This window comes from Felis catus, chromosome B4 (genome assembly GCF_018350175.1).
Source record: "Felis catus isolate Fca126 chromosome B4, F.catus_Fca126_mat1.0, whole genome shotgun sequence".
Lineage (NCBI taxonomy): Eukaryota > Metazoa > Chordata > Mammalia > Carnivora > Felidae > Felis > Felis catus.
The window spans coordinates 114,823,440-114,943,163 of record NC_058374.1 but is presented as its reverse complement, the minus strand read 5'-3'; the positions used below and the strand labels follow the sequence as shown (position 1 = coordinate 114,943,163).

The following is a 119,724-nucleotide window of genomic DNA, read 5'->3' as shown; positions in this document are numbered from 1 at the left end:
AGGAACAAATATTTGCAAACAAATATTTCTGCTGGATGACTACCGCTCTTGAATTGAAACAGGGCCTCTATTAGAGGTGACTGATCTACCATATTCCAAACTCACCTTCTATTTTGTCTCTGTAAAGCACAAGATGGTTGTGGGGGAAAAAAAAAAAAAAACCAACCAAACAAACAATCGAAAAAAACAACTGTTGCCCTTCAGGAAGTTGAAAAGTTTAGGGGTGAACATAAACATCCTGTGCTTTCTGTAAGCACTCACTTATTGATCATGAATCGATGTGACCTATTCTCAAAGGGGTGTTTATTTTCCCCCTCCAGTTATTGGTTCATTCCCTTGACAAATATTTCTTGAGAACTATCATGTAGTAGGCCCTGAGCTAGGCCCCAGGACTCCACTAGTGACCAGAATGGAAGAGATCCACAACACTGAAGAGCTCAGGTAAAAATGTCCCAAGATATTGCCTGCAAGGTAAATAGTACTTATGTATCTGGTATTATAGGACCAAAGTAGCAAACATGGAATATTTGGGGGTGAGGGTGGGAAAGGCACAGAATGCAATAAAATAGTTCTGGGAGTAAGAGTGCGTGGAATAGAACCCCTCTAATTCCTCCAGCACAGCATTCTTGCTTGGTCCCTCCCTGTATCATAATGCAAAGGCACTTGTGGTTGGAGTCCTAGAGGGAACAGAGACTGGAAAATAAAACAAAACGAAACAAAACAAAACACAGTTGAGAGTGAGGCCTGACAAAAAGCCAAAGAAGATTAATTAGCTAAGAATTTTGCCTAGTGCTATTCAGCTTAGTGGAGCTATCTGGTCAATAGAATTTATTTAGTACCATGGACCAGCATCCTTCGATGAGTTTTGAGTGTATGGTATAATCCTTGATCAGCACTGAAAGAACTTTGAATATCTCTTAAGGCTGTTGAAATTCGTGAATTGGATTATTTAATGTTTTAAGTAGGTTTCACATTCACACAGTCCAAAATCTAAAAGGTACAAGAGTGTAAGTGAAATGTCTTCCTTTTACTTCTGTTTTCTAATACCCAACACTCCTGTTCTGAAGGAATCGATTCAGTTTGGTCGACATCCTTGTTTTATCTATATTTTATGGATATAATAAGGAGGATTCTTGACTAGATTTCTAACTTGAGAATAGACCTCATCTTGGTCCTGTGGCAACCTGTCCTTCTAGACTGTATCCTGTTCTACAGGACTGACATGAATCAGAAGTTCAGATTTTACTTTTCAGATGAGTATAGGGTGAGCTGTTCTCAAGGGGGAAAAGAACGGGAAAAACAACTAGAAGAGGCATGAAAAAATATATTTTAGTATTAATACTCTTAAGAGTGTTTTATGCCATCAAACAGCCTCTGCCAAACAAAGTTATACTGTCAAGTTTTAAAAATCTTGTTTCCTAAGGAAAACTATACCTAGTTCTATTAAAAATAATAGGCCTTGTTAAGAGCTACGTAGTGTTCATTTAAACTTCACAACAGTCACACGTGGGTACATTTTATACATGAAGAAAATGAAAGCTAGACAAGCTAAGCAAATATTAAGTTTTCAAACCTAGATCAGGGCTCCAGAACCCTCACTCTTACTTTGCATGATACTCATTATCTATCCTAATAGAGAATAGCCAAAAAAGGCACATGGCAACATTTTGGGTTCATCCATTCTTGTTGATGTGTATTCAAAATCTTTTATTCTCAAATTTTAGGATCCATCAAAATCACTCATACTTAAATGCAGATTCCCAGGCCTCACCACTGACTTAGAGAATTAGAATCTCTGAGTGAAGGGCTCTGGACATGCTTATTCTAACCAGCACTTGGAATCACAGGCAGGGGACACTAAGGCAGGTGGCTGTAAGCATATTAACAAATGTACCTGTGACAGTTCGTGTTTTCCAAAGTTGGCCACAACCATATCTTCCATCACACACATACTGTGCTAGTTTCTAGAATCTCTCCACTCCCTTTTCAAGAGGTGGAGTCCATGCCACATACCTTGGAAACTGCGTGGGTTTTTGTGATTAGTCAACCAATAAATTATCATGGGAGATGCAATGTGACTCCCAGGGCTAGGTCAAAAAAGACGATTCAGCCTCTGTTTTTGCTAGCTAGAATAGTCACCCATGGAATCTAGCCACCATGTACTGAGAAAGGCAAAGCTGCCCCAGGGAGAGGCCCACTTGGAGAGAAACTAATAGTCCCATGAACTTGCCAGCTATGTGAGCCATCTTGGAAGTGGATCTGGGCCCATTCAGGCTGCCCAGGCTGACACAGCACAGCATGGGGCAGAGATGTGCCTTCCATGCCAAGCCCTGCCCGAATTGCAGATTCAAGAGCTAAGTAAATGATTGTTGTCGTTTTAAACAGTAAGGTTGAGCTGGTTTGTTAGGCAACAAGATAACTGGAAGAACACACTTCTAACCTAATAGTCATGCTGCTTTTCTTCCTATCAGGGTGAATTCTCCTGGGCCTTCTCTAAAATATTCTGAAAGTATCCTTGTCCGATGTCATTTACTATCCCAGATTCTTCTAATCACAGAACCACTCATTTCAGGCTTCTGGTTATGTGAAGTTCTCATTATTACCTCTGAGGCTTGGTTTCTCATCTGAAAAGCACTGGTAATAAGAGAACCTACCTTATGAACTTTATAGTTAGATGAGGTAATCCATGTAATCATTTTGCATTGTGCCCCACACATGTTTTCTTATCATTTTTACTAGGTTTCTTGCACTCATAGTCTCCACTTCTTTAATGCTCTCTCTCTTTCTCTACATATAAATAGATGTAGATACAGACATAGATATACAATTATTCTCTTGTAGTCCAGTGCCATTTCACAGGCTATTTACTTTGCCTGACATGCTCTTCCCTACCAGGTCAGTTAGACTCTCATTTATCCTTGAAGTACTTCACTTCTTCGGGAAACCTTTTCTGACTTGTCAATCAATTAATGCCCCTGTGGGCTCAAACAGCGCCTTGGAGGAACCTCTATTATACCCCTTAACACACTGGGTTGTAATTAATTGTTTACTTGTCTCTCTACTCTATTGGACTCTAAGTTACTGGCAGGCAGTTAGGGTCTTTATATTCTCAACCCCCAACACAGCACCTGGCATTCTTTATTCACCATCTACTGTCTGTGCTGTGCTAGGAAAAACTGTGGTTAAGCAGTTAAGGGGTCCATGTTTTGGGAGACACGCCTCGGATCAAAACAGCTCCATTTTCTCCTGCATAACCTTGGAAAAAGTTAACGTTTCTGGACCACATTTGTAAAGTGGACATTGTAAAGTGGAGACAACATCTTAAGACTGCTGAGAAGATGAATTAAAATAAAACCCGTGAAAAAACTATAGCAAGCAAGCAATCACCAGGATGTCACAAAAATGCTTCCCGAACAATCCCATTTTCAGGTACCGCCACTCTAATCTTCCTTTAGAGCCTTGCGCTCCATGGGTAATCCCTCTTTTAGGGATTACTCTGGGCTCCCTAATCCTGTGCTTGGTCATTCTTGCAGCTAGCAACACTGCGTCTCAACCACGAGGTCCGGGCGTTCAGAAGCCACTTCCTTGCCCCCAACTCTCTCCAAACGCTTTCTTTCAGCTTTCTCTGGGTTTTAAGGGGACCGATTTATGTGAAATTTAAATATCAAAATTTAAATATCAAAATTCTCTGGCTAGGGTTTTCGTGGATAACTTCCGAAGCCCGCATTTACGAGTCTGGCTACTGAGTTCCCATCTTCCACCTCCCTTAAAGGAAGGGGCCCGCAGCTCAGCTTCACCGCAGTCGTTCACCGCAGCGCCAACTGCGGCCGCGCGCAATGCAGGAACGTTGAATGAACCAAAAAACTAGCGGATGAATGAATGGGCTGCGTCCGCGCCCGGGCCTCTGTTACGTCGCCCACTGGTGCGGGCGGGGCGCCGGCCCCACAGTCCCACCACCGCGCGGCGAGCTCCGCCACGAGCGCCGGAGCTCCGCGCCGCCCGGCGCCGCCTCCCCCAACTCCCTGCCCCACCGGGACTCGTCACTTCCGCCATCCCCAGGCCGGGGTTGGGGCGGGGAACGCGGGGGAGGGGGCCAGGTCCGAGGGAAGCCCGCCCGCGCGCGAGCAGGGACTACATTTCCCGAGGGGCCTCGGCGGCGGCGGCGGCGGCGGGCGCGGCAACGTCCCCCGGAAGTGGAGCCCTGGACTTCCACTCGTGCGTGAGGCGAGCGGAGCCAGAGTCGAGACCAGAGGCCGAACTCGGGATCTGACAAGATGGCCGGGCTGCCCCGCAGGATTATCAAGGTAACCGCCCAGGCCAACCCCCGGCTCTGTGCTCTGCTCTTGCCCGCTCGGCGGACCCGGCGGCGCGGCTCCTCGCTTCCTTCGGCCCGCGGCCGGCGCTGGGAGGCCCGAGGCCAGCGCGGAGAGGGTCTGGCCGCGGCGGCGAGGGAAGTCAGGCGCCTGGGGAGGGGGCTCCGGGGAGACTTCCGGCCGCGGTGGGGCAGCCGGGCGGCGGAGACCGGGGGCTTCCAGGTGGCCGCCCCGCAGGCGGGGAAGGCCCGGCCTGCACATTGGCGGAGGGTGGGGCCGCTGGGTTGCGGGGCTCTGGTCTCGGGTGCGGGCCGGTGCGGGCCTCTGCAGTCTCTCAGACCACCTGGGAGGAGGCCGCGGGCGCGCGGGAATCGCGGCAGGGCCCGGACTTCGGGCGGGAGCTGTGGCCCGACACAGCTCCTCAGCCCTGGAGCCTTCTTTTGGGCCGGGCGGGAGCGCGGGGGTGCGGAAGCCCCGGATTCAGAATGAATGAACCAGGAGAATGAGGCCGGGCGGGGCCCTATGCCCCGGGAGGCGGCTCCGGGAGGGCCGCGCGTCCTGCAGCAGTAGGCACATGTCCGCCGCTGGCTGCTGGGGTCCGGGGACGTGGGGCTCCGCGTCCCGCTGCCCTCGCTTTCGTGATCTCCTCCCTTTTTAATACGTTTCCGCCCGTTATCTCTGTGAAGTGATTTTACTCTGGTTGGCAAACTCTGAGAGCTGTTTTTGCTCAGAGGGAATAGTTTAACACAGCATTGGGGGAGGGGAGGGGCAGCGCAGGTATGGGAGACTGAAATCCTTTGCCTCTTGGTTTTATGCACTTTTAATTTTAAACCATTCTTCGGCTCTTTATAAATACTACACTTTGACAAATGCATATGGAAGCATGGAAATCGACATACTTGTTTTGTAAATTCTTTACGTAATATCAGGTCCTCAGATGTGCAATATTTCTTGCAGTGCACAAAAACAAAACCTTGAACTTTCTTGTCATTTTTAATCAAAATTTTCGTTGAACCTCTATTGCTCAGAACCTCAGAACCTCTGTATGCGAGTTAAAGTGACTAACTTGCAGCATCGTTTCCTTGGCATAGCCTGGTTTGTTCTTCCAAAGTTTGCGGGGAGATTCATAGCAAGCCCAGGATCTTTTGAAGGATGATGTATTGTGTAGTGCTTCGTGCAATTGCACTTAAATATATCTGAGATGGCGAGGATATCTCTAACCTAAAAGGTGTTTGATTTGGAGAAATAAGACGTTTTATGTGGTAGAAATTCTTAGAAATCAGGGAAGTAGCATAGATTGTCATGGTATGCTGGAGTTTAATAAAGTGAACCTTCATAGTGAGAAATTTGTTGTATTATGGATTTGTCTCAGATTCTGCACAAGGCAGTTTAATTGCTGTGTGCACTGGATGGTTCTTAACGATGTAGTTTTGCTCACGTGGCCCCATGATGTTTATTAAGGCCCAGTTGAAAATGAGGGATAGAGGATCCCTCATTTAAATTTTTGTTTTCTGTATTCGGGTCATCAACTACATAATACAAATTGATATTCAAGATAATTCTCCAGAACACGTAATGAATTAAAGATTTAACTTTTTTCTTTTCCAGTTTGCTTGACTCTGGACATATTCTGCAGTAATACAAAAGCCTTGGATGGAAAAATAAATTCTGTGAAACTTTGTTTAATGAAGTTACAGAAATGACTATGACAGTGAATTGAAGGCCTCATAATTTAGTTCATTTGGCACACAATAATTTAGTTTACACTAGGTATTTTCATTTTACTATTTAACTAAGACAGTGATAACTCATGATCATAATTTTACAGTATCTTGTGGATAGCACATCTCTATTAAGGGGGCTTGATTTGAGTTTTATCTTGTAAAAGTTAAGTGGTTTAACTTCAATGCCTTTTATAGCTTATCTTAAAAGAACTGTTTTCTCCAATCCCTAGGAAAGATTACAAGCCTGTAATGTTTTTCCTAGTGCCTGTTGTTGTTATGTTATGTATATTTTCCTTTACTCAGTAAAAGTGTTTTTAATGAATTTATTTTTTAATTTTCTAAAATTTACTCACAAGTCAGCATATAGTGCAGTAATGATTTCAGGAGTAGAATCCAGTGATTCATCCCCTACATATAACAGCCAGTGCAAAAATGTTTGTTTTTTAATTAAAAAATTTTTTTAAGGGGGCGCCTGGGTGGCGCAGTCGTTTAAGCGTCCGACTTCAGCCAGGTCATGATCTCACAGTCCGTGAGTTCGAGCCCCGCATCAGGCTCTGGGCTGATGGCTCGGAGCCTGGAGCCTGCTTCCGATTCTGTGTCTCCCTCTCTCTCTGCCCCTCCCCCATTCATGCTCTGTCTCTCTCTGTCCCAAAAATAAATAAAAAACGTTGAAAAAAAAAATTAAAAAAAAAAATTTTTTTTAAGTTTGCCTCCTCTGTCAACCACAATACAAGGTTCCATATAGAATGTGATGGTGGTGGTGGTGGTGGACAGCTAATAATAGGATGCTGTTTACCTCCAACTGGTCATTATTTACATTTGCAAAATTCTTTTTTTATTAAGTAATCTCTACACCCAGTGTGGGGCTTGAACCCACGACCCTGAGATCAAGAGTTGCATGTCCACTAACTGAGCCAGCCAGGCACCCCTACATTTGCAAAATTCTTGAACCTTTTGATACTTGCAGATCTTGATCTTGTGAAGTAGACTACCTTTTATAGTCTAGAAATCATTCAAATGACTTTCCTGGGGCCTTAAAACTGGCAAGAGGCAGAACTTGGATTTTGACCTGGTGTGACCTTCCCTTGCCTCTTATTATAATGAAATTACATAATGTATGTAAACATACCTTGACAACTGTAAATAACTATACAAATATAAGGTGATTTTTTGAATTATTCTTCACACATTTACTGTCCCACTCAGATTCCCCTATACAATCCACTAGCAAATTCTCTAGGCACTTAACTTTCTTTTTTTTTTTTTTTTTAATTTTTTTTTTAACGTTTATTTATTTTTGAGACAGAGAGAGGCAGAGCATGAAGGGGGGAGGGTCAGAGAGAAGGAGACACAGAATCTGAAACAGGCTCCAGGCTCTGAGCGGTCAGCACAGAGCCCGATACGGGGCTCGAACTCACGGACCACGAGATTATGACCTGAGTCGAAGTCGGCCGCTTAACCGACTGAGCCACCCAGGCGCACCTTAACTTTCAAAATATATTCTTTTTTTTTAAGTTTGTTTATTAAAAATTTTTTTCTTATGTTTATTTTATTTTTGAGAGAGAGAGTGACAGAGCGTGAGCAGGTGAGGGGCAGAGAGGGAGACACAGAATCTGAAGCAGTGTCCAGGCTCTGAGCTGTCAGCACAGAGCCCAACGCCGGGCTTGGCTCAAACCAAGAGATCATGAACCACGAGATCATGACCTGAGCTGAAGTCAGGGGTTTAACCCACTGAGCCACCCAGGCACCCCTAAATTTTATTTTGAGAGAGAGAATGTGCATGCATGCCCTGCGTGAACACACATGGGAAGGGCAGAGAGAGAATCCCCAGCAGGCTTTGCACTATCAGTGCAGAGCCAGATAATGGGGCTCAAACTCACAAATCGTAGATCAAGACCTGAGCTGAAATCAGGAGTCAGACAGACGCTTAACCTACTGATCCACCCAGACATATTTTATCAGACACATTTACTCTTCTCTCTGAAACCACTTTTTAGTTCTATCATTTGCTGCCTAGTCTACTGTATTAGCCTCCTAAGCAGCAGCTAGTGTTACCTTTTAAAATACAGATCATGTCACTCCCCTTCTCAGAATTCTACAAAGGTTCACCATCACATTTAGAATAAAATCTTGACTCCCCCCACCCCCGCTTAGTTTCAAGGTCTGCCTTACATCTTCCTACCTCGGAGGTCATCTCCTGTGTGTCTCTCCTTGGGTCACTCCACTGCAGCCACACTGTTGCTTTGCTGTACACTGAACAATAAGAGACTAAGTTTGTTCCAGTCACAGGGCTTTCCTTCTGTTTACTGCATTGCTTGTTTTGGCTTATTGTTCAGTTCTTGACTCACGTGTCATCTCAAAACACAGCTTTCCTCTCCCCCTCCTCTGTAGTTCCTCTTTATTCCCTTTATTTCCCTCTCTGTGTAGCAGTTATCACTATTTGAAGTTATATTTTATACCATTTATCTCTGCTCCTACTAAATCTCCATGAAGACAGGGATTCTTAGAAGACTTGGGCATTGCTCTAATATCTAAAGGATGTGGTAGGCATTGAACTGTTGGTTGAATGAATGAATGTGCTTTAATTTCTGGAAGACGTTTTAGGAGAGTTATGCTATATCATAACTTGACATTGTTATTGCTTAGTAGATTCTATCTAAACCAGTGTCTGAGCCAAAAGTCAATCTCTGAGCTAAAAGTTAATCTCTACTTCATTGAAAAATAAGTCAATTTTTTATTCTGTCTAATAGGGAATACATACATAGAGCACAGCACTTGAAAGGTTCTAAAGGGTATATGGAGAAAATTAATACTCTCCTCTGTCCTTCAGCATTGAAGTTCTCCTGCCCAGACAACCATTATTTTTATTGTGTTCTTCCAGAAAGACAGAGAGACTTAGTATGTATATAGTAGGTTTGTTCCCCTCCTCCTGTTGCTAGTACCTTACTTAGTCTATTCCCTCCAAACCAATACATCTTTGAGGTGACCCATTTTTTTTTAATGTTTATTTTTGAGACAGAGAGCAAGCAGGGGAGGGGCAGAGAGAGAGGGAGACACAGAATCCGAAACAGCCTCCACGCTCTGAGCGGTCAGCACAGAACCTGATGCTGTGCTCGAACCCACAAACCATGAGATCGTGACCCGAGCTGAAGTCCGATGCCTAACCGACTGAGCCACCCAGGCACCCCCGGGTGACTCCTTTTTTAAAGGGGTTCTTTGTGGAACCGTATGGTTAGACCTTATTGCTGACTTTTAGATTGTCCTCCAAATTTGCATGCAAACAGTGCTGTAATAGTCGCATAGGTAGAGGTATTTTGTACACATGTGAGTTACAGTGAATCTTGGCAGTTTCATGTTTTGCTAGAATTTTTAGAATTTGCTTTTTTCTCTTTTCCTGGGCCAGAGCTTTTTTAGTCTCTCAAAGTGACTGAGCAATTAAAGCTTGAAATCACATTAAAAGACACCTAAAATAAAAGGTCCTCCCTAACCTACTCGTCATAAAGAATTACAGTTACTTGGGGGGCAGATAAATGAGATCTGTCGTTGTGGCCTTGGTCAAAAATTTATTTCAGATTTACATGTTATGTTAAGAGTGATGTTCTTTTGGGGTGCCTGGGTGGCTCCGTTGGTTGAGTGTCTAACTTCGGCTCAGGTCGTGATCTTGTGGCTTGTGGGTTTGAGCCCTGTGTCGGGCACTGTGCTGACAGCTCAGAGCCTGGAGCCTGCTTCAGATTCTGTGTCTCTCTCTTTCTCTGCTCATCCTCCACTCATGCCCTGTCTTTGTCTCTCTCTCTCACTCTCAAAAATAAAAAAATAAAAAAATAGAGTGATGTTCTTTTGTCTTCTCAAAATAAATCATGAAAACTAAAATATAGCCTTAAGAAACAGTAAGTTAACAGTAGTTAACTTACTCAAGGAGTTGACTTATTTGATTAAAACCTGGCAAACCAACCTGCTTAGATTAGATTTTTATTCTTCTGTTGGTGAGGTTGGGTTCCAGATTTTTAAAAACCTGATGTGATCTGACTCTGCATTTAGGCTTGAGTTGTGTATACTTTTTACTTTAATGATTTTTAAAAATACAGATGTCACTTTTTCCCTATCACTGTTTATTTTCCTTATTTATTTTTTGAGAGAGGAGGGGGGGGGACAGACAGAACACGTGCTTGTGTGTGTGCGTGAGCAGGGGAGGGGCAGAGGAAGAAGGAGAGAGAGAATCTTAAGCAGGCTCCATGCTTAGCTCAGCCTGAGCCGAAATCAAGAGTATGGTGCTTAACCAACTGAGCCACCCAGGACCTCCCTCCCCCAGCACTATTTAAAAGCCACTCATTTGATCATTGGATATCTATTCTAGTATATAAGGTAGTTTTTACTAAGAAAAATTATTTAGGAAACTGGCCCTTTTTTTAAGCCTTGAAAGTTCAATAATGTTTTTTTCCCATTTAAAAAAAAGCCATGAAATCTTACGTGATGAGGATGGACTTGTTATATGTAATTAAAACATCCTTAGGAAACTGATAAACTTTTATAGTAAATATTTGACCAGAAACAGTGTGATTCTTGGCTCTTTTGGTTGTTGTCCCAATTTAAGAATTTTCTGACCATCCTAGGAAAATAAGCCTTACTTTTGCGGGTGACTTCTGGGGATTCAGATTTTTTTTTTTTTTTTTTTAAGTTCGTTTATTTTTAGAGAGTGTGCACATTCTAGTGCTGGAGAGGGGCAGAGACAAAGAATCCCAAGCAGGCTCTGCCCTGTAGAGTATGCCAAAATCGAGTCAGGACGTTAAACCAGCTGAGCCACCCAGGTGCGTTGGGATTCAGATTCTTGACAAGCTTATTTGTAAATCATCTTGGTCTCCATGGATTCCAGGTTAAGAATCCCTGGACTACTTTTGGTAGTGATTAAACTTTCAGGTTATAAGGATATTGTTTAATATACTGCCTAATGTTTTGATTATGAAATGTGGGCATAATTGAAAGTAAATTAAAAATAGTTATTTATTTTTTAAGTTTATTTTGAGAGAGCATGAGCAAGGGAAGGACAGAGAGAGGGAGAATCTGAAGTGGGCTCTGTGCTGTCCGTGCAGAGCCCGATGCAGGCTCAAACCTATGAAACTGTAAGATCATGACCTGAGCCAAAATCTAGAGCCTAATGCTTAACTGACTGAACCATCCAGGCGCCTCTGTGGTGTTATTTATTTTTTTTTTTAATTTTTTTTTCAACGTTTTTTTATTTATTTTTGGGACAGAGAGAGACAGAGCATGAACGGGGGAGGGGCAGAGAGAGAGGGAGACACAGAATCGGAAACAGGCTCCAGGCTCCGAGCCATCAGCCCAGAGCCCGACGCGGGACTCGAACTCACGGACCGCGAGATCGTGACCTGGCTGAAGTCGGACGCTTAACCGACTGCGCCACCCAGGCGCCCTCTGTGGTGTTATTTAAGCTTCTCTCTGTCAAGCACTTTCTTCAGTCCAGGTTGATCAGCTCTCCCACAATAGAAACTGAGTTTTGTCAGATTATCAAGCATTGCCTGAGTATCCACCTTGCTGACTAATTATGGCATCAGAAATATGCATTTGGTTAGCAGAAGTTCATAATTTTTTCCACACTTGTGACCACTTCACAGGCATAGAGTTTTACACGTTAGAATGCCGATTGTTTTCATTCTCTGATGAGTCTGTAGGCAAAGAAGTTGGATAACTAGGATTCTGCTTACAAGTTGATATCTTTGCTTTTCCCCTCTATACCTTATAGGATGGTTTACTTGTGTGTAAGTGGTTTTAAGAAGAAAATAAGTTGTGCTACAGATTCAGGTAGTATGGATTGTGAACATAACATTTAAATCTGTTATCATGAGTTACAGATACGTATGGACTAGAGAAATACAGAAACAAGGAGATGAGGATAGCATCCACCAGGGCTTTGGGCATTACAGTTGTAGTAATCACAGTTTTGATGCAGGTGCCTAATTACTATATAATTTCATTTTCCAAAAACAAAATAGATCTGAAAGGCATATGTAGTAATTTTATATCAAGAATACTCCTGTATGAAAGATGAGTTGGACTTGTATTTTATTATATAGTTAAAATTTTCTTTGCAAATTTAGGGTATGAAGGACATCAGCATGAATATATAAATTAGGAGGTGGAATAATAGGGAATCAGTTAACTTCACCTGAAGTCTTAGCAATTTCTAAAAATGCTTCCTAAGTGAGCTTTTTTTTTTTAATGTTAAATAGTTCTCTTTAATTTGTGGATTAGATATGATGTAACATCACCATAGTCTGAGAACTGGTCCTAGCATCTCTGGTGGCAGAAACTATTATGTGATTGGATGAGCCCTCAGAGAATCAACAGAAAGACTTCTTTGTCTTTCAGAGCTGTACCACACTATTCAGGGTATTGTATATTTGCTAAAGTCCTGGTTGTAGCTATTCTAAAATCCCCTGAGGATACTTAGAGATCAAAATTTTTATAATTTTGACTTGGCCTACAACTCAGATGTTTCTAAATTATTAGGATTCAGCTATAAAAGTCCTCCTATGTTATTTATTATAAATAAATAAGTGTAATCTCTGTGCCCAACTTCAGACTCGAACTCATGACCTTGAGATCAAGAGTCATGCTCTGTTGACTGAGCCAGCCAAGTGTCTCTAAAGTGCTTTTAGACATTGGTTTCAGAATCTAATGTTGACATATTTTGCTTTTTGGCTATTTCCTGTTGAGATTTTAAACTCTTAGTTTTCAGTATGTGTCTCTCAGTAATTTGGTCTGTTTTGGGCAAATCTGTTTTTTATTTTCAAAGTCTTTACAATCTAGTAACTGAAGGCATTGTACAATATCAGGAAAATACTAGAAGGAAGCATAACATGTTATTTTTATGTTTTGAGACTATGGGTGCCTTTATTTCTTCACAACTTTTAAAGATGTTTTAATTTATTCTTAGGAAAATGTCCCCATAAAGTCTGTGTTTTTATGACCCTTAAGGACATTACCATCCACTTCACCCCTTAAAATAGGGCAGGGACAAAAGTGACTTTAGCAAGCTATTTAAGGGCCCAATGCCGAATTTCATTTTTCCATAACATTGCAATTTGTCTGCCTTTTTATTATCCTTTTAAAAAAATCCATTCTTAAGGCATGTTTCAGTTCAATTAAATGGGCATTTATTGAAATGCATAATGCATATTTAGCTCTAAGCTAGGTGAACAAGAAAGACATCCCTGTCTAAAGACAATCCCTGTCTAAGAAACACGTCATGAAACAAGAAATTAGGTGAGGTGAGTTGTGAGAGAAGATATACATGAGATTTACCCTAGTCTGAGGGTCAAGGAAAGTAAGGATGAGAGAATGTTATTAAAGTTGAAGAGAAGGAGGGAGTGAGTTTGGGTAGATGGAATAGCAGGTAGGAAAGCTGGAAGGAGAAAGGGAGAGGGAGAAAGTGCATAAAAGTATAGCATATTCCAGAAATCCAGTATGTGTGATGGATAGGGTCTTATATATAATTATCAAGTTCCCACAAGAACTATTAGTGTCCAAATACTACGTGTAGAGAGTTGACATCAAGAACTGTTGGGCAAAGAAAGCATTGTTAAGTTTTGAATTGTTAAATTCAGACTTAGGGTATGAATCATTCACCAGAATGCCGTGTGACAACTGTTCTTGAAGTGAGATTGGTCATACGGTTTTTATTATGTAAGGAAGACATCTTTTATTGAGCACTTACTATGTATGATGCATTGTTCTAAGCATGTTACATGCATTAATTTATTTAATTCCAGCAGCAATCCTATGATATGGATGTTAGTATTAGTCCTGCATTACAGATATAGAAGCCTGCACAGAGGTGTTAAATGGTTGGTGGAGCTGTGATACGAACCTCTGCAGTGTAAATCTATAGACTGCAGGTGCTGTAGATGGAAGGCGCCAGAGCTTATCTGCCCCTCGATAATAACTGGCACTGTATGTATTTGTATATTTTATCATTTGGACAGATGAAGTGGAAAAACATGTTCATGTGCAGAGTCTAAGTGCTTAGCTTTTTCATCAGAAGTCTCCTTATTGCAGTTTAATTAGAGGCTTTTGCACAAGTGAGTCCCTGTTTAGTAATAGTTTCACATAGGATGGAATGCCTCTGGTCTGGGGCGGTATATTCCTCTCCTGCCCTTCTGAATCCTTGCATTTGGGGAAGTTTGGGGTTCTGGTGAGAAGGAACTAAAGAGCAGCTATTCCCTTCTTTCTTGCTATTTCTTACTAGCAAAATACATTTGAGGTATCACTGCATCAGAGCATAGCGTCTCTAATGTTAATTTTAAACAATATTTTCACCCAGGGGCACCTGGGTGGCTTAGTTGGTTAAATATGCAACTCCTGATCTCAGCTCATCTCGGGGTCATGAGTTCAAGCTCTGCGTTGGGCTCCATGCTGGAAGTGGAGCCTACTTAAAAAAATTTTTTTTTTCACTCATTAAGCCTAAAAATAGATTAGAATTATTACACTCCTTTATACATTAAATTGAATTTTGTGTTTTCAACCCACGGTGGATATTTGTGTCTGACTGTTTTCCTCACTCTCATTTGGAGAGAGTAGGGAAAAGTGCTGTTCCAGTAGAATTTTCCCTACACACCTGCATATACTAGAATTCTTGTTTTGGCTTTTTAGAAAAGTCATTTTTTACAGTTGGAGGCACAGTGATTTACAGCTGTAAAGCTTGCAGTTTCTTGCCTTTACATTTTTTCAAATAAAGCACTCTGTCCACCCTGTCTTTATTGGTGCCCTTCAGGAAAGGGTTAAGCTGAAAGTGCTGCAAGCTCCATTCAGGTTCCTACACTGATACGATTGGAGATCAGTGAATACTTGGCCAAACCTCGCCTGTTTCCTGTCAGAATCTTCTCCCAGTTTCATTGGGAAGGCTGCTGGTGTATGGGTGTAGAAACTAGAAGATATTTTCTGTGAACACTTGTTTATGATCTGAGTTCATGGTTGTATATCAGAATGATCCGGGGCATTCATAAATTTGACATATACATGTCAGCCTAGCATGGTTTGTTGTTGTTGTTATGTTTTAAGATCTCCAGATGGTTTTTATGGGCATTTGCAGGAACAATGGCCTTGTGTGTGCTCCACTTCAATGTAAAGATGGGTAGAATGTGGGGGATACAGGATATAAGTAAAGTCACATAGCCAGGACCTTCTCATTGGTAGAAAGCACGGCATCAATGGAAACGCCAAAGACATGACAGTTTGGGGGTGGGGAAACCTTCAAGACTGGTTTAGGGAAACAGTTTTTAGAATGACATTTGAGTTCACATTTGAAGGCTAAGTAGAAAAGTGAGGTGGGGGTGTGTGTGTGTGTGGAGACTAGAATGTCATTTCAGGTTAGGCATCTCAAAATCTCCAGGAAGATACTTGAGCAGTGCTAAAGCTGTAATGTGAGTCAGCACTTCTTTGCTTGGACCACAGACATTTTAAATGCAGTCTTAATTTGAAAAAATTTTTTCTCCAGAAGTCTAGTTTATGAATGTATATTCATTATAAACATTCAATTAATATACTAAGTATGTTCTATAATAAAATAATACAGAATTATTTCCTCCTCATTTTCTTTTGCTATTTTAGTCTTCAGTTCATAGGTTGAATGACTAAAATCTTACTGAATATGGAAGGAAAAACCTAAATGCTCCATTTATTTTTTTGAGATATAACTCGTGTTCCATAAAATTCATCCATTTGAAATGTACACTTCAGTGATTTTAATAGTTGACAAAGTTGTGCAGCCATAACCACTAATTCCAGAACATTTTCATCACCCCGAAAAGAAACCCTACACCCATTAGCAGTTAACATTCACCCCTTCTCCTTCAACCTCTGAGAACTGTTTATCTACTTTCTGTCTCTCTGGTTTCATCTGTTTCTGGACATTTCATATAAATGGAATCATAATACATGGCATTTTGTGTCTGGCTTCTTTCACTTAGCATGTTTTCAAAGTTCATATTGCAGTGTATGTCAGTACTTCATTCCCTTTCAAAATTTTTAGCTGAAGTTTCCTAAGTTAATAACTTTTAAGAAATGACAGTGCTGAATGAAACAAAGCAGTACTTTCAGCAGGTAGGTAATCTGTATTTATTCCCCCAAACTAGTCACATTTGAAACCTGCATTGCTTTAGAACATTTAAGAAATATTCTTGAGCCTTCTAAGCCATTATTGTTTTTTTAAATTGTCAAAGGTAGTAAGTCTTTATCTTTAAAGATTAGATTTGATTGCTGGACATTGAGAAAATTAAGCCAATGCTGGTGAACAATGGTTAGGGATCAGCACTGACTTTTATTCTTATCTTAAGTATTAAGAAACTTTGTGACCTTGGCCAAGTCACTTACTTTCCCTGAGAAAACAAGCATGGGAGGGGCAAAGGGAGGGAGGGAGAGAGGGAGAGGGAGAGGGAGAGGGAGAGAGAGAGAGAGAGAGAGAGAGAGAGAATTTTAAGCAGGCTCCATGCCCAATGAGGGGATCGATTCCATAACCCTGGGATCATGAACTGAGCCGAAATCAAGACTTGGATGCTCAACTGACTAGTCACTCAGGCGCCCCTCAAATTCCTGTTTTAAAACTTGGTGATTATTTGATCCCTTTGGGCAGAATTTGAAACAGTGAGAAAAGGCCATGATCGCATAGTCCTGGCACTGATTTTCCCTATTGGCTTTTAAACTGGATCTTAGGCAATCCCTCCCCCCGCCCCATGTTAAAATGCTGAGTAGTAAGCAGTATTCTGAAATAAATGTATAGTTTTCTAGTATAACTAATGTGCAGGCCTGTATCCTATCAGCTTTGAAAGTTTTAAAGCCTCTTTAAATGTTTATGTTCTCTTGGGGTCTCCTTGGACCTTTTCTCATTATATATTCCTTTGAACACATTTATTTGCTTAACTTGGTTTCAGTCCACATCGATCAATTATTCCAAAATCTAGTGCAGAGTTTCAGGTCTTTCCAACTGCCTACTTTTTATCTCCACTTAGATGTCTTGCAGACATTTTTTTTACCTTTTTTTTTTTTTTTTTAATTTTAGTTAAATAACATACAGTGCAGTATTCGTTTAAGGAGTATAATTCAGTGATCACTTGCATTGAAGTGCTCATCACAGCAAGTGCCCTCCTTAATACCCATCACCCATCTAGCCCATCCCCCACCCATGTCCCTCCATCAGCCCTCAGAGTTCTCTTATTATCTCTTGTTTGTTTCCCTCTCCTTTTTCTTTTCTTCCTCCTTTCCATATGTTCATCTGTTTTTCTTAAATTTTACATATGAATGAAATCATTTGATATTTGTCTTTCTCTGACTTATTTTGCTTAGCATGATACATTATAGCTCCATCCACATTGTTGCCAATGGCAAGATTTCATTCTTTTTGATGGCTGAGTAATATTCTGTATATATATACCACATCTTTTTTTTTTTTTATGTTTATTCATTTTTTGAAAGACAGACACAGCACAAGCAGGGGTAGGGCAGAGAGAGAGGGGGACACAGAATCCGAAGTAGGCTACAGGCTCTGAGCTGTCAGCACACAGCCTGACGTGGGGCTCGAACTCATGAACTGCGAGATCATGACCTGAGCCGAAGTCGGACGCCTTACTGTTTGAGCCACCCAGGCGTCCCTATACCACATCTTCTTTATCCATTCATCAGTCAGTGGGCATTTGGGCTCTTCCATAGTTTGGCTATTGGCTGTTGTTGATAATGTTGCAGACATTTTAAAATCACCTTTTTTTTTTTTTTTTTTTTTACAATGAAATGTATTCATATTGCTGTCTCCCCTCATGTGAGTCAGCATTTCTAGTGTTTCTTCTGTTTATTATGTCACCATTAACCCAGTTGCCTGAGATTTACTCCTTCTCTTTCCTCCCCTTGTTTCTCTTCCACATGCAGATTGATTCAGCCTGACAAATGTATCTTGGCATCTGTTAACCCATTCCTGTCTTCTCTCTTTCCAGTTGTCTTTGTTTGTGGGCCCTTATTCATCCTTTCCTGATTGTTTTTGCAATCTCAGAACTCCTCTCTCTGTCTTCACTCACTGCCAACCCTCTCTCCCCATTTTCCACACCATCATTCTAAAAACATTGATGTGATATGGCTGTCCACTGTATATAGGATGGAGTTCAAACTTTTCAACTTGGCATATACGACATTTTGACCAGCTGGCCTTTTCATTTTATTTCATTGGCATCTCCTTCCTGTCTCCTCTTTCTTATACAACCTCCGATAGTGATGTTGTTTACCAGCCAAAATGATGTATTTTCTGGCTTCTGGATTATGCCATGTTTGCAAGGAAGCATCCCTCATCAAATGTGACTGCCCAGCATTCTGTGTTGTTTGGGTTTGTTTCCTCTGCTCTCCTGGGAATGTTCTTAATAACAAGTAGATTGTGGTTTAGAACTAGAAATACTATTTTCTGTTATTTCTATAAGTTCCATGAAAAGAAAATCAGGGATCAAATTTAAGTGCTTTGTTTTCTGGGATCCTGTTGAGGCACTCTGGGAAACCCATTGTTGGTCCTGTTGTTGAGTCATTAATTACAGTGAAAAAATACGGTAAAAAAAATTTTTTTTTTACAAATTGTATACACTGAAGGTGTACAGCATGGTGTTTTGATATGTGTATGTATACCTTTTGAAATGATTACTACAAACATGTAAACGTAGGTCTTCCCATAGTTATTTTTTTTGTTGTGGTCAGAACACTTGAGATCTATTCTCAGCAAATTCCAAGTGTGCAGTATGGTACTATTGTTACATGTGATAAATTAGGTCTCCGGAATTTATTCATCTTATAACTGAAAATTTTTACTTTTTGTTTTTTTCTTATTTTGAAAAATTTTATTCTTTGATTCATACCATCTTCCCTTTTCCTCCACCTTCTAGCCTCTGTGGTAACTTCTATTTTACTTAGGGTTTGTTTGTTTCTTTTCTTTTTAAAGGTTCCACACATAAGTGAGATCATGCATATTTGTCTTTTGGCTTACTTAGCATAATTTTATTGTTCAAATGGCAGGATTTACTTATTTTTTTAAAGCTGATGAAAAAATATTTTAATTTGCTCTTTGTAACCATTGGAAAAATAAAATATTTGGCACTCCCTGGGTCAAAGTTTTAAGCACCATATATACTTTTTAAAAAGCCTATATAGATCCTTGCTCTGATGGTTCACACACATACATACTAGCCTTTTTGTTTTCTGCTGTTTAATTGATAATAATTGATTAGTCATAACAGGACAATAAACAAAGGTGTTGGAGAATTCTGATGCTAGCCCCTCATTGTAGGGATTACCTTAGCAGGTTTTCCTGTATTAGAATGCAGTAGGACCCTGACTGCCAAGAACCAAGTCCTAGTCAGTGAGCAGGCTTTCGTTGCCTGTGTCCTACAGATATGTATTTAAAAAATGCAGCTCTTTTAGTCTACTGTCAGTGAAAAAAGAAAGTAAAACTAGCATACGTTCCATCTTATGAATAATCAAGTTATAGCAATTTTAATATTCTTAGCGTGCACACACATACTTCTTTACTCCAAAGTAGTCCTTTATTTCTTGAGTTGAATCATCAGGCCAGTTATGGTTATGATTTATGTATGTTAATTTTTTAAACATTACAAGTATTATGCTGAGTATGTTTGTTCTTTGTACTGATTATAGTTAGTTTTCTCTGTTTATGGCACTGAAAATATTTAATTCTTTCTGCTTGGTATATGTCAGCCACTTCATTTTGCCAATAGCTGGCATATGTAGTCAGAGAATAATTTAATATTTGATTTTACTAAAATGAAAGCAAATGTATGGCTGGAGCGGGGGGGGGTAGAAACACAATAAATTTAAGAAAAAGGGGAAGAAAGAAGGTTATTTTTTTTCTAAGACCCCAAACAGGTTGTATTCCAAGTCCAAAGATTCACTTTAAAATGATAACATTATGAGGTATCTTGGTGGGGTACCTTGGTATTTCAGTTGGTTAGGCATCTGATTCTTGATTTCTGCTCAGGTCATGATCTCACTAACCAAGAGACCTTGCAGTGCAGAGCTTGCTTGGAATTCTCTCCTTTTCTCTGCCCCTGCCCCCAGATTCTCAAATAAATAAACATTTAAAAAAACTATAAAATTGTGCATGTTTCACATTATCATGCTGCCTCTTATATCGTAGAATCAATCCCACAACCTTGGTTGGAAAACAAGTATCTTGAAAAAATGTGATTAATTGCAAAGTACAGAAATGTTGCCCATTTCACTCAGTATTAAGAGTCTTGTTTTTGTCTGTAATGAAAAAGCTTTATAATGGAACTGAGAAAGACTGAGAAGGGATATTTATTTATATCCTCTGGCAGGGAGATACCAAGGATTGTTCTCTTAATCTTGTTATCTGCAGTTTACCTTTTTCTGTAGATTCATTTGACTCCCATAGATGTGAAGGTGTTGCCTCAGAGTATTGCTGGACTCTAAATCTTCTGTCAGGGGTATTGGAGAAGGGTGACTGGGGAGAAGTTGGTCGTATAGGGGTTGGGAATCTCAGAAATCTTGCCAGATTATGAAAGTGGGTTGTTCACATTTGGGTATGGCTTGCATTGAGCTCGTATCATCAGATTGTTCTCTGAAGGGCATCTAGCTGTGGTCTGCTGCTTTAAAAAGTGAGGAATGGTGGATCTTAGTTGGTATAGTGTTGGTCTTGACCTCTGTGAAACCTATACATTGTTACCAGTAAACCACATTTTTAAAATGTTGAATTGAGGAGTGCCTGGGTGGCTCAGTCGGTTAAGCGTCCGACTTCGGCTCAGGTCACGATCTCGCGGTCCGTGAGTTCAAGCCCCGCGTCCTGCTCTGTGCTGACTGCTCAGAGCCTGGACCCTGTTTCAGATTCTGTCTCCCTCTCTCTCTGACCCTCCCCGTTCATGCTCTGTCTCTCTCTGTCTCATAAATAAACGTTAAAAATAAAATTAAAAAATGTTGAGTTGCATTTGACACACAATGTACCATTAGTTTAAGGTGTTACCACATAGTGACTAGGACAAGTTTATACCTTATGCTGTGCTCACCACAAGTGTAACTAGAGTCTGTAACCATGGAAAGCTATTACATTACCATTGACTATATTCCCTGTGCTGTACCTTTTATTCCCATGACTTACTCCATTACTGGAAGCCTCTGTCTCTCACTCCCCTTCACCCATTTTGCTCAATCCCCGCACCTTCCTCCCCTCTGGCAACCATCAGTTTATTCTCTGTATTTGTCAGTTAGTGCCTTTTGTTTGTTGTGTTTTTTTAATTCCAAATATGAGTGAAATTATGGTATTTGTCTGTATCTGATTTATTTCACTTACATTATACTCTCTAGGTCCATCCATGATTGTCTCAAATGGCAAGATCTCATTCCCTTTTTTTATAGCTGAGTAATATTCCATCACCCACCCACCCTCCCCCCCCCCCCCCCCCCCCCCCCACAGGCACCACATGTTCTATATCCATTCATCTGTTGATGGACACTGGGGCTCCTTTCATATTTTGGCTATTGTATATAATGCTGCAATAAACAGGGATGCATATATTTTCAAATAAGTGTTTTTGAGTAAACCACCCTTTGAATACTGAATTTGATTATTTGATCCTAGTTGTTAGATATGGTATTGTGGCTTCTACCCATGTCCAGTGGAAGGGCTCCCAAACATGTAGGGGCCTGAAGTACTTGCATGGGCACCGTCTAGGATTGGCATTTCCTTAACTGGCATAACTGCCCTTCTACTTCCCAGCTGTCCTTTTATCCTTTGCAGAGTGGAGGGCAGGAGTGGGAGGTTGGGGTGGTACTAAGTGGTGTGCAGGCAGCTGGACTAATCCTTACTCTGGCAGTTCTGTGAACATGTGGGAACTATCACAGATAAAATGTGTTACCAGGGAGCACCTGGGTGGTTCAGGTGGTTAAGTGTCAGACTTCAGCTCAGGTCATGATCTCATGGTTTGTGAGTTCAAGCCTGGAGTTGGGCTCTCTGCTGTTAGTGCAGAGCCTGCTTTGGATCCTCTCCCCCCTCTCCTTCTCTGTCCCTCCCCTGTGCGTGCATGTGTGCGCTCTATCAAAAATAATAATTAAAAAGTGTTACTTGACTGAAAGGGTGAAAAGAGAGCTTTAAGGTATTGTGGTGGTAGAATAGGAAGCAGGTACCACTCACAAATCTGGGAAGAAAACAGAGAAAAGATTGAAATTGCTAAAATTTAGAAACTTGGGTTGAGGGGCCCCAGCTAGGATGTAGACATCTGAAGGGAGATAGGACAATTACACTTAGGGTAAGGGGACCCCTGCTGCAACTCCCCTCCCCCAACATACACACCATTTGACAGTCAGGATTTTTAAAAAGCAACATATAGGGGTGCCTGGGTGGCTTAGTCGGTTAAGCGTCTGATTCTTGATTTCGGCTCAGGTCATGATCTCATTGTTCGTGAGGTTGAGCCCTGCATTGGGCACCACGCTGACAGCACAGAGCCTGCCTGGGTTTTTTTCTCTCCCTCTCTCTGCCTGTCCCTTGCACGTGCACTCTCTCTCTCAAAATAAATAAATAACCTTAAAAAAGTAAGCAACATATACTATAGAGAAGTGCCTTTGTTCCAAATCAGTTGAATCTTTTCCCCTGTATTTTGGACCAACCTTCAAATCTCAGGAAAGACCAGAACTGCGTGTCTTCAAGCTAGGATGTTAGAGAAGAAAGCAGGGTTAGAGAGAGAAAAATGCCAAAGCAAATGGTACTTCCGCAGTTTATCCTTGGTGACTCTCTGCATCAGCTCTAAGGACATTTCATATATTATGAGAACAAATGAAGAAACATTTTGTATTTTTAGCTCTGATACACCTTATAGTTCTGACTCTGTCGTTCACTTAACATGAGTGTGTGGATATGAGTGAAGCACTGCTGGATGCTGAGGATTCGAAGTTCTAACTGTTGAGTGTAAAGAGAGCCCTTGACCGGAAGTGGGCTTTTATCCATGTTCTGTCACTTGTGTACATTTCCAGAGGTGGTTCTGGGGCTTAAATGAAACAACATGTGTGAACAACCAGGTCAGTTTTAAGGATTAATTCTTGTGTCAATCCCTACACCTTGGAGTTCTAACTAAATTTATCTAGCTTCCTAATTCATTAGCTTCTGAAAAGCTAGTATCCTTCCTAAGGTTTGGCCATTTATCAAGTAGTTGAAGGTCTTGAGGTTTCCTTTTGCCTGCTGTTAACTCAGACACACGTCTCAGCCCTTTCAACAGTTTCCATAAAAGAATCCACTGTGTGATTGCAAGCATTTTGCAAGTTGAGTGATTTTTATTGGAGAGTTAGGAGTTTAAGCAGCCAATGGTCATAAGCCATGTCCTTGGCTCTTGGTGTTTTTCCTCTAGTTTCTTTCTTCCTGTGTTGCTCCGCTGCTCAAATTCATAACTGCTTGATCAGTGTAACTCCTGCCTCTAAGTCTCAACAAATAGGTGAATAAAGAGCCCTGTCTACCCAAATTAAGACCCAGTTGCTGCCCTCAGTATGCTCAAGACACACACTACACTTTCTTTTTCCTTTTATATAAACTTTATTGAGGTAGAATTTACATACAAGTGATGCATCCATTTTAAGTGTACAAATTTAAGTTTTGACAACAGCTGTAAAACCAACATCTCATTAAGATTTGGAATATTCCACCCCAGCACAACACTTAATTAAAAGATTATACTGTTTTGAAGTGTGGTTTCACTTTATATAGGGGGTATATTTCTTTGGTGTTACACATTACCTTTAACAACATCTTTTTCTCATAGGTTTTGGTGTGGTCATTTCTGGAGGTGTACTTTTGAACACATCCACAGGTTTCCTTATGATAAATTCCAAGTTGTGAAATTTTAAAGATTGGGTTAGCTTGTAATCCATCCCACAAGTGATGTATGTGAGAGCCAGTTTTCTCCACAACACTAAATAACTTAAAAAGTTTGTCTATTCTGAGTTTTAAGGGTTTTCTTGATAATGAGACATTGCCACTTTCAGAATATGGTTACTTAAAATGCTTACTCAATTTCCTTGGGTGATTTTATTTTAAAAACATTTTTTCTTGCTGTTTTTGGTAAGTAGCACTTGCATGTGTTACAAAATCAAAAGGATACTCACTGAAGTGTCCCCCACCTCTGTGTCTCAGTCATCTAATTACTTTCCTCAAGGAAACCACTATTGGACCACATAAATCAATTATTTTATAATTTTGTAAGCTTTTGTTATTTTTGTTTGAAATTTTGTTGTTGTTTAGGTGCAGTTTTACATGATATATTCACACTGCTAGCAAACCCTAAGTCCAGCATTCATATTGCATTATTGCAGAGACTAGCTGTCCACATGAAGTGGGTGAATCTGACCCAGTATTATACACAGATACTTTGTCATATATAATATGTCTGCCTCGGTATGTAAATTTGTGGTTATTTCAGTTACATTAAAATCTGAGTTGTCTGGGTGATTTCCTTCTCTGGCTCAGTAGCACAGGACAAAATAATCATCTGAAATCACAGAAGAATAAAATGTCTACTGAGTTATATACTCCAGCTGGATCTTTTGAGATTATTTAACTTTCAAACCAGATTGATAATGTGTGAAACATTAAAATTTCTAACCTTGGTTTCTTTCATTTCAAATTGTTCCAAAAACCTTGAGGTAGAAAACTGAATCTTTAATACGTCAGCCAGTTGGTATTGAGCAAATGATCATTATTAAACTCGACAAAAATGATTATTAGATCATCAAAGCTGCTAATGGGGCAAAAGAAACTTAAGCCCGATACTCTGGTGCTTAGTGTTTGGTCCTTTAAGTGCACAACTTGTAAGGAAGATATCAAGGCCATGATTTTTTTTTTCTTTTTTTGTTTTTAATGTTTATTTTTGAGAGGAAGAGCGTGAGCGGGGGAGGGGCAGAGAGTGAGGAGGACAGAGGATCTGAAGTGGGCTCTGCATTGACAGCAGCGAGTCTGATGTGGGGCTTGAACTTATGAACCATGAGATCATGACCTGAGCTGAAGTCCGACGTTCAACCCACCGAGCCACCCAAGTGCTCCTCCAGGCCAAGGCTTTTAAGCAAAAGTATGAATTAGTTCATAAAGATTGGGTTTAAAGCCTTAAAAAGTCCTTTTTTCTGCATACTCCTGGCCATTTATGGCCACTGTCTGGCTCCTTAAAGCCTTGGGCCTACCATTTTTGGAAGTTCTTGAATCCCCCTTTACCTGTCAATATATGTATATTTTTCCTCTCTAGGGCTTACTTCAGTAGTAGATATGTTCATTCAGCCAGTATGGAACGTGAGACACTGTGTGGTGCTCATTATTAGGGGTGCAAATGCTACACCTTGGCCTTGACCTATAGGGACTAGTGTAGCTGGGGAGTCAGACGGGGGCAAGTGCATGAGGGATAGCTTTTTGCAGAAAGTGCACTCCTACTGCCCAATAATACTCTTGCTTTTTTAATTAGCATCTGGTTAATTGCTTACCTCTTAAGTGACAGTTGATTTTCAAAATGGTAGAAATGCTTCTTTGTGGGCAAAATAATGGTTAGTGTCTTAAATGTCTTAGATCTATTTGCTAATTCTCCATAGCAGAAGGATTTTGGGTATGTGGAACTAGATGTGTAGGATATATGTGGTAGGAGCACAGGATGGGGGGTTGGGCTTTCTGGGCTTGACTTACAGCTGTGCCAAGTACTAGCTTGTACAGCCTACTTCTACTTCTTTATCTCTTTAATACATTAGTCTAGCTCTAGGGTGGTTGAGAGGGTTAGAGTGCAGAGGAGAGCCTATCGTAATGCTGAGCATTATAGTGTTATTACTGCTTTCTGATTTGCAAAGATGCTGCTTCACTGTGAATTGGGAAAGAATGAGTATCTCCTCAGTGTGGGTAAACTTCATCATTTATGTATTAGTTCCATAAAATAGATGACCTTAAACATAATCCCCTGAAATGGGACAAAGATCTTTATAAAGCACAGTCAATGCCCATTTGTCAACAGTGGGTAGGGAAATGGTATATTTGAGGTAAATAATACATTGTGATTTTATTAGAATTGTTTTGATTTTAGTATAATCAATTTTCCCTGAGTTAGATAATAATAAAGCTGATTTGTACAGCTGCTTAACTGGTTTTATTCTTTAATCCAAAGTATTTAGGATTTTGCCCTGCACAGCTTCAGGGGGTGCTATTCATACAGATTGTGATGTGAATGGTCCTCTCTTGGAGTTGTGCAGTGTGGCAGGGATGCTTGTTTTGGGGGGAGACAGAAATCCTAATATCTGATCGCTTCCTAATTTATCTCAGAATTAGTATGCAGTATGTGAAAAAAATAATTTTTTCTTCCTGTGGTTTGGATTTTGGACAAAATTATGTCAGCACAATTGAATTAAGAATGCAAATCTGGACCAACTATAACTTGTTTTTGTTTGCCTCATTGAAAATTCAAACTGCTTTTGCTTCTGTCCATCTTCTTGTCTGTTAATGTAAGTGTAGGACTTTTAGTGGAGACCTAAGGCATTTAGCAGTTAAATTTTGTTGTGATTACCACATTTGAAACCTGATGTAACTAGTGATCAGGGATTAGGTAAGTAATATATGGTAGCTGTACAAGTGTAGCCACTAGCTTCTAGGCTAGTAAAAGTGCCTATTTATGCCATACAGTTGGCAAAGATTATTGTTCAATTTACCTGTAAAGCAACCAGGAAAACATTCGGGCGCCTGGGTGGCGCAGTCGGTTAAGCGTCCGACTTCAGCCAGGTCACGATCTCGCGGTCCGTGAGTTCGAGCCCCGCGTCGGGCTCTGGGCTGATGGCTCAGAGCCTGGAGCCTGTTTCCGATTCTGTGTCTCCCTCTCTCTCTGCCCCTCCCCTGTTCATGCTGTGTCTCTCTCTGTCCCAAAAATAAATAAACGTTGAAAAAAAAAATTAAAAAAAAAAAAAACAGGATGCAGTGACACAGTAAACGAAAAAGTGTAAAAATATTAAACTGTTTTTAAGGGCTTTTATTTTTATCAGGATAAAATATAAACATACTAAAATGTTAATTAGATTTTGGCTATTAGGAGTGTGGCCTATTTAAGTTGATACTGTATTTTTCTTTAGTAAGCAGGTGAAAAATAATTTGGAAAAAAGCAGGTCTCATTAGCAACAAACTTCTTCTTTATTTAGTTAGATATCGGGCATTGGTGTAGGTGTTGGGGGTACAGTCCATAATACCTCTTTCCTCAACAGGGAGGTCAAAATATTGAACAGTAATTGTAAGGTTAAAGAGTATTATAAAAGGGACCTTCTACTGGAAGGAGGTATATAGCAGTAAGATTTAACCCATTCCAGTAATAAAATTTCCAATCACTTTTAGTGCTAGAGAGAACCTTTGAAATGTTCAAGGGACTACATTTTTAGAAGGCTAGGGAGGTAAGTGAGTTTGTATGGTTGGGTAACAAATTGGTACAGTAGAATTGGGATTTAATTTAGGTGTCCTAGCTCCAAGTTTTTTCCCCAGTAGATGTACCAGACTGTCTAGTTGAAGTTGGCTCTCTTAATGTGAAATTAGCTCCCTCTTTAAAGGCTGTTATACTAGGTAGAAGTTCTTTGATAAAGAGATTAGCTGACTTGGGTGCTCTCCTTTGATCTCATTTAATCCCAAAGAGATATTTCACTTCTTAACCTCTTCATCCACACCCCACCCCCTAGTCTATTAATTCTTACCTTCTCTTCACTTTCTTCTCTGTCTAGCTTAGACTTTGTATTTTTAGCAAGCAGTGGAGGTCAACTGTGGCTAGGTTGAATGGAAATAGTATTTATTGAGTTATTAGATACCTCACATGATCTTCAAAGGTGCCAATGAGGCATTCAGGAAACAAGGCTCAGGATCCCATCATGGTGGAGACTTCACTGCCAGCATTGTATGCATCACACTCTGCAGTTTGATTGCAGATGCCAAGTACAGCATGCTACTCTAGAACCCCTTCCGTTGCTGTCTGAAGGTAACTACTCCACAGTGGGTCTTTCTTGTGTATTTTAGCTTTGATACACAGGTTTTGACCGAGCCTAGGTCTTAGATGCTGGGCAGACAGCTAGGAAATCTTATGAGACTAAAGCTGCTGTTGAGGGATCTGGGAATCCATAAAGGCTAGGGGATTATTTATTTCACAACAAGGCTCTTGTCAGGTTGTTAAAAGGAATGATGGAGGTCCATTATGAACCTCATTTTGCCTCATGCTGCCAGGCATTCCTTATACGTGACTATAGATAAGTTTTTCTATTTTCAAACTTCCACAGTCTTAAGCTCCCAGTTTCAGCATTACACTCAGGAAGGGGAGGGAAGATATGAATGAATGGGGGGATTTTACTATTGCTTAATAGATGAGTTTGTAGACAAATGGCTACAATTACACATAAAGGCCTTAAAATGAATTATCAACTTCAAGTAACCAGTTAAAAGTTTAAGAAAGAAACCCACAATTGAGGTAATTTCTAACTTAAATGCTGAATTTTTTAAAAAGTACATGTTCACTGGTTTTTGCTAATACATCACTCATAATTTTGGTTTTCACTATATAGAAACAGGCATTTAAAAATTTTCCTATTTCCATTCAGGATGAATACAGAAGACCTTTCCTCCTCTGCCTACTAAGTTACATACATCTTTCCCAAACCTAAAATATGCAAATATTTTAAAGATGCTTTTGATGGGTTTGTTAATGGTGCCTTAGGGACCTTGTTCAACAGCCCCAATCTCAGTGAAGTGTTACTAAGCCAGATCCTCTGTTCAGAGTTCTAAGACATCATTCCTAAGACACAGAATTCATTAAGACAGAAGGACAGTTACATTATTCAGATCATTAAAGACATATTTACAGTTTTTGAGCTGGTGCTAAAGAAAGTCCAGGCAATGAAGTGTTTATATTATCCATCAAATCAGAAATCAAGAAAAAAATGGAGATGTTAACTTTCATGAGTCTAATTACAGTGCTGGGTATCCAAAGGACAGTTTTACCATTAAGAATTTCATGAGTGTTTTATGAAGGAGTAGTTGGCATGTCTTTAACTGTGATGCTGATATTTAGAAATCTTTCAAAAACAGAAAAAAAAGAAAGATGGAGATGTAAAGTTATCTTTCCAGAAAACATTTATTTATTTATTTATTTATTTATTTATTTATTTATTTATTTATTTCTATTTCTATTTCTATTTATTTTTAATGTTTATTGTTGAGAGACAGAGAGAGACACAGAACATGAGCATGGGGGGACGGAGAGAGAGAGAGAGAGACAGAGACAGAGACTGAGAATCTGAAGCAGGCTCCAAGCTGTCAGCACAGAGCCCGACGCGGGGCTTGAACCCACAAACCGTGAGATTGTGACCTGAGTTGAAGTTGGACGCTTAACTGACTGAGCCACCCAGGCGCCCCCAGAAAACTTCTAAAATGTCTTTAGAAACAAGCAGGGACATAATGTGCTTCTAGTGTAGTGCTGTTTTTCGTGTTGTTAGTATTCCTAATCACATCTGTACCACCTTCTCTAAGACCTTGACATACCCTACTCTAAAATGCATCTTTCAAAAATTGACTAGGGGAACCTGCATGGCTCAGTTGGTTGAGCATCCAACTCTTGGTTTCAGCTCAGGACACAATCTTTTGATTGTGGGTTCAAGCCTTGCATCAGGCTCCACGCTGTCATCGAGGAGCCTGCTTGGGATTCATTCTCATTCTGTCTCCCTCTCCGTGTCTCTCTGTCTCTCCCCATCCCTCTCCCCTGCTTCTCCCTCTCCCTCTTCCCCTCCTCTACCTCTCCTCCTCCCCCTCCCCCTCCGTGGACCCCTCCCTTTCTCTCTGCCCCTCCCCCGCTCGTGTGCTCTCTCAACTTAAAAAAAATTGAAAATTGACTTTTATGTGTACTTCATACTCAACATGAAATAACTTCTTGAGGGGCAAGGTCTTTGTTTTATTCTTCCTTTGAATTTGTTGATACCGTAATGTCATGTACAAAGTAAACAATAAACATTTGTTAGTAAATCCATATTTCAAAGTCATAACATTTCAGAGCATAGCGGTTTCATGTAATATAAGAGATAGGCAAAGTGGCTTATGTAATAGATAATTCCAGGTCAAAATGGCATACACCCAAATTTTCCATCAAAATAAAGCAGATTTATTCTATTTCATTTATGTTAATAAGACTATACTTCTTCAATTGCCAGTCCCAAAGGAAAAAAAAATGACATTATGGCTTAAATTAATTTACCTCTTTCATGAAGCATTTCTTCATGGTTATGAACTACTGAAAATAGCCCTTGACTTCTGTGTTATTTACTATCCTGCCAAACATTTGACATTTACTGTATATTGTTAATTGTCTTTCTGTATACCATTGAGATTAAGCAGTCAGGCTCTGAAGCCAGACTGAGTAAACCCAGTAATCTGGATTTTAATCTTGGCTCTGCCACTTGCTAGCTTTGGTTATAATGTAAGTGGTCACTCTTAGTTTCTCATTTACCTCGTTTGTAAAATGGGTATGAAGATTAAATGTTAATAATACATGTAGAGCACTTAAGTCACTATTTGCCACAGTTAGTTTTTATTGTTACTTGATCTTTTATTGATTCTCTGCCTATCTGGGCATAGTGCTTGATAATTGCATAGAGTTCCTGCCCTTGAGGAATTTACAGACTAGTGGGGGGAGGAAAAGAAACAGACTATAGTATAACCTGGTGTACTTATTAGTGGGACAAAAGAATTGGGAGGTGCTGGACAAGGAATTCAGGCTAGTGGTTTTCCTTATTGTAGGCACACTCTGTTAGTAGGATTTTCAGATTTTTGTCTGTTGTCAATGATTGGAATAATTTTAAATGCCGTTCCTGGGGTGGAAGTTACCAACTAACACAGTAAGTATAGTAATTCTCAGCTCCATGTGGTACCTAATCATGTAAGTATGTATTCACTGAACAAGCATTCGCTTAGCACTTCATTCACCACCACCATTTGGTAGCTGGAGTTCCTATCTTCAGACAATTTAGGGCCTGACTAGTCAGCTAACAGTTATTGTCCTAGCTATAGTAAGAGGAATGGTATAAATGCCCAGGAAACTGAAGTACAGGGAAGAGACTTCCAGACTAATTCAAACCAGAGAAACAAGTTGGTTGACTGTACTTAGTTTTTCAGAAATCCTTCTCTGGCTTCCACATCTCTGTTCCTTTTTGCTGAATTTAACAGAATTTTGATAAAGTCAAATTATTGATATAGTCTTGGGGAGAAAAAACTAGAGCTTCTAGCCCAGGTCATTCCGTCCCATCTTTTGGTTATTACTCCAAGTTGAATACAGAGTACAGTTGACCCTTAACACAGGTTTGAACTGTGCTGGTCCACTGACACGTGAGTCCACTCATACGTGGGTCTTTTTGTTTTGATAAATTCAGTACAGTACTGTAAATGTACTCTCTCTTCCTTATGATTTTCTTAACATTTTCTTTTCTCTAGCTTGATTTAATGTAAGAATGCAGCATATAATACGTAAAATTTGTGTTAATTTACTGTTACAGGTAAGGCTTCTGGTCAACAGCAGGCTGTTAGTAGTTAAGTTTTGGGGGAGTCACAAATTAAATGTGGATTTTCAACCATGCTGGAGGCTGATGCCCCTAACTCCTGTGTTGTTCACGGGTTAACTGCACTTTCGGCTACTTACCAGTCCAACTGGAAAAAAAACTTTTCATTAAAGGGGTACCTTGGTCTGAACTCTAAGATGTAGTCCTTGATACCTAGAGCCTTCGAAACAGCTTCTACCAGTTTTTCCTTCTTTTCAGAGAAGGAAATTGTGAGGTTGATGTGTGTGGGAGTAGAGGGAGAAAAAGAGGAAGGTGGAGGGTATGCCTTGAGAATCTTTCTTCTCATCTGACTTTAGGATAAGCATTTTTTAAAAACTTAGTGAATTACAGTAAAATAATTTATGAGCCATTTGTGAAGGAAAAGGTGTTGGAATAGGTAAGTGAGGTCTTTCATCCACTAGGGGGTAGTGTGGACTGTAAAAATTAAAATTATTTCTCAGGGATTGACCCTTAATTTCCTCATGCAGTTACCTTGTTTGAATTAATTTTTATGCATCTGGGTTTTTTCCAAATTGCTGCAAATCATTATTTTCAAGCACAATCTTGTGACTGTAACAAACTAACACCCACATTCTTGTTATTAGTGATTCCAATGGTCTGACATTACTTTTTGTGTAGAATTTTTGGAGGGGAAAAAGTGATGCTTTTCTCTACCAGATTTTACTCACTGTATGAAATAAAATTAGTTTAATAACCTGTAAGTAACATCATTCTAACAGGACTGTCTTGTGTTTTCAGTTTCCTGTTCAGTAGCCCCATGTGACTATTGAGCAGTTGAACTGTGGCTAGTTTGAATTGATATGTATTACAAATCTAAATTACTGGATTTTGAAGACATTGTATGAAAAAGATTGTAAAATATTAGTTATATATATATATCTTAAAGTTTATTTATTTAGAGAGAGCCAGAGTGCGCGCACGGTGGAGGGGCAGAGAGAGAGATGGAGACAGAACCCCAGGCAGGCTCTGCACCTTCAGTGCAAAGCCCAATGTGGGGGTCAAACCCATGAACCATGAGATTGTGACCTGAGCCAAAACCAAGAGTCACGCTTAACCGACTGAGCCACCCAGGCGCCCCAATTATTTTTATGTTGATTATGTGTTGAAATAATGCTATTTGGATATATTGTTAACTACAATATTAATTTTACCTGTTTCTTTTTACTTTTTAAAGTGACTAGTGGAGAATTTAATTTAGTATTATATTTGCAGCTCATATTTCTGTTGGGCAGCACTGCTGTAGGGAAAATATTCATCGGCCATTCTTTTCATGCTGTACATACCTCTAGCTGACTTTAGGATTTGTAGGGAAGTGTAGTAGGGAAATTGAGCACAACTTTGGCTCTGTTTATAATCCCCGCCAGAATAAACACAGTCAATTCTACTATAAGGAGATAGTTTGCATTCCTAAAATTCATTGTGTTAACTAAAATTGTCAGTAAAAACCACCTGGCTCATGTATAAAATGTTAGGGGCATGACATTCAAAAATGTTGGTAACGTTTTTTTAAATGCCCACTTGTAGGGGGTGATGTTGTAAATACCCTTAAGTAGTTTACAATTGTGTATATAATGATAAGTTGGCTTTTGCTTTATCAGTAATCCCAAAAAAGGAGCCCTTGTTTGTTAATACTTTAGAATTCCTTAAAGATGTAGTTAACAGAGGTTGGAATAGACAGTAGGTATCACTGAGGCATCTGTCAGTTTTTCTAAGACTAATTGTGATAACAAAATTGATAATATTGTCCAGGATAGTCAGATGGTTCTTGGGTGAGATGATCTAAAATGTCTACAATTGGCATTATGAGTAATACATTGCATTTTGTGTTTCAGAGAATATTCTAAATAGGGGAAAACCTGAGTGCTGTAGATGTATGTTGGAAGTGTATAGAGAAAGTTAACTTTTCTCATATGCACATTACCACTCTTTTTCTAAGAACTCTGTTTATTATCTAGAATTTTACTGTATATTATTCAATCATTGCCTTAAGTATAAGACCTTCCATTGCTATAGTGAGCACAAGCGTTACTGAACTTTAAAGGGGGGAAAAAAACCTAGTTCGTGGGATTTAGTTGACAGACTGTCAAGTGTTACAGTTTACTGTGGTGTATAATTCTGGGGTTTGCTCTTCAAGTCCCAGTAGATCTATTGATGATCAGATCAATTTGATGTTACTTAATTCCTTCTTAAAGTATTTATTGGTGAAAAAAATATTTACAGCATGAATTATTATACTTCCTCTGTAAAATGAGTTTCCTTGAGACTTAATCATACTGTCACTTAAATTCATACTCTACTTTTATGTACTTCCTTTTCTACTTTTTAGTAACTAATTCCCAAAATAGTCTAGGGTACTTTTTGTTCTGTATGACCTAAACTCAGTTGCTACCTAGGATTGGGTCCTAGGATTGCTTTTAAACAAGTAGGTCACAGTGCAACTAATGGTTATTCTATTTTCTTTAGAAACAAACTTATTTAATAAATCTTAAGATTTGTTATTGTGCTTTGCTCTTAACATTCTTTTTGAGTTGGTTGTATAGGGCTATGGCCGCCTTATGGGATCTCGTTTAAGTCTTTCTGCAGTATTATATTTTTTGATCTTCATAGCAACTCTGTATGAGAGGTAATCTTAATTATATAGATAAGGCAGCTGAGGCTCAGAGCAGTGTAAATTATTTGCTTAGAAATCGTAGTTAAGTAAGCAGTGTGGTAGGAATTTGAACCCATTACTTACAGACTTGAAGAAATCACAGTGTACTTCACTGTCTTTCTACCAAAAAAATAATATAAAATAGGAGGTGTTTTATAGTTTACCATGTGTGAATAGTAAGTAATATGAAGGATTTTATTTCTTACCCAATTTTGCCTTTTTTGGGGAAAACAATGGACTCCAACTTCTGTGGGTGAGACTTGTTCCATTTGGTTTGGATTTTATTTGTTTTTCCTCCTATAATTTATGCTGTGGGTTTGGGAAATCAGTGCCATACAGTCAAATAATTATGCATCTGTTCATTATATCAAAATCTATGAGAACTTGAGAGCATATAAAAACTATTTGAAAAAGTCTTCCACACCTAAAAGCTTATTCTAGATTGTGCCCTGATGAAGTCTTGTAATTGACCAGGCCGTGTGATATGTTTACATGTACATTCTTTAGAAAGCCTCTGATTTTGCGGAGGAACTGAAGATGAGGAAGGAATGCAGTCTCTGACAGTGTGTTCTAAGAGTGATTTTGAGGCTATTTTGGGATATGATCTTGGAGGCCCTTCGGGAGCTTTTTATAGTCTTGAATAGAGCTGCTACTACTTTGTGTAACCAGGGAGTGGGGTTTGGGGCTCTTGGACCCCAGCCTTTTCTTTTTTTTACCAATCTCTCTCTTAATGGGTTTCTAAAAATACGAAGACCTGGGACAAAACGAAAGGAGGAGGGAGGTGAGGAGAGGCCAGAATTCAGGGAATTTTACCATCCGTTTTTTTTTCTCATTCTATTATTTACTCTCACTCTTCATCCTTAGTATCTTCACTTTTTTGCAAAAAATGAAGACTGGCCTCTTGTTCTGATTCCATGTTGGAGGACTTCCTACAGTGGGAGGCTTCATTATTGTATCTTGAGATGTTTTTAATGCTCTAAACATGTTTTACTTTGAACCTTAGTTTACAGCATTTCAGCTTCCCATTTGCCCTTGCATTGCCATGATTAAAACAAAGCAAAAAACAAAAAAACAAACCCAAAACGCCCTAGTCTCTAATTAGAGACTAGGGCGTTTTTGGTTTAAGGCATTACTTTAAATGGCTATGAGTTTATTAACACAATTTGGGAAAGGGTTTAATTTTTTATCTGGATCTTATGATTATGAAAGGTAAATCTTTTTTAGTATGTGCACTGTAGGCTTAGAGTGAAATGGTATTAAGGTGTATGGGTTTTCTGAAGTGAAGGCAGCATAAATACAGTATTCTCATTTTTTATATCTAAAACTGTTGCTATGGCAGTGTTCTGAAACTTCTGATTGCACAATCTTATTCAAAATGTTGAAAATATATTACTAATATATGAACTTGTACTCAGTATTGTCCATTTCCGTTATTGCATGTTAACATTTTTTGGCTGTTTGTAAGTTGTTTATAAATAGAAGTTAGATTATTTCTTCCTATGCCTGAATGGATCCTTTTGTTTTCCTCCTCTGATGTGCACATCCTGCTTTGAATAACCCTGCTTTAATGTTAAAGATGAAATTCTGATAGTTGATGTGCACATCCTGCTTTGAATAACCTTGCTTTAATGTTAAAGATGAAATTCTGATAGTTTATCTCCCTGTTCTTTGTGACATCAAATAGATTCATAATTCAGCAAGTATTTATTGAACATCTGTGGTGTCAGGCACTGTTCCAGATGTTGAGGATATAGCAGTAAATAAAACAGGCACAAATCTCCTTTTATGGCACTTCCAGTCTGAACAAAATAAGTTAGATATGTAATATGTTAGTAGTGCTGTGGAGATAAAATAGGGGAACAGGGATAGAGGGAGGGTAGAGGTTAGGGTGGAATGGGGTTTTGCAGTTTCAGTTATGGAGGCTTCACTGAGAAAACACATTTGCATGAAGATCTTCAGAGCTGAGAGACAAACCAGATAGAAATTTGGGGGAAAAGAGCAAGTGCAGAGCTGTTTGAGGGAGGAGTATGGCAGGTTGGAGAGCTACAAAGAAGCTAATCTGGGTGAAACAAAGTGCCAGGGTGGAAGCAGGTTGGGGGAAACATAGCTGAAGATGAGTTAAGAGTAGGCTGAGTGAGGGGATCACGTAAAACCTCTTCTTGGGGGGCCATTATAAGGAATTTGAAAAGTCTGTGAAATACAGACCCAGGAGGGAGTGGGGAGCACGGTCAGAAGCAGGAAGTACAAAGTTAGGCTATTGCAGTATGCTAGGTGAGAGCTTGATGGTGGCTTGGATCAGAAGTGTGGCCGTGGGGTGGTAAGAAGTAGTCCAGTCATGGATATATTTTGATGTTTAAGCCAACAAAATCTGCCAATCAGGTTAGATGTGGTGGGTTATGAAGGACAATGTTTGATCCTGTTGGAAGGATGGATTTATGGTTAACTGATAAAAAGAAGGCATTGAGGGAGGAGCAGGTTGAGGGTGGGGAATGCTAAGTTTGGTGCTTATCAGATATTCAAGAGGAGCTGTTGAACAGGTCTTTATGGATGGAGGAACTGTGATCCAGGGGAGAGATCTGTGCCGGATATGAATTTGGCAAAGCATCATACGGAGTGTATTTAGTATTTAGATTCATTGGACTACATGGGGTCACTATGGAAGTGTGTAGTAGAGAAGCCCTAAGACAGGGCCCTGGGGCACTTCAGTGTTGGGGAGATAAGAACCAACATGGAGGTTGCTGCCAGACTAATAGGAAGACAGGAGAACATGGCTAATGGCAGCTGGGTGAGGAGCAAGGAACAAGGAGGAGGGCAGACCAGCTAGAAAAGATGTTCCATTTAGGTCAAGTAAGATGAAGATTAAGCATTGTCCATTTGATTTAACTGTGCGGGAATCACCGCTGACCTCAACAAGCAGGTTAGTGGCTAGACCCTGATTGGAGAGTTGTGTTCAAGATAGGAGGGGAGGAGAGAAATTGGAGACAAGCAAGCATAGATAACTTTCAACAAGCAGCTGAGCAGTGGGGCATTAGCTGGTCTGGGGAGAGTGAGGTCAAGGTCATTTGCCCCTCTTATTGGGCGAAATTATAGCAGGTTTGTACAGTTTGGGAAAAATCCAATAAAGAAGGGAAGATGATTCAAGAGAGGAAAGAGATGCTAGAGCAATGTCCTTGAATAGGCAAAAAGGAGATAAGATCTAGTGCTTTCCTTAGAGGAGAGGTTAGTCTTAGCCAAGAGTGATGGCCATTTTATCGACAGTGACAAGAGGACAGGCAGAACACGTGGGCACGCAGTTGAAGGTGGGTATACAAATGCTACAGTGGGAACTTAAGGAGGTGTCTTTTTTTGTGAAATAGAAAGCAGAGTTCTCAGCCAAAAGTGAGGGTGAGAATGAAGATGCTGGAGGCTTGAAGAGAGAGAACGTTCAAGTACTTTAGGAGAGAGGGAGAAAGATGGAAAAGAGAACTAAAGATTGATTGTTGGGGAGCAGTGTAAGGGCTCGTCGTCAGGGTTGTACATATTTCTCTAGCCCTGTTGAGGTGCCTAGGCACTTGTCCCTACTACATTCCCTTCTGTTTTTCAGGGGAAAGATTTTTAGTGACTTTTAGCACTAATTTTACTTTTTATTTATGTATTAAAAAGATTTTATTTTTGAGTCATCGCCACACCCAGTGTGGGGCTTGAACTTACAACCTCGAGATCAAGAGTTTGCTTGTTCCATTGACTGAGCCAGCCAGGCACCCCAAATTTTACTTTTTAAACAGCTTGGTTTTAGTGGAGTTTAAAGAGAGCAAGTTGCCTTTACTTATGTGATAATTCCAGTGTTATTTTCTTTTTTCTCCTCCCTCTCCCCTCTCCTCACTTCTCAACTTAATATAAAATCAGTTTCATTAGCTTAATTTTTATTATCAACATATTTTCAGATATTTGTAGCTACAGAGTATATGTGTCATCAGTATTCATTTGCTTTTGCATTCAGCTGATTGGGATGATTTAAATAGTCTTATAAAATGAATAAAAACCCATCAGGAGATTGGAGAGGTTCTGTTAAGTCCAATTCCAAGAGGTGAACTTCTTAATTTTTAATTTGGTGTTCAGCAAAGTGACATTTGTTTGACGAATGCATTGTCTTTCTATTGTAGGAAACCCAGCGTTTGCTGGCGGAACCAGTTCCTGGCATTAAAGCAGAACCAGATGAGAGCAACGCCCGTTATTTTCATGTGGTCATTGCTGGCCCCCAGGATTCCCCCTTTGAGGGAGGGACTTTTAAACTTGAACTATTCCTTCCAGAAGAATACCCGATGGCAGCCCCTAAAGTACGTTTCATGACCAAAATTTATCATCCTAATGTAGACAAGTTGGGAAGAATATGTTTAGATATTTTGAAAGGTAAGTGTTACCTTTATTAATATATGCTATTAAGTAAGATTTCTCCTTTTTCTCTTAAGCATTCCATGTTGAGAATCTGAACATTGTAATCTTGCCTATTATATAAAGACCACAAAGGTCTGTGGGAATGAAATGCAGTAGTTCTGTGGCTGTTGTTTCATGCTTGATCATTCTGGGCCTGTTGCCTTCGTAGATAAGTGGTCCCCAGCACTGCAGATCCGCACAGTTCTGCTATCGATCCAGGCATTGTTAAGTGCTCCCAATCCAGATGATCCATTAGCAAATGATGTAGCGGAGCAGTGGAAGACCAACGAAGCCCAAGCCATAGAAACAGGTATTTAATATCCATTCTCCTTCACACCACTTCCACTTTTTAAAACAAATACACACTACCTTTTAAAAAACTTCTTTTAGAGTCTTAGCAAAAAGAAAAAAAATACGTATCGAGAGGAGTAAGTCAGATCCCGCTTCTAGTATATGAGCACCTCTTAAGGGATGTTTAAGCTCCAACTTCCGGCCTGCTTCATGACCCCCAAATTAAAGACAGCCTGTAATTGGGGGAGCTCTTCAACTCTTGTATAACCTATACCTGGTGTATCAAATACCGTGTGTGCTATTGATCTAGCAGTACATAGAGAAAACGGAAAGCTTTTTATAACTCCTTGAGCTGCTTTTGTATTTCATCTGATTCATAAAACTGTGTGTCACTTTAGAGCTAGGGAGTTTGAAATCAGTGAGCTTCTTCCTGCTACAGATTTTAACAAAATTAGTGGAGAGCATTATATATCTAGAAATGAAGGAGACAAAAGGAGACAAGTCTTTTCATTCTGTTGAATTCTGTAGAACTTCTGGATTCCATTGTAGTGTTTTGTAATTAGACATATATAGGCTTTCTGTCTGATCCAGATGACAGAAAAATGGCATGAATTTAACTTAATACTAATTAATTTTTATAGAGTTTGGAAAGTAACATGAAGCTAAGTAAAATAATAATTGCATGTTTGTTTTTGTCTACAGCTAGAGCATGGACTAGGCTATATGCCATGAATAATATTTAAAATCGATCTGATCATCAAGTGTGCATCACTTCTCCTGTTCTGCCAAGACTTCTTCCTTTTTTGTTTGCATTTAATGGACACAGTCTTAGAAACATTACAGAATAAAAGCCCAGACATCTTCAGTCCTTTGGTGATTAAATGCACATTAGCAAATCTATGTCTTGTCCTGATTCACTGTTGTAAAGCATGAGCAGAGGCTAGAAGTACCATCTGGATTGTTGTGAAACGTTTAAAAGCAGTGGCCCCTCTCTGCTTTTATTCATTTCCCCAATGATGGTTAAAGTATAAAGCACTGTGAATGAAGGTAGTTGTCAGGGTTAGCTGCAGGGGTGTGGGTGTTTTCTCTTTATTATTTTTTTTGAGGGGGTGAGAGGTAGTTTTAATTTTATGGGCTCCTTTCCCCCTTTTTATGGTGATCTAATTGCATTGGGTAAAAGCAGCTAACCAGTTCTTTAGAATATGCTCTCTAGCCAAGTCTAACTTTATTTAGACGCTGTAGATGGACAAGCTTGATTGTTTGAACCAAAATGGGAACATTAAACAGACATCACAGCCCTCACTAATAACATTGTGACTTTGCTGTCAAGTGTAGAATCCTTCCTTCAAAAAAAGCTTGTGACCATTTTGTATGGCTTGTCTGGAAACTTCTGTAAATCTTATGTTTTAGTAAAATATTTTTTGTTATTCTACTTTGCCTTTGTACAGTTTATTTTACTGTGTTTCATTTTCCCAATGTGACAATCGTATTTAAAAATTAAAACTGATGGAACATTCTGTTTTGGTCTTCACCATCTGACAAGTCGAATGACAAGAGGTGGATTTTGCCAGTTTCTTTTCACTAATACAAACTTGTGTTAAGATATCACTGAATGGAGTATTTATAAGCTGGCCCTGAGCATGCATAAAGCATTGGTATCTGATATTTTTTTTACCTCCTAGAAATTTGAAATAAATGTGTTTGTGTTGTCTGATTAGTTAGATGATCATTGGTGTCTTGCCATGATGTTTGAAAATTACTGTACAGGAGAGTCACAGCAAAGCAGCCGTTGTGACTGGCTTTGTGTAGGACTCACATGTGCCACATTTGTTTGTCTGGCATTTCGGTTATGACCTTTTTCTTAGTTTTTGTCTGAAAACTTCATGTGTAACCACTGGTGTATGATACTGTTAGGAAACACCAATCTGATAATCGTTTGGGGTTTGCTGAGGCATTTATGAGTCTTCCTTGTAGACCTGACGAGCAGATCTCAAGCAACAGCTTGCATAAGTGTCATCCGAAAGGTTTCTTCCTTTGTGAGCATCAAATCCTCAGTTCATGATTCTTACTTTCATCCTTCAGTATTTGCTCTGGGAGCTATTGTTTGGTATTAAGTAATTTTTTCTGCATTGACAGAGTTCCTCCCCTCAGAAAAACTGTTCTTTCCCACCCGTTTCCATATCTAATTTCTGATCCTTGTTATTTTTAAGTCATCAGTGTAGCCAGTCCTAAGTATGTAAATGTTAACCTGCGGGTTGGAACCTTTGTCTCTTGCAATTTAAGGTAATGGATATTGTAGCCCATCTGAATTTCCCCTACTCTTTATTCTCATAACTTCTGGAGTTTCTTCAGAATGTGGTGTATTTTATTGTGCTCCTATGTAAGATGAAGAATTATCTATTAAAATTACATTTTCAACATAACAAAAGGTTTTGATGACTGGTAACTGGTATCCTTCCAAATAAAATGCATTGCTTGGAAACAAATGTTAGTTTAATTCAGAATAAAATTGTTCGTAACCTTAATGTTGTAAATTTAAAGCTCTTAGGAGCAGTTATCATTTATCACAATTCTTGTGCTTGTACAGAGGGTGTCTTGCAACTAAGGAAACTGAATCTCATTCTGGGGCCGAAACCAAACACTCAGGCAGTTCAGTAGAGAGCAGCTTTATTTTAATGCAGGTGACCCTGCTCGTGATGATAGCTAGTATCACATAGTGATTTGTGTGTCATAAAATTCCAAATTTAAAGCCATGTACCATAAAAATATGTCTAGAATAGGACTCTGATGTCTGCTGAATTAGAGTTATAGAAGCACTGAAATGGAATAATTCTGTTTTTGTTTCTAACATATGAATTCCTGATTTCATGGCATCATGTTTTTCCCTTTGTAATTTTGCTAAGAGTCCCCATTGTTTTGATAAGACTCAAGCAGTGAGATGAAAGGAGACAGTTTGTTGATTGAACTTGCTTGGGATTAAAAAGGCTTGGGAAGGCCAGGGTAGATTTCAAAAACCGGCACCTACATCTGGCTTTTGGGCCTGTTTTCCTTGGCCCACACAATGTGTTTGGTTAAAATATTTTGAATTCAGTGCTAACGTTTTTAAAAGTCAGGAGATGCACGTGAAAACCCAGAGTTCTGAACATCTGGCTACTGCAGACATGACCAGCCTTTGTGCACAGCACCGTCTGGGAGGAGCTGAGCAGCAGCCGCCCTAACAAAGAGCTTGTCATTCTTTTCTCATCCAGTGACTCTCCAGTCCCCTTCCAGCCCGCTTGCCCCTTCATGTAGTCTTCTTCCTCTTCCCTTGTAAGCCTTTCATTTTGTGACTCCTAAGCTTAAGGAAACCGTTAATTTGACAGAAGCTTAATATGCATCCAACACTGTACTACTTGGGGATGATTAGGTGAATGAGATAGGCATGGGGCTTTCCCTTTTGGACCTTCTGATGGGGCAGGGGCACGGACAAACAGCAGTTCCAACTTTGCCTGGAGAAGGGAAAGGAAGTGCTGGGGAAGGTCTGCTCTTCTGGATTCAAGCCAGATGAACACCTCCAGGCAGGAGGAACAGCATGTGCAAAGTCCTGGGGGAGAAGAAAAGAATCTGAATATGTAAGTGGCTTCTTAAAAATCGGTTCTGCCTGTTAGGAGGAGCTTTTCTGAAATCCTGAGGCATTCATAAGAGCTTTTATGTTTTTTTATTTGATTTTTTGTTTTGTTGTACTGCTTTGTTGTTTCCACACTAGTGATTCTTGGTCCTGCCTGATAAGATCTTAGATCTGAAGTGTATAGAACTTAAACCCTGCTCTAGACCAAGAACATACTGCAATACAAAATTGCAGAAGCATTTTATTTTATTCCCTGCCCTGCCCCCTACAGAAGTAATTTAAAATAAGCTTAAATACAAGCCAGGATAGCTACAGGTGCTGTATAGTTTAGCACTGTTCAAGGAGAATAGGGGAGGAAATCTGGTATTCTGCAAGACATCATAAACAATTTTAGCGAAATGGAACTATTGGTGTCCTAGGAATTGGCATTATTTTTCTATTTGATGATTCAGGAATCTCTTGGCTATGCTAGCCATATCGATTTTTGTTAGTTGCAGCAGCAAAGGTTTAGAAAAGTAGCCTTATCTCGCAAAGCTGGCCAAAAAACAATTGAAATGCCAAGATTATAGGGCAGCTAATTCATCAGCCTATTTAAGGAAAATGTAATATTTCATTGGAATAATGTATTTTTGGGCTGGGGGTAATAACATTTAGCTATTTAGCATGCTGCTTAGTTTAAGGAATTATATCGGGGGGTTATTTTTTAAATGATTTGATGATCACAAAAGCAAAACTTGTTGAATGTAATAACTTGAAAAAAATATAAAGAATAAAAACCTGTAATCTTCCACCCAGACTGATGATACTTTGTTTGATACTTTGGCCATACTCCCATGTGTTAATTCCATTTCTCATTGATGTTGGAAATTGGGAGGATTTGTTCCAAGGGTTAGCTTTGCTACAGCTTACTACAAATTGGGTAAATTTCCCCTGGCTGCAAAACTAGAAGTTGGGCTACAGTTTTCCTGTTAAGTGTAGAGCTCAGGGTGAAGAGTTCAGGTCTTCCTTCCCAGTTACAACTTTGGCCTCCTTCAGCTGGTCTTATTTCATCTGTGCCTTTGGGTGTGGTGTTTCAGTTGTCTGAACGTAGACTTGCTACACTGCCAAGCCTCTCCTGATTTGATGTAATTGTTTCAAGGGTCTGATAGGTTGTAATAGACTAATTGCTTGGATATTTAGACCTTGCTTATTGTCTCTTGTAGCGGAGCAGCAACTGAGTCTCATTTTCATTTAAAAGTTCATTTCATCGTGTTCATTAAGGAGCTTTTAACACTTCTCCCTTGCTAATCATTTGTATCTATGGGGTAAAACAGGTCTTAGAAATCAGAAAAGATTGATAACCTCACCTCATCTTCCTGCCATGTAGAGTAACTAGCAGGTTTCCTTTTTGCATACTCTGATCCATTCTCACCCGCCATATTCCATGAAATGGTTCCATGATTGGGGCACCTGGGGAGCTCAGTCAATCAAACGTCCAACTCTTGATTTTGGTTCAGGTCATTGTTGCACGGATTCTGAGATTGAGCCCCACGTCAGGCTCTGCACGGACAGCCCAGAGCCTGCTTGGGATTTTCTCTCTCTTCCCCTTCCCTTTTTTGTGCCCCCACCCCCACCCCCATAAGTAAACAAAGTATTCTGGCTTGAATTCAAGAGTAGACTACTCAAGACCTGAGAAAAGCAGTTTAGACATGGTGGATTGGTTGCACTAGATTTGAACTTGGTGCTGTTTTCCTTGTTTTGGCGGAAAGCATTAGGACTGTGAGTAACCAAGGGAATGAAGAAGGACCAGAGTCTTACAATCCGTTTTTTCCTTCTACAAGAAAATATTGGGGGCTTTATGGCCATAGGTCTGTCCAACCAAATTACTCACCTCTGCTATTGTTGTGAGAAAGCATCCATAGACCATTTTAAATGATTGGACGTGCTATATGCTGTGATATAACGTTAATTTTCACATGTCACAAAATATTTTCAACTACTGAAATTGTGGGAAACAACAAAAAAACCGAGTTTGCAAGCTGTACCAAAATAGGTGGGGGCTAGGTTTGGCCTGTAGGCCGAGTTACTCCTGCCTCACACTAGGCAGGGACTGATTATTCACTGCTCTTGTATTAGAACCAAATGTTGTGTCTCTCCAACCCCCTCCTCCTCTAAAAAGTGATACGTTACTGTTGTTCCAGTAACAAAGATGGTACAGGTTTCTTTTTCCCCTTTTGCTGTTAATATGTACATTTTGATAAAATTTATATACAGATTGAGCATTTATCAAACCTAGTTTTTTCATGCAAGATTATTGAACATTTTCACATTTAAAATTTCTTGGAATGCTAATTTTAAAATTAAAATTCTACTGGTTTTTAAATAAATCTGGGTTTTTAAAACAGTGACCTTTAGCAGGTAATGCTGCATAGTTGTGCTTTTTGAAATGTGTTCTTGAATGTTTACACTGTGGCATTGTATTTCCTTGGTATCCGTATAGTATCTGTTGATCCTAATTTAATCCCATTTGCACATTAAAATTTTTTTAATGGTTATTTTTGAGGGAGAGGGAGAATGAGTGGGGGAGGGGCATAGAGAGAGAGGGAGAGAGAGAGAGAGAGAGAGAGAGAGAGAGAGAGAGAGAGAGAGAGAAAGAAAGAATCCAAAGAAGGCTCCAAGCTCTGAGCTTGTCAGCCCAGAGTCCGACATAGGGCTCGAACTCAGACCATGAGATCATGACCTGAGCTGAAGTTGGACATTTAACTGAACCACCTAGGAGCCCCCCCCCCCCATTTGCACATTTAAATTGATGTCAGTTTTACAAAGTCTGCAATATGCATCTTTAATCATATTTTGTGCATCTTGTCTATTTCTGTTGACTAGATTCCCAGAAGTGGAGCTGTTGGGTGAAAGGTTCATATGCATTTAAAATTTTGATAGGTACTACTCAGCTGTTCTCCAGAAGGCTATACTGATTTACATGCACAGATCCTTACCTGACCCGCATTGTCATTTATGTCTGCATAATATTTCATTACATAGACATATTACTTATTAGTTAACCACTGCCCCTTTAGGCATGAGTATGTTATTTCCATGTCTCACTTTAGTTGCCTAATCTTGGTACAGAAATCTTTGTCGACATTCTTGGACAGAAGTTGGATTCCTAGTGTAATAATTTGATCAAGAGATATGTTTTTAAGGTTCTTGATACACATTAATGGTTGAAGTATTCTTTTAACTTCATTTTAATTCTTTCAAGGAATGAGTTTTATTAAAAATTGAGAAAAACAGGCACCTGGGTGACTCAGTTAAGTGCCTGACTCTTGATTTCAGCTCAGGTCATGGTCTCTGGATTCTGCTTGGGATTCTCTTCCTCCCTTCTCTGCCCTTTTCCCTGCTCTCCTCTCTCAAACATTAAGAAAATTTTTGAGAACACCAGGTTTACAATACTGGCATTGGTGTTTTAATAACCAGGAAGTATCTCCAGGGGGTAGTTAGTATTCCATATACTGGTAAGAGTAGCTTTGGGGCTCATAATTAGTTGGAATCATAGCAAAGTAGAGAAATTAAGACTGGCATCTGGCAAAAAGACAATTGAGCCTTTGAATAAATTTGGGTCTTTGTATAATGCAATGCTAATAATGAGACAGGCCTTAGGGGCCTTCTCACCTTACTGCTGTTTAGCCAATGGCACTAGTCAGGAAGGTATTAAAAGTCAGGGGGGAAGGTAGCACCAGGGAGATCATTTTCAACCAGTTTTTTTTTTTTTTTTTTTTTAATAGCTCCACATAAAATGTTGCTAAGTACTGGGAGGGGGGGGTTGCATTATTAAATAAAATGTTGCTTAAGTAACACCTTGAAAGACGTTTTAGGAACTTATGTAAACACCTAGATAAGTCACTTATCTCTACTCCACTGGACTATAAGCTTCTTGAGGGCAAACTTACTCTGTGCTATATAAGTAACAATGCTGGGAGTAAAGCAGATGCTGATTATTGCACAGCTTCTGATAAACACCAAGAACTTAGACAAAGTGTTAGCTGGAAACTTCATTTGAGACAGAATCCACTGTAGGGCATTCCCGCTTTCAACCATTTTGTGGAGAGTAATAAACTCGACTAGGGTTTATGGTTTGTCTACGAAGTTCAGCTTAGAGGTACCTGCAGAGAATTCTTGTATCCCAGTGTGAAGATAGTATTGGAAGATGCCAGGCTTCCCCCCCCCCCCCCCCCCCCCGCAATAGTCCTAGTCAAAAGCCAAATGAGGTTTGAATGGAACTTTTACATGAGGATTCTTAAGTTGGTCTTGGGCAAACAGTATTTTGGGGAAATACAATGGTGGACAAGGTGACTAGCTATTTACCCTTCTAAAACAGCTAAGTGATGGTAGTATATAAAGTTATCTGCAGCATGTTATAGCAGAGTACTTAACGGAATAAAGTCTAGAAGAACTTGAAAATTATTAAGAAACAAAATCTACAGAGGAACGGAAATGGCAATAAATAAGACAACCATAGCATGACACCATGAGAATGGTATCTAGTTAAGACAAATATCCATTTGGGAGAGTAATGGCAGGTAACACCTGACTGGCAGGAAGTTCCTTTAAACCCAGTTAGGAAGTGGGAAGTGTATAAAATATAAACTGAGAGATGACCTTTCCGACCCATCAACGAGAGAACAGTAAAATTTTTACAATGGAATGCCAAACAAGTTTTCCACTTGGACGATGTTCAGTTATGTTAAAAAAAAAAAAAAGATAATTTATTTCCATTTTTATTTGGTTTCCAAATATAAAAAAAGTCAAGATTCTTACACCAATTAACTCAAATGAGACCATGCAAGGCAATTTAGAGTGTATACAACAGTCATCTCCACGCCCCCCACCCCTTCAGTTTTGCTACTTTATACAACTGTGATTGACAGAAAATTGAATGGCATGTGCCCTTTTGGAATATTTCACCTGTTTATTTAAAAAAAAAAAAAAAGCCACACACACAAAACTCCCCAACAACAATTATTCAGGATAGTTGCTACTTTGTGTCTGCAAGTCAACTTGTAACCTAGTTATTTCTTTTATTTAGGAGGCACATGGGACTGAAAAATTTAGCTGCCAATTTTATCCAACTACCCCACAGAAAGCACAAATGATTCCCAACAGTGTAAACTTTGGAGGGTTGAGATAGTAGACACTATTTGTTATGTGTAGTAGATTCAACTGTTGAGCCTGAAAATGTAGGCTTTTTCTCTTAACAGAAATCTTAGGGCCTTTCCTCTAGTTTTGCTAGACTGGGTTCCAGAAGAATAGTAAAGAATCCCTCATGTGAAATTCGAAGTGTAACAACTGTATGCTGTTGTGTTATACCAATTTTTGCTAGTTGCATAGACTAAAGACAGTTGGTTTGCTAAATGGCACTGAAGAAAATCCTGACCCGAGTGGCACTACTTAGTCCAAATGCTTTTGACCAAAGAAAATTATACAACAATATTTATAGGCTCACTTTTAAGAGGTGGCAGACATTAATACTGTACATATTTTACATGTCAAATACATAGTCCAAGAGTTTATAAAATAAGTTCATGCATTATTACCTCTAAGAATATCATGTACAAGAAACCTCCCTCCCCCAGTACTTGTGACAGCATTTCAGGTGGACAGTTTTATATACAAAATCCAGTTTCTCTGCTGTGTTAAGGTATGTAATTTAAAGAAATTTCAGATTACTGAAAAAAAATCCTAGTCCATTGAAGAGTGATAGAAAGTGTCAATCTGTGGATTTAAAATGTTTCTTTTAAAAACACCCAGAATGGATAACCTCTGTACAAAGAAAAATATAAAAACTCTGGATGATCATGTTTGATCACACTACATAATTTCAAATGAAATGTCATTGGTTAAAAGTTTTTCTACTTTGCTCATTCCTCTGACAGCATTAATTTGTGAACTAATGCTTATATTTAGTTCAGCTGCATTTATGGCACAAGATCTTTTTCGGAACAATGGCACTGATTTTTCTTAAGTGTAACAGCACTATTTAGCAGCAATTATAAAGGTTAACAATTTGTGGAACAAATGTACAACCATACTTACTTTCTACTCTATACTCACCAGTTACAATATTTACAAGGCTAACGTCTACATAGAGAAAGATCTTTCACTCGCTCCCGAACCCCATGTCTTATTCAAAGTTTGTTTTCCTCCCATCTCATTTGTGACTTGGCGGTCGGCGAGTACAGGAGTTTCAGACAGGGTACCTTATGTGTTTTTCAATGGGATTCTTGATGCTAAGTGAGTATAAAGACAAGTGTTAAGATGAAATTCTTAGCTCAGGTATGTTCCAGTGCCCCAAAAGTTAGTTACAGGATAAACAGTACTTATTGGCAATCTATAAAAGATGAGACATTCTGAGGTGTCCTAATGTCTAAGTGTGTAACAGCTGAACAGTAAGAAGGCCATTTTACTCAATTGTGATGCAGTCACCACTGATCAGCATTTGAGGTTAGACTCTAATCCTGTGGTTAGTAGTACCAGCAAGTTTAACTGAAGAGGAGTCAGTAAGTTCAAAAACTGGAAATATATCTTTAAAAGGAATTTACATCAAGGGTATTCTGGTTCTCAATCAAGTATTCTGTGTAAAGAGATTATAGATAAAAGGAATTGGCAACCTAGCATGCTAACTCAAGTTCCATGAACACAGTTTTTCATGATAAGATGTATTTACTGCGTGCATTTTTCTTACAACACCTCTCTAAAAACCACTCTATATAGTTAAACTTTGTGTTAAAGGACTATTGAGTTATGGGGCGGGGCGGGGGGGGGGGCAGGAATTGGCCATATCGGGTAGCTAGTGACATAATACCAGTTGTGAAAACAGACAAATGAGTTAAATTTCTGAAAATAGTAAATTAAGTCCTTTGTCAAAACAGTTATTGAACCATAAAGTCCAAGTCTGGAATTTCTGAATTAAAACTGTGATCCTATGAAACAAGTTTACGGACCAGTAGATTCATTTAATATCAAGAATTATTTTCATAAATCTCCACAACAGAATTTGTTGAATACCTTAATGCTGTGAATGAGAAAATAACTTAGAGGGAAAATATACCCACAAGTAAGGTGATCTGGCAAAAACCACAGACTGACATCAAATGGACAAAAAAACTGAACAAAATGCTGTGAAAAAATGACAACTAAAATGGGGGGTGGGGTGGGGCCAGGGGCATAGTTAAGGCATCTAAAAAAAATTACACATGGCTTTGGCTTATTAAAATATTTTACACTTTTTTTTTTTAAAAGAAGATTTGAAAACATCTGAAAAACATGCAAATTGTTTGAAAATCCTGCATGGCAAATTCAGACAGTTTGCAGGCGTCATTCAGATGTTTGCCAAGGAAAATACAGACCTCTCCCCGTGAGACTGCACATGGGAGGCCCTCCCCATTCTATCTTACACTGGATGGCAACCCAGAGGTCTGTGCAGCAGTCACAAACAAGGTGTTGTTATCTGGAAGGGAAGGGACCGTGGAATTTCCATTGGTTGGAGAACAACCCAGCTTTAGTTTTTCCAGATACTCTGCATGTACAGGCTTATGACACTGGAGAACTTTGATGGCATCTTCTACTTTGAACCATTCTCTCTTCCTTCCTAAAAAACAGTATGACATTGGTCAGTATATAGTAAAATCACTTAAAAAACTAATAAGCCACATCCTTTGACAAAGCCCCTCACTCCCCCCCTACAAATAACAGCTTTATTGTTTTTTGGAATGGCTTAGACAATAAATAATATGTTGGGGGAAGAATTTTGATGTAATTCAAATGTGGACATACTGATCTTATTAAAAAAAGGTAACCCAAAATAATTTAAGACGAAAACTCTACAAGAGTGTAGTAGCAAAATTAAGACTCTGGATGGCAAAAGGAAAGGGAACTTACCTATATTAACAGAATCTTCCCAATCTTCTAATATTTCAGTGACAGTAAGAACATACACATACGTTCTGTGCTTTCGGTCTTGGTTCTGCTTGAATATAAAAAGAAAAGCATTTTAATCTACAGGAACTAGCCATTACACATTTCCAAGGAGAAAAATTCAGTTGTGGCATACTGCTGACTAGCACATAGTCAAGCATACACGGTTGTCTAACCCAGTACAGAAGGGAGTTTTCTGTACCACAAAACATTTAAAATGCTGAAATTAGCTCCCCACAGGAAACATTTAGCACCTTTGATTTCAATGTATGTGTTTTTTAAGAGACTAATTCAATTAAGTATTGGCAGTTTAAAAGCTGCCAGGTGAACTATGCACAACCAGGGTTGAGAATGGGCTAGTCATTTCTGGAATGTTTTAGTCCTATATGCTGAAACTCAATTTTTTACCCATATTAAAACTGCCACCTTGTGAAAATTAAACATGAGTTGGTCTTAAAACGAAGGGGCTCACTACTTTCATCTCGATTTAAGTTATCCTCGTTTACTATAGTCTAGGACTTCAGATTGTTGCCTGAGTTTTTTAATTTTCTTTTTTAGTGTTTATTTATTTTGAGGGGGGAGAGCCAGGAGGGGCAGAGATAGAGGGAGAGAGAATCCCAAGCAGGCTCCTGGCTGTCAGTGCAGAGGCTGACGCGTGCTCCATTTTACAAGCTGCAAGATCATGACCTGAGCTCAAATCAAGAGTCAGACCTTAACCAACTGAACCACACAGGTACCCCCCGCCCCCCACTTTTTTTAAAGTAAACTTTCTACATCCTACGTGGGGCTTGAACTCATGGCCCTGAGATCAAGAGTCATGTGCTCTACTGACAGGCAGCCAGGTTGCCTGATAATTGCCCCGATTTTTTCCACCACAGACAACCTGAGTAATACACTCAATTCAAATAGTGTATTAGGTCTTTGGGAAGGAATAGGAACAGCAAAAAATGAGAGGCATCTCTCACATAAAACATTACTAGTCGGGGCGCCCATGTGGCTCAGTCGGTTAAGCGTCCGACTTTGGCTCAGGTCGTGATCTCTTGGTCCGTGAATTTGAGCCCCATGTCGGGCTCTGTGCTGACAGCTCAGAGCCTGGAGCCTGTTTCAGATTCTATGTCTCCCTCTCTCTCTGACCCTCCCCCATTCATGCTCTGTTTCTCTCTCTCTGTCAAAAATAAAGAAAAACATTAACAAAAAATTACTAGTCATTATTATTAAGAACCCATTGTCTTATCTCTGTATCTGGAAAGTAAATACATTTATTATTCTATGTTCAAAAATTCATTGAAATTACCAGAGTGAATAGGCAGGACAATTCTAATTTTCCCTTATATCTTCTAAGGAGAAAGGTACGTTGGTTACTATTTTCTGTTCAGATTCTATGAAATGTAAATAGCACTTGTAAAGCAGTTAATACTATTATCTTTCTATGTTATATAAGCTTTATAACGTGAGACGTTTTCTTCAAAAATCTTACCAGCATATTGACAATGTGCTATTTGTACCATGGCTATTCTGAATTACAGAAAACCTTCAATGTATTTTTCATTTCAACCAGGAGATGGTGCTGTTCAACTGGGTAAGGCAAGTGCTGAATTCTGGGAAAGTCTGAATATTAAGAACTTCACTACTAACATTGTATTCTGGGAGTCATCAATTCTACCAAGTGCTCCACAATCTGAATTTATGAATTCTGTAAAAAGCCTTAAAAATCAAATTTATATGGTTCTACCAGAAGGACTGAACGAACCCTTAAATATTATCTTGAAAAAATATGTCACGATGTGTCAGGTATACAGGTATACCATGTATCTATGTCTGACTCTTGGAAGAAAATACATTTGAGAATAGTTTGGGTCTCATGACCTGACTACATTTCTCCTTACCTTCCACAGAATACCTGCCAATTCCAAATTCCGTCCACAAATTCCATTCTGCCTTCAGTAATAATAGATTATACAGGAGAATTCTATGCTGTTAGCGTCTATTCTTTGTATCTTGAGTTTTTTACCTTCATACAGTCCTCTAAGGATTAAGTCATTATTTGTGTATCATCTACATGTTATGCACTAAAGGCACAGGGTACATTTCCAGACAGTATCCACAAGAGACCTAAGTCCTTTGGTGATACTGAGGACACTGTACCTCCTAAAAAGTTTATACCTAAACAATATACAGTGAACCAAGAGATCTGTCTTTCTCTATCAGCTCCACTGTACTGTCATATATAAAAGTAATTGTAATGCTGCATAAAACTGATGGCACATGAAAGTTCGGTAACTTTTACTTCCCTTCCCCCTAATCCTTATAACTTACTTGCTTACTGATAAAAGGAATGTCTAACTTGGGCTGCTGCCAGATTATCTGGCCAGTTAGGAAAGAATCATTCTGTTATCAGCAAGGATTACTTTTGTAACTCACCTCAAATATGCCCAGGAGTCTGCCTAATTTTCCTTTAACTCCAGCCTATTATAAAAAAGATGCAATGTAAAACTGTTAGCTTTCATAAGAAAGGTTACATGAACGTTATTTTCTAGCTGTTTCAACTCAAGGATATAAACACAATAGGCCCTTCCATACCAACCCTGCGTCTGTGAAGGTTTTTTGGCTATGCCAAGATTCATGACCTACGGTTTGCTATACAACATGGTTTAATTTACTCCATATACAAGTTCAGACTGATCAAATTTGTTGTCATTTATTTTGTAAGAAATGACAGGGATTGACCAAAAATTAGACTTTCTACCAATCTGGGACAAGCTTCACCAATGAAAACAGACTTTTTTTCTGAACCAACTGATCAATCCCCTTCTTACTTAAAGGACTGTCTTTCTTGCTTGCTTTTTTCACATGGCTTAGGAGGTACAATTCTTCCTATAGGTTACTCTCCTACTGCAGTCCTCATTACTTTACCGGGACTGGGACAGGTAACAGACTGACGGGAACTGCAGTGTGAGCCCATGCCGATCCACACTGCATCAGTGCCCGCTGCCGCCTCTATCTAGGGACGCGCGCGCTCTTACCTCGGAAAGCTGCTCATCCTTCGAGACCCATCTCTCTGAAACCTCTCCAGCTACACACCAAGACCCAACGGGAGCATTAGCATGTGCTTCCCATATACACCCTCACTGCTGTTCAGTAACTCTTATGGCACTTAATATGCTGTTTTGTCTCTGAGTAGAAAGAAAGCAAGTTCTATCATCAACTGTAAGAAGACAAGGAGGCCGTGTGCGCTTTTGTGCATGTGCGTGCGCACCACTTTTCACTGAACTTTAAGACAAAACGACTAGAATAAAAGCAATTTGCTTCTTACTCATTTGAAAAAATTACAGCACACGATTAATGTCTCTGAGCATTCTTGCAGTGCATTGCAGTGTAATATTTATTAACCTTGCTCTGAGACAGGGCCATCCTGTTCTACATTGATCACTGATCAGGCTTATTGCCTGTTACACAATTCTGGGGGACTTCTACATTCGTTTTTAGCTCTCTTTTACCAGGCTTAACAAATACCTGCTTAGCAAAATGCTAGCTATGGTCACCCGCTTAAAAATCTTCAGTCAGACAACAAAAAGAGCACTCATGTGACCTGCCTTGCCTTCTTCTCAGTGCACGTAGCCAAAGTGCCACAGGGAACACACCGTAAAATCTCAAAATACGGTGTGTGTGAAGGGAGAGCAAATAAGCTGCTACTACTCGTCTCACCTCTTCGTAAACTTCCCTGACGGCAGCACCACCAGGTTCCTCCTCTGGCTCCATTCCTCCTCCCGGGACAATCCATTGGTCTGGGTACCGACTGCTGCTCACCAACAGCACCTGCAAGACCAACCGCGAGTGTAGGCCCCACAGCCTGCGAAGCACTACGGATGTAACATTCACACCCTTTACAAGGCTGGAAAGCCCTTCCTGATTAGCCCATTTGTAATTTCATTAAAATTAGTAGGTGTACACATTATACCACAAGAAAGCGCAGTTGACAGCCTTTGTAAACACTCTTGGAATTCCGAATTCAACAATGTAATCACACCATGAAATCATTCTGAACCTAATGAAATCACTTCAACTACCAGATTCAGTTAGTAAAAGTCCCTAAATCATGGATACCAATGAAAGATAAAAGTGGATACTTGGGTTTACTAGCCCCAGAACTGCGTGCACTTAGGTTTGTGGTCATATCTGCTATTCGTGAGTTACAGAATCTTACTCTTTCGCTCCAAATTTAAGGATATGTGACCCTAGGCAGGTCACCCTGTTCTTACCTATAAAGAGTAAGGATACTTAAAAGATAACAGATACTGTGAAAAAGGAATAGGGGAATTCATTAAGTCAATGCTTGGTAGATAGAGAGTTCTTGTTATTTTTACACTTATGATTAGGTGGGAAGAAGTACCCTTCATATTCCAAACTTCTATAAATGGGTAAGAGTCACTTCTTTTGATATCAGGCAGCTATAATTTATGATCTAGAGACGGCAAGCTACAGTTGAGTGCATTGCTTGTTTTGTACAGTCTGTGAGCTAAAAATGGTTTTTATATTTTTAATTACATGAAATTCAAATTCCACTGTTCATAGATAAAATTTTATGAGAATCCAGCCACACTCATTCATTTTTCACATGTTGCCTATGGCTGCTTTGATGCTGTAACAGCAGAGTTAGGTAGCTGTGACAGAGGTTGCATGGTCCACAAAGCCTAAAATACTATCTGGCCCTTTATAAGAAAAGTCTGCAGACCCCAATCGAGAATAGCATTAACCTTTAAATTTGCAAATGCTTTTTAAAAAACAAACATTACCACAGAGTATCCTAGAGGTTCACTACTTAAACAGTACCTGAAACAAGTATTATATACCAATCTTCTACATGAAAATTTGTGGGCTAGGTTAGGTTGAAATGCACCCAACTTAAAACAGCAACAAAGGCTTGGCTACTATGATAAATAAGCAAAGGATGTTTATATGAAGTAACAGGTGTCTTAACCAACTTGAACAAAAACTGGTTACAAAATTCCCTTAGTATATTATCTCTAAGTAAACACAGAACATTCTTTCCAGATAAATCAATCAATTCAGAGCAAAGTATGATCCCTGATGTGTACTGGTCTTCTGACACGCCGGTGGTCCTATCTGCCCAGCTCCCACTCTACTGCCGCAGGAACTGCTGGCACTTGAGAGTTCATAGCCAGCACAAGGATTCACCTCCCACCTGAGGAGGCTGCCAGAAACTCAGCCTTCCCCAACGGAAAAGTTAGGATGACAGTAACTCCCAGAGTTCAGCAACTCAGGAGTTCAGCAACTCCCACCTTTCCCCCAGCCTTGAACACACTGAGTTGGAAGATAAGGGAACGTCTATTCAGGCCCCTATCCCCTCAATCTGAAAACAAAGCAGCACACTTTTGCCTATGGACACACCATCATCGCAGAGCAGTGATCAATTAATGCTCAAGGGGTCTGAGTGTTGTTTCTCTCATCCTTTATCTGAATAGGACTCCATTGCTTCTGCCGGCTTCATTCCTTCAAACGAATAACTGGCAAAACAATGCAAATCCAGAGAAAGCACTGTAAATTAACAACAGCTGATAAAGCCTTAGCTAAAATATGAATGGCTGTGAGGGTATCACCAAGTCCAAATATAGCAATTTTGGTCAAATGAAACATAAAACAGCTTTAAATTTAAAGTATTAGCAAACAGGGCTTACATATCAAAATTAGAAACTAAAGAGCCAGAATAAACAAATCTAACAAGAATTAGAAAATACTGGTTTAAACTCAAAGATGTTTTGCAACTGTACAGATCATACCCAAGATGTATTTCATTCCTTGATGCACCCAATGATGGGCTGATAATCTACCATTCAGTACCCCAGTTTCCTCCAAGCACCTATCCTTGTAGAATTACTGAGTGTTTGTGACACTTAAATACCTTATATCCTGGCCTAAGCACTCGATGTTGGCCATTACGACCTCTTCTGCTTTCCTACTAATTGAATTGCATCAGTTTACCAAGAACAAGGCTTTTCCCCCAAATTTTGCCAGTTGCATTAGTTTTATAATTATTGAGAATTAGTGATGAAATGAGGGCAAAAAGGAATTATCAAAAAAGACTTTGCAAAGATTAAAGGTAGGTTATTATTAAAAACTGCTATCAAATTAAATATGGATGAGACTACTGTAAAAAGGAAATTTAAAAATCCAGAAAGAGCCTGCAAATCTTCAAAGTTCAATTAAAATTCTTTAAACAAAGTGAGACTTGGGGCGCCTGGGTGGCGCGGTCGGTTAAGCGTCCGACTTCAGCCAGGTAACGATCTCGCGGTCCGTGAGTTCGAGCCCCGCGTCAGGCTCTGGGCTGACGGCTCGGAGCCTGGAGCCTGCTTCGGATTCTGTGTCTCCCTCTCTCTCTGCCCCTCCCCCGCTCATGCTCACTCTCTCTCTCTCTCTCTCTCTCTCTCTCAAAATAAATAAGCATTAAACATTTTCTGAGATGAACTTAGATCCCATTTGAGCTCATCTAAAGCAATCAGTTATTTTGGTGAAACAGAACAGGGCAGAGCAGGGGTATGAGGAAAGCTTCCCAGTAACTGAAAAGAATTCTGTCCCATCAACTGCATGAAAGTCTTGGGGCCAAGCTCATCGAAGTTAATTGAATTTTTCAGTTAAAAACATTCATTTGTTTATTTTTAAGTTTATTTTTATTTATTATGGCAGAGAGAGAGTGACCACAAGCAGGGGAGGGGCAGAGAGAAGGGGAGACAGAATCCCAAGCAGGCTCCGCACCGTCAGTGCAGAACCCAACATGGGGCTCGAACTCATGAACTGTGAGATCATAACCTGAGCCGGGATCCAGAGTCAGATGCTTAACCGACTGTGCCACCCAAGCACCCCTTCAGTTAAAAATATTTGGTTCAAGGCGCCTGGGTGGCGCAGTCGGTTAAGCGTCCGACTTCAGCCAGGTCACGATCTCGCGGTCCGTGAGTTCGAGCCCCGCATCGGGCTCTGGGCTGATGGCTCGGAGCCTGGAGCCTGTTTCCGATTCTGTGTCTCCCTCTCTCTCTGCCCCTCCCCCGTTCATGCTCTGTCTCTCTCTGTCCCAAAAATAAATAAACGTTGAAAAAAAAAATTTAAACAAAGTGAGACCGCGAATCAGATTTCATCTTTTGTTTTACTCAAAAAGGAAGCTTACCAAATATCTATGGCATTCCAAGGCTTTGGCCTATATATTGAGATTGGCAAGTGTAAGTTTTTAAGTTAAAATAAAAAATGCTTAAGGTATAAAAGCATATGTCTTGCATCAAGGGAAAAGTAAACTGTAACTACTGTTTCTGACTGCAGAGTTGGAGGCTTCTTTTCCTGGTCACTAGGTGTGGGTTACGGACAATCTAGTTTTTATTGCCTGGGTGAAATTCTTATTATTTTTTTTTTAAATATAATTTCTTGTCAAGTTAGCTAACATACAGTGTATATAGTGTGCTCTTGACTTCGAGAGTAGATTCCCATGATTCATTACTTACATACAACAACCGGTGCTCATCCCAACAAGTGCCCTCCTCAATGCCCCTCACCCATTCTCCCTCTCCCCATCCCCCCATCAACCCTGTTTGTTCTCTGTATTTAAGGGTTTCTTATGGTTTGACTCCCTCAGTTTGTAACTTTTTTTTCCTTTCCTTTTCTTCCCTCTGTTAAGTTTCTCAAATTCCACATATGAGAACATGTATCTGTTTTTCTCTGACTTATTTCACTTAGCATAGTTCCATCCATGTTGTTGCAAATGGCAAGATTTCATTCTTTTTCATTGCCGAGTAGGTTGGATGAAATTCTTAACTACCCAATTCCAACTTCCTTGATTACTTTCATAATGGGACACGACACTGCAGGGGCTTGCTAACTGGAAAACTACATTCTTATTTATTTAGTAAACAAGGAATTTCAAAACCATCAATATTCATAATGTTGGAGTCCTGAAAAAATGAAATTCAGTGTCATATATCTAGGTCAATGATAATTCCCATCTGTCCCAAGATAGTATTTAAGAGATAAATTATATAAGGTTAATAATGTTGAATACCCATTAGTATAGTCTGTGCCTGCTTTTCTGAACACTTATGCTTCTAATTGAAATCAAATCTTTAATCTGCAGTCTACAGGACATAATTCACATATGACTGAACTTGTCTTCCAAAAGTCAGTGACAGGAAATACCTACATGCTTCCACAGTTCCCTTCATAAATTACTTTTTCTAATGCCTCATGAAAACAGATCTGTATGGTTTTGGACAAACGATTTAGCAGAAACTGAGACCTTATCGTGCAAGAATCCCCTGACATTCCAAAATGATTAAATTTTATCAAACCATTAACTTCAAATGTATCTTTCCAAAATAAATGAGTAATTAATACCTGTGGTATAGAATGATCAGCATCTAAACTACTAGTTTAAAACATTTGATAATGAGCCTTTGGTAATGAAACAGATTTGAAAACGAGTATGTTTCATTATGAATTTGCCTACTCATCTAGAGTACTTCATTTGAAGTTCAAGTGAGGTCAAGGCCACATTATGTTTGTTGTTTGTTTATGGAGTGGGGAGTGGTGGTGATTACCTAGCAGGGTAGAAGAAATGAATTTGAATAGCATAAGCAAAGACCATTAAAATCCCTACTACATGTTAGAAGAACTGTAAAGAACTGTATCACAAATCATTATTATTCCATATCCTCGGGGGGGGGGGGGGAAGCCATCTAAACATTTCTACAACATCCCCAATCTACTAGATCTGTACTTTAGCATGCTTGGTAACGCTCTAAAAATATTATTTAGGTTATAAAATCTTACTAAGGGGATACACCAATAGCTGACAAATCCAGACCTGGTTGTTCATAGGTTTTAAATTCCTTTTCAACTACCTTTGTAGGTATATTACATTTTGTGTATTCAACAAGATGACAGTCTGCCACATTAGTGACAAGGTGATGGAGAGGAAAGCAGACATTCAACTTTCCAGATAGGCCAGAGCTGAGTCCAAAGGAAAGATTTATAAAAAGGTTAGTCAATCCACCAGGCTGCAGAATTAGACTTGAATCACAGTCAACCTCAAAGGCAGTGCTGTTGCCCACCTTCATATAAGCATTCCTGCTACTATACTATCTGACCTCAACCTTCCTTCCATGTGTATCCAACATTCAACATAAAACACCATTCACCTGTCATTGTTAAGAAGCCATTTCCCACACTTGTCTTTTTCTTCGATTCCTAATGTTTTAAGCATTTGTTATATAAGTACTTCTCACTTTAAGTAGCAGTAGTGTAGTGATAATGGTCTACTTGGAACCAGCCCTGAGTCTTACTAGACAACAGTTTGTCTATGAATTGGAATAATCTACAGTATAGATTCAAAACCCTACTATCACCTAGTAAGTCCTCCTCACTGGAGGTGTGTAAGAGCTTGTAAACTAAAAAATTGCTGTTCAAGATTTGAGCATGGAGGTAAATGAAATTCTTAGCTGTATACACCAAGTGGCCCCCAAATGCCATTTGTGTTTCAGCTTTCACTCTTATAACTGTTCTTGGTCACAGCTTGCTTCTGGGAACAACTAGTCACTACAAATGACTATTTCTTTCCCAGAAAAAAAAAAAAAAAAAAAAAAAAGGCTATCCAGAAAACCCCTCAAGTGATCCCTAAATTAGGAATGAAGAGTTTTAAACTGTAGCTATTTAGAAGCTGTATTGCGGTTTTTGTTCTTTCTTCACATGTTATCATGAGCCAGGATGCATGAATGGTTTAAAACTACTTTACCACAGTTAACTGTATTAGGGGCTCTTAATCAAAATTAGGCCAGCAAGCAGTATATTATTAGGAACACCCAGTATGCACACAGACATTTTAAAAGATCTTAAGTTACAGCAGTGGTTACTGTATCCATTAACCAGCTACTTACTGCTACTATTAAACACAAGTTAATAGTCCTACTTTTTGGACTATTGAGGCACAGTTGTATAGGAGGGTCAGAAATAACAGCTCATTTTGGGAAAATGTGTTTAACTCAGATTATTGCTAGACAAGAAAAGATCAAAATTCCAAATTCGAGTAGTTTCTCTTGAATGCGTATTGCTTTTATACCATCATAAAGTTGAAAAATCACAAGTTGAATCATTGTAAATCAGGGACCATCCTTATGGGATTGGTAGATAGAAGAATGCTAAATTGCACTGATCATGACATTTTCTTGTAGCACATCAATGTTTTGAAATGATGGGCTTAGCTTTTACACACACTGGAGAAAGCCTTCGTGATATATACCAAGAGCCTAAAACAGATGCAAATTGTACAAAAATGCCTTCCCTTGAAGGAAGTGGCTGCTTAAGTGGCCCAAGAAGCCCTTTATGTCTAGGAGAGCTGCAGGCATAGATGTTATTTCCCTCCGTTTAGAAAAGATTGCCTTCAGATAGTTATTTAATTTTCATTAGAAAGTGGTCTCCACTTGAAGCAAGTATCTTCAGAGCCTTAAATCTAAAAGGACTTCTGCAGAAGTATGAGCCCCAGAGTGTTTATCTGAAAAGGCAGACTGCCTGTTGACCCCAAGCATACACATGTTAGTACATATACACATACGTACAAATACTGTACTAGCATTTCTTATTAAGATTGTTTTTATTAGAGCTCTGGTTTTAGAGTCCCACAGGTTTTAAGACTGCTTTTCCCAACCAAGTCTTAGTGAATGATTTTGTAGAATTCAGACATTTTAGTTAATACACATTTGGCATTTGGCAGGTGGTAGAATGCAGTCCCTGGCTCAAGGGGCTTAAAAGCTAATTAGGGCAGTAAGTCCAAGTGGAAGAGTAATAGGCAGTTCTTAAGACAGTTTTGTTAGTGTTTCTCACAACTGTGCCTGGATTCCACCCAGAATCAAAGTCACTTCTGTTTCTCTTTTCAGCACTCTATCTTATATTGCTGCTAGATCATCCTCAAGCTTGAATATATTTAAAATGTAAATGTTCCTGTCTTGCCTAGCATCTCCTTAGCCTTATATATTAAGGTGCTCTTTTTCAACCATTATTTGTTCAATGCCATCCCAAGTTGCAGTTCAACTAGTCCACAGCCCCAAGTCTTGCTCTGTTTGTGATGCTTGGTCCTTCCTCTCTCACTCACTGAAATCCAGCTCCAGTGATCTTAACCCTGCTGTCAGTACCTGATGGTACTCTTCCCCTACTTGATTTCCCTTTATGTCAGTTTCTGTCGGTCCAAACACTACAGAATGTTTCTCCTGTTTACTCCTACGTTTCTTAGGAGCTGATACTTTTCATCTCTGCATCCCTGTTCAGTTATATGCAAATGTGTTGAACAGAATCCATTTCTGGCTACCTTTTGTGAATGTACTGTCCTCTTTCACTGTACAAACACAGTATCCCAGCTACTCTATGGGATGCTTATTTGTGGGCTTGTGTGGAAGCCCAACCACTAAAACTAAGGGTGGCTCCCTACAGAACCAGAGAGAGGATCAAATGAACAGGAGATTTAGAAATAAAGGACCTGGGCTCAAAAAGATCTGCCAGCTTCCATGATCTTGGGACAAGTTAACTCTGCTGCCTAATTTCTTACTATACAAATCCTAATGCTTATTTACCTCGCGGGGAAGATAAAATGGGCAAATAATAAAACCACCCCCAAGAGAACATAGACTGCTGTTTCTTCCCTAAAACAATCTGTTCTCAACTAAGGGCTACTGAGAAATCCTTCAGTACAAGGATAGCCATCCTGGAGCACTGCATAACTTTTTGTGGTCAAACAGCAATTCTTATTTTATTTCAATTTATACTTTATAAACATTTCGCCCTTAAATAAAGCATACATTTAAATCTCCCAACAGGGATCTAGGTGTTATTAACCCAGGAGGGGGAAAAAGTCTCATCTATTAGCTAAAGAGGTGGATTCAGGCTGTTTTGTATCTTATCCTTGGAAGGCTACCAACGTAATTTCAAAAGAGTGAAATCAAATTCACAGCAAAATAGCAAGATGTTCAGGAAAGCTAACAGGTTCATCTTTGTCACTATTATATAATAGAAGGAGCCTCAACTATATACAACTACAAAAATGAGGATCCTAGACCACACATTAAAGTTGGCTGTGCATTTTACTTAGAGAATTCCAGAGCCTTCCCTCACAGCGTATTCTCTAACCAACTGACTTGGTTTCTCAACCTGCACAGTACCAGATTTATTTACATAACAGATTTCTCTAATAAATGCTCCAGAGCTTGCTCCTTACTTCATTTTATCTAATGGCACTAGTCTGTGGACTCAACTCGAGGCTAGGAATTTAGCATTTATTACAGCAGGAACAATTTCCAAGCACAGAAATAACTCCTTTATCTGCTACAGGAATTTCTGAAGTGTTCTTCAGGCTTTGCTTTACCATTCACACAATGCAGATCATTTCAATTTCCTATTTCCTATATCTTCCCCTGGGAACCGTTTTTAAAGCCTGAATTCCAAGTTCAGGTTATGGCAAGACTTCAAAGTCATCACTTCCAGAAAGGCTTCCAAGCTCAGCCTCACAAAATCTCTCATTCAGCAAACAGTGTGCACCCAATTGCCATGGAGCCCTGTGCCAAGAGCCCAGCATCAGAAACAGGGACTGGATCCTGAATTCCGACTCTACCACTTCCTAATTATGTCATTTGGGCAAAGTACTTAGGCCCTGCAACCCTCTCCTCACCTACAGACCAGCACAAAGAGGATTAAATGCAGCAAACTTAAAAGGTCTTCAGGCAAGTCCCACACAGTAAAAACACTCAACTAAGAATGTGATTACACAATAGTGAGCAAATTAGACAAGATCCTTGACCTATCTTGATCACTCTGGGCTATTATATGCTTCTATATTCAAAGTTTGTTTTTTCCTAACGGGGCCTCGATGCACTTAATGCTTATTGACTGTTACTCTGTAAATGTTAAAAACAAAACAAAACAACCCCACAAAAACCTATCTCCTTCTAGTTTCTAGCTCTCCTAAGTGGCCTCAGGTCATAGAGTAAGAACGACTACACCACTGAGTGTACACTATGTCATATTCATCCTAACTGCAGCGATTAGCAATAAGGAAGCCATTAAATTCTCCAGTTTTAGCCTGGTATTTTATTGGACACAGTTGGTTATGGAAGCAGAATTCAGATTATTTTTTTCCCCGGTCTAATCATTTTAGGAGTGGCAATGCTTTAAAAAATGAAAAAAAAATTTTTTTTTAAGTTTATCCATTTATTTTTGAGAGAGAGGCAGGGGAGGGGCAGAGAGAGACAGAGAGAGAGAAAGAGAGAGAGAAAGAGAGAGAGAAAGAGAAAGAGAGAGAGAAAGAGAGAGAGAGAGAGAGAGAGAGAGAGAGAGAATCCCAAGCAGGCTCCACACTGCCATCACGGACCCCAATGTGGGGCTTGAACCCATAAACTGTTGGGTCATGACCTGAGCCGAAACCAAGACTCTGACACTTAACTAAGCCACCCAGACACCCCTAAAACAAATTTAATGTTTATGGGGGGGGGGGGGGCAGAGCATGAACAGGGGATGGGCAGAGAGAGAGGGAGACACAGAATCCGAAGCAGGCTCCAGGCTCTGAGCTGTCAGCACAGAGCCAAATGTGGGGCTCAAACCCACCAACCGTGAGTCGAAGTCAGATGCTTATCCGATTGAGAGGAGTGGCAATGCTTTATAAAATATTTTCTTGGCCACCTTGCTTTAAGTAAATTTAAAACAGTGAACCATTTTAAATTAAATGGAACTGAAACAAGGAAAAACTGTTCTCCAGGAAAACCTTGAGAGCCTCACTATCAACCCAATGAAGAAAGGTAAATTAAAGACTGGCTGCTTACTCTCAGAAAAAGAAAGGCTGCTCGTCTCCAGATGTCAAGCCAAATACAGCAAAGTTAAGAAGCCTTGATAAGTATGCTCAGAGCTAGAGGTTATGGTCTGAAAATGGCAACTCTGCCCACCTCTAGTCCATCTTCTTCTTCAGGCATTATTCCACATTTTTCATTGGCCATCTTTCTACAGTCAGAAAACTTTAAAAAGAGGCCTTTAAATATATATATGTATGTGTGTGTGTGTGTGTGTGTATATACATATATATATATATATATATATATATATATATATATATAAATTATGCCAAGTGCTTGCGAGTTAAAAGGTCCACGTAAGAGTGGGATTGAGAAAACTAGACCGAATGGGGTTTTATTTTAAAGCACGGGGATTGCCTGGCTATTCCACAAACATCCCTAGATTTAATCCGAAACCGCAAATTGCCGTAACATGGAAGGGAAATGTAACAGAGGCAGAAGGGCTTGGGCTGCAACACTCACGCCATTTCTGCCGCCTCCGTTAGCACTCAAGGTTTATCTGGCTTCACTCAATTCGCTAGTTAAAATGGTGACTCCCGCCCGAAGCGACCTATACGGCCCGGGACCTTCCCGCCGGCCAGGAGGCGTCTCGGCCTCAGGTCCTCACCATAGCCCGGCAGAACACTGGGCTGGGCGAGCCCCTTTGTCTCCTCTATCAACCCAGAGAAAGGAAGGAAGGAGGGAGGAAGGGCGGGAGGGAAAGAAGGAGGGGGCTAATCCCTCCTAGCCTGGTGGCCAGATGAAGGGTCGGGTGAGCAAGGTGAAGGGCTAAGACCCCCACTCCGACCGGCCCTGGCCCCCACCCCCCAGCCTGCCCCGGCGCCGCCGCGGGAGGCGCAGAGCGTGCTGGTCGCCCTCACCTCGTCCTCCTGCTCACTCCGGAAGCACAGGCACGCCGCCCGCTTCTTGAAGCCCTCGCGGTCATAGGTCCGCGTCTGGTTGGGCTTGAACTTCATCATAGAGGCGGGCTCTTGCTGCCGCTGCTGCTCCGGCCGCCGCCGCGGGGGCCCGGCTGCCGCCACCCCGCCGGGGAGTTGGGGCGCGGGCGAGTCGGGGCGCAGGGGCGCCGGGAGGCGAGGCGGCGGCGCGGGGAGTGACAGCGAGGCCGGTCAGTCCCGGAGTCGGCGGCCGCTTCGACGCGGAGGAGGGCGCAAGCGCCGGTCACTGCTGCCCGGGTGTCGGAGAGGAAGAGCCGCCTCTGCCCGAGCGTCCGCCGCTCTCCATGGAGCCCGCCGCCCGCTCGCCTCCGCTCCCTCCTCCTCCTGCTGCCGCCACCGCCGCCGCCGGGGGAAGAGCGAGGCTGGAAGCTCACGCCACAAGGAGGCAGTTGCGAGGACTCGCGGCAACCGGGCAGCAGCGCCGCGGCAGCTTCGCACCGCCCCCACCGGCTCTGTATTTAAGTCAGCCCGCGCAGCCCCGCCCCTGCGCGTCCCGCCCCGCGCGCGCCACCGCGCCTGCGTGCCAGGACCGTTGCGGCGGGGGAGGGGCCTCGGCCGCGTGGCGTCCAGTGGACCGCGGTACCTGCGGGCTGGGGCTGCCGCCTCCAAACGCGGGTTGGAGGTGGCCGGCTAAAATGTCAGCTAAGAGGCAAAGACCCCTCCCTGCCTGTTTATAAACACCACCACTTTCCCATCTCCCATAAATGCCATCTCCAGGAGAGGAGGTCCAACTACGTACATCCTCACAAAGTTGCACCCGGGTCAGGAAATGCCTGGCTGCACCGCAGCGATTGCAGTCTCCGCAGTGACTGATGCCCAGAGTTCGCTCATGAAGTGCGGGGAGACACGAAGGTGAAGGCCCGGAAAGGGGAAGACGTTGGTTGAGAGGTTTTTGTTTGGGGGGGGTGTTGCTTTGGGGGTTTTGTTTGCTTTCCAGAGGAAAGAGGGCAGGCAAATTTTTTTTTTCCTTAAAAAAAACACAACACTTTGGTTAGGGGGTCGTTTGTATTTTTTTTTTAAGTTTATTTATTTACTTAGCTGGAGAGGGGCAGAGAGAGAGAGAGAGAGAGAGAGAGAGAGAGAGAGAGAGAGAGAACCCCAAGCAGACTCTACGCTGCCAGTGAAGGGCCTGCTCGAATTCACCAACCGGAAGCTCATGACCTGAGCCGGAAGCTCAACCGACTGAACCGCGCAGATGCCCCCGCCCCCCCGTTTGTAGTCTTGTGAGAGTCCCTTCAGTCTTAAATATTTCTTTGAAGCTGTGGATAACATCTTCCACTTTGTTCCCACCCTCTGGAATGTATTCATTAATACTGGCAATGACTAATATTTATGAAGTGTTTTGCACGTGTATTTCATGCTCAGTGACAGGCAGCTAGGTACTGGGGCCACAGCACTAAATATAATGGGATTTCTGCTGTCCAGGAGTTTAAAGTCTTCTGGGGACTTGGGACAAACAATCTTTCCATTTCAGAGTGTCATTCAAGGGTTAAGATAGGAACTGGGAGGCCCAGTGTTAAAGAAGCTAACCCAGTCCACCCTGACCCCTCCACAGAGCCCAGGCTACCTAGTTCCACACATACTTGACTGTTCCGTTTTCATCCCTAGAGGGCCTACTGTGTGCCAGGCACTGGCATCTAAAACCAGTCCCAGCCCTGTCAGGATCTTAAGCACCTGAGAGCAGACAGTCAAATATCAAACAATCAGACAAGTGCATGTAAGACTACAAATGTGATTAGGTTGAAGGTGGTAGAGGGTTTCATACGCAGATATGACCAGACCTGCAAGTCAGAAAAGGCTTCCTGAGGGCAGCAGGTCAGGAGCTCACGGCTGAAGGAGGAAGTGGAGCTAAGGCCACCAAGAGCCTGGTGAACTTCAAAGCTGAGGAAACTGGGACTTATATAGAGTCCAGTGGGAGAAGGAGCCAGGAGAGTTCATAGAAATGAGAGAAGGCCCCTGTGGCTGCAGACGGGGTGCGGGTAGCTGGGTTCCACCTTTGGCCCAGAGGGTTGTGAGGCCTGACCATTCAGAACCTGGGGACCCTTGGTGAGTCCAGAGGAGGGCACTGGTCTTCCTGTTCTAGATTCTAACCTCCTTCAGGTTCATGACTGCTGCATCTAACTTTATCACTTTCTTACCTCCGGAACCAAGCACAAGCAAGTTTGTACAGTAAGCTAATGTTGAATGAGTGATTTAAGAAATGAGATTTTTACCATGGTACACTTGGAAATCTTATCAAGTCTATGCAGAGACATTGTCCAAGCCTTACTTTCTTACAGAAGCCACTTGAAGTGTGTTTCCAGATTTATAAAGAGGGACTGAACACATCTAGCTAGGGACTCCATTTTGACCAATATGCAAATATTATTTTTAGATAATTGGTTCTAAAAATTGATAAAGTGATTAATCTCACCATAGTCTTTCTGAATGATAGAGAAGATTAAGTTTCCCTTTGCTTAAAAATTCAAAGGTCTGGCTTCTAGTTTGTGTTCAGTGAATATTAGTTGATTGGATGTTGGTTTACTCAAATCTTTCCCATTTAGTAATTACATGAGGTGAGGCATGAATCAGAATTAACTGAGGAGGAAGGAGGAGGATGCCTGGAACTGACTCACTGAAGGGAGGAAAAAACTGCACAGAAAACTGGTGAGCATGAACCTGGGACCACTCGTGTCAGGTCCCAGACCATTGCATTTGGTTGAAAAGATCTTGGGTTCAGGTCTTACTGCACCGATCAGTATATGTCACTTTTCTCATCTGTCAAATAGGTATGGTATCGTTTATACCATTTCCTAAAAGACCACAGTGGATCTGAGAGTGCATTAAAACTATAAAGCACTTAAACAAACGTGGAATATTATCAACAAGGAAGTTTTCATTGGAGGTCTGCCCTCCTGCTCCTTTCCCGCTCTTTTCCTCAAGTAGTTAGAGGAGTAATGGAGAGGGCCGGGTGCTTGGGAAGGGCTGTGAATTTTCACACCGTGAGGGAAGGGTTTTATTTTAAAAGGAATTTTGCAACAAATGATTTGAATGGAAGAATTCTATCGTATAAATAACCACCCCTTACTTTTTTGTTAGTTAATTTATTGAGTTAGTTTTTGTAATTATTTGAGAAACAGCTAAGAGAAAAGGAAGTTTGTCTGACTACAATGATGGAATAGAGGAAGGCAGAATTACAATGCTGGATCTTCATTTCTGGTGTCGGTTCCTCACTATTTCCTCGGTATTAGGGTGTAGCCTCCCCCCCTCCCTAAAGCTCCCTGCTTAGTATTGTCTAACAGGTATTATGCATCTGAAATGCGCTTAGGCACTGTTCAGAGCTTAGATCATATCCAACCAGATCACAGTTGAGATAGACACATGGTGTTTTTCCTCTGCAGGGCCAGTAAGGACTGGGCTATACCAGCCTGTTTCCTTGGGGATCAGAGTCCAATTTCAGGTTAATCTGTTTAGTTCACTGAGCACAGTCTTGTCTTACCTAGAACTAATAGTACACGAGCTATTTCTTGTACTATTTTCAAATATTTGGAGCCATCAGAGAGGGGAACCAACTTTCCCTCTGCAGGGTATTTCTTTTCCCTCAGTCTTTTCATGGGAGGCAGTGGAATAGGGGTGTGGTACAGGGAGCTTGCTGACTTCCCTTATAGCTGACTCACAGTATTATCATAAAGTAAGTTCTGTCTCTCAAGGTAAAACTGATCATGACAAATGATCCCTTCCTATGTCTTTCCAGTGATAATCATAACTAGTCATTACCGAACATCACTCAGTGCTGGGTGCTTTTCATGATCACATTTGAATAATCCCAGCAGCAGCAGCAGTATTTATTGCCCCCATTTTACAGGCAAAGAAACAGGGGCAGCCTTCTGTCTTTGTAGCCCATATTCTTAACTCCTGCTTAACTCACAGTAAGCTTGTCTTGCCTCTTCTATTCCCTGGTATTTATTTTGTATTTGTTGTGTTCTGACACTGGGATTTTTTTCCATTTTAAAATTAAAAAGGAGCTTTGTTTAAGGTGGGATGGTAACAGAAACTCTTACAGTGCAAGATGGAAGTCTTGATTACAATTTCATGTCATCTAGAATGATTTTCTTTCTTTTACAAAAGGAACAGATTAGAATGGAATAAGCAATAGTTGAAAATTCAAAAGGCTTAAATTAAATTAAACTAAAGCTTGAGGATTAAAATCCTAAAAAGGTTGAATGCAACTAGCATTTGCAAAACTTTAAGAGACTGGTTTGGCTGTTTATAAGCTTCCCTTCACTGAAGTAAAGAAATGATTTGCAGACTTACAGCTCCTAGTTCCTCAATTCCTATTTAACTGTACAGGCATCACCTGTATGTGCTGTTTTGGGGGGCTGATAAAAATGTTTCCCGGAAGCACAGCTCCCCTTTCTCCTTCTTTATCATTCAGGGAAAGGTATATGCCAAGTGTTTATCTCCTCTGCAAAGGCAATGACTTGACATTTTCACCACCTTCTTCAGGACAGCATTTTAAACTTCTGCCTCATTCAGAATTGCTTATTTTTGCTACATAAAAATACTGCATTTTTGTTTGAGGAAAAAGGCTAAAAAAAGAATGTTTGATGTAAGAGACATGTTAATTATAACGTATGGACCTTGTTTTGACATAGATTAAAACAAACTAAAAATAAACGAGAAAAAAGACATTTTTAGGACAACTAGGGAATGTGGACAATGAACATTTTATGATATTAAGCAACTATTGTTATGGGGGGGTATGATGATGTTTAAAAAGGGAACTCCTTACCTCTTACAGGTATTCAGAACTGAAATGATATGCTTTCTGAGATTGCCTTCAAAATAATCTGGGCTGTTGGAGCAGGGAAGATGGGTTGGGAGTGTGGAGGAAACTAGATAGGCCCTGAGCTGACTGTTGTTGAATTTGTAAGCCATTAGGAAAATGGAGGAGAGGAAGGAAAGAGAAAGGAGAAGAGAAATGTTTTATATTTCATGGGGTGTGGAAATAAATCTACGTTGTTAGAAAGAAGTTGTATACATTCACGATACAAATATTAGAGTCTAGAATGATTAGAATAACCAAAAGTGCAGTTTGCAGGGCGCCTGGGTGGCTCAGTCAGTTAAGTGTCTGACTTGGCTCAGGTCATGATCTCGCGATCTGTGAGTTTGACCCCACATTGGGCTCTGTGCTGCCAGCTCAGAACCTGGAGCCTGCTTCGGATTCTGTGTCTCCCTCTCTGTCTGCCCCTCCCTCGCTCATGTTCTATCTCTCTCAAAAATAAATAAACATTTTTAAAAAAATGCAGTTTGTAAAATATGCAATGTGTTTATAAAATAAGAAGATATGACAAAAATTACTCACTATGCAAAAAAGTTTTAGCCAATATTATTCCATGAATTGAAAAACTTATAATGGTCATTTCTGTGTGAAAATTTAATGGTGACTGATTTGGTTATCAGCGTTCACCCTGACTTGTGAAGCAAGATTTCATTCTTATAACTAGATCACAAGTCCTAGGAGTGCAGAAACCCGGATGATCCAGTGATACCTTTGTGTTACAAATGAGTTACAGGCTGTGAGGCAATCCATAGATGGACTTGTTGGCATAGTAACTATATCATGTATCATATTCCGCTATAGAAAATGCAGATAATCTGTCTCTCTCTCTCTGGCTATTTATGTTGATTTTTAAATCTGTCCTTGATTTTTGTTTATTGTTTTGGTTTGGGAACTTCAGCTTCTGAGGATTGAATTGATCATATTCCTCAGAGTAAATATATATATATTTTGCTCTTGTATATTATTGTAAATCATATATTGTTTTATGTAGATGTATTTTTAATTTATGCAAATCACATATCTTAGTTTTGTCACCCAGTGACTAAAATGTGTTTAGTTATTTCCTGTAGATTCTGTTTTCTAGCTAATGAGGTTGGCTTTCTCCTTCCTCAGTGAAGGATTCCCAAACAGAAGAGAAAAAGCAACACATGTCCAAATAAAGAGGGAGTATTACTTAACTTTCCCATTAAAATATTACAAGAATCCTGCCTTCTTTGCAATAGCAGTAAAGCATTACTCAAAGTGCCACTTGTTTGGAGTTAGAGAAAGGACTTAAGGACTTGCATCAGCCTTTTGTTTTGTGTGTGTTGATGTGGCTTAGGAGGATTTTGACTTCTGTGTTCAGAAGTCAAATGGGTAGGTACTCACTGCTAAGGTTCAGGTAACATAAGGACCAATTAGAAGTACATAAAGCAACACGGGTTTAAAAAAAAAAAAAGCAACATGGGTAGATCTTAAGGACAGAATCCTTTTGAGAAACCTAAGAAGGAGAATAAGGTATATTATCATTTACATAAGTTAAAAATAAATCTGTATGAAACAAGACATAGTTTGTAGTAGTAGGTAAGAACAAAGGATCTATACATTTACCCAGAAGTATAGCTGCTGTTTGTGAGGAGGGGGTTTGGAGTGAGCTATGAGGACAAAGGGACATAAATAACTGGGGCCTCTTAAGGATCAATGATGAAATGTGGCTGTCTTAGTCTATTTGGGCGGCTGTAACAATACTGTAAACCAGGTGGCATGTAAATTGCAGACATTTATTTCTCACAGTTCTGGAGACTGGAAAGTCCAAGATCAAGGTGCTGGCAGATTCAGTGTCTGGTGAGAACTCACTTCCTCATTCATAGATGCTTCCTGGTTCCTTGTGTCCTCACAAGGTGGAAAGGGCAGAGGAGCACCCCTTAGTCTCTTAAGGGCCCTAATCCCATTAATGCGGGCTCTACCCTTGTGACTTAATCATCTCTTAAAGGCACACTTTTTTTTTAATGTTTTTTAAAAATTTATATTTATTTATTTTGAGAGAGAGACAGCATGAGTGGGGAGAGGCAGAGACAGGGAGAGAGAGAATCCCAAGAAGGCTCCACATTGCCAGCACAGAGCCCAGTGCAAGGCTTAATCTCAAGAACTGTGAGATCATGACCTGAGCTGAAACCAAAGTCAGAGGCTTAACTGACTGAGCCACCCAGGTGCCCCTTAAAGGCACACTTTATTTATTTATTTATTTATTTATTTATTTATTTATTTATTTATTTATTTATTTATTTAAATATATGAAATTTATTGTCAGATTGGTTTCCATACAACACCCAGTGCTCATCCCAAAAGATGCCCTCTTCAATACCTATCACCCACCCTCCCCTCCCTCCCACCCCCCATCAGCCCTCAGTTTGTTCTCATTTAAAAAAAAAAATTTTTTTTTAATGTTTATTTATTTTTGAGACAGAGAGACAGAGCATGAACAGGGGAGGGTCAGAGAGAGAGGGAGACACAGAATCCGAAGCAGGCTCCAGGCTCTGAGCTGTCAGCACAGAGCCTGATGCAGGGCTTGAACTCAGTCGGTTGGACGCTTAACCGACTGAGCCACCCAGGTGCCCCTGTTCTCATTTTTTAAGAGTCTCTTATGCTTTGGCTCTCTCCCACTCTAACCTCTTTTTTTTTTTTTCTTCCCCTCCCCCATGGGTTTCTGTTAAGTTTCTCAGGATCCACATAAGTGTGAAAACATATGGTATCTGTCTTTCTCTGTATGGCTTATTTCACTTACCATAACACTCTCCAGTTCTGTCCACATTGCTACAAAGGGCCATATTTCATTCTTTCTCATAAAGGCACATTTTTTAATACTATCAACATTGGGAGTTAGGATTTTAACATGAATTTTAGAGTGACACAAACACTCAGTCTATAGCAGGTAGCTACACAAAGGACTGTGGAATTTATTTTCTTTTTTTTTGCTTAAAAAATGTTTTTTAATATGCAATTTATTGTCAGATTGGTTTCCATACAACACCCAGTCCTCATCCCAACAGGTGCCCTCCTCAATGCCCATCACCCACTTTCCCTTCCCTCCCACCCCCCATCAACCCTCAGTTTATTCTCAGTTTTCAAGAGTCTCTTATGGTTTGCCTTCCTCCCTCTCTAACTTTTTTTTTTCCCCTTCCCCTCCCCCATGGTCTTCTGTTAAGTTTCTCAGGATCCACATAAGAGTGAAAACATATGGTATCTGTCTTTGTATGACTTATTTCACTTAGGATAACACTCTCCAGTTCCATCCACGTTGCTACAAAAGGCCATATTTCATTCTTTCTCATTGCCAAGTAGTATTCCATTGTACACATAAACCACAGTTTCTTTATCCATTCATCAGTTGATGAACATTTAGGCTCTTTCCATAATTTGGCTATTGTTGAAAATGCTGCTATAAACATTGGGATACAGGTGCCCCTGTGCATCAGCACTCCTGTATCCCTTGGGTAAATTCCTAGCAGTGCTATTGCTGGGTCATAGGGTAGATCTATTTTTAATTTTTTGAGGAACCTCCACCCTATTTTCCAGAGTGGATGCACCAGTTTGCATTCCCACTAACAGTGCAAGAGGGTTCCTGTTTCTCCACATCCTCTCCAGCACCTATAGTCTCCTGATTTGTTTTTTTTTAGCCACCTGGCATCAGGTGATATCTCAGTGTGGTTTTGGTTTGTATTTCCCTGATGAGGAGGGACGTTGAGCATCTTTTCATGTGCATGTTGGCCATCTGGATGTCTTCTTTAGAGAAGTGTCTATTCATATTTTCTGCCCATTTCTTCACTGGATTAATTGTTTTTCGGGTGTGGAGTTTGGTGAGTTCTTTATAGATTTTGGATACTAGCCCTTTGTCTGATATGTCATTTGCAAATATCTTTTCCCATTCTGTAGGTTGCCTTTTAGTTTTGTTGATTGTTTCCTTTGCAGTGCAGAAGCTTTTTATCTGAGGTCCCAGTAGTTCATTTTTACTTTTAATTCCCTTGCCTTTGGGGATGTGTCAAGTAAGAAATTGCTGTGGCTGAGGTCAGAAAGGTTTTTTCCTGCTTTCTCCTCTAGGGTTTTGATGGTTTCCTGTCTCACATTCAGGTCCTTCATCCATTTTGAGTTTATTTTTGTGAATGGTGTAAGAAAGTGGTCTAGTTTCATTCTTCTGCATGTTGCTCTCCAGTTCTCCCAGCACCATTTGTTAAAGAGACTGTCTTTTTTCCATTGGGTATTCTTTCCTGCTTTTTGTCAAAGATTATTTGGCCGTACTTTTGTGGGCCCAATTCTGGAGTCTCTATTCTATTCCATTGGTCTGTGTGTCTGTTTTTGTGCCAATACCATGCTGTCTTGATGATTGCAGCTTTGTAGTAGAGGCTAAAGTCTGGGATTGTGATGCCTCCCACTTTGGTGTCTTCTTCAATATCACTTTGGCTATTCGGGGTCTTCTGTGGTTCCATACAAATTTCTGGATTGCTTGTTCTAGCTTCAAGAAGAATGCTGGTGCAATTTTTATTGTGACTGCATTGAATGTGTAGATAGCTTTGGGTAGTATTGACATTTTAACAGTATTTATTCTTCCAATCCATGAGCATGGAATGTTTTTCCATTTCTTTGTATCTTCTTCAATTTCCTTCATAAGCTTTCTATAGTTTTCAGCATACAGATCTTTTACGTCTTTGGTTAGGTTTATTCCTAGGTATTTTATGATTCTTGGTGCAGTTGTGAATGGGATCAGTTTCTCTATTTGTCTTTCTGTTGCTTCATTATTAGTGTATAAGAATGCAACTGGTTTCTGTACTTCAATTTTTTATCCTGTGACTTTGCTGAATTTGTGTATCAGTTCTAGCAGACTTTTGGTGGAGTCTGTCGGGTTTTCCATGTATAATATCATGTCATCTGCAAAAAGTGAAAGCTTGACCTCATCTTTGCTAATTTTGATGCTTTGAACTTCCCTGATCTTGGGAAGGAAACAGGCATTGAAATCCAAGAGGCACAGGGAACTCCATTCAGATGTGACTCGTATCGATCTTCTGCACTACATATCACAGTGGAACTGGCAAAATACAAGGATAAAGAGAGAATTCTGAGAGCAGCTAGGGATAAACAGGCCCTAACATACAAAGGTAGACACATAAGGCTAGTAGCAGACCTATCTACTGAAAATTGGCAGGCCAGAAAAGAATGGCAGGAAATCTTCAATGTGATGAACAGAAAAAATATGCAGCCAAGCAGCAAGTCTATCATTCAGAATAGAAGGAGAGATAAAGGTTTTCCCAAACAAACAAAAACTGAAGGAATTCATCACCATTAAACCATCCCTACAAGAGATTCTAAGGGGGACTCTGTGAGTGAAATGTTGCAAGGACCACAAAGTACCAGAGACATCACTGTGGAATTTCTTTTTAGGTGGGACTTAGGGCTGGTGGTTCGGTTGGAAGAGGGGACTTTTTAGAAGCACAGTTTTTGTAGCATTTAACATAATGCTGAGAATATATCAGTTGCACACATAAAAGAAAAAAAAGCGTGGCTGCTTTAGTGAGCATTAATGGCAGCTCATGCTTTCCCCAAATATCCCTTTTGCTGCCTGAAGCTAAAATCACATTTGGCAGGGGCTTAGGCAAGTAGCAGGAAGGGTCAAGTGGGTTCCACACGGGGTAGACAGCAGAGTCCTACAGTTTTGAACTGGAAGTGATCTTAGAGCTCATAGTCCAATCTCTTATTTTCCAACCATAACCTCTCTCTCTGGCTGTCACCTCTTTGGCTAACTCCTGCTTCAGGACTCAATTTAGAGAGGGATTAGGCATTACCTCCCTCCTCCTGCAAAGTCTGGTTGCCATCCTTATTTAGGTCCCCTGTACTTCTTCCGTGGTCACACTCATCACTTGGAATTAAAATACTTATTTAATTTAACTTTATTTTACTTTGTTTTGTTTTATTTTACTTTAATTTTTAAAAATACAATTTATTGTCAATTGGTTTCCATACAACATCCAGTGCTCATCCCAACAAGTGCCCTCCTCCCTACTTTCCCCTCTCCCCCCCCCCATCTACTTTGTTTTGTTTTATGTTATTTTTGTTATGTTATTGTTATGTTATGTTATGTTATGTTATGTTATGTTATGTTATGTTACTCATCTGTTGCCCCCAAGAGACTCCAAGGACAGGTCTCTGGTGTATCCAAGGCCAATTGTAGGGCCTGCGCATAGTCATTCTCAAAAAGTATCAACTGAATAAAGGAATGTGCTTGAAAAACTCTGAGGCAAAATCATTGAGGCCTAGGGAGAGTTTGATAGGGTAGAGTAGACTAGATGACTGGACCCAACAGTGACAGAGCAGAACTAACAAACCAGAAAACCTCATGATAATGATAACAACAATATAGAAAGAATAGAAATGACAGTATCTCCTGAGTGCTTCCTAGGTGACACCCTGTGTCATCATACTTTATAGGTATGAACTCATTTATTCTCCACCAATGTGCCCATTTTACAGATGAGAATATTGAGGCACAGATGAGTTATATAACTTGCCCAGTTCACAAGACTAGAAGGTGGCAGTGGAGCCAGATGTTCAACTCAGTCAATAGAATTTCAAAACTAATTATCATCACAATGACAGACATTGATGGCAGACCTAATAATCATAAGACACGATATCAATCTCTGATAGATCATTGCCTTCAGCTAGAGCCCACACTGTGTATAAATGAAGAGACTGGTGGGTGAATCTGTAGTCAGAGTGCAGACACGTATAGGCCTAGGGCAAGTCTTAGGTAGTCTAGAAGTGTCTCACATCCCTAAAGATTGAACTAAATCTTTGAACACACAACAGGTCCTTCTATAAAAGGAGAACTTGAACTGGAAGGAGAACTTGAAGGAAAGGTGTCCTGGCATTCTAACAAATATGAATAAAAAAAGACTGGAAATTTGTACATTAAAGTATTGACAATTAGGTATCTTTAGTGCTAGGATTGTGGGTGATTTAAAACTCTTATTGATGCTCTTCCTCACTCTCCAACGTTTCTTCAATGTACATATATTACTTTGGTGATTTTATAGAAGAAAAATCTTGGAAGTGATAAAGACAAGTGCTAGCTTTTCTCAAACTCCACCCAGAATTAATTCCATCTGTTTATGGTGACTGAAACAGAGGAGGGCTTTGAATTTTTGTGGCTGTTTAGAAACTTAGTTTATCAGGGTTAGAAAGAACCACATAAGTTTATTAATTTCATTCTGGATAGCTGTATTTATCTCCTCCCTTCTAACTAAAAGTTGAAAGGAAGTTATTCATTGGTGGGCATAAAAGTTGATCCTTTATTATACAGATTGCATTGTTTTATAGGTTATTATTATTATTTTTTTACACTGCAGGTTACTACCAACAGAAGCCCCTTGAAAGTGGCTTCTGTAGGATCATGAACCTCTTGAAATTGTATGCAAATCTTTGTGTGTGTATAAATGTACATTTTTTTTTGGAGTGGATGAGTTCATAGTTTTCATACATTCTCAAGGAACCCCTCAAAAATATTAAGAACTGCTACATGAAATGGACCCACCTGTAAATCCCAGACAAGGGCAATCGGCATCTGGATCTGCTGTTAGGAAGTTAGAGGCAAAGTTGGAATCAGGTGGCCTGGTCAATAATCCAGGTGCAGGGCTCAAGAATAAGATTATTACCAGTCATGAGCTGGTCATAAGGTTGTAAATCAGAATCCAGATGTAGGGGCGGAAACTGCCTGGAACTAGGAAAGAGGGAAAGAAAGAATACAACAAAAGTAGTTTTAGTAAATACCTGTTGCTTCAAAAGGAATTGATTTTAGACTTGGCTAAGACAAGAGGTTTCTCTGTAGCAGTGCTATATTCTGGTATGAGTTAAAGTGTCTGAGTTCCCAGATGACTCTATGATGTCTGCAACTCTCCCTCCTAGGGGGTCTCTCCATACCCTTAAATGCAATCTACTAGAGATTCAGGGATGGTGGACTCTATGCTATTACTTACTTACTCCTGTTTACTACATTTATAAAATTATGTCTGAGACCTTAAAATATCCAGAGAGCAAGCACAAAAATAGTATTTTTCACAATAATAATATTTGCAACCATATCATATAAATGCAGATTATTATGGTGTCAAGATGTTCCATAAAATAATATTAACATTTAGTTTTATAGTTAGAGAATGAAAACAATTTATTTCAAAGATTGGATGGTTAATAGGACTGGTTCTCATGGAACATTGGGTACATTTCTTTCCTTCAAAAAAAAAAAAAACGATTTTTTAAAGTTTATTTATTTATTTTGAGAGAGAGAGAGAGCAAGTCGGAGGAGGGGCAGAGAAAGAGGGAGAGAGAGAATCCCAAGCAGGCTCCATGCCATCAGTGCAGAGACTGATGTGGAGCTTGATCCCATTAACCATGAGATGATGACCTGAACCGAAATCAGGAGTCAAACACTCAACCGACTGAGGCATCCATGTGCCCTAAAAAAGATTTGATATTTAAGCAATCTCCATACCCAATGTGGGGCTTGAACCCACAACCCTGATATCAAGAGTTGTGAGCTCCACCAACTGAGCCAGGCAGACACCCCATCTTTTAAAAAACAATTTTTTTAATGTTTTTATTTTTGAGACAGAGAGAGACAGAGCATGAGCAGGGGAAGGACAGAGAGAGAGGGAGACACAGAATCTGAAGCAGGCTCCAGGCTCTGAGCTGTCAGCCCAGAGCCCGACACGGAGCTCAAACTCACAGACCGTGAGATCATGATCTGAGCTGAAGTTGGACGCTTAACTGACTGAGCCACCCAGGTACCCCCAGATGCCCCATCTTTAAACCTAATACAAACATTGTGGCAGGCACTGTGGAGGATACAAAAGAAATAGAAGACAGGCTTCTTAACCTTAAGATATTACAGGTTTTTCAGGAAACATGAACAATACAAGTCCAGTCTGGAGTAAAGAGTTAAATTCAATGTGGTCAAGTGCTAAATGTAACCACATTCAGAGGAGAGTTGAGGTGTCTTGGAAACTGCTCTTCAACAACAGACATGCACATGTGTATACATACGTACACACACACAGACATCCTCATCCCTAATGAAAGAAGCTTGCAATATCACTTTTCCTTTCATGTTTAAAAAGAAAATCAATGATACATTAAAGTATGATATATAGAAAATATGTTCTATTTCAGTTGTGTGTTCTTCAAGACTCTTTTAACATTCCAGCTTTATAAAAAAGTCATTATTTTAAAAGGCAAGCAGCCTTACACATGCATATAGATGCATTTCCTATTGATGAATTTTTTAGGCTGAGCCTTTATAAAACTGGTTATTTAAAAAAAAAGAACGAGAAAGAAAGAAAAGAGAATAAAAGGAAAGAGAAAGGAAGAAAGAAAGGAAGAAAAGAACTGTTCTCCCTTATTTAACAGAACTTGGTAACATTAAGATAAATATTCACTTATTTAATTTAAACCACACATAGTGTAGATTTTTCTGCTTTTAAGAGACACATTTGCATTTCCTAGTTTTGTCATTTTAAATCTCAAAATAGTTTTTGTTGTTGTTGTTGTTTTAGAGAGAGAAGGAGAGCACCATGGGGAGAGGGGCAGAGGGAGAGAGCAGGCTGTCACTGCAGAGCCCGATGCGGGGCTCAATCTTACAAACCGCAAGGCCATGACCTGAGCTGAAATCAAGAGTCAGACGCTCAACTGACTAAGCCACCCAGGTGCCCCTCAACATAGTCTTTCAAGTATGTTACTTATGTAAAGATTTATCTTTATCCCTGTTAACTATTTGGAAAAATGAATGCTAAAATTATCTTTGGTTCCTACCTCTATGTGGCTTAATTAGGTAAAAATTTTTTAAAATCCAGATTTGAAGAAGCTTGGAGATATTTTAAAACAGAATACATCTATATATGCCTCAGGAAAAACTCAGGGTTTTTATGTCAGGTTTGAAACAAGAACAAAACTGCTTTGAGATATCTGATCACAGAAACACAAATCATGTCTCCACAGACTCTCCAACAATGCTATCTGCCAAAGCCACTGTGACAGTATATTCTGTAGGAAAAGACACCCTGGGCCAAAAGACAACACATCTGGGTTCTGGTGGCAGCATCTTTACTGTCTTCATCTGTTTTCTTATTTCTGAAATATAGGTAATAATACCTGCCCTGTCCATCTCTCAGGGTTTTGTGAAGACAGAGTGTGACAATAAATAATTGGAAACACTTTGGGCAAAGCATGTAGAGTGAATTCAAAATTTTAAGATAACTTTTTAAGAAAAAATTGATTTAAGCGAAAATTAAATAAAAATATAATGATACATAGCATTTCATTTTCCCTAGATTGACACAAAGGTCTGGGGAAATTGGGATTTAGGAAGACTTTAAATTCTATTTCACTTTAAAAGCATTCATTCCACAGTGGTGATTCCAGCGCCTTGTTGAATCTGTGAAGGAACCTCTGGCTATCCACTCTGTTTCTGGTAAAGTCTGGAGGGCATGGAAAAGGTGAATGATATGGTGAAAAGACACGTAGGGTAGGTAGGGGATCACTGTTAACAAATGGCTGTTAAAATTTGTGTTAAAGAAAGTGTCCAAGATTTAAAATTTTTTTTCTTTTTAAGTTTATTTATTTATTTTGGTGGGGGGAGAGGAAGAGAGAAGGGGAGAGAGAGAATCTCAAGCAGGCTCCGTGCTGTCAGCTTGGAGTCTAATGTAAGGCTTGATCCCATGAACCATGAGATCATAACCTGAGCTGACATCAAGAGTCAGAAACTTAACCCACTGAGCCACCCAGGTGCCCCAGTGTTCTTCCAAGATTTAAGGACTTGTGGCAAGCTTCTCAGAGTCTAGTCCCCATTAAAAGCCATAATGGGTGGAAAACTCTGCTAAGAGTTAACAGGGTCCTGTTAAGAACTAGTGTTCTTTTTCCCAACTTCATGTCTTTATACCATCTTTCGTGTATTTGTGCTCCTTATCCAACACTCCTCTCTTCCCCCAAAGCCTTCCTAGAACTGGTCCCACCTTCAAGTCAATAGAAGCTTATGAAATACTTCATTCTTGAGGAAATTTCAGAGTTATTTCCTGCTTTTGTTTATAATTCAGTGATATTGTACCTGTTTTTGTTTTGGGTTTTTTTTTTTTTGTTTTTTTTTTTGTTTTTTTGGTTTTTTTTTTTTTTTTTTGACTAAAGGAAACCAGTGACTAAAATGCTTCCTGATCTGTTCCCCTCCTGCTGCCGCCACCTTGTTTGCAGAGTTCTCATTTATTCATTGCTGGTATTGACAGCTATTGAAAGGTTTAAATCCATATTATTAATCCAAAATAAATTTGATACAAGCTTATTGCCTAGTAGTAGAGACATGGTTATATAAACTACAATATATCCACTTCCAAGAGTACTGTGTAGCTATAAAAAACAATGCTTAAGTAGCTTCTAAAAACAAGGCAAGAGCTTGTTACAAAGTTAGTTTAAGTGTTAAAAGTAAATCTAATAGAGTCCCAATTATATAAAGATCTTTGAATATAGGTGAATTTTTTTTCTTTACATTTAGCTGTATTTTTCCAATTTTCTATCATGAGCATGTTCATTTTTATATTAGAATGGAGTCTGTCTGTGTTTTTTTTTTCAGCCCAGTACTAAGTAAATTGCTTTCACATTGGTTAATAAGAATAAACGCACTTAAAATCTCAACAATAATGATAAAAAAATATATAATATTCTGGGAGAAACTGGTGTATAACAGGTGAGTTCACTACAGACCACTCAGTTTTAAGTCCAGCCTGAGCTCAGCCTGTTACTGTGTAAAGTAGGAAGTGGTGAGATTACTGGAGCTTTGCGGTTGACTCCATGTAACCTTGGCCACAACAGACATACATACCTCGTAAGTCCCCACCACTGCCCTCCCCTTCATCCTTCAAAATCTCGTCCCTTGCCAGCTTCCCATTTTATTTCCATACCTCCCCAATGGCTTAAATCAAGGGACAGGAAGGGAGGGGAAAATGGGGCAGGTCAAACTGAAAGGTATAGGAAAGATTCTTTTTTCCTTACTTCTATCTCTGCAGGCAGGGGAGATCCCTTTGGACAAGTTCTGAGAAACAGAACTATTTCATGTAACTGAGCACTCAACTACTTCAGCCAATGGAGCTTGTGACCCAATTGTGGGAGTGCAGTTGAGTTCCCTTTTATTTCTTAGAGTGACTTTTTAAAAGGCACTGGAGCATGTAGCAGTGTCTTTTTCCCTTTCTTTCTTTTTAACACTAAAAATTCATGGTAATGATCATTATTACCCCATTAACATTTTGTGAAATTGATTAAGACCTGAAGCAGCTTTTCTGGCATAAGAGTGTTGTAATATCATATTCAATAAAGGTTTAGCAGGCAGAGACTGCATAAAGACAGAGCATGGTACATATTTGGAGGTCCTGTAAAAATCTCCATTAGCTCTCCAAGGACACGCAAAAATATTAAAAAATTTTAATGTTTATTTATTTTTGAGAGAGAGACAGAGTGTGAGCAGGGGAGGGGCAGAGAGAGAGGGAGACACAGGATCTGAGCAGGCTCCAAGCTCCGAGCTGTCAGCACAGAGCCCTACTCAGGGCTCGAACTCATGAACCATGAGATCGTGACTTGAGCTGAAGTCAGACGCTTAACTGACTGAGCCACCCAGGCGCCCCAAAAGTTTTTTAAAAAATGTATTCTGTGAGGGGCACCTGGGTGGCTCAGTCAGTTAAAGGTCTGACTCTTGATTTTAGCTCAGTTCATGATTTCACGGTTGCCAGATCAAGTCTTATGTCGGGCTCCTCACTGAGAGTGGAGACTGCTTAAGATTCGCTCTCTCTCTGCCCCTCCCCTACTCACGTGCTCGCTCGCTCTCTGTCTCTCTCACTATCCCTCTCAAACAAACAAACAAAACCAATAGCATAAAAATGTATTCTGTGATGCAAACAATATTTTCTCAGTCCTTTTTAAAATGTTGGGGAGGAAATCTTGCTGTTCCTTTTGTAACATATAATTTGTGCAATTATAGGACAAGTCCCCTAAGTACTAACTAGCGCAGGGGAAAAAATAAATATTTACAAGCTGAGAAAGAAGAACTGTAAGAGATGTATGTCCAGGGTACAACTCTCCCCAGGGCTCCAGGAAGGCTGGCAGCAGAGGTCATGAAATGAGAGTTTTCAGTCAAAGCAGAGAAAGAAGAGGGGCCCAGGCTAAGGGAAGGTCAAGTTTAAAGGCACTGCTGTGTGAAAGAGAATCCTCAGGAAAAGGAAAGCTACTTGCTGAGAATAGTTGTAGATGAAGCCAAAGAAGCAGGCATCAGCCGTATCACAGGCTGGGGAGTTTGGAGTCTACTGTAAGGACCGGGAGTATCAAAGTGATCTCAGTAAGAGTTTTACTAGGTTGGCACAGCTGTTTTAAAACCATTTCAGGTTGGGGCACCTGGGTGGCTCGGTTGGTTAAGCATCTGACTCTTGATTTTGGCTCAGGGTATGATCTTGTGGTTGTGAGATTGAGCTCCACGTTGGTTTCGCTTTGGGTGGGAAACTTGTTAAGATTATCTCTCTCTCTCTCTCTCTGTCTCTCTCTCTTTCTCCCCCCCCCCCCCGTCTCTCCCTCTGTCTCTCTCTCTCTCCCTTTTTTCTCCCCCCCTCCTTCTCTCCCTTCTTCCCTTTCCCCGTGCCTGGGTGGCTCAGTCAGTTAAGCATTGGACTTTTGATTTTGGCTCAGGTTGTGATACCACTGTGGTGAGATTGAGCCCTGCTTCGGGCTCACTGTAGGGTGTGAAACCTGCTTGGGATTCTCTCTCTACCCCATTGTTGCTTGTGTTTGCATTCTCTCTCAAAATAAACAAATAAATAAACTTAAAAAAATTCTCCCTCTCTGACCCTCCCTTGCTCCCTTTCTCTCTCTCAAAAATAAAAATGAGTGCCTTTAAGTGGGACAGGTCTTTTCCAGGTCCATACTGCCTCCTACTTTGCTGTATTAAACCCCATGATTTCATGTATTTAAATACTTAGTAGTGAAGGCACTTGACACTGTCTCAAGAAACATCTGGGTAGGCAATGGAGAGTCATAGAAGGGCTGGAATAAATCAATGACATGATCAGATTTGCAATTTAGGAAGGTCATTCAGGCAGTAAATTGGAGAATAGGTTTTGTGACAGTTGGCATGAACTGGAGGGAAAGGCTGATCAGAAAGATATTTAGAAGGGTAAAATCTACAGGACCTGATAATTAATTGTATGTGGCAGATGAAGACGGAGGAGGTTTAAATGGCTTCTAAGTTCTGGCTCTGGTAAAGGGGCAGATTGGAGTGTGATTCACTGAGATGGGAGCTTTGCAACCGAAGTAACAGGTGGGAGCAATGAAAGGACGTTCAGTTTGAGACCAGGTATGTCTGATGGTCCCGTGGGGCATTTTTGGCAAACTGTTCAGCAGGCTAGAGATGCTGTGGGTACTTGGCTTTCCCCATGGTCTAGAACCAGGTTGGTTGTTGGGTTGTTGAGCTATTCTTAGCACCATTTGTTTTCCACCTTCTTTGGCTGTATCCCAAGGAAAAGCCTGATTTCTGTTCTCATTTGTTCCCATTTACCTAAATTCTCAGGTTGTATCCATCCTGCAGGGGTTTTAAGGAAGAGGAATGTAATTATGTTTCACCTTCTTGTGACTATTTCCTCTCTCTTCCACCCATCAGGGAACTGCCCCGTGGTTGTTTGTACTGTTATTGTTAGTAGGTAATTGTGCCTGCATGGTTAACCACCCAGCAGAGCATTTGTGGGCTGCATGTGAACATGAGCTACTACCATTAAGAGGTGGCAGACGCCCAGCCTTTCCGGGGAGCACACCTGGCACAGAAGGCTTTCTGTCCCATGAACACTGACTTATCTGTAATAGGCCTCCTGCAGGGGTGGGGCTCAGGCTGGGCTGCTTATGGGCTGGAACTAATGGCAAAACCATTCTTAGAAGCTTGGCAGGACACATGCAAAGGAACAAAGTGTTTGCGTTGTCCTCAGTAATTTAAAGCTTTCTCCTCTGGACCTGAGACGAATCTGGGTTCTAGAAATAAAATGTACCCAACTCATGCCTCCAAATGACTAAATTCTTGTGTAATTTTGGCATTTGACGTTGTCTGCAGAATGAGGCAAATGACCAGTGAGTATGGCCAGGAAGTCCTGTAAAGGACCTTTACAAAGGGTGAGACTGCAGTGGTATCCCTCCATGGGAATGTAGACCACTCTGAACCCTGGTGTGGTTCCATGATGCTTTGGGTAATTCACATACTACCTTGGGAAAGGGGGAGGGAATATCCAGATTAAAGGTAAGAGAGGTTCACTGAAACACAGTTGGATACATTTGTGTATTTTAACTGTTATGCTCATTGACAAGTTTTTAAAAAAAAGAAAGTGAAAAGAAAATTCTGCAATTTCACCACCCAAAGGAGTGCCTGGGTGGCTTAGTTGGTTAAGCATGCAACTCTTGATTTCGGCTCAGGTCGTGATTTTACAGTCATGAGATTGAGCCCTGCATCAGGCTCTATGCCCAGCTTGGATTCTCTCTTTCCCTCTGCCCCTCCCCACTCATGTGCATGTGTATATGCACTCTCTCTCTCAAAAAATTAAATTAATAAATTAAAAAACCCCAAATCCTTTCCTGCAGGTACATGTACAAAACATTATTTTTATTAATGATAAATTATGTTGTACATTTAGGGGTTTTGTTCCTTATAAATTAATATATATTTTACGTAGAATGGAATGTATAGATGTTAAGTGTACATTTTGATGAATTTTGGCAAATGTATACCCACTCTGTCCCTGACCTCTCCCTCAAGCCATATTCCAAGATCAGAACATTTCCATCACTCTAGAAAGTTCCCTTACCTCTTTTCAAATCAGTCTCTACTCTCTTCACCTGCTCTCCACCCTCCCAGGCAACCTCTGTTCTGATGTCTGTTGCTACAGATGGTTTTGCCTGTTCTCAAACCTCATATAAATGGAAACATACAATTGCAAACAGTTTTGTACTGTTTTTTTTTAATCTAGTAACACATGTGAATGATTTCCACCTCAGTAGTATTTATCCACAGCATCACTTTTAATGGAAAAATAATACTGCTTTTTATGAATGCAGTGCATCGTATTTATTTAACCAGTTCCTATCAGTGGACATTTTGATTTCTTTAATTTCCTCTTTTCCCCTCTTCCTTCCTTCCTTCCTTCCTTCCTTCCTTCCTTCCTTCCTTCCTCCCTCCCTCCCTCCCTCCCTCCCTCCCTCCCTTCCTTCCTTGTTATTATAAACATCCCTCATATCAATATCATTATAGGCAAGCCTTTGCATGTGAGGCAATGTGAGGTTACATTCCTGGAAGTGAGGTTGCTGTGTCAAATAAACGCGTCTTTAAAAACAATGCATATTTAAAGAGATATTGTCAAATGATCTCCCAAAAGACTGCCTTAGTTTATTTCTTAGTATTGTCAAAACATCATGTAAACTTGTTTTCTCAAACCCCCACCAGCATTGAGAATTGGGGGGAAAATCTTTGATCTTATTCAGTTTCATAATATAAACCTGATATTTCATGTGAATCTGTATTTCTTTTACTATTCTTAATGAGATTGAAGACCTTTTCTTCTAAGATTTCATTTCCATTTGTCATTTTACAGTAGAAATAATTGGTCTTTTTTTAAAAAATTAATTTTCCAAGGGCTCCTGGGTGGCTCAGTTGGTTAAGTGTCCAAGTCTTGATTTTGGTTCAGGTCATGATCTTACAGTTAATGGATTCAAGCACCATGTTGGGTTCCACACTCACAGTGTGGAGCCTGCTTGGGATTCTCTCTCTCCCTTTGTCTCTCTCTCTCTCTCTCTCTCTCTCTCTCAAAATAAATAAATAAACTTATCCAAATGATCATTAGCTGATTATGGAAAAAAATAATCTTATTGAAGATGGAGGATAAAAGTAAACCAATGAACACAACCAGAAGCCAAATTTTCTGTCTGTTACTTTTAGCCAATGATTGATATTAGCCTTATTATATAATTGATTTTGCCTAATTTTTGCTTTTCGGGCAGTGTTTTTGTTTTCAGTTACTTTTAGAAAGGTTTTACTTCTGCTTGCAAAAAAATTAAATTTCAGTTTTGAATGACTAGTTTTTTAAATAAAATTAATCCACTAAGGATACCTTTAAACCAGGACATACCTTAGATATTTTAAGAATTATTCAGGGAGAGCGAAATAGCCAGTGTTTAGGAAGCCATTTGATTTTTTCCAAGTTATCTAGCAACAAAGTTAGTAAGTGAGGTTTGAAAACATTCCAACCTTTTGTGTCAAATCCCGGGTAGGTCGATACCATCTTTTTAGTGTATCATAATTTTATTTCAAACTTTGATTATCAGCATCATCAATAGGTATAGGCAAAGAGGTTCCTTTTTAAAATTTTTAAGAGAACCATTGGTGTTTTAGTGTAGCTCAATTGAACCTGGGATAGCTCAGTTCCTTATTTGTAGAATTGAGAGGATTGGTTAAATGTACCCCATAGGTCTCTTTGGGACCTAAAACTCTTAAGACAGAGAAATGTATCATTGTTACAGTAAATGTAAGTAAGATTTTTTATGATAATAGAGATTAATAAATAGCATTTTGTTAAGTTCTTATTTTGAGAATGTCCAAAGAGTCATTCAGAGATTCAATAAGCATGTAGGCAGTAGGGTAGAATGCAGATTCTGGAGTTGTAGGCAGTTTTGGGCCTGAAATCCAGCTCCATCACTTCCTATTTGTGTAGCCTTTAGCTAATTAACTTAATCTCTCAGTTTCTCAGTTTGCTCATTTGTAAATGGGCGTAACAATTGTCTATCTCAAATCATTGCCTGATACATAAGAAACATGCAGAATATGGTAGCTGCTGTTATTATTTTTATAATCATCATCATTGTCATCATCAACACAATCAGGAATGTATAGAATCAGAGAAGCAGAAGCAGCTGTCACTTCATTATTCATCAATCCACTCTATATTTGAAACTTTTGATTGGTTATTTGTTTTATCAAGTATACAATGCATCTGATCCCCTCATCCCATCTGGAAGGATATAATAGCTGAAAACCTTCTCTATGCCTCACAGGTTCTCCTTTGTAACTAACCCGCTCTCTCAAATTGGTGGTAGTGAAGTCCATTCACTTTGTGAAGGTCCAGTGATCTGGAAGGAAGCCTGGAACTCCTTGTGGCCTGAATGTACTCATAACCTCTCCCCTTGTGAGTCCCTGCCACAGTGGCGACGGAGAAACCACCCTGCAGGTCACTAGAAGGTGTGCAATTGCTCCCCACTACAGACTCCTAGAGAGACAGGTATGAACCGTCGGTGGCCCTGAAACTCCCCTGCAGTGTTCTTCTACTAAATCCTCTCTGACTATATGTGACTTGACCTGGAAGGTCCCCTTTTGTTTTGAGGACCTTACTGACTGCCATTTCCAACCCTTCCTTCAGCTAACCTATGTCATAGCACCTGTGCCTTAATAATGAGTAATGCATGAGTCTGTCTCCCTTACTAGCCTAGATAAGAAGCTCAATAAATGTGTATGCAGTGGATAAAGGAATGCATGAACAAAACAATTCCCATCCTTTTTTTTTTTAATTTTTTTTTTCAACGTTTATTTACTTTTGGGACAGAGAGAGACAGAGCATGAACGGGGGAGGGGCAGAGAGAGAGGGAGACACAGAATCGGAAACAGGCTCCAGGCTCCGAGCCATCAGCCCAGAGCCCGACGCGGGGCTCGAACTCACGGACCGCGAGATCGTGACCTGGCTGAAGTCGGACGCTTAACCGACTGCGCCACCCAGGCGCCCCAACAATTCCCATCCTTTATAGTGATGTTCAGGATTTGCCCAAGACCAAGTTTTCAGACATCTCACAAATACTTTAACTCCTTCAAAATTTTGGAACCTGTCCTACTTCCCCCACCAGGAGGGCTCCCTCATGCCTACCTATCACTGTCATGCATTCTTCCTGAAGCTCTACATATGTTATCTAATCTTCACTACAACCCTGAAGGCTGGTTGAGGACACCTAAAACTCAGAGTTATAAAGCCACTAGCCCAAGGCTCAATATGGGGAGCAAATAGTTTGGATTCCAGGTTTGTCTGACTCCAAAGCCCAGTGCTCTTTCCACCATACTACATTGTCTCCAGAAAGAGGACTGGCAGGTGGTGAGATCTGTCACCTGGCTGTCCCATCGTCTCAGGTGTGTGTGAGTAGAACTCCAAGGCTTTCACCAATAGGTATCACCGTTTTGAGGCATGAGAGCAGGTGGGTGGTAGAGTCTGTTTTGAATGTGGCAGAAGAGCTTGAAATGTCACCACAGCTGTCATGGATGTTTAAATATCTTCTGGCTCAAGGGATTGTTCCCCATTAAAGCAATTGAATCTATCTGGGAGGAGGAGGGCATCTGCAGTAAGTCATTTACATCTTGTATGTCTTATCAATTCAAGCCCAAATGACATAGGTTTGGAAAGTGACATGTATGTGACACATATGTCAGCCTAAAGAAAGAGGTAAACTGAGGCAAGCTCAAAGGACAAGAAATTGAGTTTATTTGGGAATAGTGGAGGAATTGCAATTTGGGAAATTCATGCTGTAGCGAGCTATAAGGGTTTGGGGTGGACTTGTGAACAAGGAATGCAAAGATGGGAAAGTCTAGCCAGAGTCCAGGCAGTAAGTTCATTGGCTGGAGGATGGGGAAAGATTCTTGTTGGATGTTCACTGATGAGGAGATAAGCCCTATCTTCTGTAAATCAGCTGTTTGTGGGAAATCAGTGTCTCAGTTCTTAAGTTCTGTTCTTCTGAGGGTATGTGCATGAGATTCCTCATATAATATCCTCCAGTTCAATTTGAGGTTGCAGTCCTTTCCGATGGTGTAGTTATATATAGAGAGAAATGTATACTAATTAACATTAATAAACATATATTCTTTCACATAATGTGGTTCTAGAGAGATAATTATATATTAATATCAATAAAAATATTTTTTAATTAAGACAGCCCCTTGGTATCATTCTCCTGGATATGTGTTATGAGGAGATGTGTTAAATTAGTTTTTTTGTTTGTTTTTTGGAGGAAAATTTTAATTGTTCTTGAGTCATCTTATAAATATAAGAGATTGCTTTTGAAGGGAGTACAAAGAAGAATTTTGTGTATTTTAATTTTCTAGAAGATTAATCTGTTAAATGTATGTTTTGGTATTTTTATAAGGGCTGCATTTATATATTAGAGTAGCTTGTTTTTTTTTTTTTTAAATTCTAAAGCAATACGTTAGAACTAAGTTAAAGCAATGAAATTTCATACTTGTCATTTTTGCTGCCTTAGAATGGTCACAGTAGACTCAATGAAATATTTCTAGGAAGATATAAATACCATATTGTGTCTTTCTTCGTATTGTCAAAGTTTCAAGGTTTCTTTTTTTGTGGGCTTTTTTTTTTTTTTTTTGACACATCATGATAAAAGCAATATTAAGTTTGCATTTCTGGGAAGAGTTAGTTTCTTATTATAAAGGAGCTCATACTGGATTTAGTGTTATGAGGTCCCAAGAAACAGCATTTTTAAAATCAGAAATAGCCTGACAGGAGAACAATGTACATCATTAGATGCAATTGCTGCATAAGTGGTCTTTTTGTGTTAGAGAGTGCAGTTTATAGTAATTGAAAAAAATCCCATGTGCCATTTTCATTGTTTGCTCCATTTGTTTGCTTTCTATGTGATTGAATTTCACACAAAGGAGAGAATGAAAATAATTTTCAGGTGCATCATTGTATTTTCTATAGATTCTTTAATTTAAAAAAAATTTTTTTTAATGTTTATTTATTTTTGAGACAGAGAGAGACAGAGCATGAATGGGGGAGGGGCAGAGAGAGAGGGAGACACAGAATCGGAAACAGGCTCCAGGCTCTGAGCCGTCAGCACAGAGCCCAACACGGGGCTCGAACTCACGGACCGTGAGATCATGACCTGAGCCGAAGTCGGACGCTCAACCGACTGAGCCACCCAGGCGCCCTAGATTCTTTAATTTTAGAGCTTAGCTCTTGTTAAGTATTCTTCAGGGCGTGTGTATTTGTGTGTGTGTGTGTGTGTTATGCCATTCAAAGAAGGAGAGTGACATTTCTTTTGAAACCAACCTCTGATTTGGTTGAATGTTACATTTTTTTAAAAACAACAAAAATTGGCTTTCAATCACATTTTGAGTTTATTTCTAGACATTTGCCAAAGCAAGCTTTATTGAAATTAGGAGACAAAATTATATTTTACATTTGCTAGTGTTGTGTTTCCAAAGCCACAGAAACACAGATATATAACACTCTGCTACACAAATATTATTTAAAAAAAAACCAATATATGAGATGCAGTTCTCAATCACACCATATTTTCCACATCTTTTTGTCAGTGGGTGTTTATACTTGGGTGAAATAAATTTGGGGAAAAGGATATATGTCCTCATTTTGAAGCAGCAGATCTTTGCTACTGTTTCGTTTTATGAATGGTGCATGGAACTGGCTTGTGGGAGTAAATGGGGAAACTGTAAGACATAAATAGAGTAACATTCAAGGAAATAGGGGAAAGGCAATGAAAATGGCTTGCATGGATAAACTATAACTATAAACTCATGGATATGAGGAACAGAATGGTTTGCTTTTAAGTTTAATTTTTGTAACTTGCTGCTACTCAGCATCACTGTTAAATACTTAACAGTGCATTACTGTTAAATACTTAACAGTGCATACTTAACAAGGCATTTTCTGAACACAGATCTCTGAATCTCATTGTATTAGCTTTTAATTATTAAAAGGTGGTTCTGTGAGACTCAGAATCCTGTGAGCCATTGGGAAGAAGGAACTAGTGTAATTTTAGGAGTGAGGACAGTATTGATGGATCAGAAGGAAAGTAGCTCAGAATTTTGTATTCTTATAAGAAAACTGTCCCTAAGAGAGAACTCTCCTCCTTTCAATTTATCTCTCACAAGAGATAATGAGTAAATGGGGATTCGGTATCATCCAATCGAGGCTTTAAGATTCAGACTTTAAAAAACACCTCATAGCTGTTTACTGAAATGATTTTGCTCTAGAATATTATAATCAGCAGTCTTAGTGTAAATGCTCATGTTGTGTATTTACAGCATGTTGACTTTGGGATGCTCTGGGTGAGTTTCCACACCACATTTTATATTGTGTGAAAATTTTATTATTAAAATCTGTATTGGGGCACCTGGATGGCTCAGTCGGTTAGGTGTCCAACTCTTGGTCTTGGCTCAGGTTATGCTCTTGGGGTTTGTGGGATTGAACCCCATGTCAGACTCTGTGCTGACAGCGTGGAGTCTGCTTGGGATTCTCTCTCTGCCCCTCCCCCATGCACATGTGGTCCCTCTCTCTCTCAAAAGCAATAGGCACATGCCCCTCCCCCATGGGTCCCTCTCTCAAAAGCAATAAATAAACTTAAAAAAATCTGTATTGACTCATTAGGATATGTAGAAAATATGACAGGCATAGTGGCACAACTGACTTTTTTGGAAAGGAATAATCCAAGATCCTGGTGAATAATTTGTCACCACTATAACATTTATAAAAATCTATGGCTCTAAGTGAGATACAGTCTTCAAACATGTATTCTTCTAACAAGCAGAATGGTCAGTGTTGGGAGACATTTTCCACGGGCCTCTCAAATTTCTGCCTATCTTGTGAGCAGATGCACTGATTGTATTCGTTCTAGACTATCCTTTCAAGGATGTTTGTATAGTGAATGGTCTTGGAGAATAGAGGTCCTATCTCCTTCTGGAGAAAAGGAACAGGCTTATTTGCTGCCTATTATAAAAGATTCAGCGTGCCTCTCCTGTAATGCAAACCAGTGCATGTGCAGATGTTATCTGGGCCCTTTCATGTCACCTTGTGGGGATTGAGACTCTGGGAACCAGTGTAAGAGAGTGCTGATACTCTGGCTACTGGCATTGATATGAGTAATAATATACTTTGTGTCTGACTCAGGAGTCTCATGTCTTTTACTAGCATGCATAAAACTGTGGTAGGCTTACTGGTTAATTTACAAGTAAGATACAATCTCAGAGCCTTCATAGTCCTTGAGAGTTTTCAGTACCATAGTTCATACACAAATTTCTTCTTTATGTGTGCCTGTAATTGTTAAGACCTTCCTGGATGTATAACTAATAAAAGAAATGATCTTCTAAGTAATACTAAATAATAGGGGCACCTGGGTGGCTTAATCAGTTAAGCGGTCAACTCTTGATTTCAGCTCAGGTCATGATCTCATGGTTCGTGATTTATAAGCCCTAAGTCAGGCTCTGTGCCGACAGCATGGAATCTGCTTGGGACTCTCTCTGTCCCTCTCCCGCTTTTGGGCTGTCAGTCTCCCTCAAAATAAGTAAATAAACTTAAAAAAAAAAGGAAGCTTTTAAAAATACTAAATACTAAGTAATCTTCCAAAATAATTCTTTTTTTTTTTTTAATTTTTTTTTTCAACGTTTATTTATTTTTGGGACAGAGAGAGACAGAGCATGAACGGGGGAGGGGCAGAGAGAGAGGGAGACACAGAATTGGAAACAGGCTCCAGGCTCTGAGCCATCAGCCCAGAGCCCGATGCGGGGCTCGAACTCACGGACCGCGAGATCGTGACCTGGCTGAAGTCGGACGCTTAACTGACTGCGCCACCCAGGCGCCCCATCAAAATAATTCTTAAGATTCTTAGTGTTGTCTTCCTTTCCCACCATATGCCCCACCTAAATTGTTAACTAGAGCCAATTTTCAATTGAAAATCTTTTTTAATGTTTATTTTTGACAGAGAGAGACAGAGCATGAGCGGGGAAGGGGCAGAGAGAGAGGGAGACACAGAATCTGAAGCAGGCTCCAGGCTCTGAGCTGTCAGCACAGAGCCCGACGCGGAGCTCAAACTCACAGACCGTGAGATCATGACCTGAGCTGAAGTCGGACACTCAACCGACTGAGCCACCCAGGCACCCCAAGAGCCAATTTTCAATTTAAGGAAAGAAGAAATCAATCGAATCTTTACCCCTAAAAATTCCTTGGCTGACAGAACTTTAGATATCACTCACTTCAAAAAAAGAGATTAGAAAGCTAAAGCTGGAATCTACTAAAGTCAACAGAGTAAGTAGGGAATCTAGCCTGGGATGGAAGATTCCTTTTAGTTCAGGTCTAATCCAGGATACTTACTAAAGATGATAGTCTGTGTTTTCTTTTCTTGTTAGGTAGAAACACCGTATTTTCTCCTTAACATTTAAAAATGATAAAATACCAGATTAAAATCAAATCAAAAAGATAAAATAGGTCTGGAATGGTAATGTGACACCCTGGTTAAGAGTGAGACCTCTGGTGTCAGCTAGACTAGGTTTGTGTTCTGGTTCCATCTGTGTAACTTTAGAGCAAGGCTTTGATTTAGCTTCTCTATGTCAGTTTGTCACCTTCAAAAAGGAAGTTAGAGCAATACTCCCTTAGAGAATGGCTGTCACGATGAAATGAGGGAATGCAACACACAGTGCAAGGCACCTGGTGAATTCTCATCAAATGCTAGTGATTATAATTAGATATTTGTTCAATGTGTGCCTGACAATTAACAAATGACTTAGAAAACTGGTCAACAAATAATGCAATAGCATTCATTATTCATCCCAAACAAATGGTTTTTAAGATGGAGACAATTGCACATTGATCAATTTCTTTGCCATTAGTGCAGTTCACATGGTTTTTGTGTTCCTTTTTGGGTCTTGCTGGGAATTAATTCCAATCCTGGCTCCCCCATAAATGATGTGGCCCTTACAGACTCAGGAATTTTATTTCCACTTCAACAGCTTTATAGGCACTTCTCTATCAGAATAAAAGTAGGGATGTCAAGTTTCTTGGCCAAAAGCTTCACTTTTATTTTCTTTCAGAGCCATCTAAAAGAATGTTTCCTTTTCCTCTGTTATTTGCATCTTGTAAAGCCAGTAAGCTGACCTTAGGATCCTATTATCTTTTGTTCACATAATTCACAAAAGCTACTGTCAATAATTTTATGATTATTTTTTCCTAAAAATTAAAAACTTTTAACTATTAATGAGTAAAAAATAGAAATGTAAGAGTTCTAGAAAATATGACTGTCCATTTCTTCTCAAACAGTAAACAAATAGCATGTTCACTGCTCCATAGAGAAATGAGAAAAATAAATATAATGTACAAAATCTTTGTTAAAGCTAAATATATTAATAAAAGTCGTTTATTTTGATACTGTATTCTCCCTAAATTTTTAGTGTTATTAAGATATATTTTTTCTATGAAATATTGCTTATGTACTGGGTTTTTAAAAAATGTTTTTATTTTGGTAAAGTAAAAAAAAAGTCAAACTCATATTGATTGCCTTAAATTCTTTTTTTTTTTAAATTGGCTTTTGAAATCCCAATGTCTAAGAACCAGGAATAATTATGATAGTGAACACTTATGTAAGGCATACTATAAGTCAGTCTCTGTTTTAAGAGCTTTATACACATTAGTTTATTTAATTCTTTTTTTTTAATGTTTTATTTATTTTTGAGACAGAGAGAGACAGAGCATGAATGGGGGAGGGTCAGAGAGAGAGGGAGACACAGAATCCGAAGCAGGCTCCAGGCTGTGAGCTGTCAGCACAGAGCCCGATGCAGGGCTCGAACTCACGGACCATGAGATCATGACCTGAGCCGAAGTCGAACGCTTAACCGACTGAGCCACTCAGGCACCCCTAGTTTATTTAATTCTTAACAGCAACTTTATGAGGTGAGAACTGATTATACCCAATTTATAGGTAAGGAAACAGAGACACAGAATGGTTAAGTAACTTGCCCAAGGCCACACAGCTAACAAGTGGTGAAGCTAGGGCTAAAACCCAGGATCCCTAAACTAATCTCTTCCTTTTATTCCTTTCACTGAGCTAGAAATCTCAACCCAGTATTTGAATATGTGGAGGGCATTTTGGCAATGTCTACCAAAAAGTTCAAAAATACATCTGTGCTTTGATCCAGCATTTCTAGGAATTTTTTCTAAGGAAACAACGAATTATGCCAAAATATATATACAAGGGTATTAATTACAGTGTTATTTTCATTGGGGAAAAATAGAACTAACCAAACTCCCCACATGTAGGGCATTATTTAAATAATACATAGGATAGCCATGCAAGGGAATACTAATAGTTTTTAATTGATTTAGGTGTTTAAAGTGTGTCTCACAAAATCCTGGGGTTCATCTGACCTGCATTAGGGCTCTGCAGACTTTTTATCTGAATTCCATAAATGTTGATATAGATTGATATATGGTTGTCTCATCACTCCTGATTGAACTTTTTTGTGTTTGTAAAACATGTTCTCATAGATCTAACATGAGTAAATACTCTACATTTTTCTTCAGAGAGAGAGAGAGAGAGAGAGAATGCACACACGAGCAGGGGAGAAGGGCGGGGAGAGGGAGACAAATTGAGAAAGAATCTTAAGCAGGCATCACACTCAGTATGGGGCCAGACTGAGGGCTTGATCCCAGGAGCTGAAGTCAAGACACTCAATGGACTGAGCCATCCAGGTGTCCCAGTGCTCTACATTTGAATAGTAGGCCATCTCTATGGGTCGACTGATGTCTTTTTTTATTTGTTTTTTAAATGAGGATGCTATGCAGACTAAGCCAATTTTCAACATCAGCTCTCTAGTCATGGTGTGATAACACGTGTTCCCATTAGGGTTTTCTGGCTGGCCAAACTTGTCAGCCTGTCTCCAATATTTTTCTTCTACTGAACACAATTGTACTTCGCTTTGCTAAACTAGCCTGTAACCAGCAGAATTCCTGAAAGATTCTTCCCATTATATTTTATCCAACTTTATGTAAAAAGCTTTTCTGGTCTAATCGACTGGAGTTCTTCCTTAAAACTACTGAAAGAGGTAAGTGAATCAGTGACTTGTATCGACAACACAAATAGCTTAAAAACTTAAAAATGTGACTGCATCATGGTGTAAGGTAAGTACAGTTGTTTTAACAGAATTGTGAATTTCCTTTAGCTCTTCACTGTGGGACGCTGGCAAGTGTTTTTATCTTTCTAAGCATTAGATTTTTTGTCAGTAAAATGGAAATTATCATCTTTGGGTTATGAGGGTTACATAAGATACATCTGAGCATTCAACAAATGTTGACATAAAAGGAGTATGGCTAGTTTAGATGTGGGAGTCAGGGAATGTTCCATCAATTTAATTTTTCCCCTGTTCCCATCACCCCAAATACTGGAGGTAATTTCAGACATCTTAGGTAATAAAAAGATAGGAATGAATATATTAGACTTTTAATTTTAAAATGTTTCCTACTTTTTACCCTCAGAAAATCTCTAACTTCCATCTATGTAGAATTTTACAACTTACATTAAAGATAATGTTATATTCACCCTTTGCTGTGTAATCTTGCAGAGTTCTGTAGCCAAAAACAATAAATTTCAATCTGCAAGATCAAAGACTATTCAAATAGTGTGAATCTAAAATATTGCACTACATTTTAAACTTGTGGGGGTGCCTGGGTGGCTCAGTCAGTTAAGCAACTGACTTCGGCTCAGGTCATGATCTCACGGTTCGTGGGTTCAAGCCCCGCATCGGGCTCTGTGCTGACAGCTCGGAGCCTGGAGCCTGCTTCAGATTGTGTCTCCCTCTCTCTCGGCCCCTCCCCCACTTGTGCTCTGTCTCTCTCTCTCTCTCAAAAATAAATAAAATGTAAAAAAAAATAAAATTAAATTAAACTTGTGGTCCATTTATACAAAGTCTCATTGCACCACTTCTTGGCCTTTTGGCTAAGATCAAGTGCAGTACACTCGTTGCCATAGGAGGAGCATCTTAATTATTTTCTTGTGGTGGTGGTAGTTTTATGGAATTGTCTTTCCATTCTCCACCCCACCCCCCACCCCCATCTCATTTTCCTTGGCCTTCTCTGAGTTGAGTGGCCTTCTGATGGGCTTCCATAGTCTTTGAATTCCAGAAGTAATCTGGGGTGCATTTTTCTGTCAGTATGTATGGGTCTCCCCTAACAGATTATGAATTTGCACTGGGCAAGAACTCTGAGTGTTCCTGGCAAACCCTCACTCTTGGCCCCTAATATGTACAGCTTTGCCACTGCTATTGGCCCTGGGGGCCTGTGCTAATCCCATCATGCCTCTCTCCCCTTAATGTCAGCCTTGGTCCCCCAAGTCATCTCTCATTCTTTGGACTCTGATCTCCACGTGGCCTCCTATGCCCCTTTTCTGATGCCATGTCTCACTGCTCCCCAACTTCTGAAACCCTTCCTCAGTGACTTCATGGCATCCTCCCTCTACATCACTTCTTGGATACTCTCTTCAGCTTCTTGCTACAGTGGTGACCTGGCTCTCTTGAAAACACTGGTTCCTTTCCTGATGGCTTTTTTTTTCTCCCACACTCCTCATATCATGGGCCCACAAGCAGGGTGGGTGCTGCAGACTGAATGTTTTTGTCTCTCTCCAAATTCAAATGTTGAAACCTAGCCCCCAATGTGATGTTCTTAGGAGGTGGGGCCCTTGGTAGGTGGTTAGGTCATAAGGGCGAAGCCCTTATGAATGAGATTAGTGCCCTTATTAAAGAGATTCTGGAGAGCTCCCTTGCCCCTTCTGCCTCATAAGGACAAAGGAGAAGATAGCCATCCATGGACCAGGAAACTAGTTCTCACCAGACACAGAATCTGCTAGTGCCTTGATCTTGGATTTCCAATGAGAAATAAATGTTGTTTATAAGCCACCACGTCAATGGTAGTTTGTTACAGCAGAGTGAATGGACTAAGACAGGGGGTTATCCTTATTACTGCTTCCAGAACATTCCCCTTACCCCTCAGAGCTCCTAACCAATTCTGACTCTCAAGTCATCAGGCTATACCCTACCTGTAGTCTTCTATTACCTCCTTCTTCTAACACACACCGTCGTTCCTTAAAATTTTAGCTCCAGATCCCTCTGTCCTGCACTACTTCTGCCATACTTCTTGATGATTGTTTTATCCTCATAAGTTATTTTTTCATTATCTTGGTTTTCTTTAGATTCCCCTTCTCCAATGACCTTGCCCCTACCCTACCTCATGTACTCACTCCCACAGTTAGTTCTTGGACTTAGTCATTACTAATGACTGTAACCTGTCCCTAATCTCAGTCTTAAGTGCTGGCTATTATTACTTTTACAGAATTTGTTGAGTTAGATTGCTCACGAGTTGACTCATCACAAGCAAATGAATTACAGCCCCATTTGCTCTTTTCAGGGGCTGTGGTATGGGTGAGTTGAGAGCAGGCAGAGAACCAAGAGGAGCTGAATAATGAAGGGATTAAGAGCTTTGAATTAAGCCAGGAAGAAAGAAGTAAAGCCTGGGGGACAGGAGTGTAACAGAACAATATTCTATTGTGGAAGAAAGGGATGGTAGACCTGCATGTCAGGAGGTGAGATATTGGCTAAGGAACAGTAAATAGATTATAAACTAGAGGTTTGCAGGGTCAGCAAGGGTAGAATAGAGAGAGGCAGCCACAGGAATGCAGGGAGAAGAAAATGTTCCAGAGCACACAGTAGGGGCTGAATAAACATTTGTTGAATCAATGAATAAATTATATGCCTCCAGGCTTAGGGTTTTGTTGTTTTCTCAACCTGTTTTGGGCCCAGAAGTGCTAGGTATCACATTTTAGGCAGGTAAGGGAGTGGGGAAGGTCTATGCAGATAGATTAGAAAGGGCTTGCACTTTTTAAGGTCGTAAGCAGCTTTGTGTCAGCAATGTATAGTTTGGATCTCAGCACCTCCATCTTTGGGGATAGGTTGGGAGGAGATGGATAACATAATAATGTGGAAAGTTTCCAAAGTCCATTAAAAAAATTTTTTTTTTACATTTATTTATTTTTGAGACACAGAGACCGAGCACAAGTGGAGGAGGGGCAGAGAGAGAAGGAGACACAGAATCCGAAGCAGGCTCCAGGCTCTGAGCTGTCAGCACAGAGCCCGATGTGGGGCTCGAACACACAAACCATGAGATCATGACCTGAGCTTATGTTGGATGCCCAACCGGCTGAGCCACCCAGGTGCCCCCCAAAGTCCGTTCTTGAACTACTGTCCCCACTCAGTAGTCTTTATACTCTTTGAACCTGGGCTCCTACAATCTCTGAAACCAAAAATTCTCTTAACACTCTGCTGTGACCTCCCTTTCTAGTCATTTGAGACAAGGTCTAGTTTGAAATGAACAGTTGGATGACTGGGGGTATAAGAGATTTGTCTCTTTTTGTTGGGTAAAAAAAAAATATTGATTTATGATGGAATCTTCTTTCTGTGTCAGACATTATAGACATTTTCCTCCTTTTCAGTATTCACCATCTTCCGAGGCAAATATTAATTACATTATTCTTACTGAGGTCTGAAGAGAGTCTACAACTTGGGCCAGGTGTGGAGTGAGAGGTGGAGAGAAGATTCAGACTCAAGGTATTCCCCTGTGCCACATCTTTGCTTATTTTCTTCTGGTGAAATATACCACTAGATGTAAACTTGCTGAAGTTAGGCATTGTTTTACTTTTTTCACCTTTGTGTCTTTCTCAGAGTTTAACATCATCCTGACACTAAGAAAATATTGAATAAAGAGCAGTTGGGTTGAATTAAATGTAGATGAACAAAGGCTGCTGACCACCAACCAATCTTCCCCCTCTGCCTGCTGACATTTCCACCCCAGCCATCACAAGACTGTCTTCATAATTTGCCTCTTCCACTTTCCCCTCCTAAGGAAATGCTTGTCGTTATGGGAATCTGCCTGGTCCAATGAACTGTAGTCATTTGACCCCTAAAGAAATTTGCAAGCATTCTTTTCCTAGTGGCTTCTGTGCTTACTGGGGGCTAATAGTTTTCCTTACTGTCTCTGCTTGCTCTTACTTCGTTCTTGTATTTGGAGGTGTAGCCAAGGATTCTTAAGAAAGGTATATATGGAATTTTTTTATTGACCCCCTAGGACAACACTATGGTAGCCTGGGTGTTTTCATATTATTCAAGTAAGTTTAATAAAAAATTTAAAAATATATAATAAACAATTGTCTTCATTATTTTTTTAAGTTTATTTATTTATTTTGAGAGAGTTAGTGCACAAACAGGGGAGGGGCAGAGAGAGAGAGAGGGAGAGAGAGAGAGAATCTCAAGCAGGCTCTGTGCTATCAGTGCAGAGCCCCACATGGGGCTCAATTGCACGAACCATGAGGTCATGACCTGAGCCAAAAATCTTGAGTTGAACGCTTAACCGACTGAGCCACCCAGATGCCCCCAAAGTTATTACAATTTTATTGACAATATTCCCTATGCTATACTTTTCATTCCCATGACTTACTTATTTTATAACTGGAAGTTTGTTCCTCTTTGTCCCCTTTACCTATTTTGCCTGTTCCCCTACCCACCTCCCCTCTGGCAACCACTAGTTTGTTCTCTATATTTATGAGTTTGTTTCTATTTGTTTGTTCATTTGTTTTTCACATTCTACATATAAGTGAAATCTTATGGTATTTGTCTTTCTGTGACTTATTTCACTTAGCGCAGTACCATCTAGGTCTGTTCATATTGTCACAAATGGCAACAGTTCATCCTTTTTTATGGCTGTATAATATTCGTGTGTGTGTGTGTGTGTGTGTGTGTGTGTGTGTGTGTGTGTGGTGTGTTTGTGGTTTGTGTGTGTGTGTGTGTGTGTATATATATATGGTATCTTCTTTGTTCATTCATCTATCAGTGGGTTACTTCCCTATCTAAACTATTGTTAATAATGCTGCAATGAATGTAGGAGTGTATAAATCTTTTCAATTAGTGTTTTTGTTCTTTTTGGATAAATGTCCAGGAGTGCAATTACTAGATCATATGGTAGTTGTATTTTTAATTTTTTGAGGAACCTCCATATTGTTTACCAGAGTGGATGCACCAGTTTACATTCTCACCAACAGTGCAGAAGCATTCCCTTTTATCCACATCCTCACCAACACTTGATATTTCTCAAAAAACTTTTAAAGCCACTCCCTGATATTAGCTTTCTTTTGTTTATAAACTTGCCCAAACCATAGCATTAGTAAATGGCAAGGTTGGGATTGGAAGCTTTTAAAATTTTTTTTAATTTTATTTTTTTAATTTACATCCAAATTGGTTAGCATATAGTGCAACAATGATTTCAAGAGTAGATTCCTTAATGCCGCTTACCCATTTAGCCCATCCCCCCTCCCACAACCCCTCCAGTAACCCTCTGTTTGTTCTCCATATTTAAGAGTCTCTTATGTTTTGTCCCCCCTCCCTGTTTTTATATTATTTTTGCTTTCCTTATGTTCATGTGTTCTGTGTCTTAAAGTCCATATTAGTGAAGTCATATGATATTTGTCTTTCTCTGACTGAGTAATTTCACTTAGCATAATACCCTCTAGTTCCATCCACATAGTTGCAGATGGGAAGATTTCATTATTTTTGATTGCCAAGTAATACTCTTGTGTGTGTGTGTGTGTGTGTGTGTGTGTGTATATATATATATATACGTATATATATATATATATATGTATATATATATATATATATATACATACACACACACCACATCTTCTTTATCCATTCATCCATTGATGGACATTTGGGCTCTTTTCATACTTTGGCTGTTGTGGATAGTGCTGCTATAAACATTGGGGTGCATGTGTCCCTTCGAAACAGCACACCTATATCCCGTGGATAAATACCTAGTAGTGCAATTGCTGGGTCATAGGGTAGTTCTATTTTTAATTATTTGAGGAACCTCCATATGGTTTTCCAGAGTGGCTGCACCAGCTTGCATTCCCACCAGCAGTGCAAAAGAGATCCTCTTTCTCTGCATCCTCGCCAACATCTGTTGTTGCTTGAGTTGTTAATGTTAGCCATTCTGACTGGTCTAAGGTGGTATCTCCTTGTGGTTTTGATTTGTATTTCCCTGATGATGAGTGATGTTGAGCATTTTTTCATGTGTCGGTTGGCCATCTGGATGTCTTCTTTGGAGAAGTGTCTATTCATGTCTTTTGCCCATTTCTTCAGTGGATTATTTGTTTTTTGGGTGTTGAGTTTGATAAGTTCTTTATAGATTTTGGATACTAACCCTTTATCTGATATGTTGTTTGCAAATATCTTCTCCCATTCTGTCGGTTGCCTTTTAGTTTTGCTGATTGTTTCCTTCGCTGTGTGGAAGTTTTTATTTTGATGAGGTCCCAATGGTTCATTTTTGCTTTATTTCCCTTGCCTCTGGAGACGTGTTGAGTAAGAAGTTGCTGTGGCCAAGATCACAGAGGGTTTTGCCTGCTTTCTCCTCGAGGATTTTGATGGCTTCCTGTCTTACATTGAGGTATTTCATCCATTTTGAGTTTATTTTTGTGTATGGTGTAAGAAAGTGGTCCAGGTTCATTTTTCTGCATGTCGCTGTCCAGTTTTCCCAGCACCATTTGCTGAAGAGACTGTCTCTATTCCATTGGATATTCTTTCCTGCTTTGTCAAAGATTAGTTGGCCATATGTTTGTGGGTCCATTTCTGGGTTTTCTATTCTGTTCCATTGATCTGAGTGTCTGTTTTTGTGCCAGGATTGGAAGCCTTTGAAAGTTTGGTTTGAATTGTTACTGTGTTGTTCTCAGGCTGGCCAGTTTCTTGGCTTCTATAATAAAAATAGATGGATAGATAGATAGATATCCCTGATTTTTGACTACCAGATTTTAGGCACTATTCTAAGGGCTTTTCTAATCTGTAAGTTAGGATGATAATAGCACCTACTTAGTTTATAAGCATTGTCTTGAAGATGACATGTGGGAATGTGTGTAATGTCTGCTGGACAAAGCCTGGATATTATAAGTGCTCCAAAATGTTAGTCATTCTGATTGTCATTAGTAATAATCTTGTCTGCCAAGAAATATGAACAGCCACAAAAAATGCTGCCGTTGCCACTTGCATGTAAATGGCACTGTTCTGGGGGCACCTGGTTGGCTCAGTCAGTGGAGCATGCAACTCTTGATCTCAGGGTTGTTAAGTTTGAGCCCCACATTGGGTGTAGAGATTACTTAAAAGTAAAATCTCTAAGAAAAAAATGGTACTGTTCTGAAAAATGTAAACATGTCACAAATACTTTTTTCCCCCTAAAAATATTTAAATAATCTTTTAATTTTATTTTAGAATTATGTCAGACTTACAGAAAAGTTACAAGATGGTACAGAGAGTTCCTCTATATCCCTTACCTGCATCTCCCATCACTATGGTAACTTTATCACTGCTAAGAACCCAATACTGGTACATTGCTCTTAATTAAACCCCAGACTTTTTTTCGTATTTCTCTAATGTCTTTTCTCTGTTGCAGGATCCAGTACCGGGTACCCCGTTGCATTTGGCAAATGCTCTCTTCTGCCCTAAGCAGTCACTTCTGTTAGCCTGAACTGTGTGCTCTTCTCCAAAGAAATGTCAGAGGAACACCTTGCATTCTTTAGTTCTGGCATTTGCGGCTTTCTGCCCTTCGCTCTTCTAGCCAACTCCTTTCTTACGTTCTGACAGATCCATAGGACTGGCCTGAAACAGTACCCTTCCTGGTTGTAGGACTGAACTTAAATCCTCAGTTTTCTCATCTGCAATAATAATTCCTACAGAACCTGGCACATGGTGACTCTTCCTCCAAAAATGTTAATTACAGCTTTTTAAAATCATTGTGCTTTCCTCTTCAGGTTGTAAACCAACCTAGCTCCTGATTCTGTTCATACTTTTTTAATTCTCTTCATGCTGTCTCAAATGTTACTCAGTTTCGTTGATGAGTTTGCTGACTCAGAGGCTGCTTAATTGCCTGAGAAATTTGAATGCTTCTTTTTAAGTGCTTTGCTACTTTCCTTTCCTTACAGAAAATTTTGGAAAGCAATAGGATAACAGGAGAGAATCTGAAATACCAGATTCTTAAGCTTCCTTCCAAATCCTCTCCCACCCTCTATTTTGGTCTTTTTTATTCCTAGAACTCCCACCATACTGTCTGCACATAGGGGAAGGCCCACCCCCCCCCCCACCCCCCCATCTGCTGTGAGTTAGGAGGGAATAGACCTGGCAGCTGTGGTCTAGGATAAGCGAAGCTGAGTATTCGAATCATTTTCGGTGGAATGTGCTTAGGTCACATGGTCTAATCAGAAAATTTCATGCAATCTGACATTTCCATCAGAGTTGCTTAGGAACCTAAGGAAAGCTCTGGCTCTGAATGGCAGGACAGTAATAAATTAGGCAGTCCCAGGTCCAGCCATCTGCTCTAAGTAAATTAAGAGCATAACCCATATGGGATTTATCTAAAATAGAGATTCTTATTTTTTTCCCTCTTCTCATTTTTATTCTCTTTATCTGGGCTCTGTAAGTCAGTTTAACTTTGCGTAGAATACCCCAGCTGTCTCTGTCCCGTGCTGCATGCTGTCTTCCACTTCCACCTCCCCTTTTAGGCAGCCAGCCTCAGTCTCCTGCCACCAGGAACGAGGTCCTCTTGAATGGCTGGTGATCTCGACATTCTGAGAACTGCCTGACTGGAGGCCAGAGTACTTCAGCTGTGCCTCTGTGGTGCTGCCCTCCACCCTTTCATCCTTCCTCATTTACCACCTTCCTCTTGTCCCTCCCCACCTCGGCCCCACTAATCTCTCCAAACAGTGTCCCCTCGTCTGGCCGGTCACCATCGTTTTCATTTTCACTCTCTGTACACTGATCATTTTTATAAACTCTCTCATCATGCTACTGTCTCGCTCAAAAACCTGCACCGCTTCCAGGATGAGCCAAATGTTTCTACAGTAAATTCCTCATCAAGCTCCAACCTGCCTTTGAACCTCATCTTCTCTTAACTGGCTTTTACCCTCACTTCACAGTCTGTTCTTTCCACTTTTTCTAGAGCACACCTACTTTGTCCTGCCTCATTTATTTTAATGTTTTAAGATTACAACTTGCTTTAGATCTTTGCTTAACTGGTTGGTATTTCTAATTCAGTTGTAACTCCTAGAAAGCAGTCTTAGATGTTTTTGTTGTCCCCAACCCCATGCTTATCACGATTCTAGACACCTAGAAGTGTTTTGTAAATACTGAATTTTTTATTATTAATTAATTAATTAGTTAATGGACTGCTTTGTCCTGGTTGTGCTTCTAGTGGATGAGACATACAGTTAAGACAAATAAGATGTATAGTTGGTGAGATGGTGACAACTACTTTGAAAAGAATTAAGTAGAGGACGAAAGAGAGTGTAGATGTAAATAGAATAGTAAAGAAAGGCTCCCAGGGGAATAACAGTTGGGCCAAGACATCATAGTGGTGGATCTGAGTTCTGTAAGGCACACATTTAATCATTAAAAAATAAAATCCTGGGGCACCTGGGTGGCTCAGTCAGTTGAGCGTCCGACTTCGGCTCAGGTCATGAGGTCTGTGAGTTCGAGCCCACGTCGGGTTCTGTGCTGACAGCTTAGAGCCTGGAGCCTGCTTCAGATTCTGTGTCTCCCTGTCTTCCTGCACCTCCCCCACTCACACTCTGTCTCTCTCTTTCCCTCAAAAATAAAATAAACATTAAAAAATTTTTTTCTAAATAAAATCCTTTCCAGGTCACAGCATAGTTGGAATGGCATATATCATGGTGTCACTAAAGACCCAGAATACAATTAAAATGATATTTTTAAGTACAAAGTTATGTTGTACTAAGGGAGGATAAAGCCACCCATTTCATTCCCCCCACTGAAACTAGATACAATACAGGAAAAAGAAAGACAGAAGTGGCTTTGCGACGCAGAGTTTGTTCAGAATAGATACAGTGATCAAAATAGGAAAATAGTAAAGACAACCCTTAAGTGAAAATTAAATGGTATGCAATACCGAATATTAGATTTGTCCCTTGAACCTTTATGGAGGACCAGAGCAGCTGGGCTGGAGCTGAATCCAGTAGGGTCCAGCCCAGGATGGGCTTGGGGGGCTGGAAGAGGGATGTTATCTGGGTGTGAGAGGATTTATGGGACCAAAGACCATCAGAGAGGGTTATTCCTTTAGCAGGCAGAAGCAGCTACTTGCAGACCGCCAGAGCACTTTCAGAGGTCCGGTTGCATTTTCATATGAAGCATCACTTCAATTTGGAATGCTCAACACTGACTGACAGCAGCAACCTTAAAAAATTTATTCTCTTTCAACTGTTAATTTCATAGCTAGGAATCTAGCCTAAGGAAGTCTTCAGAGATGCAAATGTAGGGTTATGTGCTGGATGTTCAGGTCAGCATTATCCACACAATGGTATTTGTGCATTCATAAAAAATGCTTTAAAAGTGGCATAGAAAAATACACCCACCATATTGGGCAAAATTTTATTTTATTTTTAAATTTTATTTTTAAATTTAAATTTTATTTTTAAATTTTATTTTATTTTAAATTTTAAATTTTATTTTATTTATTTTAAATAAAATTTTATTTTATTTTTAAATATGTATGTATGTATGTATGTATGTATGTATTTGTATATACTTATTTTGAGAGAGAGGAGAGAGAGAGAGTGTGTGCCCAAGTGGGGAAGGAAAAGAGAGAGAGGGAGAGAGAATCCCAGGAAGGCTCCACACTGTTAGCGAGGAGCTCGAAACAGGGCTTGAACTCATGAACCGTTCAGGTCATGACCTGAACCAAAGTTGGACGCTTAACTGACTGAGCCACCCAGGTGCCCCACTGAGCAAAATCTTAAGAAGCAAAATTCCATACTGCATATAAGTATTGTTCTAAATGTGTAAAAATAAAATATTTATTTACCAAACATTTATTAGCACATAGATGTTTCAGACACTGTGGCAGGTGCTGAGAGATAAATTTCTATGTGTATATATATGTATGTGTGTGTTCATAGAAAAAAGACTAGAAAGAAGTACTCCCAAATATTAACAAGTGTTCTAAGTAATTGTTTTACTGTAATTTTAACTTTATTCTCTGTCTTTCCTCTAATTTCCAATGGTTAAGCTTCCGACTTTGGCTCAGGTCATGATCTCACAGTTCAAGAGTTTGAGCTCCTTCTTGGGCTTTGCACTGACAGCTCAGAGCCTGGAACCTGTTCCAGATTCAGTGTCTCCCTCTCTCTGCCCCTCCCCCACTTGTGCTCTCTCTGTCTCTCTCAAAAATAAATGACTATTAAAAATTTTTTTTCTTTTAAATCCTGGGGCACAATTAACTTTGTAAAGTTATGAAGTAACGAATAAAATTCATTAAGACGTGTTTTCCTCTTTTGAATTGTAAGGTATAAAGCAGCATACCATAGGTAGCATTTCTCTGCAAGCAGTTCATTAAAGACCAGCAGAGCACTCCCTCTTACCCCCAACGAGTGACTAAATGTTTCTCCTTTCTGGAAGAAGCTAGCATAAACCAGTGGAGCAGGTTTGTGGCAGTGAGGCGCAGCGCAGGCAAGCAGATTTGAATCTGGGATTAGCACGCTTGCAATTGGACAAATGGGCCACTTGAGTGGCCTCACCTATGCCTGCCTGGGAAACAGTCTGTGGTTCTCAGTCATAGGAGGACACAGAATCTGACACCCTCCAGGGTGGAAACAAAGCAGTGCATGGGAGAAAAAAAAGATGCTTTTGTGCCAAATGAGGTTTCTAGGCAACAACTCATTTATCTACTTCAATGTCCCTAATCATTCAGCATTGCTGACCTTTAGAACCTGTCTGATAAGCTCATCAGATTTCCGCAATGAAAGAGCTGACATATGCAGATGAGACAGATCAACATTTGGCTCCTGCCTTACTTTCCAGCCTCAGAGGCCATTCCTTTGTTTCTGTCCGACCAAATGATTGTCTTGCTGTCCTTCAACTTTCCTATCTTCATGCTCTGCCCATACTGGTCACTGTGCCTGGAATCCCTTGTCTGGACCTGACTGACAGTCTCTTCAAGATTTAGTTCAAGTTTCAGTTCCCTTGGGACTCTTTTCTTGCACCACGATCCTAACTCCCTCCCCTCCCCATCCATCCATCCACCTAACAAGTATTCTTAAATGCCTACTATGAGCTAGCACTGAGACAGACATGGCCATTGTCATCATAACCTAAAAGGAAGACAGTTGAACAAATAGTTTTATTTTTCTCCATAATATTTATAATGACCTGAGATTCAATTATATATACATATATATTTATCATCTACCTCTGATAGGAAACTATAATAAACTCTAGGAGGACAGGAGCTTTATCTTGTTTGCCATTGTGCCTAAAAAAGTGCCTGTCATTTTGTAGATACTTGATTAATATTTGATAACTGACTAAGCTGGAGTTATGTATGGTCCCATTTAAAACAAATAAGAATGTGAATTTCTGATGTGTTTAAAAAGACTCATTAACCCCCCCCCCCCCTTCAGGCATCTTTCAAATGATAAGTGATTAAATTCTAAAACCCAATATGGTACAATGTGGAGACAATGATTTATGCCTCACTCCTGACTTCAGTTAGAATGTCTGAGGGATTCGGTCAAGATGACACCAAAGAATTTTGTAATAGAAACTTGAGTACTTTGCAGTTTTTGATTAATTTTGTGATTCTCCTGGCAATTTCAGGGAAAGGCTTGTTGGAGCCTGATCATGTGATAAAAATAGAGGACACAAAATAGAAGAGATTTGGTCAGCAAGGAATAGCCACGATAATAGTCAACTTGTGTGAAAAAGGAACATTCTATACAGTAGTGTCTGCCATGCATTATAATTCTGTTCAAAAACAAAAAACAAATGACTGTTCTAATACTGCCAATATCACTTCCCCTGGTGTACCCCTTCTGAACTGGAGGCCTGAGTTGGACCTTGGTGTGCTGGAGCTTGGTTTATTGGCGGGAAAGAGCAAGTGTCCCAGAGCGGGGAAGTGGGGAGGTGCGGCAGCATTGTGCTTCAAGGTGGGGTGAATTGTAATCCATGGAAACTGGGCCAGAGGCAGAGACAGAGGCTTGAGGGGAGGCCTAGAGCTGCTGTCCCAAGGCACCACAGACTGCATGGCTTAAACAACAGAAATGTAGTATCTCATGGTTCTAGAGTTTAGAAGTCTGAGATCAACGTGTCATCAGGGGTAGTTCCATTTGAGGGATGTCACTGAGAATCAGTTCCATGCCTTTTTTAGCTTCTGGTACCCTCAGGTGTTCCTTGGCTTGTAGATGGCATCATCCTGAAGTCTTCATACTGACTTACCTCTGTGTCTATCTCTGTGTCCAAATTTGCCATTTTTATAAGGATACCAGTGGATCAGGGCCCATTCTAATGACCTCATTTTGACTTGATTATCTGCAAGGATCCTATTTTCTTTCTTTCTTTCTTTTTTTTTTTTAAGTTTATTTATTTATTTTGAGAGAGAGAGAGAGAAAGAAAGAAAGGCAGGGAGGAGCAGAGAGAGAGAGAATCCCAAGCAGGCTCCGTTCTGTCGGCACAGAACCTGATGTGGGGCTTGATCCTGAGAACCATTAGATCGTGACCTAAGCCGACACCAAGAGTCAGATGCTTAACTGACTGAGCCATCCAGGTTCCCTAAAGATCCTAGTTTCTAAATAAGGTCACATTCATAGGAGTTGGGTATCTTTTGGGGGCACAGAATTCAAACCCACAACAGAGAGAGAATGAGAAAGGGAAAAGTGGAGGAGTGGAGGGTAGCCTGGAGAATTTCTAGAGTAGCTGGAATATAGCATAGCATTAGGCTTTTTATAAGCCCTAGGCAGCTTCAGCCAGCATTGGAGGAGAGCAGGGGAGCTGCTTAGCTTGGACACATACCAACAATGAAACTGAAAAAATCCCCTTGGTGGCTGGAACTTCTTGGAAAGAAACATTACATAGCCACAATAGTGCTTTATGTCTGGAAAAAAAAAAAAATTGGATGTCAGATCTGGGGCAAATCATCAGGGGTAATTTGGTGGCTTGGGAAGTATATTGATTCACAGTGGGTAACATACCACTTTTCTAGTACTGATTGTGTGACCTTGCTTCACCTCTCGGGTCCTCAGTTTCCTCATCTGTAAAATGAGGCCAGTGAGCTCAAACTCACAGGGTATTTGTGATGATTACATGAGATTAGGTATGAAAAGCCAACTGCTCTCAGAAGGTACTTAACAAAATCAGTTCCCCATTTTCCCTTCCTGAAAAAATCCAGAGACAGCTTCTGTTTAAGAAACTAGTTTCTTGGAGTGCCTGGGGGGCTCAGTTGGTTAAACGTCTGATTTCAACTCAGGTCATGGTCTCACGGTTAGTGAGTTCAAGCCCCACGTTGGACTCTGTGCTGACAGCTCAGAGCCTGGAGTCTGCTTTGAATTCTGTGTCTTTCTGCCTCTCCCTTATGCTCTGTCATTCTCTCTCCCAAAAATAAATAAACATTAAAAAAAAAACAAACCAGAAACAAAAAGAAACTAGTTTCTTGTTTTCACTATGCCAGAGTAAAAAAACCTTTTAGAAAGATATGGTAATAGATATCTAAATACCTTCTAGTTGGTTACATTCACTGCCTTATTCGGGGCTTAGAGAAAGTGAGAAGCTTGAAATGTGGCTAGAACCATCCTCCAGTACTCTAATCATTAGGCTAGGAGGCCCAGAGGATGGGATTACAGAGACCTTCCTGGTCGGTTTCTATTTTCAGATGAAGCCTTTGAATAATCCAACATGCAGTAGAAAAATCTCTGCCATGTCCATAGCCCAGGAATCAGTAAACTGAAAAATCTCCGTCAAAGTTTATGATCATCAAAAATATGACTATAGGGGTGCCTGGGTGGCTCAGTTGGTTCAGCATCCGACTTCAGCTCAGGTCATGATCTCGTGGTCCATGAGTTTGAGCCCTGTGTCGGGCTCTGTGCTGATGGCTCAGAGCCTGGAGCCTGCTTTGGATTCTGTCTCCCTTTCTCCCTGCCCCTCCCCCACTTGCACTCTGTCTATCTCTCTCTCTCTCAAAAATAAATAAACATTAAAAAAAATGCCTTCAAACCTTAAATATTTTTTTTTATGTAATTCACAATATAGAATGTACATTCATTTGTCTAGTTTTGTAGACCTCAAAACTAAGGATTTCTCTCAGTATGGGTCATCTGATTCAAGTTTTACTTCATCCTTTTTGCACAAACTGTTTCCATAAGGCATTATTTATATTTCCTAATTTTGAGGGTGGAATCTTAGTAGATTTTTCTCTCCCCAAACTTTTAGAGTTTACCAACTCACATCTAATCTGAGAATATTTTTAACGATGGATTTTATCACCTTTTCCCAATACATTCAACATAATTTTTATGAAAATAACTCATTTTGCATTCCTATTTTTATCAGCAATATTTAGTTAAAATACAAAATTATAATAGCAAATACATTGGACATAAACGGGAGCAAGAACAAGGTCAACTAAGTCTTGGAAAGCACACAGCTGAGCTCAAAGGAGTAGAAGCATTCAGACAAATGGAGGTCCTTCCAACTGTACTCCTTCAGTGGGTCTATGGTGAAACATCGGTGTATTTTAGAGAGGAAACTACAACCTGTTTTAATCTGACAAGTCGGTTAAGTAAAGATGGGTTGAAGTGTTTCACTGCATAAGGTGATAATGGGAACCATAGTGGTTCAACTGTTGACAGATTTCTACATCTCTCCGGTGAGGTTTTGCTGTAAATTAGGAGCACCACTACCATCACTCCAACAATGGATTACAGATGTTAGGATGATGGTAATCACTCTTCAGGATTCTATCATTATATACAATTGGGCATTACTTTTATATCTAAACATCTCTCATTCTATTCCTAATTCAACTTATGTGTTCAACAATCTTACATTTATGACGTGGTTTTTTCCTGTATGTTGGGACAAAGTATGGTCCTTGCTTAAGGTCTGCTCCTTGCTCTTGGGGAACTTATAGTCTGGTAGGGTAACCAGGTTAGTAAATGGGCAATTACCAAGCAGCTGGTTAGCACAAGGGATAAACAAGCCAAGAGGGCAACATCCCACATTCCATACTGCAAGTCTTCTGTGCATTTTAGTGGAAGTCAGCAGAAGCGTGGGTTCGATGATTAACAAGCATCTGTAGGGCACTTGCAGAGTACCAAATGCTTCTTTAGGTAGCAGGGTTACAAAGATGAGTAATTTCCAATCCTATACTTGAGAAATCCATACAAGTAATTATGATAGAATGTAGTGAGTGCGGTCTTTTGGATGGGCACTGGGTCTTCAGTGAGCATCAGTGAGAGATGGTGGGGAAAGGGAAGCTTCCTGCAAGAGGTGAGGCTCTGCTAGGCTGGAAGTGCCCTGAGGGCAGGGCCTGAATTTTCTGGTGCTTTGCTTTTGCTGCCCCGCCCCTTCCCGGGACAGTGCCTTGTTCACATTGTGAGCCCAATCAGCTTTATAATGAGTGAATGAACTACAGGATGACAAGGAGTAACCAGGGGCCAGGCCCTGTATGAGATCCTGGGAATGCAAAGATGAGTGAGATTCAGCCTTTTCCCTGATGTAGGAGATTATAATAAAGTCTCATTTCTGGCTGAATCCTGATAACATGCTAGGCAGTATAAATGAAACCATCTGCAAACATAGGCATGCCTTTCTAATAAATGGTGCTTCACACTGGACCATTTACTGGTTAGGGCAAATTCTTGTCAAACATACTCTCTTGAGCTTATTCCATGGAGGACAGTAGATGGTTAGGGAGCAGGAGATTGATCAAGGCCAGCTCCAGTTGTGGTATTAAAAAGACCTCACTCGGAACGACTTGAATCATGGTTGTGTCAGGAAACCATCAGTGCTCAACCACAGAGTGTGGATAATACAGCTGGCCAGCAGGCCATTGGGGATAGCAAGCAGTTTCATCTGAGGATCGCATAAGTGCTTTTTCAAATATTGACTACCCTTTGGAACTTTTCTCTGCACTACCCCCACCTCTAACCAGCAGAGATGTGGCAAGTAGTAACTCTCGTAACAATATCAAATACTATCCAGGTTTGGAGTTGTTGGCTGGTGGTTTGCTCCAGGTAACCAGCAATTTCAAGCTGGTCTCTAGGAACAAAAGTTTGAATGAGGTCCCTCAACTGCCTCTGCTCTAAGTCTACTCAAACCCTAGATTCCTGAACCATCGAAGTCAGCTGACGTTGGTAGAGAAGCTAGTAGAACAGGGGACACCAGGCAAGATAAGAGGCATGGATGTGAGATTGATGTCAATTTACTATGTCTAAGTGCTACAATCAGCAAGACAGGAAACCTCTCCAATATTATGAAAAGACAATCTGGGGTGGAGGGAGGTATGGACTTTGTCTCAGGGCATACAGCAAGTTAGGGGCAGAAGTGCTACTCTCTTTGAATAAGCAAGTCAGATTGCATGTCTGTCCCAGAAAGAGAAAGGCCATTCCCTTTTCTAATTTGGACATCTTCACATCTTTGCTATTTCTTCTTAAGAATGTGCCTCGTTTTGGGTTGCCTGGTTGGCTCTGTCATTAAGCGTCTGACTTTGGCCCACTTCATGATCTTATGGTTCATGGGTTCAAGTCCTGCATTGGGCTCTGTGCTGACAGCTCAGAGCCTGGAACCTGTTTCAGATTCTGTGTCTCCCTCTCTCTATGCCCCTCCCCTGCTTGTGCTCTGTCTTTTTTTCTCAAAAGTAGATAAAAATTTTTAAAAAAAAGAATGTGCCTTATTTTGGGGTGAATGGGTGGCTCAGTCAGTTGAGCATCTAACTTCAGCTCAGGTCTTTGCCCCGTGGTTCATGGGTTCGAGCCCCATGTGGGGCTCTATGCTGACAGCTCAGAGTCTGGAGCCTGCTCCAGATTCTGTGTCTCCCTTTCTCTCTGCCCGTCCCCCACTTGCACTCTGTCTCTCAAGAATAAATAAACATTAAAAATATTTAAAAAAGAAAAAAAGAATGTGCCTCATTTTTCCTCCCCAGATAACAACCCTTTCCAAATTCTCATTGCCATATTTATTCTTGAGAATCCACACATCAGACCCAAGTGGAATTACAGCTCTAATATCCTATTCATGCTCCCTACATGCCCTCAACCCTCCCCAGCTGGAGGGTCACATTCCTTTTCAGAAATAGCATCAAAGAGTTGGGGGTAGAGAGCAGGAGTGTAACTAGAAGTTGGGGACCTCTAAGCAATGACTAATGCAACAGACAGGCTTCTCTTTGTCCATTGTTAACTGATAATGAATAGACCTCCAACCTCCTATTTCTTCTACCTCTGGAGAAAGAAGGAGGCAGTGGGCAGAGAAAATTTCTTTCAGTTTGACTCTGCCTTTGAGTTATTGCCTTTTTTCCTCCAGCTTTTTGAGGTATAAGTGACAAATTAAATATAAGATAAAGTGTTCATTGTGAAGATTTGACATATGTATGCCTTATGAAAGAATTCTTATTTTTTTAAGCTTAATTGTTTTTTTCAGTTTATATATTTATTTTGAGAGAGAGAGAACCAGCAGAGGAGGGGCAGAGAGAGAGGGGAACAGAGGATCCGAAGCAGGATCTGTGCTGACAGCCCCTCATGGGGCTCAAACTCACCAATGGCAAGATCATGTCCTGAGCTGAAGTCGGATGCTCAACTGGCTGAGCCATCCAGGCGCCCTGGGATTCCTCTTATTTAGTTAATTAACACATCTATAGCCTCACATATTTATCTTGTCTTTCTTTTTTATTCTTTATCTGTAGGAACGTTTTGGGTTATTGCCTTTTCCCCTTTCCTCCACAAGTCACCAAGACCAGTCAGGAATTTTTAGCAAGTTGGAACTGCTTACAGATCAGTTTTTGGCTCTGATGAGTGTTCTAAGAAACATTTTAACAATCTGCATTATAGGACCATATCCTCCAGTTCTGTATCTTATACTACTTCTGTCTCAGGCACCACATAGCCATTTGCAATCGTGGGCGTGTTGACTTTATGATACAGGTTTTAGTTTCCTCATCTGCAAGATGAAGGTGTTCTCTGGGTCATATACTTCTTGAAAGTATGTATTTTGTTGTATATTGTTTTTGTTTTTTTGTTTGTTTTACAAAATTTGAATTCATGTCAGCCATTTAAAATTTGCCTAAGCAACCATAAAACGATCTGATTTTAAAAATGAGCAAAAGACTTGAATAGATGTTTCTCTAAAGAAGAAATCATTAGAGGAATGCAAATCAAACCCACTGCGAGATACTACCTCATACTCATTTAAGGTGGCTACTGTCTAAAGAAAAGAAAATAACAGGTGTTGATAAGGATATAGAGAATTTGGAACCCTTGCACACTGTTGGTGGGAGTGTAAACTGGTGTAGCCACTATGGAAAACAGGATGGTATTCCTCAAAAAACCCAAACTAGAACTAGCATATGATCCAGTAATTCCATTTCTGGGTGTAAACCCAAAAGAATTAAAAGCAAAGTCTTGATGAGGTATTTGTACACCCATGTTCATGGCAATGTTATTCACTCTAGTTAAAAGGAGAAAGCAATCCAAGGGTCCACTGGTAGATGAGTGGATAAAGAATTGTGGTATATACATACATGGAATATTATTCAACTTTAAAAAAGAAGGAAATTCTGACACACACTACACTATGGATGAGCCTAGAGGATATCACGTTAGGTGAAATAAACCAGTTGCAAAATGAAAATATTGTATGATTCCACGTATATGAGATACCTAGAGCTGTCAAATTCATAGATACAGAAAGTGGACTGGTGGATGCCAGGGGCTAAGGGAAGTGGGGGAATGGTGAATTGTTTCATGAGTACAGAGTTTCAGCTTTACAAGATGAAAAAACTTTTGCACACTGGTTGCACAACACGAATGTACTACAACTTGAATATTTAAAAATGCTTAAGATAATACATTTTATAGTATGTGTATTTTACCATAATTAAAAAAAATTGAGAGATGACTCATGAAAATCTGAATAGTCATCTTTTTTTGGGGAAAGAAATAACAGAAGATTAGGCACCTTGAGCCTTAGATACCAACTGGCAACAGCCAGCTTGAGCTGACACGGTGCTCTGCTCTTCAGATGCACCTCTTTGCTACTCTCCTTAGGCCCCCACATGCTGTCTTCTTTCAATTAAGTAATCTGGCCACTAGAGGCCTTTGGATTTGTCACCCGTGGACTAAACTATCTCTATGGTCCTTTCTAGCACTAATATGTATGGTTCTAGAATCATAGTCATTAGGAACACTCTGTAAGTAAACGCGGTGAGTGAAAATGCAGGCAAAGTGCTATTCAAGTTACCTTCTTGGCATCACTTCTCTCAGGTCCTTGGGAAGGTTAACACCCATGCCCATAATGGGCAGTAAAAACATTTAGCTAGTAACATTTGTTTAGTTGCTCCTTGACCTTTGGATAACCCCAGTCCCTGGTGGGGGTTTCTGCTCCAAGTCTAAGCCTCTAGTGTGACTCAGGGTGCTGTGGCTTGCTGATACCTTGATCCAGGGGAGACTGTTGTCACCAAGATAGACGAAATCCTTAAATATTACAAAATGGATGCCCCTAATGGCATGAGAAAATGATGAGAGAAATAACCTAGACGGAATATTTGCTTCTAGAAAAAGAAGATGATTTAAAAATGTCTGAAGGAAGCAAAGAAAAAATAGATCTGTTCCTTAAACAGCCCTCCTAGTTCAATATCAGTATGCTGTGTATGTAGTGTGTGACACCATGATATGCAACTCTATTTTTGATCCTGGGAAAAAACAACTTTATTATTGGAAGTCTGGAGTAAAGTAATTTTGGAAGTTGCCCCCATCCCTTTATGTGGAGAAAAATAAGATCAGCTCAAATAAAATATCAGACGGTTCTACTTTAGGAAGATTATCCCTGCCTTGGTCCCTCACTTGTTCATTCATCCATTTATTCTACCAATATTTGTTCAGCATCTACTTGTGCCAGTCCCTGGCTAATAAGACAGTTAAGATTCCTGCCCTTGTGCAATTTCGATAGTGGGGAAAGACAGACAACTAAATAATAGCTTGCTGATGTCTGATCAATAATTTCCTAGAGGAAATTATTTGGTTTCCTTTTTCCACTCACTGTGTACAAGGCACTTTAGTAGATGCTCTGGAGTCAGTTTAGTGGACAAGACAGGCATTGAACAAGAATGGTAACATAGAGTTTTGTATTTTTTATTCGTTTTGACTGCAAGGAATCTGGGAAGTTGCCACAGAAGTGGTATTAGTATCTAGTCTTAGAGGATGTCTATGTTCTTAGTAGGCAGAGGCTGAGAGATTTATTGCAGGCTGAAGGTGGAACAGAGCCAGAGGCAGGAAGTATGGAATGGTAAGAATGTTTGTGGAGAGCAAGACTTGCTGTGGAGCTGGTTGGGCTGTATTTCTTCCAGTAAGCGTGAATATTGTACTGAGATATAATTATAGAGAGAGTCATTCCTAGGGGTAGCCTCTCTTACCGCAGTGCCTGGAGACCTGCTGAGAAGAGGCTGCCACAGGCCTAAGATTCACGCTGAAAAAATTTTGTATTTTGTAAAGTGTATTTATGATTGGGGATGGGTAGTTGTCATGTGCGAGATGACAGAATTGAAACTTCTGCATAGTATTTGCACCGTTTCATGGGCTACACTTAATATACTTGTGGATTATAGTAAGTGATTCCAGAAGTATCTGGTGACCTTGACCTAGTAATTTGGCAAGAATATAAAATGCATTTACTTTAAAAAAGATAAAGTGTGCTATGTACCATTTTGGGCAGCTAATAGAAGAAAGTTTTGTGACCACTTCAGGCATATACACTTTACATATATGTACAGTAATAATAATAGCTAACATTTGTGTAGTTCTTACTAGGTGCTAGGTGTCCTTCTAAATAATTTGCATATACTAACTCAGATGACTATCCTGATAACTCTTTTGACGCTATTATTATCCCCATTTTACAGAGGAAGAATTACAGGGAGGTTGGATAACTTGCCCAAGGTAGCCTGGCTAGTAAAGGTGAGGCTGGGATCTCAACCCAGGCCTGGCTCCAGATTCTGTGCTGTATATAATGCCTCTGAAAAGTGAAAAAAGAACAAATTAAGAAAATGGTAAACGTTGTGATATTGGAGTGGGTTGTGTTGGATTTGTACGTTTTCCAGTATTTATTGAACACTTATTGCATTGTGTGAGACACTGGGAATGTGCTGGGACACGGAGAAGTACACAAAGCAGATGAAACCCTGCCCTCAGGATGCTTATGTCCCAATATGTCTACTCCTTTGATTCTAAAGACATTGATGCTCTGTTTGACTGTGTTCCAAGCTATGTGTTAAAGGACCAATTCTTTTTTTAAAATTTCAACTTTTGAACAGACTTTAATGAAGTCCAAAAAAAAAGCAATGACTAGACAAATGAAATTAAAAAACCCCAAAGACATATAAAATGCAGCCCGTTTTTACAGTATTAGATCCCATAGATATAAATTTACTTTGTCAGTTTTCTATAAATGTCTAAGGCTTACTCTCAATCCTCTGCTTATCTTATTATGGATCATGATAGCTCACCAACTGGCAACAGGCTA

At 40.0% G+C, this 119,724-nt stretch overlaps 2 protein-coding genes and 1 long non-coding RNA gene across 6 annotated transcripts; 2 read left to right on the top strand and 1 right to left on the bottom strand.

Annotated features, from left to right (window-relative positions):
- Positions 1-4,135: 4,135 nt before the first annotated feature.
- On the top strand, positions 4,136-40,458 carry UBE2N (ubiquitin conjugating enzyme E2 N). Its single transcript, XM_023257300.2, has 4 exons — positions 4,136-4,304; positions 38,465-38,711; positions 38,905-39,045; positions 39,729-40,458. Exons 1-4 carry the CDS (start codon positions 4,275-4,277, stop codon positions 39,767-39,769), a joined length of 459 nt encoding a protein of 152 aa, XP_023113068.1. The 5' UTR covers positions 4,136-4,274; the 3' UTR covers positions 39,770-40,458.
- A 6,916-nt stretch (positions 40,459-47,374) lies between these two features.
- On the bottom strand, positions 47,375-65,815 carry NUDT4 (nudix hydrolase 4). 2 transcript variants are annotated; one of them, XM_006933953.5, is made up of 5 exons: positions 65,327-65,815; positions 54,292-54,402; positions 53,008-53,052; positions 50,551-50,638; positions 47,375-50,260 (listed from the first exon to the last, which is right to left on the bottom strand). In XM_006933953.5, the coding sequence occupies exons 1-5, from the start codon at positions 65,423-65,425 to the stop codon at positions 50,058-50,060; spliced, it is 546 nt and encodes a 181-aa protein (XP_006934015.2). In that variant the 5' UTR covers positions 65,426-65,815; the 3' UTR covers positions 47,375-50,057. The 2 variants fall into 2 exon arrangements, with proteins under 2 accessions (XP_006934015.2, XP_011282452.1); XM_011284150.4 differs by having other exon boundaries at positions 50,551-50,635.
- A 55-nt stretch (positions 65,816-65,870) lies between these two features.
- On the top strand, positions 65,871-101,299 carry LOC109501717. Of its 3 annotated transcripts, XR_006600966.1 has the most exons (7): positions 65,871-66,256; positions 67,948-68,050; positions 80,247-80,389; positions 80,658-80,718; positions 88,356-88,579; positions 100,614-100,728; positions 100,843-101,299. It is a non-coding gene; the product is annotated as an uncharacterized LOC109501717 (long non-coding RNA). The 3 variants fall into 3 exon arrangements; XR_002743976.2 differs by lacking the exon at positions 67,948-68,050; XR_006600967.1 differs by lacking the exon at positions 80,247-80,389.
- Positions 101,300-119,724: the final 18,425 nt, after the last annotated feature.

Bases quoted from the DNA above. Each gene is read 5' to 3' on its own strand.
- UBE2N (XM_023257300.2), top strand. From the start codon at position 4,275: ATGGCCGGGCTGCCCCGCAGGATTATCAAG. The intron at 4,305-38,464 runs GTAACCGCCCAG...TTTCTATTGTAG, and splicing joins TGCCCCGCAGGATTATCAAG to GAAACCCAGCGTTTGCTGGC. The intron at 38,712-38,904 runs GTAAGTGTTACC...TTGCCTTCGTAG, and splicing joins ATGTTTAGATATTTTGAAAG to ATAAGTGGTCCCCAGCACTG.
- NUDT4 (XM_006933953.5), bottom strand. From the start codon at position 65,425: ATGATGAAGTTCAAGCCCAACCAGACGCGGACCTATGACCGCGAGGGC. The intron at 54,403-65,326 runs GTGAGGGCGACC...TTGGTCTTGCAG, and splicing joins GGAGTGAGCAGGAGGACGAG to GTGCTGTTGGTGAGCAGCAG. The intron at 53,053-54,291 runs GTGAGACGAGTA...TTTTTATAATAG, and splicing joins TCAGGGAAGTTTACGAAGAG to GCTGGAGTTAAAGGAAAATT.